At 35.6% G+C, this 133,915-nt stretch overlaps 13 protein-coding genes, 1 non-coding gene and 2 pseudogenes across 19 annotated transcripts in view; 5 read left to right on the top strand and 11 right to left on the bottom strand.

The window, feature by feature from the left end:
• The first annotated feature begins 7,183 nt into the window (after window positions 1-7,183).
• Window positions 7,184-11,662, top strand: LOC145642473 (adenine phosphoribosyltransferase 5-like). Of its 2 annotated transcripts, XR_014115686.1 has the most exons (8): window positions 7,184-7,709; window positions 7,870-7,980; window positions 10,100-10,192; window positions 10,337-10,486; window positions 10,615-10,673; window positions 11,047-11,120; window positions 11,222-11,333; window positions 11,365-11,662. XR_014115686.1 is itself a non-coding variant. In XM_081693667.1 (7 exons), the coding sequence occupies exons 1-7, from the start codon at window positions 7,619-7,621 to the stop codon at window positions 11,271-11,273; spliced, it is 630 nt and encodes a 209-aa protein (XP_081549793.1). In that variant the 5' UTR covers window positions 7,185-7,618; the 3' UTR covers window positions 11,274-11,662. The 2 variants fall into 2 exon arrangements, 1 of the variants encoding a protein (XP_081549793.1); XM_081693667.1 differs by having other exon boundaries at window positions 7,185-7,709; window positions 11,222-11,662.
• A 696-nt stretch (window positions 11,663-12,358) lies between these two features.
• LOC145642472 (PX domain-containing protein EREL1-like) lies at window positions 12,359-32,673 on the bottom strand. Of its 2 annotated transcripts, XM_081693665.1 has the most exons (11): window positions 32,660-32,673; window positions 32,203-32,328; window positions 30,668-30,784; window positions 29,646-29,744; window positions 27,715-27,801; window positions 27,324-27,432; window positions 14,711-15,492; window positions 14,437-14,601; window positions 14,102-14,344; window positions 13,020-13,229; window positions 12,359-12,843 (listed from the first exon to the last, which is right to left on the bottom strand). In XM_081693665.1, exons 2-11 carry the CDS (start codon window positions 32,293-32,295, stop codon window positions 12,616-12,618), a joined length of 2,133 nt encoding a protein of 710 aa, XP_081549791.1. In that variant the 5' UTR covers window positions 32,296-32,328; window positions 32,660-32,673; the 3' UTR covers window positions 12,359-12,615. The 2 variants fall into 2 exon arrangements, with proteins under 2 accessions (XP_081549791.1, XP_081549792.1); XM_081693666.1 differs by lacking the exons at window positions 32,203-32,328; window positions 32,660-32,673 and having other exon boundaries at window positions 30,625-30,764.
• A 6,409-nt stretch (window positions 32,674-39,082) lies between these two features.
• LOC145555530 (14 kDa proline-rich protein DC2.15 pseudogene) lies at window positions 39,083-39,460 on the bottom strand (annotated as a pseudogene).
• Window positions 39,461-44,630: 5,170 nt separating this feature from the next.
• On the bottom strand, window positions 44,631-53,828 carry LOC145642474 (protein transport protein SEC24 A-like). Its single transcript, XM_081693669.1, has 14 exons — window positions 53,590-53,828; window positions 51,990-53,118; window positions 51,757-51,895; window positions 51,129-51,319; window positions 50,323-50,430; window positions 50,016-50,219; window positions 49,668-49,899; window positions 49,177-49,326; window positions 48,910-49,066; window positions 48,465-48,592; window positions 48,030-48,352; window positions 47,751-47,936; window positions 46,505-46,751; window positions 44,631-45,109 (listed from the first exon to the last, which is right to left on the bottom strand). Exons 2-13 carry the CDS (start codon window positions 53,058-53,060, stop codon window positions 46,521-46,523), a joined length of 3,120 nt encoding a protein of 1,039 aa, XP_081549795.1. The 5' UTR covers window positions 53,061-53,118; window positions 53,590-53,828; the 3' UTR covers window positions 44,631-45,109; window positions 46,505-46,520.
• A 1,143-nt stretch (window positions 53,829-54,971) lies between these two features.
• On the top strand, window positions 54,972-58,589 carry LOC145642476 (vesicle-associated membrane protein 711-like). 2 transcript variants are annotated; one of them, XR_014115687.1, is made up of 5 exons: window positions 54,975-55,407; window positions 56,014-56,204; window positions 56,320-56,483; window positions 57,216-57,371; window positions 58,394-58,589. XR_014115687.1 is itself a non-coding variant. In XM_081693672.1 (4 exons), exons 1-4 carry the CDS (start codon window positions 55,191-55,193, stop codon window positions 57,304-57,306), a joined length of 663 nt encoding a protein of 220 aa, XP_081549798.1. In that variant the 5' UTR covers window positions 54,972-55,190; the 3' UTR covers window positions 57,307-57,537. The 2 variants fall into 2 exon arrangements, 1 of the variants encoding a protein (XP_081549798.1); XM_081693672.1 differs by lacking the exon at window positions 58,394-58,589 and having other exon boundaries at window positions 54,972-55,407; window positions 57,216-57,537.
• A 77-nt stretch (window positions 58,590-58,666) lies between these two features.
• On the bottom strand, window positions 58,667-62,011 carry LOC145642475 (uncharacterized). Of its 2 annotated transcripts, none has more exons than XM_081693671.1 (5): window positions 61,384-62,011; window positions 60,811-60,960; window positions 60,384-60,464; window positions 59,706-60,295; window positions 58,667-59,614 (listed from the first exon to the last, which is right to left on the bottom strand). In XM_081693671.1, the coding sequence occupies exons 1-5, from the start codon at window positions 61,964-61,966 to the stop codon at window positions 58,922-58,924; spliced, it is 2,097 nt and encodes a 698-aa protein (XP_081549797.1). In that variant the 5' UTR covers window positions 61,967-62,011; the 3' UTR covers window positions 58,667-58,921. The 2 variants fall into 2 exon arrangements, with proteins under 2 accessions (XP_081549797.1, XP_081549796.1); XM_081693670.1 differs by having other exon boundaries at window positions 58,668-59,614; window positions 60,375-60,464.
• A 4,028-nt stretch (window positions 62,012-66,039) lies between these two features.
• On the bottom strand, window positions 66,040-69,806 carry LOC145556803 (uncharacterized). The gene is made up of 4 exons (XM_081618452.1): window positions 69,062-69,806; window positions 68,816-68,965; window positions 67,114-67,745; window positions 66,040-66,906 (listed from the first exon to the last, which is right to left on the bottom strand). Exons 1-4 carry the CDS (start codon window positions 69,618-69,620, stop codon window positions 66,241-66,243), a joined length of 2,007 nt encoding a protein of 668 aa, XP_081474578.1. The 5' UTR covers window positions 69,621-69,806; the 3' UTR covers window positions 66,040-66,240.
• A 1,108-nt stretch (window positions 69,807-70,914) lies between these two features.
• LOC145555531 (uncharacterized) lies at window positions 70,915-73,712 on the bottom strand. Its single transcript, XM_081617266.1, has 5 exons — window positions 73,521-73,712; window positions 72,971-73,120; window positions 72,410-72,490; window positions 71,655-72,331; window positions 70,915-71,577 (listed from the first exon to the last, which is right to left on the bottom strand). The coding sequence occupies exons 1-5, from the start codon at window positions 73,654-73,656 to the stop codon at window positions 70,915-70,917; spliced, it is 1,707 nt and encodes a 568-aa protein (XP_081473392.1). The 5' UTR covers window positions 73,657-73,712.
• A 5,253-nt stretch (window positions 73,713-78,965) lies between these two features.
• LOC145555532 (uncharacterized) lies at window positions 78,966-81,100 on the bottom strand. The gene is made up of 4 exons (XM_081617267.1): window positions 80,415-81,100; window positions 80,150-80,296; window positions 79,950-80,027; window positions 78,966-79,741 (listed from the first exon to the last, which is right to left on the bottom strand). The coding sequence occupies exons 1-4, from the start codon at window positions 80,932-80,934 to the stop codon at window positions 78,966-78,968; spliced, it is 1,521 nt and encodes a 506-aa protein (XP_081473393.1). The 5' UTR covers window positions 80,935-81,100.
• A 6,418-nt stretch (window positions 81,101-87,518) lies between these two features.
• TRNAL-AAG (transfer RNA leucine (anticodon AAG)) lies at window positions 87,519-87,599 on the bottom strand. The gene has a single exon. It is a non-coding gene; the product is annotated as a tRNA-Leu (tRNA).
• A 1,692-nt stretch (window positions 87,600-89,291) lies between these two features.
• On the top strand, window positions 89,292-100,226 carry LOC145642477 (uncharacterized). The gene is made up of 10 exons (XM_081693673.1): window positions 89,292-90,934; window positions 91,500-91,952; window positions 92,047-92,348; window positions 95,076-95,819; window positions 95,908-96,186; window positions 96,369-96,530; window positions 96,629-97,567; window positions 97,644-97,859; window positions 98,563-98,823; window positions 99,568-100,226. Exons 1-10 carry the CDS (start codon window positions 89,512-89,514, stop codon window positions 99,934-99,936), a joined length of 5,148 nt encoding a protein of 1,715 aa, XP_081549799.1. The 5' UTR covers window positions 89,292-89,511; the 3' UTR covers window positions 99,937-100,226.
• Window positions 100,227-100,819: 593 nt separating this feature from the next.
• On the bottom strand, window positions 100,820-105,641 carry LOC145556804 (putative glycosyltransferase At5g25310). The gene is made up of 4 exons (XM_081618453.1): window positions 105,316-105,641; window positions 104,451-104,599; window positions 101,890-102,241; window positions 100,820-101,766 (listed from the first exon to the last, which is right to left on the bottom strand). The coding sequence occupies exons 1-4, from the start codon at window positions 105,580-105,582 to the stop codon at window positions 101,101-101,103; spliced, it is 1,434 nt and encodes a 477-aa protein (XP_081474579.1). The 5' UTR covers window positions 105,583-105,641; the 3' UTR covers window positions 100,820-101,100.
• A 3,460-nt stretch (window positions 105,642-109,101) lies between these two features.
• LOC145556805 (uncharacterized) lies at window positions 109,102-111,823 on the top strand. Its single transcript, XM_081618454.1, has 2 exons — window positions 109,102-109,595; window positions 110,321-111,823. Exon 2 carries the CDS (start codon window positions 110,641-110,643, stop codon window positions 111,574-111,576), a length of 936 nt encoding a protein of 311 aa, XP_081474580.1. The 5' UTR covers window positions 109,102-109,595; window positions 110,321-110,640; the 3' UTR covers window positions 111,577-111,823.
• A 1,194-nt stretch (window positions 111,824-113,017) lies between these two features.
• Window positions 113,018-116,169, top strand: LOC145556806 (LEAF RUST 10 DISEASE-RESISTANCE LOCUS RECEPTOR-LIKE PROTEIN KINASE-like 2.4; annotated as a pseudogene). The gene is made up of 3 exons (XR_014091923.1): window positions 113,018-113,944; window positions 114,734-114,802; window positions 114,886-116,169. The product of XR_014091923.1 is annotated as an LEAF RUST 10 DISEASE-RESISTANCE LOCUS RECEPTOR-LIKE PROTEIN KINASE-like 2.4 (transcript).
• A 1,947-nt stretch (window positions 116,170-118,116) lies between these two features.
• LOC145556807 (putative glycosyltransferase At5g11130) lies at window positions 118,117-119,414 on the bottom strand. Its single transcript, XM_081618455.1, has 2 exons — window positions 119,054-119,414; window positions 118,117-118,788 (listed from the first exon to the last, which is right to left on the bottom strand). Exons 1-2 carry the CDS (start codon window positions 119,399-119,401, stop codon window positions 118,117-118,119), a joined length of 1,020 nt encoding a protein of 339 aa, XP_081474581.1. The 5' UTR covers window positions 119,402-119,414.
• Window positions 119,415-128,046: 8,632 nt separating this feature from the next.
• Window positions 128,047-133,915, bottom strand: part of LOC145642478 (sucrose-phosphate synthase-like) — an 8,040-nt gene continuing 2,171 nt past the window's right edge. The window contains exons 2-13 of the mRNA XM_081693674.1: window positions 133,914-133,915; window positions 133,468-133,709; window positions 133,244-133,307; window positions 132,443-133,135; window positions 132,162-132,278; window positions 131,869-132,000; window positions 131,524-131,700; window positions 130,739-130,792; window positions 130,584-130,646; window positions 129,567-130,496; window positions 128,944-129,071; window positions 128,047-128,648 (exon numbers count right to left, since the gene is read on the bottom strand). The exon at window positions 133,914-133,915 is cut by the window's right edge and continues 88 nt beyond it. Coding sequence (XP_081549800.1) covers window positions 128,375-128,648; window positions 128,944-129,071; window positions 129,567-130,496; window positions 130,584-130,646; window positions 130,739-130,792; window positions 131,524-131,700; window positions 131,869-132,000; window positions 132,162-132,278; window positions 132,443-133,135; window positions 133,244-133,307; window positions 133,468-133,709; window positions 133,914-133,915 — 2,876 coding nt within the window. The 3' untranslated portion in view covers window positions 128,047-128,374. The remainder of the gene's footprint in view (window positions 128,649-128,943; window positions 129,072-129,566; window positions 130,497-130,583; window positions 130,647-130,738; window positions 130,793-131,523; window positions 131,701-131,868; window positions 132,001-132,161; window positions 132,279-132,442; window positions 133,136-133,243; window positions 133,308-133,467; window positions 133,710-133,913) is intronic.

Genomic DNA, 133,915 nt, shown 5'->3' on the forward strand with positions numbered 1-133,915 from the left:
CCCATGTGTACCATTGCCCCACATAACCAAGATCACGCAATTTGCAAACATCAAGAACGTCTCGAAAGCCACTGGTTGCTCTACGCTCAGAATCAGCACCACCATCTTTTTCTTCCATACTCAAGATTTCATTAAAGTCACCACCAAAAAGAATCGGGCCATTAATACTATCACAAAGAGATTTAATGAGAAGCCAAGTTTTGTGTTTTTCACCAGTAGCCGACCAACCATAAATGCCAATAAAATACCAGAAAAAATCTCCTTGCATTACTTTTCCACAAATGTGGTGATCCGAGAAAGAAACAAGCACAAAATCTAACAAGCTACTGTTCCAGTACAAACATAAACCACCAGCTAGTCCTATACTACTAACACCAAAAGCACAATCAAAACCTAATCTATGTTTTACATTCTCACCAGCAGTTTTATTTATTTTAGTTTCGGAAAGGAAAACAAGATTAGGGGCAAGAGAAGCACACCATTTCCGGAGTGCACCAACTGCTCGAGGGTTGCCAAGTCCTCGAACATTCCAGCATAAAGTATTCATGGCTTTTCGAGGGGTTGGTTGCAACCAACACCCTCTACTTGATTTATTCCGTCTCCGGACAAAGAGTCAACTAGCTTCACTTTCTTCACCTTCTCACTGCTTGGTTCGTTCACTTCAACACTTCTTTTACGGCTGCTTGAAGATAGTGCACATTGTGTCCCAGCAGGGATTTCCTTGCTTCGCAAGATGGCATCTCTATCCTTTCTCTTCCACCCTCTTTCTTTTACTGTTTTGTCTTCAACCCCCGCCTTACTAGTCATCAGGTCAGAAATCACAAGATTGCTCTCGGTAATGTTATCAAGGGAGGTGCTGCTAGGAAGGATGATTTTGGCAGCAGTAGCTTCTGAGTTAAAATCTTGAACCCGATCAGGCATGCTCTCATCGAAGTACCCATCCACCAGATTAGTGTTCTGAGTTGGTGCAACAATATTATCTTGGGCTATGCTCTTTGGTCTTAAGACCATTATAGAGCTTCCTTCAGACTTCTCAGGCACCAAGCGTACTTGTCTGGCAGATTGAATGTGATCTTGATCATTACCCAAAGAAGGGGATTTTGGGGAACCAAAGAGCAGTCGTCGAGCAGCCCCTGGAGGACCAAGTTTGATAACACCAGGGTCATTAAAATTCTTTGTTTTGGTGTAAGAGCAAGCATTCAGATTTTCTTTCCACTTTTTCTCCTTCTCTCTTTCGAACATATTGAACTTTGTTTTCTTTTTAGGAGTTGCACGCAACCATGGACCGTACTGGAAGACCAATTCTTCTTCTTCTGCCCTTGCAAGCTCTTTGGAGTGACAGTCTCTATCCGTGTGATCCAGCATCCCACAGAAGAAACAAAAATCTGCTAGCCTCTCGTATTTCATGTCTATCCACTTTGATGAATTAACACCCGTGGCTAGTTTGAATCCTCTTCGCAAAGGTTTCCTAACATCAACATTGATCTTTAATCGAACAAATTCGCTCAAGCCCAAAGGATCTTCTTCATCTGATTCAATAAAACCACCAAGAAATTCTCCAACAGCATACATCGTAGAGGCATTACGCCTATTGAAAGGGACGTCAAGTAATCGAACCCACATTGGAGCATGGGTAAACGATATCTCAGAGGGTTGTTCATCCCCCTGGAGTTCTTTCATCAACAGGATCTTGTCGTCAAAGAACCATGGACACCCCTCAATATCACGATCCTTATCAGACTCACGGAAAAATTGGAAAACAAACAAGTTGGTTTCCACGACCCTAATTGCAACACCTTCCTTCAGACTCCAAACTGTTTGCAGGGTTCGTTTCATCGCCTCTGAGTTATAGGGTTTTATTGTACATAATTTCCCTACCAAAGTCAATTTCAATTGCACATTCTGTTCTCCCAAATCAGCCTCGAGGGACTCACCCCCTATCACCGCATCTTCGTCTTCAGTTAATTTTAATTTCTCCCATTCTTTCACCAGATCGTGAGCCATATCGAAAACCAGAGAAAAACAAGGTAAAAAGGTGAATGCAAATCAAGAAATTGATGGAATTAAGAGGAAAATCACTAGGAAATACTAACTCAACTCAACTACTATGCCCTAGACGGGACTGCTGCGGAACCCTAGCAAGGGACTTTTTTTGTTATATAGTGTTAAGAACTTAAGGTGGTAGTAGTATGTGCGAGGAAGCTAAGAGCCTAAGAGTGGCTAACAACCGAGTAGTGATTAGTTTGGTGGCTTGCTTTGTAAGAAGGCCGGGGCAAAGGAATATTTTATACGTCTCACAAATAATACCCCTTTGTTGCGAGTAATATGTAACTGAGGGAGTACAAGTCAAATGGGGTTTTATCTTAAAAATCATAAGACAATTCAAGAACGAGTATCTTACAAATTAGTCACCTTCCTACCATTCTTTTGATATAGAACAATTGTTCTCCACATACACGAGCAATTCGGCATAAGAGAATTTCTTCCTCTAGGTCATACTCATATATACTTGATTCCATGAATTTGAGTCTTTACAATTGGATTATTTCATATGCTACACTTTAATAATTTCATACCACATATTTCTCGATGACAAATTGAGCAAGGGAAAGTAATGAAAGCAGTGTAAGCAGGTTTTAGGCCCTGCAAAAATGCATTACACGACATTTGACCACTTTCATGAGTTTCATCATCTTGCGTTCGTTTGCACCACCGTACACCATGCACTTTCTTGCGTTTTACATGGTGTCAAATTAAACCACTTCACTTCATCAACCGAGATATATCTCCTAGAATTTCAAGACTTTTCAACACCTAGCCCCGAAACCTAAAAAAATTCTCAAACAGCCTTCAATTTTGGAATTTTTTCTACTTTTTTTCGTCCGAATATAAAAATCGCCGAAATGTTTACCATAGTCCCTAACACCCTCCGGGAGTCCAATTGGGTGGGTGGAACCATCCTATTTGCCTTTAAACGACCAATTTACCGGTTTACAACTTGCACCGATTTCATTAACTCGAGCCTACCATGAAAATTTATGACAACATATAATGATCATATACGGTTCCAAACGGCATTGTATGACCCTCAGATATATCCACTAGAATTTCAAATCTTATCGACACTGAGCCCCGAAACCTCTAAAATTTCTCAAAAAGCGTGGATATTAGCCTTTAATTTTGGATTTTTTTTTACTTTTTTTCAACCCAGAAATATAAACTGGCGAAATGTTTACCATGGTCCCTAATACCCTCCGGGAGTCCAATTGGGTAAGTGGAACCATCCAATTTGCCTTTAAACGACCAATTTACCGGTTTACAACTTGCATCGATTTCATTAACTCAAGCATACCATGAACATTTATGACAACAAATAACGATCATATACGGTTCCAAACGGTATTGTATGACCCCCATATATATCCCCTAGAATTTCAAGACTTATCGACACTGAGGCCCAAAAACCTCTAAAATTTCTCAAAAAGCGTGGATATTAGCCTTTAATTTTGGAATTTTTATGACTTTTTTCAACCCGAAAATAAAAATTGCCGAAATGTTTACCATGGTCCCTAACAACCTCCGAGAGTCCAATTGGGAGGGTGGAACCATCCAATTTTCCTTTAAATGACCTATTTACCGGTTTACAACTTGCACCGATTTCATTAACTCAAGCTTACAATGAACATTTATGACAACAAATAATGATATTATATGGTTCCAAACAACATTATATGACCCCGAGATATATCTCCTAGAATTTCAAGACTCTTAGACACCGAGCCCCGGAACCTTTAAAATTTCTCAATAAGTGTGGATTTTTAATTATGAATTTTTTTTTGACTTTTTTTCAATCGGAAATTAAAATTGCCGACATGTTTACCATGGTCCCTAATATCCTCCGGGAGTCCAATTGGGTGGGTGGAACCATCCAATTTGCCTCTAAACGACCAATTTACCGGTTTACAACTTGCACCGATTTCATTAACTCAAACCTACCATGAACATTTATGACAACAAATAATGATCATATATGGTTCTAAAGTCTAAACGGAATTTTATGACCCCGAGATATATCTCCTAGAATTTTAAGACTTTTCGACACCGAGCCCCGAAACCTAAAAAATTTCTCAAACATCGTGGATATTACCCTTCAATTTCGGAATTTTTTTTTTACTTTTTTTCGTCCGGAAATAAAAATCGTCGAAATGTTTAATTTACCATAGTGCCTAGGGGTGAACATGGTCTGGTTTGGTGCGATTTGAGTATAAACCAAACCAAACCGCAAAATACGGTTTGGTCAATTTTTCAAACCAAACCAAACCAAACCATATTAATATTGAAACCAAACCGCACCAAACCGCTTACGGTTTGGTGCGGTTTGGTTTGCGGTTTATGACGAGACGACATTTTTTCCTAAAAATTGTCAAATATTAATAAATTTATAATAAAGGTCAAATAATTAGCCCAAATGGATTAAATTATACTACAAAGTTTTAATAAAAATAACAACCAACTAATCAAGTGCTAACACAAATACACAATAACACATAATAAAAATAATACATAACAAATTAACAGTCGAAAAAAACATAATACATTTGTCCAAAAAAAAAAATTTATACTACATTATAGTTTTTAATAATTGGCAGCAACTTGAAAACATCAGGGTCTACATTATGCGATATCAATGATTGCCGGAGCTAAACTGATCTTAGAGTATAGTAGTATACAGAATTACTGACCGTCTTCTAATGATTTTTCATGTTTTTTATTATTTTTTTTCTTTTTAAAAATATGTAATAACTATTTTGATTTTTATAAATATTATATAAATATAAAAATGCGGTTCACTGGTTTACGGTTTGGTTTGGTTTATAATTTTTGAAAAACCAAACCAAACTGCAAACCGTATTTTCCAAAAAATCGAAACCAAACCGTATTTTTTCAAACCGTAAACCAAACCAAACCGCTAAAATGCGGTTTGGTCTGGTTTGGTTACGGTCTAGACCAAACTCTGTACAACCCTAATAGTGCCTAATATCCTCCGGGATTCCAATTGGGTGGGTGGAACCATCCAATTTGCCTTTAAACGACCAATTTACCGGTTTACAACTTGCACCGATTTCATTAACTCAAACTTACCATGAACATTTATAACAACAAATAATGATCATATATGGTTCCAAACAGCATTATACGACCCCGAGATATATCTCCTAGAATTTATAGACTTTTTGACACCGAGCCCCGAAACCTCTAAAATTTCTCAAAAAGTGTGGATATTAGTCTTTAATTTTGGAATTTTTTGACTTTTTATCGCTCGGAAATAAAAATTGCCGACATGTTTACCATGGTCCTTAATATCCTCCGGGAGTCCAATTGGGTGGGTGGAACCATCCAATTTGCCTTTAAACGACCAATTTACCGATTTACAACTTGCACTGATTTGATTAAGTCAACCCTACCATGAACATTTATGACAACAAATAATGATCATATACGGTTCCAAACGGCTTTGTATGACCCCCAGATATATCCCCTATAATTTCAAAATTTATCGAAACTGAGCCTCGAAACCTCTAAAATTTCTCAAAAAGCATGGATATTAGCCTTTAATTTTGGAATTTTTTGACCCTTTTCAACCCGGAAATATAAATTGGCGAAATGTTTACCATGGTCCCTAATACCCCCGGGAGTCCAATTGGATAAGTGGAACCATCCAATTTGCCACTGTACACCAAAGAATTTGTACTCCATAGTGTGTATTGAGATTTGAGAATCTTATTGACTACGTACTAAATAAGGTTAACGTTAATTCAAATTAGAAAATTGATTCAAAACAAAAACAAATCAAATAAAATCCTTTTAAAAAAAACAAATCAAATAAAAAAATGATGAGCTAAACATGGTTTTTGTCCCACCAACTTTGCCTCCATCAATTCCAACCATGCAAAATAAAAATAATACTTGCAATACTCAAATGTTTCATAATAATTACAACACTTGTCACAGGGCTTGTTTACATTTATTGAACTGAAATGAACTGATTGGAGTTAAAATGAACTAAACTGAACCGAACTGAATATTTTATGAAAGAAGGAAATTAGGAGCTGAACTAAACTGGACTGACTGAAGCTGAACTGAAATTAAACTGAGGTGAACATGCCCTTATTCACTCGTATTTAATGAATTGCACAACTTTTTTTAGTAAGTGAAAACTCACTACTCTAGTTTATTTCAATACCTCCCACCAAATCCAATAGCACTTTCTATTTTTTTTTTCCTCTCACCAACCCCACTTACATTGATTATTTGTTTCCTTCTCTAACTATAATCTCCTATTCAGATTTTACCTTTCAGTGTTCTTTTTTTCGTGTTTCACCCGTCCCTACATAATTTAATTAACATGTTTGACTTTTATTCACTATTTACATACTAATTTATTCGGGAGGGAACTGGAACCTAACCACCCAAAACTGATCCCCGAATCCGGATTAGCCCAAAGGGTGAACCGGATGGAACACCAAAAAAAAAAAAAAAAAAAAAAAATACTAATTTTGACCATAGATTTTTAAGCAATGTATTGTTATACATTGATATTGCATCAATTATTCTAAAACCGAAAAAGTTATACAATAATATTGAGTTTAATCCAAGACAAAGGGATTGGAGTAACGAAAACCTCAATGTAGAGTTGATAAAAAATTTGGACTTGGTCTAACTCGACCTTAATATCATATCTCGTGTCTAAACCGGGAAAAATAGCAGGCTTATTGGGCCAAAATGAGTTTTTTGAGATTTTTCGGGCTAAGTTTGAATTTTTTTTACAAAAATACATTTTTAAGTATGGTTAAACCCGCACTATTTTTGAATTAAATCAGACCGGACCATAGTTGATCACTTCTACCTGAATGGGTCAAGTTACCAAAGAAAGTTGTTTTTTAATTGCATGTTGACATGTTGTGCTGTTGGGGGGTAAAAGTTGATAGTAAAAAAGGTAGATGAAGCCTTCCCAACAAACAAGTAGTGTATCTTTATTCTTTAAGCCTAGAGCAGTGAGTAAAGACTAGACTAGTACATTGGTTTTAACCAACACACCACACCACACCACACCACACCACACTCCCAATAAAATATACACACCACACCAACTGCTTATTTAAACCCCAACACTTCCTCTCTTTCTCTCTCATATCAACCCACAGATTTAGAGAGAGAATTAAAACTCTTTCATAAATTTATTAAAAATACACAACAACAACAACAACAAACTACAAACAACCCATTTCATTTTTAGGAGGGAAAAAACTAAAACTAAAACTAAACTAAAATCTCCTGCAACAACTCACTATTTACTCACTCTACTCTACTCTGTTTACTGCCACTCTACTACCATACTCTGCTTCACCCAACCACAAGAAAAGAAAATACTCTGATTTTAGAGAGAGAAAGTGAACCTCCTAACAAATTTGGAGAGAGAAACTGTGCAAAATAACTATTTCCCAGAAATACCCATCTTCAATTTTGACCTAAATTTACTTCTACACTTTAAAATTCTACTTCCATTTTTGAAATTTTTTTAGAGAGAGAAAGTTATAGAAAGAGAGAGAAAGAAAATATGTTTGCTGCTGAGAATGGGTTGAAAGGAGATCCAAGGCTTCAAGCTATTTCTGAAGCCATTAGGGTTGTTCCCCATTTTCCTAAACCAGGTTTTTTTTTTTATTTATTTTTTTTATAATTTTTTATTTGTTTTATCTTCTTTTTTGTTTTGATTATTTTTATGAAATTTCTGGGTTTTTAATTTAATTTTCTGGGTAATCAGTACAGTAAAATATAATTAATTATTTAAATGGTGGTTGAATTTGTTAGGTATAATGTTCCAAGATATAACAACATTATTATTGGACCCAGAAGCCTTCAAACATACTATTGATATATTTGTTGACAGATACAGAGACATGAATATCTCTGTTGTTGCTGGTATTTTCTCTCTCTTCTTTTTTATTTATTATTTTTGGCTCTTTACATTCTCATGTATGAGAATTTTCATTTTTTTCCCTTTCGATTTTATTTCATGTAATTTTCATTTTTACTACAGTATTTATTAAGTGTTTTTGTGTCAATATCTTTTTTTAATTTTTTTTGTTGAATTTTCTGTTGAAATTTGTAAAATTTTGATGATAATTTGTCCAATTTTAGATGTTTTATTTCCCCATATATTTATTTGTATCATGTGTCTTTTAAATTTGTGTTTTTAATTTACGAAAAATGTTTGGTCGATCCTAAAGGTTGCACTAAAAGGGCAAGGCAGGGCATGCATATATTGTTATGGTGTATATTGTACGGAAAATGTTTGGTCGGTCCTAAGAGTTACTAACGTTTGTGAGAGACAATACGACACATATTAATCATAATGTGAGGGTCGCTAACCTTTAGGGTCAATGCGTCATTGACCATTTGTTTATTTACATGCAATTTTTAGTACAAGGAATTAGCTTTACCTTCAATGGTTATCCTTAACATATTAATATCTCTAAAATTTAATCTTAACAATGAATAATGCCAACTCATGTTATCTACCAACACTGATTTGTCATTTTATTATTGGTTGGGACCGCAATTATAGTGGTTTTAGGTAATCCTTAATCTCCTTTTTAGACAATTTTTAATGCATTTTTAACAAAAGAGGTGAATAAAAGTGACTAAAGTATCCAATTTTATATGTATTAATCAGGATTATGAATCCGAGTTAGTAATTTAATCACTTCTTTTATCAAAAGAATATAATTAGTCCATTTAATTATTACAAGGGAAGCTGTTTTTTCTTCTTGTTGATATATTTTAATGCTTGCCCTTATCATTTAAGTATTACCAATGATTAGTTTTTAAATGGATGCCTACATAAGCATACTCCACCCATTTACAAATTAACCTAAGATAAAAGATACATTGATACATAAATGAGATTTAATTCCCATCGTACAAGAAACATATATGTTGTTGTAATTGTAATAATATTTGATTGTTACGTCGTAATAATAATTTATATTTGTTACGGAGTATTATGGAGTTGAGGAAGTATATACTCGACGTCTTGTTGTATCTCAAGATGTGACATTATAAGTAGATTTGAAGTCTCCCTGTGGCCTACTCCGGTCATATTAGTTCCCCACCCCCTCTTCTTCTTTTATGGCTTTGCCGTGGATCAAACAGAAAACAACAAAGTTTTGATAATTAGTTATAGTCCTTTTTAACGTTTATGTTATGGGTCCATATGTGAGACACCAAACCTCAATTCATCCTTGGAACTTTTTCATTGTTAGGGCACAATGCTTTTCTTTTCTATTTAATTTTCCTTAAAGAGGCCAAGACATCATGGGTTACATACTAACTGCCTCTATTACGACTCTTGTACTGTGAGGGGCTACAGAACGATGTTTGAGTCTGCTTGTTCTTGTTCTTTTTTCGTGTCTTGTTTACTGTTTTGAGGTTAAAGACCGTGTATGGTGTGAAACATATTTCCCGAAAGTGAATAATGGCCATTCCAAGCGTGGCTTGGTGTATTTATGTTCGTTTGGTGTGTAAGTCATGGACTTCTAAGGCTCTAAGTGTGTAGAGACGTTTAGCATGGCTTTTGTACATGTTGATGGTGAATTTCAATTCCTTATGTACTGTATACGTCTTAGTTGGAAGTTGACCTATAATCCCAAGTGGAGAATTTTTGTTATATTGTGGTATTTGCTTTTCATCAATATCTTTCTTGGGCTTGTTTTGCTAGGCGTGGGTATATGAACAAGTGTTGGACACTTCTGTTCCTAGGTCGGATTGTTAAGGATCCAACACAACTAGTTGAGCTGATTAGAGGTTTTAACTAGTCGTTTCTTGAAAGTTGTGTTTTTTTTTAGTAATAGAAAATTGTGCTCTTATGAGATCAAATATCGATCTTAAGAACATAGGTTGCCATAAAATGTGATAACTAGCACGAGTATCATTTGTCTCACTACAATATGTGATTGTGCATTTCAAGTTTTCATAGTTTTATCATGGACAATGCAGGAGTAAAAAGCTTAATTCATGTATATAAATTCGTTATTTGTAGGGGTTGAAGCAAGAGGATTTATGTTTGGTCCACCAATTGCTTTAGCTATTGGAGCAAAGTTTGTACCATTGCGTAAACCAAGAAAACTACCTGGTATGTTCATTTCAGTTGGTGATTGATCACAATACAAATTTCTTAAGCCTTCGCTATTCCTCTTTAGAGATCCTAAATTTCGGCCACAAGTGAGCAAGAAACTTATTTTCTCTGATAGAATTTTTTCCGATATGTGCTTGACAGGGGAAGTGATTTCAGAATCATATGAGCTAGAGTACGGAACTGACTGTTTGGAGATGCATGTTGGAGCTGTTCAACCTGGTGAGCGTGCATTGATAATTGATGATCTAGTTGCTACCGGTGGTACACTTTGTGCAGCAATTGGACTTCTTGGTAAGTTCATAATCGTTTAATAAATTCAGGTTCACTCTTCATTATTTTGCATCAATCTTTGTATTTCTGCCCATTTGATTGAGGCCATGCTTAATTGCTAAGCTCTATACTTGTTTGTTTATTAATAGAACGGGTTGGCGCTGAAGTGGTTGAATGTGCCTGTGTAATTGGATTGCCTGAAGTCAAGGTAATTGCTTTAAAAGTTTCCTACTGCTTTTTTTTTTTTTTTTCCTCTTCTGAAAAGAGCTCATCTTCAGTTATTATTTACTAGACCAACCAACCTGATAGAATATGTAGGTAACCATAGATTGATTTTGTGAACACTATAATAAGTATTTAGGATTGCAAGGTTGATTTACATCTTCTTGTACAACAAATAACGGAAACTCGGCTACCCCCCCTCCCCCCTCTCTGACTTCTGATTCCCCAGGACTGTTGAGTTAGACAAATAACTGGTAGATTGTGCTCAGAACTTGATGAGATAGTCACCTTGAACAAGTATACGAGGTCTGATACCTCTTTGCATTTCAGCTCTAATTTTGACTAAATGTATGTTGCAGGAGAAGTTCAAGCTTAGAGGAACTCCACTTTATGTTCTTGTTGAGCCACGCCAGCTAGAAGACTGCCGTTTAAGGTAAAAAAGCATAAATACGCATTGATTTTACTTGTTTACTTCCAAAGATTTTATTCACAACTAGCAAAAGTTGCATAAGAATTTCATGTTGATCATTGTAGGTCGAAAATGGACATGCGGAGAGAGGCTGATGAATTTGCTTTAACAAGTTGAAAATCTGCAAGGAGATTTTGAAACAGAGCTTTGATCTCCTTCATCTCATGCAGTTTGATGGTAAACAGCGGCTGATTGAGCGCTATTGAAGGTTGAAGGGAATGAAAACTAGGATGGAACGCACTGATGTTTATTATTTGTATCGAGGATTGTAATCTTACCCTTCATTGCTATCTAGACGACCAAACTCAAGTTGGATATATGTACCGTATTCAACAGAATGTTTGTATCTTCTTCCAACTTAAAATGTTTGTGCTCTGTAATATGTTGTTTCTGTTTGAACCCTGGTGCTAAGGTCATGATTTGAATGCCAAATTTCGAATTCTTGGCCAAGATAATCATGTTGATTGATTTTTTATTATAAGCAGCAGGTCCGAATACATTTTCAATCCCCTGGATACACTTGTCTGGTTATATAGATTTCATATTGAGTATGACAATTGATAAATCCTTGGTCGGCCTTATATAAGCCTTCGGGGAGAAGAGTATGATCATATACAAATTTAGCGGGGTTCAAACCTAAAACCGATAGGTAATGGGTAGAGTAGCTTACTTGACTTATAGCTCTAGTCTTGTACGTTTAATGTTCGCTTTAAGGCTTTAGTTGTTCCACCACAAAATTTTGGGTCCAGAGCATTTGAGACAAGTTATTAATGTATTATACCCAAGAGTCTTGAACAGTTGAGAATTTGAGATCATTCAAAGAATAGCCCTTCCTGTGAATATATACTAATAATGTAACAAAATTGATTCTCAAGATACGATCATTACCTTTGCCTAAACCTGAGAGACTATGTGCAGCCGCACTCAGTCGAATATGGCTTGGGTCAACTGATGACAAAGCAAACCCGAATCATAAGAAGCTGAGAGCCCTCAAGTTCCAAGGAGTTAATCTCACAATACTACATGGGTTGCATAATTGCACAAACAAGCTTGCTGCGAGTTAAGGCTCTGACAACTTAAACATTTGATGCTTCATAATGAGTAGTAACAAATATTACTGAAGTATGGAATGAGGTAAGATTTCCCGAAGTAATTGAATATTTATTCAGCAAACGCTGCCTAAATTGTACACACCAATGACGTCAATAGAAAAAGTTAATATAACTTCAGGATTTTCTCAATGAAATTGTTATTCATAATTACGACAAAAATGTGCTAAACACTAAAATGAGAGATAATACAACATTATCAGTATTCACATAGAATTGCTTCCTAAAGTCGTGTATTTCATATACCACAGGAAAAATTACAAGGCCAAAGGTTAAATCAAGCAATAATCCAAGAAAATTGCTCATGCTACACAGAAGGGAGAGTAAAAATTACATCTGTACTTACGGTTTCATGTTTCAAAAAGCTGTTTCAAAACAGTTTTAGTTAAGCCTTGATTACCATTTTCATTGGTAGAACTATCTGATTGGAGAGCAGTACGAATAAAAAAGTTCATCTGCTTTCTCAGCTTAGCGTTGTCAGAAAATATATCTCTCAACACAGCCCTCAACTCATGATCCAATGCCTTCAAATCTTCGCTATTTGAAAGCATGTCAGTGGCGGGAGCCAATAGTTGAGACTGAAACATATTGGCACAAATTGGTCAAAGGGAGCATCCATATAAACAAAAGCCAAGAACATATCATAGGGCATGTTTGCAGATGTACTGTTTGAAGATCTAGAAAAAAGATATTACATATATATTTCATCAACCAGAAATAACAGAAATAAAGTGACGCTTAAAGCAGCATATACCTCTGCCAAGAGAAGATCAATTTGCTGGTCAGAATCTGCAAGGAGATCTAAAACATCTGATACTGAGGATGAATCAACCGCAAAATTATCATCTGCGATTTTGATATTACACTCCAGAAGCCGAGTCTGAAGGGTTTGAGAATCATGCAACAGCTTTCTTCTTGCAGCCAAAGCAAGTTTATTTCTCTCCAATTCTTGCTGTAAGAGTTGCTGAGAAAATATGACAAGCATGAGCAAAGGTGAAGAGGAAGAAAGAAGATTCTTTAGCATCAGTGGAGATGTAAAGGCAAAGTCATGCATTTGCACACTACGATTTTCCAGACACAAAAGATCCCCTAACCACATAAAAGTTAACTAGATTGCTGAAAAAATAAAAATAGAAAAGAAGATGAAATAAAGAAGATGGCACAGAAACAGGGACATAACCAGATCATGGGTGTAAGATTAGCGACTGCTGGCAAGTGCTAAAAGTAAAAGCCAATATAGGTGAGTAAGGAGACCATCATAGATTCATAGGTAACAGCTGGCTAAGAAGACATGGTGATGATTAGCAAAAGATGGGTAAGCTTAAAGTTTCAAAAACAATAAAGATCACTATCTATATACATATCTGACACCAAGGCTGACACAACTGATTTTCCATATTGTGCCTAAGGTTAAAGTACATATTGCCAGGAATAACTGGGAATACGTTTCTACTTAAAAAAGGGCGCAAGGATCATGCAGCATTATAAACAAGCAGCCATGAGCCTTGACCAAAACTAGTTGAGAAATCATAAATATACTCTTATTGTTCTCCATTTAACCAGCAATCTTAGTATCCTTCAATATACCAAATTTTACCACAACTCACCAAGATCTTACTGACATCCTGAAGACACTGCATCTCCATAACTACTTGGTTTGCACATATATCCTTAACTAAGACAGGCACACCCACTTAGGAAAAAAAAGAATTGATAATACAAAAAATTTACCCCCTCACCCCTACCCCCAACCAAAAATTAAATAAATTTTCTTTCGCCAACTTCAATACACGAGAAAGCAACACTTTAACAGAAAACAAAAGCCAAAATACCTACCTCCACTTCAATTTTTTCCTGTACTGATTCATCGTGTTTTTGCTTTAGATCAACTTGAGATCTTCTCAAAGATTTAACCTCCTTAACAAGCAGCTTAATATCCGATTTAGATTTCACCTCTAATTCTTCATGTTGCTTTGACAAGATATTAAGCTGGTCTTTTGTAGCTTCCAACTCCCGCAACAATTCATCCTTCTCTGGAAAAGCATCTGACCTCATGGAGTCTGCTGGCAACTTAGCATCCTGGAGATTTTTTGAGACAGTTACACAATATTGTAAAGAAGTACGATAAGTATAAACATGGAAAATTAAAAAGCAACTGGATAGAAATGAACCTTTTGAGATTTTAACTGGAGCTCAAATTCTAATGACTTCTGCCGTAGTTCCTCCATATCCCACTGCATTTTTGTAACCCTTTCTTTTTCAAGTGACAATGCCTGCTGAAGGTTTTCTCTACTCTTCTCTTTAGTAGTTTCAAGTTCAACTTCCAAATCCTTGACCTGGAAAAGAGGAAACACATGAGACTGTGACCAACAAACAACCTTACAAGGAAATGAAAGATATAACGAGTTAACATGCTATTTGCAATGATAACAAAATCGTAATTACCTTGGTAGTAAGGTATTCCTTGACAGCAACTTCTTGATTCAATCTTGTGATAAGATCCTCCATATCTGTTTTCGCAGTTACTAATCTGCGCTGCATGATCATAAGAATTCTATCTAATTTAGGCTGCTGATCTCTTGGTAGAACTATATCTCCAACACTATATTGCAGTTCTGAATTGCTAGGACTCCCCATGGTCCTAGAAGCTTCAGCTCCACTGGGGAGGTCAAGAGATGCATCCCCGAACAAGTTAGGAGTCCATGAATTTGACATTTCACCGCCTCTATATGAACTCAAGTCACTCCCTATACTCTCATTCGAAGGCTTCCGTACATGGTTGACCGCCTTGATAGGCTCTGCCTCAAATGAACTTCCTGCCCTATCAAGAGCTAAACTGACAGACTTCGAAGCACTCCCATTATCTGCAATGAGTCTACTTTGCACCTTATGCTTTTTGAAACTTTCCAATTGATCCAAAATACTTTCTCCCATCAACAACCCTTCGTCAATATTAGACATGCTGTACTTGGTTATCTTTTCCATTGGATTTGTCAGATCTTCATCCAATGTCAATTCTTCTAGACCGAGTTCAGAAACATCATCCCTTCCAAAACTAGGACTTCCAAGTTCAGAAGTTTCATAAGCAGTGTCACTACCATAATCTGATGCGATTGATGAACTGCCAGCAAGAGCAGCTAAGCTTAAACTTGAATGGTTTTGATCTGAAGATATACTGCTAGTTGTAGAAGGATTTGCTTCAGAAGGCTGCTGACTTTCTTGAAATGCTAGAAATAAAAGGAGAAAATAAATAAAATAATGAAATTTAAAACAACAAGAAGGATTGAGACAACAGATAAATGTACAGCTGTCAAAAGTTGACCCGACCCGAAATACCGACTCAAACCCGATTATTAACCGACCCATCTGAACCAGAAAAAATGGTGACCCAAATCCGACCTGAAACCAACCCTAGACCTGAGTTGACCCGAGTATATGAGACCTGAACTCGAACATGAACTCTCCTGGAGATGACCCGACCCGACCCGAATGTAACTTGTAAATTATTAACCTGAACCGAACCCGACTTGAACCGATTGACCCAAACCCGTTTTAACCCGTCAAAACCCGAATTTAACCCGACTTGTTACTAACCTGACCTGATTTAAACCCGACCCGAATTTAACCCGACCTTTTACAAACCCGACCCGAAATCAATCCAACTTGTTACCCGACCCGAATTTTACCTGACCTAATACTAAACCGACCCAAAAATTCAACCCGATCTGTCACTAACCCGACTCGAAATAAACACGACTTGTTATTGACCCAAACTAAATTCAACCTAAATTGTTCCTGACCCGATTTCAAATCACCTTAAAGGCAATTTATACCACCTTATTATTGTTGATCAAAGCATTTTGTCTAGGGAGACCAAGTCGGTCCACGCCAGCAACAGAAAGGAGAATCATCCTCAAATTTAAGAATTAAATATAATATATATTTGTTGTATGGTCAAAGGAGATAATTATCTTCCTAAATTATTTACTATAGTTCCCTTAAAATTGTCATATACTACCTCCGGTCCAATTTACTCGCAACAAAGGAATATTTTATGTCTCACAAATAATACTCCTTTGTTGCGAGTAAATTGGACCGGAGGTAGTATATTATAGTCAAAGGAAATAATTAGCTTGAAAAAAATGATAACTATCTATTTATAGTTAGTGGAACATAACCCGAATATGACCTGATTGTAACCTGCAAATTATTGACTTGAACATAACCCGACTTGAATCCGAAAATGACCCGACTTGTAAATGACCTAACCTGATTACCCGCAAATTATTGACTTGAACTGAACCCGGCTCAAACCCGAAAATAACCCGACCAGATTCTAACCCGTCAATTATCGACTTGAACCGAAACCGACTCGAACCCGAGAATTACCCTAACCCGTTTTAACCCGTAAAACCAGAATTAAACCTGATGGATTGTTCACCCGACCAGAATATGACCCGACCTGATATTAACACGTCCTAAAGCCGACCCAAACCCGATAAGAAGTATGACCCAACACGACCCGAATCAAGGATGACCAAACCCAAACTCGACCCGCATAGGTTATAAAATTAATCCTAATTGACCCGACCCGAGTTGACCCGACCCACTCTTACCTAACCCAAACCCGACCCGTTTACCCGAATTGACGGTTCTACCCGAAACCTCCAAAATTTCTCAAAAACCATAGATATTAGCCTTTAATTTTAGAATTTTTTAAAATTATTTTTCACCCAGAAATAAAAAATTGCCGAAATGTTTACTATGGTCCCTAATACCCTCCGGGAGTCCAACTGGCTGGATGGAACCATTCAATTTGCATTTAAACGACCAATTTACCGGTTTACAACTTGCACCGATTTCATTAACTCAAGTTAACCGCGAACATTTATGACAACATATAATTATCATATATGGTTCCAAACGGCATTATATGACTCCGAGATGTATCCCCTAAAATCTCAATGCTTTTCGACATCGGGCCCTGAAAAATTCGATATTTCTCAAAAAGCGTGAATATTAGCCTTCAATTTTGGAATTTTTTGACTTTTTTTCCCCAGATATAAAAATTGCCGAAAAGTTTACCATGACCCCTAATATCCTCCGGGAGTCCAATTGGGTGGGTGGAACCATCATATTTGCCTTTAAACAACCAATTTACCGATTTACAACTTGTACAGATTTCATTAACTCAAGGCTACCACAAACATTTATGATAATATATAATGATCATATATGGTTCCAAACGGCATTCTACGACCCCGACATGAATCCCCTATAATATAAAGACTTTTCAACACTGGGCCCCGAACCTCTAAAATTTCTCAAAAAAACGTGGATATTAGCCTTCAATTTTGACAATTTTTTAACTTTTTTTCGCCCAAAAATAAAAATTGCCGAAATGTTTACCATAGTCCCTTATATTCTCCGGGAGTCCAATTGGGTGGGTGGAACCATCCAATTTTCCTTTAAACAAACAATTTATCGATTTACAACTTGCACCGATTTAATTAACTCAAGCCTATCATGAACATTTATGACCACAAATAATGATCATATAAGGTTCCAAACGGCGTTGTATGACCCCAAGATATATTCCCAAGAATTTCAAGACTTATCGACACCAAGCCCCGAAACCTCTAAAATTTCTCAAAAAGCGTGGATATTAGCCTTCAATTTTTGAATTTTTTGACTTTTTTGCCTGAAAATAAAAATTGCCGAAATAATAAACACATTCTCTAATACCCTTCGGTAGTCCAATTGGGTGGGTGGAAGCATCCAATTTACCTTTAAACTGCCAATTTACCGATTTACAACTTGCCTCGATTTCATTAATTCAAGCCTACCATGAACATTTATGACTACAAAAAATGATCATATATGGTTCCAAATGGCATTTTATGACCCCGAGATATAACCCATAGAATTTCAAGACTTTTCGACACCGAGCACCAAAACCTCTAAAATTTCTCAAAAAGTGTGGATATTAGCCTTTAATTTTGGATAATTTTGACTTTTTTCAACCCAGAAATAAAAATTGCCGAAATGTTTACCATGGTCCCTAAGACCCTGCGGGAGTCCAATTGGGTTGGTGGAACTATCCAATTTGCCTTTAAACGACCAATTTATCGGTTTACAACTTGCACCGATTTCATTAACTCAAGCCTACCATGAACATTTATGACAACAAATAATGAACATATATGATTCCAAACGACATTTTATGGCCCCGAGATATGTCCCTTAGAATTTAAAGACTTTTCGACACCGAGCCATGAAACCTCTAAAATTTCTCAAAAAAACATGGATATTAGCCTTCAATTTTTGGTTTTTTTAAAATTTTTGCGCTTGAAAATGAAAATTGCCGAAATTTTACCATGGTCTCTAATACCCTCCGGTAGTCAAATTGGGTGGGTGGAAGAATCCGATTTACCTTTAAACGACCAATTTACCGGTTTAAAACAGATTTCATTAACTCAAGCCTACCATGAACATTGATGACAACAAATTATGATCATATATGGTTCCAAAACGACATTGTATGACCCCGAGATATATCTCCTAGAATTTCAACACTTTTCGACACCAAGCTCTGAAACCTAAAAAATTTCTCAAACAGCGTGGATAGTAGCCCTTAATTTTGGATTTTTTTTGAATTTTTTTCGCTTGGAAATAAAAATCTACGAAATGTTTACCATGGTCCTTAATACCCTTCGGGAGTCCAATTAGTTGGGTCTAACCATCAAATTTTCCTTTAGGCCAATTTACCGGTTTACAATTGGCACTGATTTTGTTAACTTAAGCCTATCGCGAACATTTATGTCAACATGTAAGGGTCATTTATGGTTTCAATCAGCATTATATGACCCTGAGATGTATCTTCTAAAATCACATTTCTTTTCGACACCGGGTCCCGAAACCTTCTAAATTTCGCAAAAAGCGTGGATATTAACCTTCAATTCCGGATTTTTTTTACTTTTTTCGCCCGAAATTAAAAATTGCCGAAATATTTACCATAGTCCCTAATACCCTCTGGGAGTCCAATTGGGCGGGCGAAACCATTAAATTTACCTTTAAACGACCAATTTACCGATTTACAACTTGCACCAATTTCATTAACTTAAGCCTACCATGAACATTTATGACAACAAATAATGATCATATATGGTTCCAAATGGCATTATATGACCCCGAGATATCTCCTAAAATTTCAAGACTTTTTGACACCAAACCCCAAAACCTCTAAAATTTCTCAAAAAGTGTGGATATTAGCCTTTAATTTTTAAATTTTTAGACTTTTTTTCGCCCGAAAATAAAAAATGTCGAAATGTTTACCATAGTTCCTAATACCCTCCGGGAGTCCAATTGGGTGGGAGGAATCATCAAATTTTTCTTTAAACGAACAATTTACCGATTTACAACTTGCATCGATTTCATTAACTCAAGCCTACCCTGAACATTTATGTCAACAAATAATGATCACATACGGTTCCAAACGACATTGTATGACCCCAAGATATATCCCCTAGAAATTCAAAACTTATCGACACTGAGCCACCAAACCTCTAAAATTTCTCAAAAATCGTGGATACTAGCCTTCAATTTTTGGATTATTTGACTTTTTTTCGCGTGAAAATAAAAATTGCCAAAATAATAACCATGATCTCTAATACCCTTCGGTAGTCTAATTGGGTGGGTGGAAGTATCCAATTTGTCTTTAAGCGGCAAATTTACGGATTTACAACTTGCCTCGATTTCATTAATTCAAGCCTACCATGAACATTTATGACAACAAAAAATGATCATATATGGTTCCTAACGGCATTATATGACCCCGAGATATATCTCCTAGAATTTCAAGACTATACGACACCGAACCCCGAAACCTCTAAAATTTATCAAAAAGTGTGTATATTACCCTTTAATTTTGGAATTTTTGAATTTTTTGCTCCAAAATAAAAATTGCAGAAATGTTTACCATGGTCCCTAATACCCTTAGGAGTCCAATTGAGTGGTTGGAACCATCCAATTTTCCTTTAAACGACCAATTTACCGGTTTACAACTTGCACCGATTTCATTAACCCAAGCCTAGCATGAACATTTATGAGAACAAATAATGATCATATATGGTTCCAAACGGCATTGTATGACCCCGAGATGTATCGCCTATAATTTCAAGACTATACGACAACGAGCCATGAAACCTCTAAAATTTCTCAAAAAGCGTGGATATTAGTCTTCAGTTTTTTTATTTTTTTTACTTTTATTTGCTTGAAAAAAAAAATTGCCGAAATAATTACCATGGTCTTTAATACCCTTCGGTAGTTCAATTGGGTGGGTGGTAGCATCTAATTTACCTTTAAACGACCAATTTACCAATTTACAACTTGCCTCGATTTCATTAATTCAAGCCTACCATTAACATTTATAAAAACAAAAAATGATCATATATGGTTCCAAATGGCATTATATGAACCCAAGATATCCCTAAAATTTCAAGATTTTTCGACACCGAGCCCCGAAACCTCTAAAATTTCTCAAAAAGCGTGGATATTAGCCTTCAATTTTTGAATTTTTTTAACTTTTTTACCTGAAAATAAAAATTGCCGAACAAATTAACATGGTCTCTAATACTCTTCGATAGTCCAATTGGGTGGGTGAAAGCATCCACTTTACATTTAAACGGCAAATTTACCGATTTACAACTTGTCTCGATTTCATTAATTCAAGCCTACCATGAACATTTATAAAAACAAAAAATGATCATATATTGTTTCAAACGACATTATATGACCCCGAGATGTATCCCCTATAATTTCAAGACTTTTCGACACCGAGCAATGAAACCTCTAAAATTTCTCAAAAAGCGTGGATGCCTTTAAATTTTTGAATTTTTTGACTTTTTTTTCGCCTGAAAAAAATACTGAAATAATGAAAATGGTCTTTAATACCCTTCGGTAATCCAATTGGGTGGGTAGAAGCATCCAATTTACCTTTAAACGACCAATTCCGATTTACAACTTTGCCTCGATTTCATTAATTTAAGCCTACCATGAACATTTAAAAATGATCATATACGGTTCCAAATGGCATTAAATGACCTCAAAATATATCCCCTAGAATTTCATGAATTTTCGACACCAAGTCCCGAAACCTCTAAAATATCTCAAAATGTGTGGATATTAGCCCTTAATTTTGGAATTTTTCTGACTTTTTTCAAGCCGGAAATAAAAATTGCCGAAATGTTTACCATGGTCTCAAAGACCCTCCGGAAGTCCAATCGGGTTGGTGAAACTATCCAATTTGCCTTTAAACGACCAATTTATAGGTTTACAACTCGCAATGATTTCATTAACTCAAGCCTACCATGAACATTTATGACAACAAATAATGATCATATATGGTTCCAAACGACATTGTATTACCCCGAGATATGTCCCCTAGAATTTCAAGTCTTTTCGACACCGAGCCATAAAACCTCTAAAATTTCTCAAAAAGCGTGGATATTAGCCTTCAATATTTGGATTTTTTAATTATTTTTTGCGAAAAAATAAAAATTGTCTAAATGTTTACCATGGTCTCTAATACCCTCCGGTAGTCAAATTAGACGGGTGGAAGAATCCAATTTGTATTTAAACGACCAATTTACTAGTTTACAACCAGCACTGATTTCATTAACTCAAGCCTACCATGAACATTTATGCGAACAAATAATGATCATATATAGTTCCAAACGGCATTGCATGAGCCCGAGATATATCTCCTAGAATTACAACACTTTTCGACACCGAGCCCAATTTCTCAAACAGCGTGGATAGTAGCCTTAATTTTGTTTTTTTTTTTTTAATTTTTTTCGCCTGGAAATAAAAATTGACGAAATGTTTACCATGGTCCTTAATACCCTTCGAAGTCCAATTGGTTTGTTGGAACAATCAAATTTGCCTTTGAATGACCAATTTACAGGTTTACAAATCCTACCACAAACATTTATGACAACATATAATGGTCATTTATGGTTTCAATCACCAATATATGACCCCTAGATATATCTTCTAAACTCTCAATTTTTTTCGATACAGGGTCCCTAAACCTTCTAAATTTCTCAAAAAGCGTAAATATTAACCTTTAATTTCGGAATTTTTTTACTTTTTTCGCCCGAAATTAAAAATTGCCGAAATGTTAACCATAGTCCCTAATACCCTCTGGGAATCCAATTGGGTGGGTGAAACCATCTAATTTGCCTTTAAATGACCAATTTACCGGTTTACAGCTTACACTTATTTCATTAACTTAAGCCTACCATGAACATTTATGACAACAAATAATGATCATATATGGTTCCATACGGCATTATATGACCACGAGATTTATCTCCTAGAATTTCAAGACTTTTCAACACCGAACACCGAAACCTCGAAAATTTCTTAAAAAGCGTGGATATTAGTCTACAAGTTTACAACTTGCACCGATTTAATTAACTCAAGCCTACCATGAACATTTATGACAACAAATAATGATCATATACGGTTCCAAACGGCATTGTATAACCCCAAGATATATCCCCTAGGATTTCAAGACTTATCGACACTGAGCCCCGAAACATCTAAAATTTCTCAAAAAACGTTGATAATTAGCCTTCAATTTATGAATTTTTTCGTCTGAAAATAAAAATTGCCGAAATAATTACCATGGTATCTAATACCTTTCGGTAGTCCAATTAGGTGGGTGGAAGCATCCAATTTGTCTTTAAACGACCAGTTTACTGATTTACAACTTGTCTCGATTTCATTAATTTAGGCTTGCCGTGAACATTTATGACACAAAAAATGTTCATATATGGTTCAAAACGGCATTATATGACCCCGAGATATCTCCTAAAATTTAAAGAGTATTCGACACCGAACCCCGAAACCTCTTAAATTTTTCAAAAAGTGTGGATATTAGCCATTAATTTTGGAATTTTTTGTCTTTTTTTCGCCCGGAAATAAAAATTGTCGAAATGTTTACCATGGTCCCTAATACCCTTCGGGAGTCCAATTGGGTGGGTGGAACCATACAATTTGCCTATAAACGACTAATTTACCAGTTTACAACTTGCACCGATTTCATTAAGTCAAGCCTACTATGAACATTTATGACAACAAATAATTATCATATTTGGTTCCAAACGCCATTCTCTGACCCGAGATGTATCCCCTAGAATTACAAGACTTTTCGACACCGGGTCATGAAACCTCTAAAATTTCTCAAAAAGCGTGGATATTAAACTTTATTTTTTGGATTTTTCAACTTTTTTTCGTTTGAAAATAAAAATTATCGAAATGTTTACCATGATCTCTTATACCCTCCGGTAGTCAAATTGGGTGGGTGGAAGCATCCATTTCGCCTTTAATTGACCCATTTACCGGTTTACAACTTGCACGGATTTCATTAACTCTAGCCTACCATGAACATTTATGACAATAAATAATGATCATATATGTTTCCAAACGGCATTGAGATATATATCTAAGAAATTTAAGACTTTTTGACACTGAGCCCCAAAACCTAAGAAATTTCTCAAATAGCGTGGATAGCCTTTTATTTTGGAATTTTTGGACTTTTTTTCTCCCGGAAATAAAATTTTTCGAAATGTTTACCATGGTTCTTAATGCCCTCTGGGAGTCTAATTGGTTGGGTGGAACCATCCAATTTGTCTTTAAACAACCAACTTATCGGTTTACAACTTATGGTTTATGACAACATATAATGGTCATTTATGGTTTCAATCAGCATTATATGACCCCGAGATGTATCTTCTAAAATCTCATTTCTTTTTGACATCGGGCCTTGAAACCTTTTAAATTTCTCAAAAAGCGTAGACATTAACCTTCAATTTTGGGATTTTTTTACTTTTTTGCCCGGAAATAAAAATTGCCGAAATGTTTACCACGATTATTCGAAATGTTTACCATGGTCCTTAATGCCCTCTGGGAGTCTAATTGGTTGGGTGAAACCATCCAATTTGTCTTTAAACGACCAACTTATCGGTTTACAACTTATGGTTTATGACAACATATAATGGTCATTTATGGTTTCAATCAGCATTATATGACCCCGAGATGTATCTTCTAAAATCTCATTTCTTTTTGACATCGGGCCTTGAAACCTTTTAAATTTCTCAAAAAGTGTAGACATTAACCTTCAATTTTGGAATTTTTTTACTTTTTTCGCCCGAAAATAAAAATTGCCGAAATGTTTACCATGGTCCCTTATATCCTCCGGGAGTCCAATTAGGTGGGTGGAACCATCCAATTTTCCTTTAAACGAACAATTTACCGGTTTACAACTTGCACCGATTTTATTAACTCAAGTTTACCAAGAACATTTATGACAACAATTAATAATCATATATAGTTCCAAACGACATTATATGACCTCGAGATGTATTCCCTAGAATTTCGAGAATTTTAGATACCGGGCCCCAAAGACTCCAAAATTTCTCAAAAAGGTGGATATTAGCGTTTAATTTTTGAATTTTTAAAATTTTTTTTTACCCGGAAATAAAAATTGCCGAAATGTTTATCATGGTCCCTATTACCCTCCGGGAGTCCAATGGGGTGGATGGAACCATCCAATTTTCATTTAAACGACCAATTTACCGGTTTACAACTTGTACCGGTTTCATTTACTCAAGCTTACCACGAACATTTATGACAACATGTAATGATTATATATGATTCCAAACGGCATTATATGACCCTGAGATGTATCCCTTAAATTTTCGAAGCTTTTCGACACCGGGCCTCGAAACCTTCAAAAATTCTCAAAAAGCGTGGATATTAGCCTTTTGGAATTTTTCGACTTTTTTCGCCCGGTAATAAAAATTGTCGAAATGTTTAGCATGATCCCTAATACCTTCCGGGAGTCCAATTGGGTGGGTGGAACCATCCAATTTGCCTTTAAACGACCCATTTACCGGTTTACAACTTGCACGATTTCATTAAATTCAAGCCTACCACGAACATTGATGACAACAAATAATGATCATAGAATTTCAAGACTTTTCGACCCCGAGATGACCCTAAGTTGTTTCCTATAGAATTTCAAGACTTTTCGACATCGGGCCCTGAAACCTACAAAATTTCTCAAAAAGAGTGGATATTAGCCTTCAATTTTGGAATTTTTTTACTTTTTTTTCGCCCGAAAATAAAAATTACTAAAATGTTTACCATGGTCCCTAATACCCTCCGGGAGTCCAATTGGGTGTGTGGAACCATCCAATTTGATTTTAAACGGCCAATTTACCAGTTTACAACTTGCACCGATTTACCGGTTTACAACGGCCAATTTAATTAACTTGCACCGAACCTGACTTGAACCGAAATTGACCCAAACCCTTTTTAACCCGTCAAAACCCGAATTAACCCAACTTGTTACTAACCTGACTTGAATTCAACCCGACCCGTTTCTAACTCGACCGGAATTTAACCTAACTAGTTACAAACTCGACCCAAAATCAACCCAACTTATTATTGACTTGACCCAAATCCAACCCGACTTGTTATTGACCTGACCCGAATTTTACCAAACCTAATACTTACCTGACCCAAAAATTCAACCCGATCTGTTACTAACCCGACAGCCGACACGAAATCAACACGACTTGTTATTGACTCGACCTAAATTCAACCCAAATTGTTCTTGACCCGATTTCAAATCACCTTAAATGCAATTTAGACCACCTTTTTATTGTTGATCAAAGCATTTTGTCTAGGAAGACAAAGTCAGTCCAGGAAACAAAGGAAATGAGCATCATCCTCGAATTTAAGAGTTAAATATAGTATATATTTGTTGTATGGTCACAGGAGTTAATTATCTTCCTAAATTATAGACTATAGTTCTCTAGTATATTGTCATATATATTATAGTCAAAGAAAATAATTTAATTAGCCTGATAAAATTGATAATTATCTATTTATAGTTAATTGAACCCGAATATGACCTAACTTGGAAATGACCCGACCTGATTGTAACCTTCAAATTATTGACTTGAACATAACCCGACTTGAATCCGAGAATGACCCGACTTGGAAATGACCCAATCTGATTATAACGCGCAAATTATTGACTTGAACCGAACCCGAGTTGAACTCGAGAATGAACCGACTTGAAAATGACCCGACCTGATTATAATCCGCAAATTATTGACTTGAACCGAACCCGACTCAAACATGAGAATGATCCGACCTGATTCTAACCCGCAAATTATTGACTTGAACCGAACATGACTCGAACCCAAGAATTATCCTAACCCGTGAAAACCCGAATTAAACCCGACCTATTGTTCACCTGACCCGAATGTAACCCGATCTGTTATTAACCCGACCCCAACCCGATAAGAAGTATGACCCGACGTGACCCGACTCAAGCATGACCCAACCCAAACCGAACCCGCATAGGTTATGGAATTAATCCGAATTGACCCGACCCAAACCCGACCCGTTTACCCGAATTGACAACTCTAGATAAATGTCATTAGTATCGGTCAAGATGTATGGTTATACCTCCCATCAAAACTAGAAGTAATTATATTATTCCAAATAACAGCTTTTTTTACAATAACAACACTATAATACACGCCAATTTATAATAAAACATTGCACGCCACATTATGATATGAGTATATGTTAAAAGAAACTTTGCAATACCAATGTATTCCCTCCGTTTTCTATAGTTCAACCTGTGTTGATTGTTCATGTTGTCAATGCACATCTTTGACTATTAATAACATAACTGGAATTACTATTCTTTCTTACATATTGAGAATAGTTTTGAAGATTCCTACAAATAGTGAATATTATATAGATTCCTACAAATTGTGAATATTATATAGATTCTAAACAAGAAGAACAAAAGAAAATGAAGGGAGTGCATAAAACCAAATTTACTTGAATTTATTTGTGCAGGAGATGGGAATAGAGAATATAAGACGTGCATATCAATAGAAATAGATAAAAGAAACAGGACACATAGTTTAGATATGTCTTAGCTGTAACGGAGAAAGGGGGCACATACATGATCTGGCAGCTGCTTCTAGTTCAAGAAAGGATGCCACAGGCATACACCTAGATATATCAATGTCTGAAAGAAGTTTTGATATCCACTCTTCCAAAGAGCACCTTCGCTGCAACCAAAAAGGAAAAACTTTGTTTCAATTATTTGATGCCCACATAACAATCAATCACGGATCAATGTAATAAAAAATAATGTAAGAAAACCTAATTTAATTTAATTTTTATATTGGCCTAGTTCTTTTGGGATTAAGGATTTAGTATTGCTGTATGCATGAAACAAGGTATTATAGCTAAAGCAGGTCATTAAAAGAGTATTGCTATAGTTAGGCTCACCAATTTTAAGTTTCAGCCAAGAGTTTAAAAACAGATGATTGCTCAGCTACTGTACTAACCTCTTCCAAGAGTGCCCTGCTCTTCATTCGCAAAAGACCTTTAGGGGGAGCAGATGGGAGACTTTTCTTAGGGAATGTCCTTTTAATCTGAATAAATAAAAAAGCAGACAGAATAAACAAAATAAGAATATTATCTCAGTAATCCTCAATTATTATGTGCTCAACTCTAGAGCTGTCAAAAGTTGACCCGACCCGAAATACCGACCCTAACCCGACCCTAACCCTAACCCGTCTGAACCCGAAAAAAATGGTGACCCGAACCCGACCTAACCCGACCTGAAACCAACCCTAGACCCGAGTTGACCCGAGTATTTGAGACCCGAACCCGACCATGAACCGACCTAAAGAGGACCCGACCCGAATGTGACCCGTAAATTATTGACCTGAACCGAACCCGACTCGAACCCGAGAATGACCCAAACCCGATTTAACCCGTCAAAACCCGAATTCAACCCGACCTGTTACTAACCCGACCCGAGTTCAACCCGACCCGTTCCTTACCCGACTCGAATTTAAACCCGACTTGGTTACAAACCCGACCCGAAATCAACTCGACTTGTTATTGACCCGACCCAAATTCAACCCGACTTGTTATTGACCCGACCCGAATTTATTCTCGACCTATTACTAACCCGAATTTTAGGATTTAGGAATTTTTAGGATAAAAAGAGTACTCCGTATTGACTATTGAGTTTCGGGCTTTTTTTCAATTTATTAACATGGATTCCAATTATAAAACAAAAGTGGCCTTTCTCATCTTACTTGACTTATCTCTTACATAATCCTCGTCAAAGAAAAACTGAACTGGACAGCAGCCAAAAAAAAAAAATTAAACAAAAAAATAAAAAATAAAAAAAAACAAAAGTGGCCTTTTTTTTATTATTATTTTTTTAAAGGGAATTCAAATTTTATTATTCACATGTCTATTTAATATTTTTTTTTTCGGAAATATTTTAAATTACGTAATTTAATTTGGAGTTTTAAATAAATTAAAAAAAATTAAAAAAAATGTAACTGGACCCAATTTGACCGACCTGATATCAAACTTAAACCCTATTAATCCAATATTTGATACCCGAATACGAACATGACCCGACTTGATTATTATAATACGAGAATAAAAAGACTTGAAAAGGACCAATCTAATTATAACTCGAAATTTTTTGACTTGAACCACACCCGAGACCGACTTGGAAATGACCCGACATGATTATAACCCGCAAATTATTGACTTACCAATTTGAACTCGAGAATGACCAGACAAGTTTAAATGACCCAACTTGATTGTAACCCGCAAATTATTAACTAAACCCGACTTGAACCCAAGAATGACCCGACTTGAAAATGACCAGATTATATCCCGCAAGTTTTTGACTTGAACCGAACCCGACCCGAACCCGAGAATGACCCGACTTAATTATAACCCACAAATTATTGACTTGAATAGAGCCCGACTTGATTATGACCCGCAAATTATTGACTTGAACCGAACCCGACTCAAACCCGATAATGACCCGACCTGATTATAACCCGAAAATAATTGACTTGAACCGAACCCGACTCGAACCCGAACACGACCCTAACTCATTTAAACCCGTAAAAACCCGAATTTAACCCGACTTGTTTTTCACCCGACCCGAATGTAACCCGACCTTTTATTGACCCGACCTAAACCCGACCCGAACCCGAAAAGATGTATGACCCCACGTGACCCGACTCAAGCATGACCCAACCCGAACCCGACCCACATAGGTCCTGACATAAACCCGTATTGACCCGACCCGAGATGACCCGACCCACACAAACCCGACTCAAACCCGACCCATTTACCCGAATTGACAGCTCTACTCAACTCTACTCTAAAATATCTTCAATCCAATCACATCAACTGATCAAACTGAAGACGGAAAGCTATTAAAAGTTTCGCTTACATCAGAAAATAACTTAAGGAAATCATTGAATCTTCTTAATACTCCCCGTGTAGTAGTAACTCCTGCTGGTGATTGAATACCCACCAAAACCCTGTAAAACTGTTGAGAGTAAAAAAGGTTAGATAGGGTCACCATTGCACACGGGCAACTAGGATAGATTCAAAAGTTAAGATGCATATAGAAGATAAATTTGCTGAATATAAATCTACCACACCCCACTACACTGGTACCCTGAATGCCTCTCACTCAGCTCTTGCTTACCACAGGTATATGGGTGTCAAAACTACTTAGTGTTGCCCCCATTGTTTTCTGTGGGCCTATCTAGGTAACACTTTGATCGGACAGACATGAGGGCAAGCTGTTTCAAAAACACATACCAGGCAGAATACAAAAAAAAAAAAAAAAGAAAAAAAAATCTATAATACTTCATTAAACACCTTGGTGTTTGCTTATGAAGGTAAGAGCCACTAATCAAACTTCATTCAAATCAGGGAACAATAATTAACTTATCCTGGAAGTCACCAAGTCAGCCTCAAATGAGAAGACTTGCCTTTATTTCTCTTTTCTGACCATAATCATAACCAGTATTGGGTCAAAGCTGACAGAAGGCAGATATGAATCATACAACAAAAATTTCCTCAAAATAAAACAAAAAAAAAAAAAAAAAAAAAAAAAAAACAAACAAACAAAAAAAAAAACCAAAAAGTAAACCTTTTAGAACAATGTTGGGACTTGGGAGACATCATCTTTACTTTACTAATGTCTTATCCAACAGCTTCCTAAAACATTACTGATAATCTTTTTGTTCTCAAGCTGACATGATCAACATGGGCTTAAATTGACAACCAATGTGAGAAATTAGTTACACTAAATCAAGTTACATAATTTGGAACTGAACTGACTGTATCTAGGGCAGAGTTGCCCAACTACAAACACATGATTACAAAACTTATTGGCAGAATGAAAAACAACATCTAACCCTTGGCATAGATAAACATTGGAGAGACATTCAATTTCTGTACCACTACAGGATCTGAAGAACTTGATCTTGATTTTGGAAGCGCAACCCAAGAAGGAATTGTAACACAGTAGCTCCATCCAGAGCGAGGATCATGAGGCCATACAGTATCACGACCACCCTACATCAGTAAAATGTTTCTAGTTAGCAATATATACTCTAAAATAGTAATAACGAATCCAGAATGTCAAACTGACTAGGTATACAGTCAGCCATATCAAGCTCCATATTGTACGTTTAAAGGTTGCAACTGGCAACAATAGAAAAGGGTACCTAATTTAACTATTGAAGAACCTAAGAACCTCCCAGTCACCAGAACATTGGACGATCCTGAATTGTGCAACTGAGCTCACAACTATACAAATAAAGCTAGAGAGAGAAACTAGGATAGAGTTCAGCAGTAACTCAAAGTGCCAAAATAAACTCCTAATAATTATCGAATTTTTTTATACAAACAACCCATGAATTTTAGAAAGATGGGAAAAACTTGTCATGAGAATATATGCCTTTACAATATGAGATACAGAGATGCCTACGTAAAGGAGGTTCACATGAAACACTACAATCTACCCACAAATCCTCCTACACAGTGAGAATGACACTAAGGAGGACTTATTCTCTTACCTTGAATAAATAATTTTCAGGTATTGTCAGTTCAGAAGTTTTCTGTAAATGCTAGTAAGTGCAATTTACAACTTAATCACGTTCAGAACAAATAAGTTTAGGGATCGAAGTGAAAAAAATAACTGAACACGTTATGAACTGTGAAGTAGCTAAAAGTTACTATCTTCATTGATCTTTTATTGCATTTCATAGGTCATGTCCAAATTCATATGCAATTGCATAAGCCAAACATTTTTGCATCATCTTACATGTTCATCAATGAGTGCGAGTTGATTCAAATTTATCCTCGCATGATGACAACTTTTATTGATTGATTGATTGATTGATTGATGACAACTTTTATCCTCTCTCCAGCTTTTCGGTGCAAAATCTTTTAATCACTCACCAGGTCCACCACCATACTCAAACTAAATCAACCATAATCCACCATACATATACTACACCCTCCCAACTCCCCGATCCCTTCAAAAAGTGGTCATAAGTTAATCACACTAATCTCAAAACAAAGATATTCAACGATAATGACAAACAATGTGCCATTCCTCCAATATTCTCACTCACGCTGTTCTCAACTACTGCAATCAATCCTAATCACATTCAGTCGATCACACAAACTTCCATATCATTGGCAACAAGGATCATCATAAATTGAACATCGAAAACTCAGCCCCATCAATGCAGTCAATCACACAAGCTTCCATATCGAAACCTCATAGATCCAATTCAATCAAAGCTATAATAATGCCACAAGATTGCGCAATTCAATAAGCTCACTTACCACATTAGTCAACAACCAACTAAAATAACATAAAATCACTCAAATTAACTCAAAATTAACAACATAAACAACAATTTCTGAACTTAAACATGCAAAATAACACAAACCCAGAAAAGAGGAGAGAGAAAAAAGAGTACCCATTTCTTAGGAGGGGGACTCCAATCCATCCCCATAGGTAAAGGGGAGGTTCCATCATGGCGATGCTTGGGTGGACTCCTCCCCCTGTTCATCTCGATCACTTAATTTTACCCCCAATTCAATTTCTGCAACAAAATCAATGAATTGGGTATCAAAATTTCAAACCCTTGTTAGGGTTTATGTAATTTGATCGGATCACTCCAATTGCAGCATATGATTTGAAAATTGAATTTGGTTTCTTCAAAAATCAATCTTAGTATATGATACAGTCTACAATTATTCTATCTGAGGTTTGAGGATTCGATTAACAATTCAATTAATAAAAAAGAGAAAGATGATGAAGAAAGAGGAGAGAGAATTTAGAGTTTGCGTGGATTTGAGAGTGTAAAATGCAATGAGATTATACAAACAACGCACCAAAAAGGAAAAGGGACAATTTTGCAATTTGCACCTAACCTTTGTTCTTTCAGCCTTATTTCTCACGTTTGGCTTTGGTTTTATGTCATAGTGAGATTAAGTTTCATTTAGACTATGACTCTCATACTTGGTCATGAAGTCCGACTCTAGTCGAGGAATAGCGGAATAGGTCATAGGTGGTTTATAACACGAGCGTTCAAGTTATACTGTGGATGGTAGTTAGCATAGTAAAATTATTACTCTTTAGATGTTAATGTATAATTTTTTTTTCTCTCAATTTAAAAAGCGAATTCACAAAATTTGCATGTGAAAAGTGCTAGAGAGAAGTAAAGTGTAAAATGATTTAATAAACTGGACAACTCAACTGATATAAAATAGTTTTGAGGCTAATGTTAGTTGGTATATTACGGAAAACTACCAAGTCGTGCTACATTATTATTGTCGATTTTTATTTTTTGATTTTAATTTTAATTTGAAGGATATTTGATATAGGTTGTTTAATCTGCTTTTAAAGTCAAAGTTAATAAAAGCATTATAGATTTTTAAATAACTAGAACTACTTAATCGGATTAGGAGTGTGTTGTTTTTGCAACTAATCATGACTCGTAAATATTAAAATCATAATGAGAAATTGTGATGGATACTTGTTAGGAAGGGAAGTCCAATAACTCTAATACTACATTGGGCTACTAAATGTGGGCTTTTTGTTAGGCTTATTTTATATGGTGGTCATGTGTATTGTCTTGTAGGCCTATCAACATACAAGTATATAATTGAGAGACACATAGCATGGTTTCCATATATAGCTTTGTAATCCAATCCATATAAGTATATCTTGATTTGTGAACCGTATTTACTATTTTACTCTTAAGGGCACGAGTTACCACTCTTGCAAGAAATCGAAAACTAAGGGTCTGTTCTCATACGTTGAAATTCAATTCAGCTCCTAATTTCCTTCTCTTATAAAATATTCATTTCAGTTTAGTTCAGTTCAGTTGAGTTCAGTCAATGAGGACATGCCCTAAGTTGCCTTTTTTGTAACTAGTTATTAGTCCTGGACTCATGGCGATGTATCGGGTCCTTAAATAATTAGATATGTTTGATATTCAAGTTATGAATATAATAATTAATTCAGTTTATTGAAGTGTATAGATAAGTCGATAAAGAAACTATGTGAAGTCCGGCCCTATTAATTTCCAAACCCAAATTAAACCCCTGGTCTTAAATGAAATGCCTCTAAAGAAATGGATCATGCATCTAGACCTCGACCTCGACCAAACCGTAGTAGGTTCGAGGGCTTTGTGACCTCAAGACCAAGTTATGAATCAAACGTTGCAGTGCTGCGCACATTGCCAATACGGCCAATGCGGCAGTTACAACCTTCCTTTCGTAGTTTTCTTTCTACGTACTTTGACAAAGTCGTCTCAGAATCCTATCTCTTTCAAGCAAGCTGTCACGGCGTACTGATAACAAAATGAGTAGATCCAAAGAATGGAGGTCGAATTAGACGCTTTTGAACTCAATGATAATTGGGAGGTGACATATACATATCAACCTAAAGGAAATAAAGCTTTTAGATGTAAATTGTTGCATTAAACAATATTTGAGCTTGAAAGAAACACAATAAGCAAACAAAAAACAAGTCGAATTCGTGGAAATTTACTTAATTGTCTTCATGATATCAATCAATTGTAAATTAGCATATATTGGATTTATTTAACAACAAAAACCAAGCCATCATCGTCACTAATAATGTGATATTCCTATACATATATTAATATAGAAATTATTATAGCAACAATATATATACACACACAATAACTTTTAACATAATATCTAACTTTTAACAGTAACTAGCATTTTGGCCCGTTCGATGCACGGGTTCATATTTAGGTTATTTTATATGTAGGTATGTTTTTCAGTAGTTGAAACTTGTGATATGAAATACGAACTAATTGTTTCATTGCTAAAACTTAAAAGGAAAAAAAGAATGAGGGTAGAAATGGGGAAAAAAATAAAAGAATTTAGTTACATATATATACATGAAGACTATAGGATATGAAATGACATATTGGTTTAAGTTATATTTTAAGTCTATTAGTTGAAAAGACAATTTTTATATAATTCAATTCATATGTTTATGTGATGTATATTAATTGGTTCAACTTTATTTTATTATGATGGAAATGAAACACTTCATTTTCATAATTGAATTTGCAAGTTATAGAATGTATAAAGACTTAAACTAAAAGATTAAAAGGGGTGACATGTGTCATGTGTGGTAGTGAGTGACTTGTGATGACATGTGTCATATGAAAAATTATGGTTTGTGTTTTTAAATACTAAGTATAGATATAGATATAGATATCTATCATACATCGATAATTAAATCTTTTATTTCGAATAGACACAATTAATTCACGAGTGATCAATATCAATTTATTATCAGTATTAATACTCGATCTTGTACATACGTATATGAATATGATTTTATTATCTCGTTCCAACATAAATTAAATTTAGACTAATTTAATAGATTTTACTCTGTGACCTTTATCTTTATATATATAATTTATTTATTTAATTTTCTAATATGAAACGATTTTATTACCTAAATAGCAAATCCTATCTAAAATACAATAGATATATACCCTTTGTAATTGGGCATTTGCATGGCCAGGTTAGCCTAGAACGTAGATAGGATCCATCTTAGGAATAATGTCTTTAGTATGATCGTTAGATACGCTTGGCATTCATCCATACATCATTCTTTCCCTTTCTAATACGAATTGAAGTAGATTTATCTAGTATTCCCCACCCAATAGATGACACGTGTCGCTACACGTTATCCTATGATGTCCAATAACAGACATATATTCTAATGAATGGTATGCTCATAAGACAGCCTTAGATAGATCATCTCATGCACAAACATGTTTCGCAATGTTACTATACTACATTGCATGCAACTTAGGTCCAAAATGAATGTCCTTGTTTTGTAGCACCTTTCACAATTTAACCCCATTGAACTGTATTATTGAGACCCAAATTAAAGGTTTTACATAAAAATGTTAATTTTTTTCTGCCATCCTAAAAATAGTAAACTGTCATGACCTTTAAAGGTGGTAAAAATATATATATGGAGCATTAAGTGGAGTGTAGTGTAGCGTTAAAGAAAGTATGGGAAAAAGTTAACAGTACAAAAAGTAACATTCTAATAACGAGAGATGAGGGAGTATATGACATAATAATAACAACGATATGATAACACACATTATTTGTAGGTCGGACCAAGAGGAGAAACACATAATGAAAAAATAGACAGTGAAAATTCTTATACACACCCAGGTGTACTGTAGTTACGTTAAAGATCGTGAGGAGGAATAGAAAGATTTTGAATTTTTTTTTTTCAATTACGATCTCGAGTAACTTATAAGGGCAGTGTTTTATTCTATGAAAATACAACGTAGTAATTTCAATGAGATAAAGGTTTAAATATCACATATATATGGTTGTTATGAGGCTAACGAACAAATTAAAATCTCTGCCTAACAATGATATATTCAAACTTGTGTTAGAGAGAATGAGACAAACACAAGTAGCAACGGACAAGGTCACAAGAACAAGATGAAAAGTGAGAGAGACATGAAAGAATGAGAGAGGATCACATGTCTGTGAATCTGTGATAATAATAAAAATATAAAGGTGCAATTTTTTTGTTACTATTTTCTTTATGTCTAATCTTGTAGTACCTTGTGGCTGGTGGGGCAATTCTATACTGAACCCTCGAGCACCATGAAGCACCGTGCATGGTGCTCGCACAGTCGCGCTTGAGGATACACACAACACAATAGTTAATTGTTGTGCTTGTGATTGAAGTTCACAAGCATCATTTACGCATGAATTACACGTGTCGGTCTATAACATGATAATAATGAAATATAAGCACTATTAAGTGAGAGTAAATGATGGCTAGGTTAAGTTGGCCACCACTTACTACAGAGTCCGGAGTATATATTTTTTTTCTTTATATTTAAAAATAGCCTTCATACTATGCAAGTAATTACATTTTTTATATATGCCTCCGCTAGTTGCATGGAAAGAACGAAATAGACCATTTTCTCTAGTAAAAGATATGTAAAATATCAGTTGATGAGATTGCAGATAGCTGTATAATGTTGGCAACACCGCAACAGTATGTTAGGTTGAATATGTATTGTCAATCCTTGACCCTCCATAATTGCATCAGTCTTAATCTAAATACAAAGTAAATAGTCTCATTTTCGGCATTATTAATTTTGGTGCTAGCCTTAAGCTGATGGTTGAGGCACAAGAATATTTTTATACTCGTGACCTCTATGTCACTTTGGCTCCGATACCATGTTAAAGAACCAACTCAACCAAAAGTTTAAGCTGATGGTTGAGGCCCAGGAATATGTTTTATACTCTATCAATAACATATCATGATCCCTCAAACTGCTTGAAGGATTAGATTATATTCTTTAATCTAGTGTCGAACCAATCATGGTGCTGCTGAACACATATTAGTCTCTTTCTATAGCCTTATAGGTCATCATATTTGAGTTGATTTTATTTAAATTCTCTTTAATGTATCGAATATAGATAAAATAAATAACAGAAGGTTTTGTGTAGAACGGACTCACATGAGTCGAGTTTATAATGCAGACAATCATCCCCCACCCACTGCCACCCAAGTCAGCCCATTCCACCATCCGCTTTCGCTGCCATTCCCAAATCCTTTAATCTTTGTCGCCATTAGTAGAGATTGAAGACGGTTGATGTTGTAATCAATTTCTTTCCTCCAATTTTGTTGGTTTTCTTCTAATTCTCCCTCTTCTTATTTCGCCATTGTTGCACCTCTTTTAAGCTATTTTAACAATTTTGCTGGTTTTCCTGGCTTTGTTCTCTCTCTTCTTATTTTGCCATTGTTGCGCCTCTTTCTGTCTTTTCTGTATACACTTCTTTAATCTTTGTCGCCATTTCACCATTAATAGAGATTGATGAAGACGGTCGATGTTGTTAATTATCGACTTCTTTCCTCCAATAATACTTTTGGTGGTCTGATTCCTCCATAAACTTCAACAACACTTACAGGGTATATATGTCTGACACCTTATCAATATTATCTAAATTCTGATACTTATTATCTAATACCTGACCAATATTATCTAATTTCTGACACTTATTATCTAATTTCTGATACTTATTATCTAGTATCTGACCAATATTATTTAATTTCTGATACTTATTATCTAATACCTGACCAATATTATCTAATTTCTGACACTTATTATCTAATTTCTGATAATTATTATCTAATATCTGACCATTATTATTTAATTTCTAACAATTAAATTTTCTTTTTGTATGATTGGACTCACGTGAGTCCGTTCTACACAATACTTTTCCAATAAATAAATTTCCCTAAAATCGAAACTTCTTTAATTTTCTACCATATACTACTATACATAGTATATTAATGCCGCAGTCCTAATATACTTCATTATAATTTAATTTTTAAGTTAAGGACTTTAAGGAAATTTCCTTTTTAGGCTATTAAGCGAAAATTGATAAAACAAAATGCATATGTTTTTAAAAGAAAAAGTGTGTATTATAAATACACATAAAATAGATTTAATATAAAACAGTCGCTATTTGAATAGAAAACTCATACCAAGTATCGTACATACTCCACATATATTATACAAAGTATATATGCACCAAACGTTGTTAGAACCACATTATATGCCAAATTTCCATTGTCATTATTTTATTTGATTTGTCATTTTTGTAACGTACCAAACACAAATAAAAGTGGCTCAAACAAAATACATAAAGCTTAATATTGTACATACATCAGAAATTAGATACATTCCGTAAAAAAAAAATAAAAAAAAATAAAATAATAATAATAATATATAAAAAAAAAAAAAAAAAAATACATACACGTACACCGTACCACACACGATAGAAAAGATGTGGGTCAATGAACAAAGAAAATCTTACTGGAAACAATTCACATGCACTGAATCACTGGTGCATGTAGCAAGGGGACTCTAAACACAAAACTAAATCACAATAAAAACAAAAACAACTATTAACAAAATTAAATAAAAAATAAAAAAACAATAACATGATTATATTAAAAGTCTAGTAAATAGTACATTCAAATTAATAATACAAGCAAATCATGCAATAACAATGTCAAATAGAAAAAGAAAAAAACCCTAGCAATATAGAGTTATATATCAATGTTCACAATATTATGAACATTTATACATAATTTTACTATAAGCTAGGTATGCATGAATTATGAATACATAAATGAATATTATATGAGAGCTAAAAATCATGAGCTATCATATAATTCAGTAATATTTTTTTTTTTTTATGTTGTTGTAATTTTCCATGCATAAATAAAATGAACAACATTGATAATAATTAGCACTTAAATCCTTCTGGAAGATCTTTCTGGCAAGCGCTAAGGAGAACACTTAGGGTAACAGGCACATTCAAGTTGATACCAAGGATGTTAGCCTTAATGGCAGTACAAAGGCAAAGAGCGGCTTCGATGTTAGCAAGACCTTTGATTAGGGCACAACATGGAGTACCAGAGGGTGGGCTACCAATCACGGCGTGGACTAGCCCTAGTACATCCGCACATACACCGAGTTTGAGTGTGTCAATAGGGCATTTGCCCGTGCTAGGGGTAACTGGTGGGGGAGTAAGGCAACTACCACAACACGCGTTGCACACGGGTGATAGGGTTACGAGGGAGAGGATGAGGATGGCGGCGATGAGCTTGGTGGTGGTAGCCATGATGAGAATTATTGGTTAGGGGATGTAGTTTAAGGTAAGGGTTTGAAAGAAGGTTTGTTGTTGAGTGAGGGAAATAGGGGTTGTGTTGGTGTGTTTATAAAGGGTTGGAGTCATGAAAAGGGTTAAAAATGTATGAGTAGGATTTGTTTGTAAGTTTGTGTAAAAAATTAATTAGCACCCATGTGCTACACTGGTCCTTAAGAAACACTTGGAAAACCTAAATAAATTGTATATTATAAAAATATATTATTAATAATACTTACAAAAAAAGTGGAATATAATTTTAACAAAAATAACAAGAGGGAGTGAAAAGATATAATATGGGGTCTTTGCTACTAGCTTAGGTTATCACCTTAGTTTCCCTCAAAAAAAAAAAAAAAAAAAAAAAAAAAAAAAAAAAAAAAAAAAAAAAAAAAAAAAAAACCTTAGTTGTCTAAACTTGAATCACTCCTTTTGAACTAAATTGGCTACAAGCTTAGCCTACTAGTGAAATCTTCTTATTAATTAATTGCATGAGTACATTTTAATTATGTGGTTTAATTGGATAAGAATTGAGTATTACTGTAGTGATTATTTGGTTTATTGGGTTGAAAGCAAGTTTACAAATAAGTTCTCACAAAATTTTAAGAGGAGTTGTATATTGATTGACTTCTATTTCAAACTTCGCAATGTGGTGTGCGTATATATATTTGGGTTAATTTTTCATTCAAATATTCAAGGTGAGACGAGACTAATTAATTTTAAACTACCTTATTGATATGGTTAGATGTTTGATTTGTAAGTAAATTTGCCTAGTGAATTAGATATATAAGACCTGAATTTAATTTATTTATGTTGTATAGCATAGTTATGCTTTGAAAATGGGTCGGTGTTTCATAAGAACTCTTATGATTTTAAACTTCAAGTTACAATCAAACACATGACTGTTAAATATCACAAGATGAAAAGACATGATAATTGATTTAATTTGATGTTCAATATTTTATGATTATTGATTTAATTTGATGTTCAATATTTTATGATTTGCTTAGATTCATTTCAGTTCGAATGTTCAATACAATAATTTGACAAATTTCTTTTAGAACTTATATTAATTATTTCTTATTTACTAGTTATAACATTAAAACCTATATAGTTAAAAGTTAAATAACAAATTTTTCGTAAGTCCATTTGTAATGATTTTTCCATGTTAATAGTCTATACATCAAAAACTCAACCTATCTTCAAGAAGACAGATCAGGGAATATATCTAATGAACTCAACATTGTATTTTGTACCGATTACATAAACATATATACTTTTATACGGGGTATCTGTTTTATAAGTGACTTAATTAAATTAAACATCTTAAGCTAGCAAATTAAACTACTAATTAATTTAATGAAATTGAGAAGACAATTCAATTTGCAAACAAACAAGAGGCTATAAAATTCATAAATACGTTTGTTTTTATTTTTTTTTATGATAATGAATTTTAGAATTTATAGATAAAATATGTCGGGTTATATCTAGTGACTAGTAGCCTCAATAATTCAGTGCTTCAGTGCTAGCTAGCTTTCATTAAAAACAAAAAATTAAAAGTAGTTATATTAGCCTTTCTCCTTATACTGTTTTGGTTTCAGGTGTCATTTATGGCTTATACATGGAAAGTTAGTTTTTTCTGTTTTTGGAACTTCTTGTACATGCTAGGGTAAAAGGAATTCAAAACCCTTTTAGGTTCATTTGATTGATCATTTTATGCAAGATCATTAAATGATGATGTACAGGACTCGTATGAAGTACTTCATGTGAATATGCACCACAGCAGCTCTACCCTAGCCACCACATGCTTTTGGGATAATAATTATTGAGTCGTGGTGAGAATGTACATTTACTACAATGCATAGTTAAGGATACAAATACACTATAATACACATCTTCACGAGTGATGAAGTGATTTAGGGTCTGTTCACTTCACCTTAATTTCAGTTCATTTCAGTTAAGCTCCAATCTGTTCATTTCAGTTCAGTTTCAATCCCAATTTTCTTCTCTCATAAAATATTCATTTCAGCTCTATTCAGTTTAGTTCAGCTCAATACATGTGAACAAACCCTTAGTTAATATATGAATTGGGTATATGGTACATTTAAAATCAATTTACGGTATACATGTACTATTTGTTCACAAGATGATGAAAATTAACTTAAAAAAATAACAAACTCATTATTATTCCCATATTTACCTAATTTTGTGTCCATAAAGTTGCATAATGCTTATTGTAATAAGTACTGTAGTAACTTAGTAAGTGATATAGTCACATGTTCTAATGTTCTATTATTAAATATTTCTCCAAGGACTCCAACCACAAACGACAATCTCTTTATCCATAATTGATAAGTTTTTAGCTTTTTATTTTGGAAAGATGTTATACTATACATACAAAGGTGGAAGTGTGGAATAAATTTCATTCATTGTTGAAAGTTTTTCATGATTTTCATATGGTTTTAACAAAAAAAAAAAAAAAAAAAAAAAGGAATGAAGTCTACTACATAAACAAAATGTACAATTATATTTTTAAAACTTTTTAAGTTCAATAGGGTGCATGGTGCACTCAAAGCTATTTTTGTGCACCAAGGGCGTGTTCGGCGTTAGCTTTTGAGTAGCTTTTAGGTAGCTTTTAGTGGTTTGACTAAGTCAAACCACTACTCAACAAAAAATGTGAGTGTTTGACAAAGTAGTGGTTATGGTAGCTTTTAGTGGTGGAGGTAGCTTTTGTGAAAAGTTAGAAACATTAGCTTTTGAAATTAGAGGTAGCTTTTCAAGTAGCTGTTGAAAATTTAATCTATAGTTTTAAAAATAAAATATTGATTTTTATATGTAACAGCTAGTCAACCACTACTTTACCGAACACTCATATCTAAATTATTTATCTTCATAGCTAACAGCTTGTTGACAGCTAATAGCTACCTACACAGCTAACAGCTACCTCCACAGCTACAGCTACCTCCACAGCTACAGCTACCTCCACAGCTATATTTTGCCGAACACGCCCCAAGTGTATATAAAAAGTTGTGTATTATTTTAAATATAGTCCTTTACCTTCAAATTTTATAAGCAAATATACCTAAATTTTCCGTTATATCTACCCCAAATAATGTACATGTCAATGAAAATATTAATCTCAACTCTTGTCCCATAGGTGTGTCGGTGTGTGTATATATATAAAACACATATCTTGATATAATTGTAGAACCATTTGTATTACTCCGTATATATTAAGAATTAAGAATAATTAATATTGGACATCCACAATAATTTGCGGAATAAAATGGAGGGCCAGAGTAACAAAGATTTTGTGATGTTAAGAATTACATGGTTGCTAAAATTCAATGAATGAACACAAAATATCTATTAAAATATCTAAAGAAAAATACTACGAATTGATAAAGATCACGAGTGAATAGAAACTATCTATTCCACACACAATTGCTCAAGTTGGTCTCTATTCTCAAACCTACTAGATGATTGATGCATATAAAAGTATGGAACCCACTTTGTGCACAAGTCCAATAATACGATGTTTGATTGATACTAATGATATTTTAAGATGACTAGTCTTGAATTCTTGATGAATGAAAAATCCCTGGATGGCTCGAGCCACTCGACGAGATTTATACAATTATATTTATGGCTCGTTCACTATTAAAAGTTTATAATTAAATTATGGCTTAACGCGATAACAATTGAAAATTCTAACAATAAATTTATACAAAGTATTTTATATATGACATATTTTTAATGTTATGTAGGCGTTTATGATAGTTTATCGGTCTATATTATCACCTTGTAGAGTAAAAGGTATGTAATGAGCAATAATGAGAATCAAAGACGAAAACATTTAGATAGACAAATTATATGTTTAGCAATCAAAATGTACAACGTATTATACGATCTTGCTTTATATCATCATGCAGAATGACACGCAAACTTGTTGCATCAAATCAGTTTACTTCTTGTTAGGGGTTTATACATAATACCTTAGTAGCATAGTTAAGCAAGCAAAAAAGGGTTCTACTGAGTATTTCATGAGAACGCCCCCACGTACTCTTTCTCAAAAAAAATTTAATTAGTGTCTCACATTATCACTTTAAACACAATTTTTAATCGATCATAGATCTCTTGAAATCATAAGGAAAGCTCTAACCACCAGCTATCCTTCACTCTCACTTTAAACACATAACATGATAAAACAATATTCGTACTAAAACAAAGATGAGAAAGGTACTTCATAAAAGATCTTAACCACTTTGTGAGAATGTTCATACTTAGGTGAGGCAATGCATCTCAACTATTCCTAGTCAAAAACAAAAGCGTTTTCCAATATGGAAATGATGTAGTAGTATTTATACCATGCTATATCTTTTACCCATATTAGTACACAAATTTTCATATGTGATTGGCCACACGGTGTGACCAATCATTATGAGGGTTACTTTGTTATGTTATAAGGGTTACTCATTTGGTTAGGGGTTACTAAGTTGATATTAGTAGCTTTTTTTTTATAGGATAAAATTTGATGAGATGACATTTTGTGTGTGTGTTTAGAGAGCCACAAGGGTGAGTAATGCGAATCGATCCCAGAATTATCTAAAATTAGAAGGGAAGCTATAAACACTTGAGCTATCCCTCACTCTCCGATGAGATTGACATATTACTCCGTAAGTGATAAGAGAGTCACGGAGTAACAATGTATGAATGGAATGCCAGCTTATAAAACGACAAGTTCCGAAGCTTAAATATGCGAAAAAGAAGACATGGACGAGACCCTTAGTGTTGTTGTTTTGAGCATTTGTCAAGTTCTGGTGTACATATGCTTCAATAATTGCAAATGCAAAGGAGGTCCACTTATTCTAAGAGCTTTGAGCTAGCTTTTATGTCATGGTCTTTTTTTTTTTTTTGAAACAAGCTTTTATGTCATGGTCTTATCAATGCATTAATTTAAACCTGTGACTCTACCGGCCGATTGGCGAGGCACGGCCCACAGCACGGCGTGGTGGCTCTATGTCATGCCACCAAATTCATGGGGCATTTGATGATCGGTTACTATCAATTCTGTTGACAAATCTCTAGTTAAAACTGAAATTGTACATTTATTGTATGTCACAACGAGATTTATATTATAACGAAAGAATTCCAGTTAAAAGCCTTGAAGAAAGGAGAAAAGTGTTGTACATTTATTGTATGTCACAACTCACAACACCCTCTAAAACAAGAGGCAAATGTTGAGGAAGCTAACAAGGTAATAAGATATGATCACACAAAATAGGGATTATATATGCTTCCTAAAAAAATATTAAAGAAAAATTTGCTAAAATCTGCAGAAAAAAAGAAACTTATAATCTCACTAACGTTTACCTTTCCTAATAAATTAACAAGGAAAAAAAAAAATCAAAAAAGAATTTGTTCACAAAATCTCAGCTGTCACTTGTACCTTCAACATAACATCTCTTTTCAATAGCAACTTTTTTGAGAGGAGCATGTAGCAGCGCGCCCTTGAGAAGTAGACAAGACCATGTCGTAGAGCCCACATATTAACCATGATGTGCAGCTTGCTACAGTCAAAATTGATCTCTTGAGGGTTGAAGCTATCTTCTTGTCATATGATACATCCTACAAAAAGTGAAATTAGTTTCAGAAACCAAACCTAACAGAAATTTGCCTGCTTTCCCTTGTGCTTTTGGAACAAGGGAGATGGGGTTGGAAGAGGGGAAAGTAAGTGAAGATAAATTCCATCATGCCTTGCACGGTTGCACCGTGAAACATAACTGACAAAACCCAATCAAATCAAAATTGGATCAACCTTGGGATATCACAATATCACATTCCACGGCATATGTAATACATACAGGAGAATACATAGTGAATGTTATCTCCAGGTAGAATTAACTTATTACGTTAGTAGTAACAAAATTATTTGCCACTATTGATGATACACAACTTTGTATTCTTCAAATTTATGAATGAACCAAATTATGCACAAGACTACCTATAATACCTAACTGACCCAACTAAAACTGGACCTTACCTGAAAATGAGCTGACCCGAACCATACCCGAAACTATACTACGTATAACCCAAAGCTGACCCAGAATGACCCAAACCCAATCCAAGAATTGACACAAACCCAAACCAAATGACCGTAAGCATCTGCTGCTATAGTGCACTATAATTTACTAAGATTCTACCAATCAGAGATCAAATATAGTTCTTCAGCTGCACCAAATGGATCTATAACAACAACAAAAATGATGATGAAGAAGAACAATTATGCAGGAATTGCTTGTATAAAATTAATGGTGTTCCTTTAAGTTGCTACAAAGAATGCTCCCCAACTCCTATGGTATACAACCTTATTCTTTCAGCTGTTGGCTTCAACAGAGATGCAAATCCTAACAAATATTTGGTACATCATTTGTAAGATTTGCAAAGGATTGAAAATTGATCTAAATATCTGGATTTCTAAGATAATATGCAGAATAATGAAGTCATTAACGGAACTATCCAGAAAGACATGCAGAGGCACCACTTTTCTCTTCATATGTCTATACAACATGATATAGATTGAAGTTTCAATCTCCAAAACATAGATATAGTAACTAACAACAGAGCTGAAGTTTACAGCATTAAATGCTGCTAAAGCTATTCTGAAACCACATTTCCCTAGCGGTTAAGTACATGGAAAGGGGGTTAAAAAAACAAACAGGCATAAGTTTGTAGATAATACACAGCTTATGCTCCCGGTTAATTTTCTTTAATAATACCAAACTTCCATGCTCTTTTAATTTCTTTTATTATGAATTAATGTGCTATTGAAGATGATGTACATTCTTCTGTTTTAAATTGTATATTCTTTTGGGAGCATGGTGTGTATCATGCTTTGAGTGAAGGATGTAATTTGTACCAGGTAGACATCAGCTGAGCATATAAATGTTAAACCCACCAAGAAAATACCACATCAATGTATAAAATAAAAGATACAAGTTAACCTAACTTAGCCACACAAACCTTATATATCTGCTTGTTAATTTTGTTGGACCTGCCGGTGGATTTGTGCAATCCAGTCTACATAGCCACTTGTCCCAGCCGTCTGATCCTCAATAAGATTTGACAGAAGGTAAAACCCTTCTTTGGGCTGTTCACCTTGCCTTACAAGATGACAAAGCTGATAGTAAGCAGGATCATTCTCTCTCAGCTTCTTAAGTAGCCCCATTAGCCTCTTTGACATTGCATTGTCACTCTCATTAAGGTTAACCTGATAATCAGTGCAAATATGAAAGGCCATCAGTGTTTACTTAGTTCTGAATTATTATTAGCAGATTACAACTAGCAACACAGCAGCATAGAATTTTCAATTCAAGCGACAAAGTCAAAGAGCCATTGACAGAAACATGGATTCACCACAGAGCCAAGTGCCTACAAATTACAACGGAGCAACCAGTATACACCACAAAAAGCAATTAAGCCAAAACGATTGGGGATATAGAATATGACGAGGCATGTGTTAACCACAAGAAGCAATACCACATTTGATGCAAAATAATTTATGGATCACACAAAAACTCAGAATCTATTTTTTTCAGAATTGTCTTAAATTAAGTCCGACAATTTGAGGCAGCATCCTCATCCTCATCCACATCCAATAATCAATTCAAAACCCTGATTTTTAAACCTGATAAAGGTAAAGTCTTGTCAATCATACCCACGTGAATCAAATGGGTTAATTTGACTAATTTTTTATTTTTTTTTTCCAGCCGTCTTCATGAGTGAAATCAGTATAACTAAATGGCATTAATTTAGACCCAACACTCACACAAATTCCCAAGGATTTCTCTATAGCAGCTTTGCAAACCTCAGTCAGAATCATCTGCATGGCAACATGTAGAATACCATTATCACTTCTGAAATTATTTTCTCTAATTTCAACCTGAGCTCAGTTCTAATAATGAAGCACATGAAAATTGACGATTATGTGTGCAGACATTGTTGTTGGTTAAAAAGTGTTAGACACAACTAGCAATGCAGGACACATGTACGTATCTAGGCCAACCAGGAGTTGAAATTGAACATTTTATGAAAACTATGCATTGTCTATTCGAATCTTTTTGGTTCGTTGTTCATTAACTCAAAACGTCATACACAATTCTATAGCCAACTACGAAGATCAAGCACAAATGAGACTAAAACATCAAAAACAATCCGAGAGAAAAGTTTGCCAGATACAACAGAACTAAGCAATAGTAAAAGAAAGTACCTGTGAAAGATCGGAAGCAAAATCTATATTTAAACTTGCAGCCAAATCTGGAGGAAACATTCTACCAATCCAAATAACAAGGCGTAAACCATCATCAAAGATATAAAGTCCTCGAGGATCCAAGCTTTCTGCTGTCAGAGGTACGCGTTTTTCAACATCCTTGAGGTCTGCGGCTGGAGAAGATGCCTAAAGAAAAGACACAAATCAAAGGACTTAGATATTTGACCATATCAACATCATTATGCAATTTCTTAATGTTTGCAAATTGCCTGAAAATACCTTTAATAGAAACTCGTCCACGCGAATCAAGCTAGGATACAAAAATTTTAACAGACTTTTAACAGGCAAAGTCATCATTATTGAACCAACTGCACAGCGCTCATCTAGTTGCGCATCTGCATGCCCTCCACGAAGAGGCATTGACTTACAAAGAGCTAAACCATACAAAGCCAAATACTTCAATGATTCTGGATAGATCATCCTTCCAGCCAGCCGATGCTGTACTGCATACAGATTGCGATATTCTTTGAGAGACTTTACAATCTTCATTTGCACATAAGATCGTGCATCTTCCAGCTTACTGGATAATGTTTTCTCAATTGCTGCGAAGAAAATTCATGTTTAGCGAATCATACCCCAGGAAAATAAAAGACATTTTCAATGTTTGTTAGGCAAACAGAAACATAAAGGAAAAAAAAAAGCATTTTAAATTACCTAACCGTCCAAGCACTGAAACAATAGCACCAGTATCAGCTCTTCGATACATCTCTCCCAGATCAGCAACCACTGGTGCAGCAGCTGTGTGTACTCTAATGCGTCTTTCTCCACATGATGCAGTATATCTAGAACTTGTCAAGGAAAAAAACACCATAATCTTTAACAACCCAACCCCCCCCCCCCCCCCCTCCCCCACACACACACACAAAAAAAAAACACACACACACACACAGACACAAGACAAGATGCAAACTGAAGCCTTAATATGCAGAGTTTTCTAGTATAAGATGTGAAGACACTACTTCCATAATGGAGGTATCAGGCAGGCTGCTAGAGTTAGTTTCATATTATAAGAAGAGCCCGTTCCCAAAATGTGCTCACACACACCCATGAAAGTTGACAAAAAACATCTAAAACCACAGATTGAAAGATTTAAGGATACAACAATGCAACTTGGAAGTACACGGTCTGAGTCGTCAGTAATGTCTCTTCTAGGCCTAATTGCATGGCAAAAGCTTTATCACAGTCCACAGCAGGAAGCGCTATCAAATCTGTGGACCTCAACATGAAGTTGCCATGATAAGAATTGAATTTTACACCTGCATTTAAGATTTTAATCAGATTGTGAATATCAAGTCAAAGATCAGAAAAAGTAATATAAGTACGCAGGAATTGACAAGGCATGTAAAATTATAAATTTTAGATTGACCTTTGCCACATCTTATGCGCATAACAGCCTCCCAAGCAGTCTCTCTTGTGAGATCTCTAGCCAATTCATGTCTCAACTTGTCTCCGTGCACAGTTGACTTAAAATTTGGATAGTAGTACACTTGACCGCCAGTGTACTTGGAAAGTGTTCCTACAAGGGAGATGAGAGGTTAGCTTTCACATACAACATATCTATGATGCTGATAGCTGATTTCATTTTCAGGGAAACATTCCCATGACATCAAATGAAACAAAGTCAAATTAAAAAAAAAAGAAAATATAGAAACAGAAGAATATCATAAACGATTCATATTTCAAAAAGCAATTATTATGCAGTTTAGTAAATAAAAGAGGCATATTTGTGTTGTTTTCTATACATTAAAGTTAAGAGTTGAGATATAGTCATTAAAAGCTACATGGCAATTTAGGGGAACAAACTATATACAATGACACATTGATACATTTATGTTCCCAATCGAGAGCAACTCATACCTAATGAAGCTATATCTGTGTACTTGTCACTAAACGCATAAACATTAACTCCTATCTGGTACTTTGTACAATCAGCCGCCATTTGTTTATAAAATGGATCTTCGGGTACTCTCAAGGAAGCTTCTTTATCAGTTCCATATACCCGAGGGTCATCACCTCGTAATCTCAATCGGCCAACTCCAATAGAGGGCAGTGTATTTTGGAATATCAACAATTTACCCCCAAGTTGATTCTGTAAGCAAGTAAATTTTTTTAATGTAACTATACAGTTTTAGAAAAAAGTGATATAAGAGCATACAATTTTCAAATGAGAGAAACAAATTATTGAAGTAAAAAAGAACAGCATACCATGACCATGTATGCAGCTTTAAGAGCTGGACCAAAAGCAGATTCTACATTCATAGTGTCTTGAAACATGGAAGGTAAGCTATCTAGGAACGATTCCACAACATTTCTTGATTCAGAAAGGTTCACTAGTAGATCATCTGGTAAAGGGACAAATATATCATCCACATCTGAGACTACCATCATTTGTGGTTGTGTCAAAGTAGACTGGAAACAGTAGGAGGGCAAGAATTAGCAAAAAAGACAATTGAAAAAGAAAAAAAAAGAACCTTTTCCAGAGCTTAAATCACTATTAATAACATCTACTTGCCTTCATGTTGTAGAAGTGTATGGTACTATCAAATGTTATGAAACCAATTTGTGTTCGAGGGGACCCTGGTAGTTCATCCAGACAAGACTTAATAGTCTGAGCAACAACCTGCAAGATACAGACACATCAACCCATTAACCACAAATGCAAGCATTGAATACTGCAGAAGAAAAGTTTCATATTATTTGATAGGTAGAGATAAGAAAATTTTGCAAGATATTTGGTTAAACATGAGAAAAATGACCACAGCACACACGTTAAAAAAACAAGCCCATGGTAATTTCCCCTTTTATCCCCCTCCCTTTCTCTCCTTCATTTTTATCTGAATTAATATTTTATTCCAGCTCCGAATCCATCTGCTCCCCTCTCTTTTTGGGCATCTTGTGCAACCACCATTAAAATAATCCACTATGGCAATCCACTTTTCAAATTGATCAAATCCCTAACCTGTTGTCCCAATTTCATTTCAAACAAAAGAAATGGGCCTTAACTCTCAATATACTACATTTTAGTCAGAATTTCCAACAACCAGGCAAGTCAATTATAAACTTCAACAAAACCCTGAATGCTGCTTCACTATCTAACTTCATCGCATTCAACTCTTTTTTTTCATTGACACCGGAGACTAATAATTGATATAATTAATAATTTATAAGAAGCAGCTGTACAGAAAGGAAAAGGCAAATGACGACGAAAATCAAAAGTAAACAACAAAATCATTTAAGGACCAGGGAAAGAGAAATAACATTATGAAGCACGTAAGGCAAATCGAAAAATAAGCTATTTCCCTTGTTCTATCTGTTTACCTCGAGCATACCACTCCTAACTGCTGAAACTGACACATCGATGAGGAAAAAGTAGAGAGGCGGCATAGGTGCTCGCACCATGTATTCAGTTGGTGCAACAAATTCAACACTGCCTCTGATAAGTTCAGGGCGTTGGTCTGCATCAACTCTTCTGCCAGTGGCATCTAGGGGGGCAACATAATCGCCAGGGACTACACAAAAACAGCAAAATGCTAGCGTCAATCTCTTGGCAAGGTCTGGCAGCACAATCTTGAACGAACACATTTTGGTGTATGAAAGTATTGATCTATTCACTGACTGTAAAAGCAAGTGCTCCACACAAGAATAACACAATCGAAAGCGCTTTTCCCCCCCACAAAAAATTAATAAAAAACAAATATGTTTTGCCCCATCGCATAATGATCAACAATATCATAGGTAATTCAACAAAAAAATTGCTACAGTACAAATACTAAGGAAAGAGCATTCAGTGTCAGTTTAAGAAAAATCTTTGCAAGCTAAAAAGGCCCTATTAAAAGAAAGAAAGAATCATGAAGGTCAACAGTACAACTAGAGAGGAACATCAAGATCTAAGCCAGTGCACAGCATTATAAAAATTGTGAAAATAGCAATCCAATAGTTGTCTTACCATCATTAAGCAAGGCGCACATGTTACAACGCCACTTTCTTCCACCATCTGTGAATGTAACATAAGGATTTACATATGTGCGACATCTTCTACAGCGAATAATACCTGCCGAACCAAAATTTAAGATGGGCACTTCCTCCTAAAAACAGATAGGGAAATCCATGTTAAGCATATAGCAAGCACAGTATCTGACATGTAAAACTTGAAATAGAACTATCAGCATAGATACTAACCCCTTCAGAAGCTTCGGCAAGTGGAGATACAACAGCTCCAAGTGGTAAATGCCACCTTGATGCAAGCGAGTGAGAATTTGGTATAGCACTAGTAGTAAGGCGCATGTATTTAGGGCTACAATTCAGTGTCATCTCACTGTAGACAGTTGGCTCCACATCCCCCTTCAGTGGCCGTGGCAATGCTTTAACATCAAGTCCAGGATCCATTGACCCAGGAACAGTGCCCAGTGAAAGAGAGTTGAAATCCTCTACTAAACCTTGCATAGTACTTGTCGGAGGAGCAGAAAAGTGTTGTTGCATTGGCATACCAGGTTGTGAGGGAGGCTGGCCAAAGGCAGGCTGCTGTGCAAAGTGAGCGGGAGATGATAATGGTGGAGCCTGAGCATAAGGTTGCGGAGGAGATGCTGAAGGCGGTGCCTGACCGTAGGGTTGAGGAGGTGCCTGACCGAAGGGTTGAGGAGGTGCCTGACCGTAGGGTTGAGGAGGTGCCTGACCATAGGGTTGAGGAGGTGCCTGACCGTAGGGCTGAGAAGGTGCCTGAGCATAAGGTTGAGGAGGAGGTGTCATTTGGACAGGACGAGCTTGGGAATTGGGGCGGAAAGTAAGGGGTGGAGTTGGAGCTGGAACACCAGGACGTTGGATAGGTGGAGGCATATTAGGTACCATAGGAGCGGCCATGTTAGGCGGTCCAACAGGAGGTGAACGAATAGGAGGATTTGTCGGAGGCCCCGGATACTGCGGAGCTGAAAATTGCTGTTGATTTAATGTGGACGGAGCATGTGACGGTGGTGGTCCAGGAGGAGCAGGTCTAGTTTGATCAGTAAAACCAACAGGTGGTGGAGGCCTGAATCCAGGGACTGGAGGTCCCGCCATGGGGCCAGGTGATGCAAACGGCACTGCATTGGATGGAGCTGAGGGAGGGGGAGGTCTAACACCAGGGCCATCTGGTCTACCGGCCACAGGACCGGACGATGAAAAGGGACTCGTAGTGGGGGGAGCAGCTGCTGCAAATGGACTATTAACAGGTGGGGGACCTGGGACATTAGGACGACCTGGATTTCCAGTTGCCATCTTATTCCCTCACTTCCTTCCCCCTTCCAAGAACTACACTCCTACGAGATCAATCAACCTGATCCGAAATCGAACAACACTAACTACATCAACAACATAGTCTTCCATGTAAATTCACGTAATCAAAATTCTTCCAAACATAAAAAACCAAACCCTAGTCATCATCTAACAAAATCCCTTATCACAATTCAAAATCTAACCTAAAATTAATCTCTTAACAACAAAATTTTCAATCAATTAACAACAGAAAAGAGATAAATTTTATTCAACAACATTGCAGTTGAAAACATAATTAATTTTAAATCATCAAAATTGAAGAGAAAGCAAGGAATTTGACAATGGAGGATTCAGAGTACGCTTCAACTGAGGGGAGATAAACAGCAAAAACGTGAATTAGATCTAAAAGAGGAAAACCAAAATTAAGATCACGCCTATAATTTCAAAATCTAACCTAAAATTAATCTGATAACAGCTAAATTTCCAATTAATGAATTCAATCAACAGAATTGCAATTGACAATGAAATTTACCTGGAAATACAGAAAATTGAAGAAAAAACAGGAAAATTGGCAATTGTTGATCGATTAGTGATTGAGATCTGGAAACACCTGAATTGGTCACTGAATCAACATTGAGATCATCGAAATTGAAACGCAAAGTGATGAACAAGTGAGAAAAATTTCTAGGGCTGCTAAGTGGTAAGAGAGAAGAGAGAGAATGAAAGTTGCTGAGTTGCCCACCTTGTTTATGGTGGGATGAATCAACAGAAATTCCAAGGGTGTTAATTGAATAAAGGTCGTGAGGCAGAGTTCATATATCATGTACACTTAATATTCCTTCCGTCTCGTAATAATACGAGTATTAGTACGAGTACTATAAGTATTCAATTAGAACTAGGATTGTCAAGATTGTTGAGTCTAAAATTAATACTTCGTAAGTTAGTTTACTCCTAGATGAATACAAACTTTAATTTGTGCTAAATATTTTTAAATTTTGTAATGTAAAAAATTATGAAAATTGCATATTAATAAAATGAAAATTGCATATTAATAAAATACACATTGCTACGAATTTAACAAGACCCTAGTTGCCCTTCAAAAGAAAAAAAAAACCCCCTCTTGATAATTATTGTACATATAAGGTTAAAGGTAAGTCAAATTAGACTATTAGATTATATAAGATTATACCAGATCAGATCAACTTAGCTTAGCTCAACAAAAATAAGGTGAACTAAACAAGCCCTAAGTATCCTTTAATAAAAAAAAAATAAATAAATAAATAAAAAAAAAACCTAAGTATAGTTTTTGTTGACTATCATTTATTAATCAATTTTTTTACTTCCTACAAAAAAAAAAAAAAAGTATAGTATATTTATGATAATTCTTGTTTTTTTTTTTTTTTTTTTTTTTTTTTTTTTTTTAAAAATCGTGCATTAGGACTGTTTAATTTTGATATCCAGATTTTCAGATTGAATAATCGGGGTTTTGATCGAATCACAGGGTTTTTGTGTCGGGTCGTTGAAATTTGGATAAATTCATAAATTCAGATGCGTCCAATCCCAAAACTTGATTTCTTTTTCGAAAATGTGTCTGAAATATCCAAAATTCTATAACCGGGATCTAGCACCTAAGGGCTTGGCATCATATTAAAAAAAAACAAGAAAAGGTTTTTAATTGTCAGTTTTCAAAGTTATCATGATTTTATAAGTTTAAATAATTTTAATTCATTATGAGAAATATATCTTATACTTAAAAAAAAAAATAAAAAAAAAAATGTCAAACAAACCCTAAAATTTCAGGTTAAATCATCGTAGTTTCGGATTGGATATTGTTTAACACCCTATCGAGCATGGCTGAAGTACCCGTATTAGTTTTATTACCAGATGTTAGCATCCAAATTCATCAACTGCCAACTAACCATCTAACCCCCTAAAATCACCCAAATTTTAAAACCCCTAAACCCCCAATTTTTCCAATCAAATTTCCCACTCCTTCCTCTGTTCATCCCTTGCAAATTTCATCAATTTCTTCTCTTGTTCACTAAAACCCCACTTAACCAAATTAAATACCCAGTCTTTAATCATCAATTAAACCTACTTATTTCCCAAAAATTCAACCTTTTAATTCAGAAAATGGGAATATTATACGGGATGGTAGCTCGGGGAACGGTGATACTGGCGGAGTATACGGCGGCGTCGACAAACGCCGGCACAATTGCGCGGCAAATTCTTGATAAAACTCCTGGAAATAACGATACCCACGTGTCGTACTCTCAAGATCGTTACATCTTCCACCTTAAACGCACTGATGGTCTTTCTGTTCTTTGTATGGCCGACGACTCCCTTGGACGTATGCTTCTTTCTCTCTCTTTCGACTATAATTGCTTGAATTTTCGGAGTTTTTGTTGAATTCATTTCTGGGTATTGATTTTATGTTTTTATTTGATAGTTTACTTAAGCTAAAGTTTGGGTTTATGTTTGTTTTAGTATTTGATTATGATGATTTTTGAGGGGTTTTTTGGTGTGTTTAATCTTTGGGATTGATGATTATGTTTAATTAATTGATATTTGAGTTGAAATTTGGGAAATTTTGTTCTTAAGGTTTGAATTTGCTGGTTGATTACTATGATTAGTGAGCTGGAGCATTCTGAATAAAAACTCATGATATGTAATTGATAGGATAATTTTGTTCATACTGTTGAAAATATAGTATTGAGATGAATTGGATAAATAAAAATCTTTTCATTGTTATGTTGGTTGTATATTGGAGAAGTGAATGTATTAGGTGTTCAGGTCAATCATGTTTATGTAAGGGGTATGCAAAAACCCGAAAGCTTGAGTTAAATGTTGTTTTTTTGCCTCTTATTGTTGTGTTAGAGATAATGGTAGGTTTTCTAATTCCTTTAATTCATTTAGCTTAGTATTCCCTCTTCCCTTATAATTTGGATGTGTTCAGGTAGAATACCATTTGCATTTCTTGAAGACATACATCAAAGATTTGTGAAGACTTATGGACGTGCAGTACTGACAGCCCTAGCATACGCTATGAATGATGAATTCTCAAGGGTTCTGAACCAGCAAATGGACTACTATTCAAGTGATCCAAATGCTGACAGAATTAATCGTTTAAGAGGTGAAATGGATCAGGTTAGTTCCAGTCTGCTATTTTAATTCATCAATGGTGTTTTGATGCCCTGTCATATATACTGCTTTTTAATGTGTTTTATTGACTTGATTTGTACATAACCACCTGTTTATTTAGGTGAGGAATGTTATGGTTGAGAACATTGATAAAGTGCTAGATAGAGGTGATCGTTTGGAGCTGTTGGTTGATAAAACTGCAAACTTGCAAGGAAACACTTTTCGTTTCAGAAAGCAGGCTTGTCGTTTTAGAAGCAATGTGTGGTGGAAAAATGTTAAAATCATGTATGTACTCAAATCTATCTCTCTTTCTTTTTAGATCCGGGTGCTATCTTATTCATTTTGTGCTTTGAATTTTCTTGCTTCCATTTTTTTTACTTCTACTCTAAGAGAGAGAAAGGGGGTTGTGGGGAAGAGGGGTGGGTGGGTTGGGAGCACTCATGCTCAAATGTTTTATTGGATGATTCTTTTAAAGATAACTTAGCTACCCCTACGTCCTAAAATCACAATAGTGAAGGATAGTCAATCAATTTCTTATAATGACCCCAAATAATGTGGCCTATCATTTTGGAATAGAGAGAGTTTGTATTGCCCTTTTATTCTATCCGTGACTTTTCACTCACTAGGTGATGCTGTTCATGCTTTGCTGTACTGTTATTAGATTTGGATTATACAATCATGGATTCATGGCTGCTTAAGTGAAATTTAAGTCCTATGATCGACTTGTCCCTGTTTTTGTTTCTAGTGTTTATTAGTGATATCCTGCCCTTCAGCTATATTTGTTTTTTTGGTCATATTCCTCTCTGCTAAAGGTAATTGTATGACGATCAAGAAATGATACAATGTTTTGAATGGACTGAATCTGATACATACTGTAGGGCTCAGGCAGTTGCATGATTAATATGGTTCTTAGAATTATTCTAGAACAATACATAAATTGGACCAATGCATGCTCCATTTCAGAGGTTTCTTACTATCAATAAAAATCCTTATTTCATGCATTGCTCGATCTTGCAGAGTTGTTCTGGTATTCATTCTCCTGATCATCATATATGCTGTGCTTGCATTCATCTGCCATGGACTTGCACTACCTAGCTGTCTGAAGTGAGGACGGACAAGTCATTCATGATCATGGTGGTCGGCTGCCACACTTTTAGCTCAGTGGAACATGAGGTATCTGCTTTCTTTCTCTTTGTGATCTTTCGTAGTAGTTAATCTAATATGGATCAATATGGTGTTATCTGTACAATATTTTTGTCTTTTGTTCAATATTATAGATAAATAGGAGATTCTTTGTATTTTGGATCTTGAATCTTAATGAGGAAGAAAAGAATTGTCCTTTTGGTCTTATGTCCTTTGAATTTGATTTGCGTATTACTCACCCTAGACTCCTTCATACCATTTTCTGAAACACAAGGTTTTTTTTAGGTTGAGTCTGTTTTGATACCTCTAATTACAAGGGTATTGTTTAATGGTTTAACCACTGGAACAAAGATAAAGCATAATCTAATCGTCTAATCGAAAAGGAACAGATAAGTACAAAAACAACCTAAATTTCTAAAAATTGGGCATAAACCAATTAAGTACTTGGAAATTTTATCACCACCTTCATAAATGGTCTCATTTCTCCGGATGCCATGTCAAACATACCCAAATCTTGCCCACGGACTTCAGTTCCATATGAAGCACCCCAATATACTCTTGATTCATCATCAATAAAGTATATAGCATTCTTTTGACAACTAGGAGCCTTTGATATATGAACCGCAGTAGCATAGTTATGACCAAAAAATAACAAAAAACACTCAGATCCTCAACTTTCTCTCACGATGTTGTGCTATGACATGCTTAAAGACCTTGAAATTAATGGTACGGTAGCAAACTAGCAATCTCTGTTGTCCCAGAGGTACACATCATTATTGCCATCCTTCCCAAGACTAGACTCTCTTTGGCATAAGACTACAAGTAAATCAAATCACCTGCTAACAGCATATACATGTCTCCTTGAATCACCCTTAAACACCTCCAAATCAAATTTCCCGCTCTCACCTCTGTTCTTCCCTTGCAAATTTCATCAATTTCTTCACTTTCGCACTAACCCCACTTAACCAAATCAAACTACAATGTCTTCAATCAATTAAATCTTCTCATTTTACAAAAAATTCAACCTTTTATTTATTTATTTATTATTTCAGAAAATGAAGATATTAAACGGGATGGTAGCTCGGGGAACGGTGGTACTGGCAGAGTATATGGCGGCATCGACAAACGCCGGTACACTTCACACGGCAAAATTTGTTTTTCAGGTTTGAGTCAAATTGCTGGTTGATTACTATGATTGAAGTACTATTTGTATATATTGAAAATAAAGTAATGAAACGATTTGGGAAAAAATAAAACTTTTGGAAGATAGAGCTGAAGAATGAAGATGTAGAATCGCACAACATGATAACCTTTTATCATACATTTATACATAATGTTGCTGTTAATTCATTGCACAATATTGCGTTAATTAGTACAATATGCTATAAGAATTATAGCTGAAGATGGAAGAACTAAACACGATCTACGACCATGTTTATGACAGTAGTGGACAGTAATGGTAGATAATGAGGAAATTACACAAAGGCAAATGGTAATAACACTCTGATACTAAACATTACGAAACTCTGAACTGAGCAAGCTGAACGGCACCACACTGCAGAGATCATACTGTTTGAGGATCAATGGCACACGATCTTGTGGAGTGAAGAATCTTTTTCTTTAGGATTTTCTGTGCGCCTAGGCTTAGGATTTTCAGTGCGCCTAGGCTTAGGAAGCGACCTACCAATCCTCACAATGCAGTAATTTAAAATTTGAAGAAGTTCCTTGTAGAAAGGAATGTAGGATAGCATAAAGATTACTACAGGAAAGAAAGCAACTATGTATAGTGCAATCTTGGTCCAATGCTGCTTGGTATTAATGGTGAGAATTATAGTTGCCGCGAAGGATACCATCATCATTGATACTGAGAGGAAGAGGAGGGTCAAGCCAAGTAGCAGTCTTTGAGGAAGAGTTCTTTGAAAGTCTTTCATTCGAAATTGGGAGGTGAGTATGGTGAGAAAAATTACCACCGCTGTTAATCCGAATCCAAGAGAGAGCACGTCAGTTACTGTGAATACTAGGAATAAAGGTTGCCCTAGGAGAACTGGGAGCCCTGTATGTTCATCTGGACCTCCTGGTACTGTATACGCTGCAGCGAAGGCAACTGTGGCTATCAGAATGGTTACCACTGTACAGTGCTCTGCAGTTTGCTTCAGAAACTCTTTGGCCTTCTCACGAAGGTCTGCGTTTCTCTTGGCAAACAGTTCCCGGGCAGTCAAATTCTCCTTATTCCGGTGATTGATCAGGTAATTTGGACAAAGACTTTCCAATTTCTGCGTATACGCATAGACATATCATAAAACCCCATAGAATGAACACACAATAATATTTATAAGAACAGTAACATATAAATATGATAATTACCTCTAATAATTTCAATTCATCAGACAATTCATGGATTGGAGTTTTGATCCTTGTGTCCATAAGAACTTCTGCGGTGGTTAACTCTGTTGGACTTTTCTTTCTATTCTCACTATCTTTTCCTAGGATGGATGGCTGGTAACCTACCTTGTGCATTATTGTGTTGAATTCTTTGTCTATGGCTGTTAATTGGCCCCTCCTTGAAAGGTTTTTCTCATTAACAATTTTGAGAATAATTTCTAGGTTGCGACTCTTGATTGCAACATGGAACAAATTTTCTTGATTATGATTTAAGTAGTCCACTGCCTGGGGGTACACCTCCAGTATCTCTTCGACGATCTCAATACAACCTTTTCTAGCTGCCAAAAGCAATGGAGCTTCATCGTCGCCCTTTTGAGGATTTTCGTTTGATGACTGTGTATTATTAGTGGATTGGGTTTGACGTATATTAGGAGCAGTTGCCTCATTGGCTAGTGGCATATATGTGTTCTCCCAGGAAGTATCTTCTTCAATCAACTTCTTGGCAAGCTTTAGCGCATCCTCGTTGCCCTTCTTCAGCTTTCTGACCTCTTCTATCATGGGACATATGCACCCTAACACATCAAGTTACCAATGAGCAAATATGAAGTATATTATATAGACTTGTAAATAGCTTACAAATCTTGTACTTACAGGTTCTACCTATTGTGGAATTAATGGCTCTTTGGATCATGCCAACTTCTGCAGTTGTGTCTTGTAAATCTTGTTCATCAGTTGAAACAACTAGGAAAAAAAAAGAAGCAAACATTTCACAGGTAATACAAATGAAAAGGCCACTACAAAATAATGAACTTCAGAGTATTAACCGAGGCTATAGATCAGATGAGCTAAATATATTCTGATCTAATCGAACAGATACTCTGTATTCTTCAATACTTTACATACTTGAGTAGAAAACAGTACAGGTGAAAAAGGCGGTAGATTCTTTAAGACCAAGGATGACATTCTTGCAACAACATGGAGTATTGGATAGTTAAGATGTTTAATCAGTCCATCACTCTGTAGTATGCTGCAAAATGATTCGCTAATAAAAAGAAAAATGTGAAGACAGTGCAAAAACTTTACATACTTGAGTAGACAAGCTTCTGTAGAGGTCCTAATGTTGTTCCACTTTTGAAAGCTGTCGGACTGCGCGCAAGCATTTGTAGAGCAGTCATTTTATGAGGATCTTGTTCATGATATAGCTCTGGGTATCTCTTAGTTATGTCAAGCGCCACATCTGTAAATTACAATTTATAAATTTTTAGAGCCTCGGAACCATCTGTAAATTACAATTTACAAATTTTTAGAGCCTCGGAACCAATTAATACTATTTATAGCCGACCCCACTTATGGGATTAAGATTTTAATTAATTGATTGGAATCTATTAATACTATTTGAACAAATCCTACAAATAAAGATTGTAACATTCATATATTTTTTTTTAAAGTATGAATGTTAAGCCAGCCTAGCTCTGTAGGTCAATGCTTGAAAGTACAGGGAAGATAAGGGAACTCCCCAACTCACAAGCTAATGTAGTTGGTGGGACTCCAACTCGTGACCTCAAAGTCACAAGGGGAGTTTCCACCAAAGCTTGGTACACAGGGAGCATCAAAACTCACAAGAATAGATTATCAATCTTTAAGAAGCTTTCAAACTTACCGAATTGTCTTGTGAGGATAGCTGTGTGAAGAATGGTCAGGTTATCATTGCGTTTTAAGAAGCAGAGGCGTTCATTCGTTGTTAAACCTTTTGATTCACAATACTTCTCGACTTTATTGACAAGATAGAAGTACATACGTCTCCGGCCATAGCGGATAGCCTCAAGGAGAGGAGACTCACCCCACTGATTACTTACCTCTAGCAGTTTAGGTACTTTGTTCAACAGCTTCTCAATAAATGGAATTCCTTTGTTGGAGGTGGCTGCGTCGTGTAGTACGGTGCATCCCCAAGCATTCTTTGGTGTAGATAGTTTTCGAAAGAGCTCATCAATTGACAAATCATTATCAAAAACTATATCCAAGAGTTTAACTGCTAACTTAAAATTTTTAAGGAAACATGCCATATGAAGCACAGTTGATTTGTGTAAGGTCATATGATACAACGGACCAGCTCTAGTCTTATTGCAAAGCTCTATGACACGGTCATTTTTACTAGGGTCATTCTTAGTTTGGTTAAGTGTGTGCACTATATCTGCCATTAGCTTATTGTTTTGGGCCTTTTGGCGTCGAGCTTCAACGTCCATGACGATAGGCCAAGGAGATTGGAATTTGGAAGAGGGAAGGAAGGAAATGGGGCAACTGATCAAACCTCATGCTATGGAGTTAATTTATAGGCAACCAACTTCACACTGAATAGCATTTTTTGCAGGGTCAAAAATAAGATCTTTGTAAGTGCTAGAAAAGGAATTTTACTTTTTGAAAAAATATGTTTAAATTCTCTTTCCCATCTGTTGGAATATGACTTGAGAATCAATCGTGGCTTGGAATAGGTAAGGGGATGAATTACTTGTTTTAAGTAAGAAAGCATTGGATGGCTCAACTTCAACTAGGCATCTCTCTCAAATTAACTTGGAGTTTTTAGGTGATTCAAGTTGGAGGTGAAAGCTTGTTTTAAGCATCACGAATGCCAATTGAATCCAAGAAACCAACTTCAGTGGTTGTCCTTAACACAAGAAGTTTCTTTCCCTGGAGACAAATGATCAAGTAATGAGACTTAAGATATGCAATAATGCTTTCCAACGATAAGTCATAAGCTTAATTCGAATGAGAAACGAGGAAGTTATAGCTATTTTACTACAACAAGCTATTTGTGTTGACCTGAAGAGGTGTGCACGTCCGTGCCAGATTTGGCACGTTCGTTCAGCTAGAGTTCCAGACGAGCAGTAGCTACTGAAATGTTTTATCTAGGCTAGCACGTTTGTGCCTACCTGGGAGAATACACATTTAGGGTTAATTTGTTTATTATCCCCAAATTGAGTGTAACACATTTAGAGTTAGGGTTCTTGTTCTTGAAACCCTTGTGCTTTAGAGTGAAAATTAGTGAGAGATTACTCTTGTAAACACTAATTGAAATCAATACAACTATTCTCAACTCCTTTCTTTGGGTGGGTTTTGTAAACCCTTGTGCTTGAAGGATTTTCCCACCTTTGTTCTTTGCTAGTTACTTCAATTATCAACCATTTGCTATAACACCCTCTCTTTATAATTAAATAAAAGTCATGTTCCTAAATCTTTGTTATATTAAAATTTATGATATACTCTGTAATATTTTAAAGAGAGACATTTCATGTACTCATACCATACATGTTTTTTTTTTTTTTTTCATAAGAAAGTACTTAAAACGTGAAAGCCCTATTCTTGGCCGTTATTGGTTACTCTTTAATTTGCATTTACGTGCTTTAAATTTTTTTTGCACTTATTTAACTATCATACATTTATACCTTTCATTTCGACAGCTAAAAATAATTAATACTGGTCTAATTTAATTTACAGCCATATATATAATTAAGTTCATTTCCAACAATACTGATATTGTCTTCCCAAAATAATTGGCCTCTGGCAAGCTGAAAAGGGTAACAGAGTAGATCTTGGGTTGCTCCTGCGCATTGATTTGCGGTGAAAGCTCTTGGTCGCCAATTATTTTTTTGGTCTTTCTAGTTTATTTTGTGTTCTTTATTTTTATTTCGTGTCCCAAAAAAAGCCTTGTTTCACATTAATGAAATTCTTATATGAACCGGGTGCACTTAGATTAAGATGTTTCTTTTTTTTTTCCAAACAAATAGATTAAGGTGCTTCTAAGAGAATTAAAGGGTATTTTTCTACTTATAAAAGTTATAATATAAGATATGGGGGTTGATAATGCAAGTTCAGATGAGAGTGAGGGATAGCTTAAGTGGTAGCTTAGAAACTGAGTAAGTTTGGGGGCATAACTTAGAAAAACCCCGACTTATTCATTTATCAAAAGCTAGTTCCCAATTTGTAATTCGGCCAAGGAAAAAAGTGTACAAGTATTATGCTTAGTTATTGGACGAAGACTAAAATCACTTAAGAACAAATTTGCGAATAATATTAAAATAGCATGCAAGTTCTTTTTCTTGGAATATATTCATTAATTCATCCAAGGCCTTATCTTTGAGAAAGTTAAAAATTCTGGCGTGACTAACATAAGTCATACGGAGTAACAATCATAGGGATAGGCCAAAAAGCTCTATATGTAAGATATTTTACAAATTACATACGTTCATATATGGCCATATAGGAGTAAATGTGTTACACGTTTGATATTTTACTTTATGTATGTTAGGCTTGAGTTTATCAAATCGGTGTAAGTTGTAAACCGGTAAATTGGTTGTTAAAAGGAATTTAGAATGGATACACTCACCCAATAACTCTCGGAGGGTATTAGAGACTATGGTAAAAATTTCGGTAATTTTTATTTCTGCGCGAAAAAATGTCAAAAAAATTCCAAAATTGAAGGCTTATATCCACGCAATTTGAGAAATTTTGAAAGTTTCAGGGCACGGTGTCAAAAAGCCTTGAGATTTTTGGAAATACATGTCGGGGTCATATAATGCCGTTTGGAACCATATATGATCATTATTTGTTGTCATAAATATTCGTGGTAGGCTTGAATTAATGAAATTGGTGCAAGTTGTAAACCGGTAAATTTGCCGTTTAAAGGCAAATTGGATAGTTCCACCTAAGGGTGTTCATAAATCGGCCCGGACCGAAAAAATGGACCGGACCACCCCGGACCGGACCAGACCGAATTAATCAGTCCGGTCTTCGGGTCTTGAAATTCATTATATTTTTCCGGTCTTTGGTCCAGTCCGGTCCAAAACCCTATAAAAATCGGTTTTGGACCGGACCGATTTTTTTATAAAAAATATGTGTGAAACGTTAAATAACGTTTAAAATTATCCTTAATAAGCTTAGAATACTTTAATTTTATAAGTTTTTTTGCACTAAACATACAAAAAAAAGACGCAAAAATGACGTTACAATATCGTTTTTCCAATATTTTTTTTGTGTTTTCCTTGACTTTATCAAAAATTAATATTCTTTTTATAAAAATTCTTAAATCGGTCCAAAACGGTCCGGTTCGGGTTTTGGACCGATTCTTTCGGTCCGGTCCGGGTTCGGTCCTAACTTAATCGGTCCGGTCTTCGGTTCTTAAAATTCTAATTTTCGGTCTTCGGTCTTATCCGGGTTGGTCCGGTCCGGTCCGGTCTTGGACCGATGAACAACCCTAGTTCCACCCACCCAATGGGACTTCCGAAGGGTATTAGGGATCATGGTAAACGTTTTAGCAATTATTGGACGAAGACTAAAATCACTTAAGAACAAATTTGCGAATAATATTAAAATAGCATGCATGTTCTTTGTCTTGGAATATATTCATTAATTCATCCAAGGCCTTATCTTTGAGAAAGTTAAAAATTCTGGTGTGACTAACATAAGTCATACAGAGTAACAATCATAGGGATAGGCCAAAAAGCTCTATATGTAAGATATTTTACAAATTACATATATGGCCATATGGGGGTAAATGTGTTACACGATCGATATTTATCTCGATTTTCTTTACACATAAAGGAGCTGCGATGCGACCACTCCTTTGAACATGTACCTTCTATTACACTAAAATAGTACCAAACATCTACATATGCCACAACGGGACTTTTAAATTATGACATGGGGATGGACTGCAGACTCATTCACTTATATGATCACCCATAACTATAAAAACTATATACTAAGGGTTTGTTCACATTTACTAAATTGAGTTGAACTGAACTGAACTGATTGGAGTTGAACTGAACTGAACTGAACTAATTGGAGTTGAGCTGAACTAACTGAGATGAAATGAATATTTTAAGAGAGAGGGAAATTATGAGCTAAACTGAATTGAATTGATTGGAGCTGAACTGAACTGAAATTAAGTAAATGTGAACAGGCCCTAAGTACATAATAAAGAGCAACGTACTGAGTAACACTTATAAGAAATAAAATTTAATCCGTTTTATGATAAATTAAATGAAATTCCGTTTTATATAAGAATTTTTATAATTCCCTTACCAAATCATTACGGGTAGCAAGTACTGTGACAAATTCTTCAATAAAAACATCCCCAAGTAAATTTTACCACTCTTACCTCTGTTCTTCTCTTGCAAATTTAATCTATTTCTTCTCTTTCTCACTAATCCCCAAATGATTTATGATGTGTAATTTAAGTAGGATATTTGTATATACTGTTGAAAATAAAGTAATAAAATGATTTAAGAAAATATAAATCATTTTTCAAGATATATAACAACCTTTTATATCATACATAATGTTGCTGTTTATTCATTAGTACAATACAACTAAACACGATTTACGAGCATATGTATATGACAGTAGCGGACAATAATGATAGATAATTTAGAGGGAAATCAAACAAAGGTTAATGATAAAAACAACAACAACAATAACACTTAAAATATTACGAAAAACTGAAGTGAGTGAGCTGTAGAAATCACACTTGTTGAAGAGGAATGTCTTTAGGTTTATGTTTGAGCCTAGGCTTAGGATCAGTCTTAGGATGAGTCTTACCGATCTTCGAAATGCAGAAATTTAAAATACGAAGAAGTTCCCTGTAGAAAGGAATGTAGGACAGCATAAAGATTATGACAGGAAAGAAAGCAACTATGTATAGTGCAATCTTGGTCCAATGTTGCTTGGAATTGATGGTGAGAATAATAGTTGCCGCGAAGGATACCATCATCATTGACACTGACAGGAAGAGGAGGGTCAAGCCAAGCAGCAGTCTTCGAGGAAGAGCTTTTTCGAAGTCTTTCATTCGAAATTGGGAGGTGAGTATGGTGAGAAATATTACCACCGCTGTTAACCCGAATCCAAGTGAAAGCACATCAGTTATCGTGAATACAAGGAATAAGGGTTTTCCAAGGAGAACCGGGAGCCCTGTGCGTTCATCTGGACCTCCCGGTACTGTATATGCTGCTGCGAAAGCTACTGTGGCTATCAGAACGGTTACCACTGTACAATGCTCTGCAGTTTGCTTCAAATAATCTTTGGCCTCCTTACGAAGCTCTGTGTTTGTCTTGGCAAACAGTTCCCGAGCAGTTAAATTATCCTTATTCCGGTGGTTGATCAGGTATTTTGGGCAAAGATTTTCCATTTTCTGTGGATACGCATACACATATCATAAAGGAAAAAACATATCAGTAATAAGTATAAGAACAGGTTTCAGTCGCATTCTATTTATACAAGATGCATTTAAAAGTTTTATACTTTGACAATTTTTCCTATCATAAAACCCCATATTTAGAACGAACACACACTAATAAGTATAAGAACAGTATAGCATATAATTAAATCTGATAATTACCTCTAGTAATTTCAATTTATCGGATAATTGGCTGATTGGAGTTTTGAATGTTGTGTCCATAAGAACTTCTCCTTCGGTGATGGATTGCTTGTACCCAACCATATGCACTATGGTGTTAAATTTTTTGTCTACGGCTATTAATTGACCCCTCCTTAGAAGTTTTTGCTTAATAACAATGTCGATGATTTCTTTGTTTCGACTCTTGATTGCAACATGGAATAAATTTTCCTGATTATTATTTAAGTAGTCCACTGCCTGGGGGTATTGTTTCAGTATCTCTTCAACAATCTCAATACAACCTTTCTTAGCTGCCAAATGCAATGGAGCTTGATGGTCGCCGCCTTTTGGAGGATCTTTGTTTGAATCCCCCTCTTCTCCAGACTTGTCAGGAAGGCCAACTGATTTGTCTGAGTCTCCGTGGACTGGACTGGGTTTCTTCTTTTTACCTATACTAGGAGTAGTTTCCGCTAGTGGAAAATATGTGTTCTTCCAAGATCTATCTGATCTGATCAACAACTGGGCAAGCTTAAGCGCATCCTCATTGCCCTTCTTCTGCTCTCTCACTTCTTTTATCTTGGGAAATAGGAAATCATTGCATTTTTGGATCATGCCAGCTTCTCCAGTTGAGACAACTGGAAAAATAAAGTAGCAAACCTATCACAACAAGTAATAATAATAGGAATTTTCGACACTTACCACCTATAATAGTGGTTGTTTTAGGAAATACCACCTACAATTTTTCTTATGAATTTTACCACCTATTATTTTTAAGGAAATTTTGACTTTTGCTACCTATGAAACACATGCTTTTCACTTTTGCTACCTGAGAAATTTTTTTATTTTATTTTACTACCTATCAAATGCCATTTTGTTAAAATTTGCTACCACTTAATGGAATCCGTTAGGGTTCCGTTAAGTTTGCCCCGACCCCAACCACCACACCAATTCAATTCAAATTCAATCAACAATTCCAATCCTAACCCCAATTCAAATTCCACCATTAACAAACGATGATGATGACGACGACGACGATAATGATGTTGGTGATGAAATTGAGGATTTCTTTGATGAAATTCGATTGAAATTGAATCAAAAATCAAGAATTGAAGCAGGAAATGAGTGATTTGGGGAGTAGGAGAAGAGGAGAGAGAAAGAGGAGTTGAATTGGGGTTCAAGAGGAGAGAGAAAGAGTAGTTGAATTAGGTTGAATTGGGGTTGAAAAGGAGAAAGGAGGAGACAGTAGAAGAGAGAGAAAAAGGAGGGGGCTAGGTTGTGGTGCCTGGGTGCCGGTCCCGACAGGGGGGAGGATGGCTAACGGGACTACGGGAGGGAGGGGTTGGGCTTGGTGGCTAGTTTTTTGTAAATTTTTTTCGGTGGCTGACGGGGAGGTGGTTAAGGTGGTTAGGAGGGAGTGGTGGCCGGAAGGTGGTAATGAGGGTGGCTGGATCTCACTAACGGAATTATTAACTGAAAGTGTTAAGTGGTAACGATTTTTAACAAAATGGCATTTGATGATAGGTAGTAAAATAAAATAAAAAACTTTCTCAAGTATTAAAAGTGAAATGCATGTGTTTCACGGGTAGTAAAAGTCAAAATTTCCTATTTTTAAATACATCAAAATTTCTCACCTACATAGCTCTTAACTCATATGTGACACGAGTAGAAAAAAGTGAAGATAGTTGAAAAGAATTACAGTACATACATGAGTAGACAAGATTCTCTAGAGGTCCTAATATAGTTCCACTTTTGAAGGCTGTTGGACTGCACGCAAGCATTTGAAGAGCAGTCATTTGATGACTATCTTTTTCATCATATAGCTCTGGATATCTGTTTGCTATATCAAGCGCAACATCTGCAGATTACAATTTACAAGTTTAAAACCTCCGAAATTATATTGTAAATATTATTGTAAACACAAGGAAGCATAAAAAGGATGAATGAAACTCACCAAATTTTCTTGTGAGGATAGCCATGTGAAGAATGGTCATGTTATCTTCCCGTTTTAAGAATTGAAGGTGTTCATTCGCTGTTAAACCTTCTGAGTTGTCACAATAATTCTTGACAAGACATTTGTACATACTTTTCCTGCCATAGCGGATAGCCTGGATGAGAGGAGACTCGCCCCATTTATTTTGTACATTTATCAGAACAGATACTTTGTTCAACAGCTTCTCAACAAATGGGATTCCTTTGTTGGAGGCGGCTGCGTCGTGGATTACGGTGTTTCCCCAAGCATTTTTTGATGCAGATAGTTTTTGATAGAGCTCATCTGACGAAGTGTTAGCAAAAACTATAACCAATAGTCTCTCTGCTAACTGAAATTTTTTAAGGAAACATGCCATATGAAGCACAGTTGATTTGTGTAAGCTCAGAATATGCAATGGACCACCTTCCATCTCATTGCAATACTCTATGACCTTGTCATCTTCATCATTGATGAGGGCGTGGAATATTTTTGCATTTTGATCATCTTCATCTTGACGTTGTCGATCTTCGTACGCCATCATGACAGATTGATAGGCCAACAAGGAGATTGAAATTTGGAAATTGGGCAAATGATAAACCTCAAGCTTTATTATTGGAGTTTATTTATAGGCAACCAACTTCACACTGAATAATACTATATACTAGTATAGCATTTTTTGTATGGACAAATTAAAAATTAAATCTTTGCAAGTGCTAGGAATTAAGGAAGGAATTTTAATTACTTTATTAAAAATATGTTTACATTTCTTTTTCCCTAAAAAAACATAGCCGTGTTCTTAAAGCATTATTATATCCAAAACTTAACATCCTATTCTATCTAAAGATAAGACTTTATTTGTAAAGTTATTATTGGATTCCTTTTATTAGTTTGCGTATTCATGAAAATGGATGCGAAGAGCAATGTAATTTCTCATTTCTTAAGAGTAGTTTACAATCTATATTAATAAAGGAGGAAGACTCTCCTGGAAGACTTTAATTTGTGTGTATTACTCTCAAAATAAAGTTGAACTTAATAGCTGGATGATTGATATGACATTAAGTTCCTTACTTCCTTTGTTGTGGCCACGAAAATTACATGTTCCCTTTGTTTCTTTAATTTGGTTGAAATTATTCTTGTTGTAATTGTTGTGACAACTAACGTAAACCATAAAAACAGTAGAATAGAACGGTAACAAGTGAGACGACTCGTATTGTTTCTCAAATTTGTTGTAACAGTAAAAACCCAACACCTTCTGATTGAACATAAGGTCTTATGATAAGTATTTTTGTAAACTCGATTCCTCCTAAACATGAGGTCTTATGATAAGTATTTTTGTAAACTTGATTCCTCCTAAACATGAGGTCTTATGATAAGTTTTTCGACCCTACACGACGTGTACTAGATTACTCATAATTTGTGAGCTAGGCTAATAGAGTGATAAGCTATGCATTGTAAACATGTTGTGATCAAAAGTGTTTCTTCCTGTCACATCCGATCCATCTAATTCCTCTTTAGTACCAATGCACTATCAGAAATGCTTTTACAAGAGAGAGCTGAAGCCTGAAGGTATGTAAATATGTAGAATCACACAACATAACAACCTTTTATCATACATAATGTTGCTATTTATTCATCACACATTATTACATTAATTAGTACCATATGCTATAAAATTTATAGCCAAAGATGGAAGAACTAACACACTTCACGACCATATACTTTGTTTATATATGACAATAATGGTAGATTATAAGGGAGAAATTACGAAAAACTGAACTAACTGAGTGAGCTGAGAGGCACCACACTGCAGAAATCATATTGCTTGAGGATCAAAGTCACACGATCTTGCTCAACGGAGCATCTTTATCTTTAGGATCTTCTACACACCTAGGCTTAGGAAATGCATTACCAAACCTTAAAATGCAGTGTTTCAAAATGTGAAGAAGTTCTTTGTAGAAAGGAATATAGGATAGCAGAAAGATTATCACAGGGAAGAAAGCAACTATATATAGTGCAATCTTGGTCCAATGCTCCTTGGAGTTAATGGTGAGAATAATAGTTGCCGCGAAGGATACCATCATCATTGACACTGACAGGAAGAGGAGGGTCAAGCCAAGTAGCAGTCTTTGAGGAAGAGTTCTTTGGAAGTCTTTCAACCGAAATTGCGAGGTAAGTATGGTGAGAAAGATTACCACTGCTGTTAACCCGAATCCAAGGGAAAGAACATCAGTTACGGTGAATACAAGGAATAAAGGTTGCCCAAGGAGGACTGGGAGCCCTGTATGTTCATCTGGACCTCCCGGTACTGTATACGCTGCAGCAAAGGCAACTGTGGCTATCAGAATGGTTACCACTGTACAGTGCTCTGCAGTTTGCTTCAAAAACTCTTTGGCCTTCTCACGAAGCTCTGCATTCGTCTTGGCAAATATTTCCCGAGCAGTCAAATTATCCTTATTCCGGTGATTGATTAGGAAATTTGGACAAAGATCTTCCAATGTCTACATATACACATTGACACATCATAAAACTCCGATCCAAGTATAAGAACAGTATAATATATAAATTTGATAATTACCTCTAATAAGTTCAATTCATCTGACAAATGTTGCAATGGAGTTTTGATTTTCGTGTCCATAAGAATTTCTTCTTCGGTAGTTAACTCTACACTTTTCTTTGTATCCTCATTAGCTTTCCCTAGGATGGATGACTTGTGACCAACCTTGTGCATTATTGTGTTAAAGTGTTTGTCTACGGCTGTTAATTGACCCCTCCTAAAAAGTTTTTTCTTACTAACAATGTTGAGAATTTCTTGGTTGCGACTCCTAATTGCAACATGGAACAAATTTTCTTGATTACGATTTAAGTAGTCCACTGCCTGGGGGTACGTTTCCAGTATCGTTTCGACAATCTCAATACAACCTTTCTTAGCTGCCAAAAGCAACGGAGCTTCATCGTCGCCAACACTCTCTTCAGTTGCTTCGTTTGATGACTTCATATCATCATGCCCTGTAGGTGGTTTATTCGAATGACCTTCTCCAGACTTGTCATCGGATTTGGTGGTGTCGTGATGAACTTGAGTTGGTTTCCCCATAAGACCTATCCTTGGACGTCTAATAGTAGGAGTTAGATTATTTGGCATGTATGTGTGCTTCCAAGAAGTATCTGACTCAATCAACATTTGGGCAAGCTTTAGCGCATCCTCGTTGCCCTTCTTCAGCTTTCTAACTTCTTCTATCATGGGGAATATGCAGCCTAAAACAATCCAGTATACAATAAGCCAACATAACACGTATTACAGACTTGTAAGTAGCTAACTAATATTGTACTTACAGTTGCTACCTAATATGCCTTTAGTGGCTTTTCGAATTTTGCTAACTTCTCCCGTCGTGTCTTGTTTATCAGTTGAAACAACTGAAAATGGAAAAAATAACAAACATATAACAGATAATACAGATGGAAATCTTATAGTGTTAGTGGACCAACTCAATCAAAAGTTTAAGCATATGGTTGAGGGCCGGGAATATAATATATATTCTATTATATATCGTTACATGACTAATTCCAAATTCCTTACTACAGAGTATGGACTAAGGACCTGTTCAATTCAGCTTAATTTCAGTTCAGTTCATTTCCTAATTTCCTTCTCTCATAAACAATTAAGTTCAGTTCAGTAAATCAGAACAGACCCTAAGATTGAACAATGGATGAGTAAACATATTCACTAATTAGTAATCAAACAGACATTGATCTCATAAGGCTGAAAATTCGACGATGCTAAACCACACACAGAGAGGACAATACTCGTAAATTCGTAATAGATTTTTTTTTTTATCAAACATGACATTCTTGCAATAATTTTTGATAAAAATGGTGCATTACACATATATATACCTGCGTAGACAAGCGTTTGTAGAGGTCCTAAATTAGTTCCACTTTTGAATGCTGTTGGACTGCGCGCAAGCATTTGAAGAGCAGTCATTTTATGACTATCTTTTTCATCATATAGCTTTGGATATCTCTCGGCTATATCAAGCGCCACATCTGCAAGTAACAATTTATTACAACTTTAAAAGTCTTGGAATCTTATAATATCATTAGAACATCAAAATATATAATGATATACTTTCTCTAGTTTTTGTTTTTGTTTTTTTAGTTGTAACAATTTGACTTTTACACTAATCATGTTTTTATTTTGATTAGCTTTGATGATTTATAGTTAAGGAAAAATATAGGCATGTGGTACTTGTTAGATTCGTCTCGATTTATACAATTTAAATCATATGCTTTTTAATTTTAACATATTGACAAATAAAGTTATTAGTGCTTGAAATCATGCTTCATCAAGCGTGAAAAGAGAAGTGTTGCACTAAAAAAAAAAAAAAAAACCAAACCAGAGGAAGTATAACGTAAGGAAGCATAAAAAGGATGATAAGAAACTAACCAAATTTTCGTGTGAGGATAGCCATGTGAAGAATGGTCATGTTATCATCGCGTTTTAAGAAGTGGAGGTGTACATCCCATCCATAGTTGTGTGATTCACAATAGTCGTGAACTTTCTGGACTAGGTACGCGTACATACGTCTCCTGCCAAAGCGAATCGCCTCAAGGAGAGGAGACTCACCCCACTGATTAGGTACCTCTAGCAGTTGAGGTACTTTGTGTTGGAAGTTCTTGATATAAAATAAGAGGGATGGGGAAAACAAGAGAGAGAGAAAAACAAATGAAAGGGGAAAATCCCACATTGGTTGGGGGGAAAGGTTTTTCCTTGTTTTTATATTGTAGTGTCTTAACACTACTTAGTTGAGTAAGTGGGAGTTAAGTGTTACTCCACACACGCGCGCGCGCCGAGTCGGGCTCGGGCCTCGGGACTTGGGTCTTGGGGAATGCGATGCGCGGGCGTGGGTCCTTGTTATCTTTTTGGAGGAATTTTATTTCTTTTTCCTTGTTAAACAGAATATTCTTTTTATGTGTGTTGGGAATATTCTTTTCTGTCTGTTGGGAATATTCTTTTCTGACTGTTGGGATTACGGAATTAAGTCAGTCATGATTATAGCTGATTAATTAATTCCTTGTTTCTTGCTTACGTTGTTGACTGGTTGAATGAATCTGGTCGTTTTCTTAGCCAGATTCGTACCTCGTTTTACGTTTCATGTCTCCCTTCTTCTGCCTATATATACTCGTTGCTTTTTCCAGTCAAATACACACAACACATTCAGTTATCTCTCCTCTCTCAATTTATCTAAACACTAGTTTCTTCTGTTCTGTTTTCTGGGCAAGTATTCTGAGTTCCAGTCGGGTTTGTGAGTGCACATAAACTCCGGCGCCGTGCTTATCCTGGAGGGCGACCGCTTCTAGTCTACTGCACCGGGAGGTAGCGCGGAATCGTCTTTTAGGTAAGTGGTTTTCCACGACGCGGCTATTGTCACTTTGGTTCACGCATCAAGAGATAAGTTATTTTCTGTTTTATTGCTTAGTAGTAGAACACTTTGTTCAACAACTTCTCAATAAATGGAATTCCTTTGTTGGAGGTGGCTGCGTCGTGTAGTACGGTGCATCCCCAAGCATTCTGTGGTGTAGATAGTTTGTCAAACAACTCTTCCTTAGACAAAGTATCATTAAAAACTTTATCCAAAAGTTTATCTGCTAATTCAAAGTTTTTAAGGTAACATGCCATGTGAAGCACAGTTGATTGGTGTAAGGTCATATGATACAATGGACCTTCTCTAGTCTTATTGCAAAGCTCTATAACCTCATCATTCATAGCATGACTAAGGGCGTAGGTAATCTTGGCCGTTAGCTTATCGTTTTGGCGTTGTTCTTCATCAACCGCCATGATGCTATCATATAGGCCAAAGAGATTGGAATTTGGAAGAGGGAATTCAAGGGTATGGCTCTGCTACTCAAACCTCAAGATATGGAGTTAATTTATAGGCAATCAACTTCACACTAATTAAGAGACTAATAGTAGCATTTAATTTTTTTGTAGGGCCGACAATAATATACTCCCTCCGTCCCTTAACTACACGCCTATTTTTCTCTATTATGTGAGTAATAAATGTTAAAAATAGACACCTAGTCAAGGAACGGAGGGAATATATATTTACAAAGTGCTAACATGAAAGTTTACTTTTTGAAATAATAGGCATATTATGATCAAGTTTATGAATAAAGTTTTTTTGTTAAGAGATGCCGTTTCATATACTCAGATTATATAACCACAGCTGTAATATTTATTTGGAAACGTGATAGCTTATTCCGAATATAGTGTGAAGGATCGATAGTTTCCTTCAATCATTGATTTCTTTTAATTTTAGTTGCCTTTAGTGCTTTAGATTTCTTTGCACTAATAAATTAATATTGTGCCTTTCACCTGGTTAAACTACGTAGGTCAATTAGTGTTACTGTGTTAATTATTCTTGATCCTATTTAAGGGTTTATAGAATTGATGTTTATTTATCTTACTAATTGACTACTTCTAATGTCATCCACATTATTTGAAGGGGTTTTTTTTCATAGTCTTGGTATATATTCTTCTTGTCTTAACTTCTCAACAAAGATAAAGGTAAAAGTTGATGTTCACACTCTCTACTATACAAGTGCTAGTGTTACTTTATCACATCATAATATCATATACTATAGATAAGTGTGTTCGTTACAACAACACTTCGATATCACGCTCCCAAAATGATGGGCAATTTATTTCAATGTAATGGTACGGTCAATTTAAATTCATGGAATATATAACATGACTATAAAATTGTCACATACTCACATGTGAACTGCATATACATTAATGTAATTGATATCGTTTACAGTTCTTAATCTTAAGAAATGCTCATTTAAAAAAAAAAAAATAAATAAAATAAAAAATAATAAAAAAAAAAAAACGAAACAGCAAATGAATACGAAGAGTCGGAGACCAAAAATTTCAGCTCTTAATTAATCAAAAAAAAAATTCGTTTATCTATAGTTGCAAGACTTGTAATGCTTCAACTTTTATACTCTTCACACATCATGCTTTGATTATCTTTAATGATTTATACTTAAGTTAAACTAATTTATTTCAGGAAATACTTTAGTTAAAATAATATCATGTGTAGTCTTGAAATTCGTCTCAATATACATTTTCATAAAATCAATTTTTTAATTTCTAAATAAATTTAACTTATTAGTAGTTTAAGCTATCTATAGTTGAGTATAAGTTATGTATTAACAAACGTAAAAATAGCTAAAAGTAATAAACAGATGGAGTATAAAAGTGTACGCCAAGCCAGTCACTTATCCATTGATCATCAAAAGCGAATTCCCATTTTTTATTGAGTTGGCCTAAAAGAGATACTCCTAAAAGATAGTAGAAACAAAATCACAACTTGAATTGGCAGCTTTATTAGACATTATTAGTTTATTACCTTATGCTTCAAGATTAATTGCCAAGAAAATAGTAAAAGTATATTATCTATGCTCTATTAAGATCTGATCTTAGGGCATTATATGTATTGGACAATGAATAAAATCACTTAACACTCAGAAAATCTTGCGTGGACCTGGTCCACAATAATGTTATTGTGGACCCGAGGTTTATACACACGCAAGTGATATTATATTGAACATAGTGACCCTTAATTTTGACATAGTAACCTTATTTTTAACATAATAACCTTTATAAAACTAGTATAACGTTTAATATTATTGTGAACTTAAAGTACAACGTTTTGACCCTAATTTTAACATAGTGACCTTTATTATTCAAATTAACCAGTATATAAAATATTTCATTAAAAAAATTAACCTTTTATAGCATATATATTACCAAAATGACTTTTATTTCAACATAGAGACCTTTTTTCTATTATAGTAACCGTTTTTTTCTTCTAATAAAACAACCATAGTTTTTCTAATGTTAGTGGTTCACAATAAATTAGTGTAAACCAGGTCTATTTAAGAAACAACGCTTAACACTAAATTTGTGAATAAAATTGAAATAATATGATTGGTCTTGGAATAGATTCCTCTAAGGCCTTATCTTTTGAGAAAGGGAAGAAATTCTCCTTGTGACATCTTCCAACATAAGCCATATAACAATCATAGGCCAGATATTTGAGAAGAGTATAATTAAAGAGTAAATGTGTTACACGATTTTTTCTTTTTACTTTAATTTATATCCTACATTAACATGGAGGGAATCACAAAAGACACACATATAGATGAGAATTGACTTTGGTTCTCGATTATCCTTGAGACATTAATATATTAATCAACTAAACTACTCATCATATACTTGTATAGTTGTATATACCATGAGAACCAGGGAATTTCCTGATAGTTACTCCCTTTTTTTAATCTCATGGCTCACTAAATAATACTCCTAATCATCTCTCACTCTCATTTTAATTGTATTGAATTATATGAGTCCTCCTTTTCTTAAATACCGTAAAAAAAAATGTATGTTACAAGTATAAAAAAAACAGAGGAAGTAAAATATAAAAGGGCACGAATTAAGATTTGATTTTATCCAAAGTAATATTTACAGTGATTGGTAAAAATCTGACTTATTATAACAGAGCCCTGAAAAAGAACTATTATTGGACTCTCTTTTTGGTTCCACAAGACTCCTGAAAAACTTTGTGTGTTTTAGTCAAAATAAAGTTGAACTTTAGTTAAATGATTGAGAATTTGAGATGACACTAAGTTCCTTTATTTTGGGCACGAAAATTACATATTCCCTTTGTTTCTTTAATTTGGTTGCAATTATTGTGACAACGTAAACCAATAATAACAGTAGAACAGAGCAGATAAAAAAAAAACTTACACATTTAATACAATATGATTGGGAAATTTCTTGTTTTTCATGGTGGGAAACGAAATTTGTTTCTCATGGGGCATTTTCGTGAATAAATCAACAACTTTTTCATTATTATGGGTTCCACAGTTGAATAAAGTTGTTGATTTATTTACGAAAATGTCATGTGAGAAACATCAATATGATATACAATCTTAGCAAGAACATGCACAAGAGCCTTACATACAATAGCTCGATCTGTATCTATATATTGCTTACATATGATGAAAATCGCACCCTCCGAGCAGGCCTCGAAACGCAGGCGAACCTAGGAAGAGACTTACCAATCTTCTTAACCCAGTAATTCAGAGTTTTAACAAGTTTTATGTAAAGAGGAATATAAGATAACATAAAGATACATATAGGAAAAAATGCAACAATATAAAGTGCAGTTTTAGTCCATCTTTCTTTCGTATTTACCATTAGAAGAATTGTTGCTGCGAATGCTACCATCATCATTGTCACTGACAAAAATAGTAGAGTAAAACCCAGCAGCAATTTCTGCGGGAGTGATCGTCGAAAGTCTTTTAACTGATAAGACGATGTCAGTATAGCTAGAAATACGATGACTGCTGTCAAGGCGAAACCAAGGGAAAGTACATCAGTTACGGTGAAGACTAAGAAGAATGGCAGCCCTATGAGTAGAGGGTAGCCTGTTGTTTGATTTGGACCGCCCGGTATTGTGTAAGCAGCAGCAAAGGCGACTGTCGCGATTAGAATGATGACCACGGTGTTGTGTTCTGCTGTACGCTTTAGCCAGTCCTTGGCCTCGATACGAAGCTTTTCGTTGTTCATGGCGAATAGTTCGTCTGCGGTCATCATTTGATCGTTGCGGTGGTTCACTAGGTAGTTTGGACAAGTATTTTCCAAGTACTGCATATATTTAACTATAATGGGTGAGACATGTAACAAGTCAGTTCAGTTAACTTATCAATTTTAATTCCTTTTGTGTTAACTTCAATTACTTCAGTCAATAACGTTGTAGGGGAAATGATTTTGACACATCAAAGTTGATTTTGGCACACCTTTATGTGAGATTGCAATTATCTATGGTTTTCTCACATAGAGGTGTGCCAAAATCACTTTCTCGTTTGTAGGACTAGTCGTTGCACTTGTATTAAATTGTTTAGGACAGAAAAGTGTTGCAAAGACTAGTCCTACAAACATTACTGATTGAAAAAAAAAAAAAACCGAAATATACATGAAAGGTAGGTGATGTTGCATATGTACCTCTAGCAAGAGCAAGTCATCGGACAATTGTAGCACGGGACTTTTCATCTTCGTACCCGGAAGAACATCCCGGGGGCATCCAACCATATGTAAGATGGAGTTGTTCTTGTTATCAACAGCTCCTAGTAAGCCTCTATGAGGTGAAACTTGTTGTTCAACTAGCTTAAAAATTGACATGTTTCGACTTTTGACAGCTACATGTAACACATTTTCTTGGTTATGATTTATATAGTTCACTGCCTGTGGATACATGTCTAGTATCTCTGTGACAATCTCAATGCAGCCTTTCCTAGCTGCCAATAGCAATGGAGCTTCATCACTGTCCGAAACACCGCCTCTATAAATTGTTTCCCGGCTTTCCCCTCTCTCTATGTCAAAGTACTGATCATGTTGTTGGTCGTCTTCTCTAGACTCGTCACCAATTATAGGAATAACACCCATGATTACGGGCGTAACCTCACCTCGTGGCTCGTGTGTGTTCTTCCAAGATGTGTCGTGTTGAATCAAAATCTTGGCAAGATTCAGCGCATCCTTGTGCCCTCTTTTCACCTCTTTGATTTCCTCTATCATAGGTAATATCCAGCATGATTTACCTACATATATAGTCGAATAGTACAAGTAACAAATGACTCGATCAATATTAACGTATGATTTACCTATAACCTTCGTTATTTTTTAGTTGCAACAAAAGAATTTTTAATGTCTCATGAATAATTAATACTCCTTTGTTACAACTAAAAGTTAACGGATGTAGTAAATACTTTAATTTGTATTGTATTATCGAGCATATATCTTACTAACCGATGCTTAATGTGTATCCAAAGGCTTTTAGAATTATGTTCGCTTCTTCGATTGTGCCTTGTTCATCAATTGATACACCTAAAAAAAAGTATATTTCATTACCTTCTCCAAATGAAAATTTATAAGTTTTAAAAGCTATTCAATAAATCAAAGCCTTAATCCCATAAGTGAGTTAAGAGAAAAGAGCTCAAAATACATACTCGAGTAAAGAAGTTCCTTAATGAGCCCAAATTCTGTTCCACTTTTGAATGCTGCCGGAGTACAAGCAAGAATTTGAAGAGCAGTCATATTTTGAGCTCGTACATTACAAAGATAGGGATATTTTCTTGCTATCATAAGCGCCATATCTGTTTGTTACATAAATAATTAGTCATATGACATCTACAATAACGCTAATATAGATATGTAAACCACATATTTAGATGGTTATTATTTATTGATAAAGCCAAAAAAAAAAACACTCACCAAAGTTTCTTGTGAGGATAGCCATGTGAAGAATGGTAGTGCCGTCGTCTCTCCGGAAGAAGTATAGATGTGTAAATTCTTTGTTCAATTCACAGAATTTATCTACCTCCTCAGCAAGGTACTCAAAGATTTTCCTCCTACCATAGCGAGTAGCTCGAAAGATACAAGACTCACCCCATTTATTACGCGCTTGTATCAACTCAGGAACTTTGTGTAACATCTTCCTTACCAATTCGAGTCCTTGGTTAGATGTGGACGCGTCATGGAGTATGGTGTCACCCCAAGCATTTGTTCGTTCAACAAGTACATTGAGTGAATTCTTAGGCAAACCATCAAAAAGTTCATTAGCTAACTCAAACTTTTTTGAGTAACATGCTAAATGTAGCACCGTGGAATTGTTTATGGTGCAATAATGTAACGAATGATCAGGTGTCTGTTTGCAAAGCTCAATGACCTCGTCTTTGTTGTGATTGTTGCAGAGGGCGCGGTATAACTTTGTTTGTAGCTCATCAACCGCCATGATTATAGACCACGGAAATTCAAAAGAATGAAGGAAAACACACAAACAATATACGAGTAATAGAGAAATTAATGAGCAAGAGTTGAGGCAATAAGAAGAACAAATGTTACAGTACCTTATAATATATGCTACTAAATGAATATACCTATTTATCTTAGAAAGATGAACCCAATACTTTTCTTAAATTATGTCATTGTCCTTTGTTAAGAAAAGCATTTGAAAGTTATACTGGGCACAAAAACGCATATTTATGCTAGATGTAAATTAAAGATGCTACAATTGTCCAACAATCTTGGAATTATACTCAATAAAATTGTCTTAATTGGGAAAGTATATATGCTAAGTACAAATTAAAAGCAACAAGAAGTGCTCGATATGATCCATGCAAATCACCTTAAGGAGTGGTTCTTGTTAAGGTATATGTAAATATCTTTGTAGTTTGTTAAGTAATTATTCGTGTATAGCCTTTCCAATTTTATTGCCTTAGGTTATGCCTTGTATATTTGTTATATAAATTAATAAATATAACGTTCACCAGTGATCAAAAAGTAACTTTGAAAATTTAAATACTTTTTTAGTTAAATTTCAAAAGAATATGAAATGGGCCTAGGCAACTCGAACGAGGAGGAGGAAAGTTTGATCCACAAATAAGGCTTGGGAGATTCCAAATCAAAACCAATTGGCAATATTAAGAGATACTCTTCTATCTTATAAAGTGGATATATTTCTCCGCTTTCTCCCATGTGGGACACTCACAACTCTAAAACCTCCAAAATTTCTAAAAAAGCGTGGATATTAGTCTTTAATTTTGAAAATTTTTGACTTTTTTTCACCCGAAAATAAAAATTGCCGAAATGTTTACCATGGTCCTTAATATCCTCCGGGAGTCCAATTGGCTGGGTGGAACCAACCAATTTGTCTTTAAACGACCAATATATCGGTTTATAACTTGCACCGATTTCATTAACTCAAGTCTACCATGAACATTTATGACAACATATAATGATCATATATGGTTCCAAACGGCATTATATGACCCCGGGATGTATCCCGTGAAATCTCAATGCTTTTCGACACCTGACCCCGAAACATTCGAAATTTCTCAAAAAACATAGATATTAGCCTTCAATTTTGGAATTTTTTGAATTTTATTCGATCGAAATAAAAATTGCTGAAATGTTTATCATGGTCCCTAATACCCTCCAGGAGTCTAATTGGGTGGGTGAAATCATTCAATTTGCCTTTAAACGGTCAATTTACCGGTTTACAACTTGCACCAATTTCATTCACTCAAGCCTACCACGAACATTTATGACAACAAATAATGATCATATATGGGTCCAAACGACATTATATGACCACGAGATGTATTCCGTAGAATTTCAAGACTTTTAGACACAAGGCCTCGAACAGTCCAAAATTTCTAAAAAAGCATGGATATTAGCCTTTAATTTTTGAATTTTTTTGACTTTTTTCGCACGGAAATTAAAATTGCCGAAATGTATACCATGGTCCCTCATACCCTCAGGGAGTCCAATTGGGTAGGTGGAACCAACCAATTTGTCTTTAAACGGCCAATTTATTGATTCACAACTTGCACCGATGCGATTTCATTAATTCAAGCCTACCACGAACATTCATGACAACATATAATGATTATATATGGTTCCAAACGGCATTATATGACCCCGAGATGTATCCCCTAAAATCTCGAGTCTTTTCGTCAACGGGCCCCAAAACCTCAAAATTTTCTCAAAAAGCGTGGATAATTAGACTTCAATTTTGGAATTTTTTTGACTTTTTTTCGCCCGGAAATAAAAATTGACGAAATATTTACCATGGTCCCTAATACCCTCCGAGAGTCCAATTGGGTGGGTCGAACCATCCAATTTGCCTTTAAACAACCTATTTACCGGAATATAACTTGCACCGATTTGATTAACTCAAGCCTACCACGAACATTTATGACAACATATAATGATCATATATGATTCCAAATGGCATGATATGACCCTGAGATGTATCCCTTAAATTTTCGAGGCTTTTCGACACCTGGCCTCGAAATCTCCAAAATTTCTCAAAAAGCGTGGATATTAGCCTTCAATTTTTAAATTTTTCGACTTTTTTTCACCCGGAAATAAAAATTGTCGAAATGTTTACCATGGTAACTAATACCCTCCGGGAGTCCAATTGGGTGGGTGGAACTATCCAATTTGCCGTTAAATGACAAATTTACCGATTTACGTTACATCTTACACTGATTTCATTAACTCAAGCCTACCACGAACATTTATAAAAACATAAAACGGTCATATATAATTCTTAACTTCATTATATGACCCTGAGATGTATTCCCTAAAATCTCAAGGCTTTTCGACACCGTGACCTGAAACCTCCAAAATTTCTCAAAAAACGTGTATATAAGCCTTCAATTTTTGAATTTTTTTCGCCCACAAATAAAAATTGCCGAAATTTTTACCATGTTTCCTAATACCCTCTAGGAGTCCAATTGGGTGGGTTGAACTATCCAATTTGCCTTTAAACGGCCAATTTACCGGTTTACAACGACTTGCACCGATTTCATTAACTCAAGCCTACCACGAACATTTATAACAACATTTCATGATCATAAATGGTTCCAAATGGCATTATATGACCCCGAGATGTAGTATCCCCTAAAATTTAAAGGCTTTTCGACACCGGGGCTTGATATACCTGAAAAATTTCTCAAAAACGTGGATCTTAGCCTTTAATTTTGGATTTTTTTTTATACTTTTTTCGCCTGAAAATAAAAATTGCTGAAATGTTTACCATGGTCCCTAATAACATCTAGGAGTCCAATTGGGTGGGTGGAACCATCTAATTTGCCTTTAAACGATCAATTTACCGGTTTACAACTTGCACCGATTTCATCAACTCAAGCCTACCATGAAAATCTATGACAACATATAATGATCATATATGGTTCCAAATGGCATTATATGACCCCCATATGTATTACCCAAAATTTCAAGACTTTTCGACAGCAGGCCCCGAAACCTCCAAAGTTTCTCAAAAACCATGGACATTAGCCTTCAATTTTGGAAATTTTTGACTTTTTTTAGCCCGAAAATAAAAATTGTCGAACTGTTTACCATGGTCCTTAATACCCCCGGTAGTCCAATTGGGTGGGTGGAACCATCCAATTTGCCTTTAAACGACCAATTTATCGGATTACAACTTGCACCGATTTCATTAACTCATGCCTACCACGAACATTTATGACAACAAATAATGATCATATATGATTCAAAATAAACGACATTATATGAACCTGAGATGTATTCCCTAGAATCTCAAGGCTTTTCGATACGGGGCCCCGAAACCTCTAAAATTTCTCAAAAAACGTGGATAATAGCCTTTATTTTTGGAATTTTTTAGACTTTTTTGGCCCGGAAATAATAATTGCCGAAATATTTACCAAGTTCCCTTATACCTTTTGGGAGTCCAATTGGGTGGGTGGAACAATCCAATTTGCCTTTAAACATCCTATTTACCGGTGTATGACTTGCACCGATTTCATTAAATCAAGCCTACCACGAACATTTATGACAACATATAATGATCATATATGGTTCAAAACGTCATTATATGATCCCGAGATGTATTCCCTAAAATCTTAAGGTTTTTCGACACCGTGCCCCGAAACCTCCAAATTTCTCAAAAAGCGTGGATATAAGCCTTCAATTTTGGAATTTTTTGATATTTTTGCCCGGAAATAAAAATTGCCGAAATTTTTACCATGGTCTCTAATACACTCCGGGAGTTCAATTGGGTGGGTTGAACTATCCAATTTGCCTTTAAAAGGCCAATTTACCGGTTTATAATAACTTGCACCGATTTCATTAAATCAAGCTTACCACGAACATTTATGACAACATATAATGATCATAAATGGCTCCAAACGACATTATATGACCCCGAGATGTATCCTCTAGAATTTCAAGACTTTTCGACACCGGGCCCTGAATCCTCCAAAATTTCTCAAAAAGCATGGATATTAGCCTTCAATTTTGTAATTTTTAACTTTTTATCGCTCAGAAATAAAAATTGCCGAAATGTTTACCATGATCCCTAATACTATCCAAGAGTCCTATTGGGTGGTTGGAACCATCCAATTTCCCTTTAAACGACCAATTTTCCGATTTACAACTTGCACCGATTGTATTAACTCAAGCCTACCACGAACATTTATAACAACATATAATGATCATATATAGTTCCAAACGGCATTATATGACCCCGATATGTATCCCCTAGCTAGAATTTCAAGACTTTTGTACACCGGGCTCCAAAACCTTTAAAATTTCTAAAAAAGCGTGGATATTAGTCTTCAATTTTGGATTTTTTTTTATTTTTTTTTCGCCCAGGAATATAAATTGCTGAAATGTTTACCATGGTCCCTAATATCCTCCGAGAGTCCAATTGGGTTGGTCGAATCATCCAATTTTCCTTGAAACGGCCAATTTATCGGTTTACAACTTGCACGGATTTCATTAACTCAAGCATACTACGAATATTTATGACAACATGTAATGATCAAATATGGTTTCAAACGGCATTATATGACCCCGAGATGTATCCCATAGAATTTCAAGACTTTTTGACAGTACACCGGGTCCCGAAACCTCCAAAATTTCTTAAAAAGCGTGGATATTAGCCTTCAATTTTTGAATTTTTTGGCTTTTTTTTGCCCGGAAATAAAAATTGCCAAAATATTTACCATGGTCCTTAATATCCTACGAGAGTCCAATTGGGTGTGTGGAACCATCTAATTTACTGTTAAACGGCCAATTTACCGGTTTACAACTAGCACTTATTTACCGATTTACAATGGCCAATTTAATTAACTTGCACCGAACCCGACTTGAACCGAAATTGACCATAACTCGTTTTAACACGTCAAAACCCGAATTAAACCCGACTTATTACTAACCTGACCTGAATTCATCCCGACCCGAATTTAACCAAACCTGTTACAAACTCGACCCGAAATCAACACGACTTGTTATTGACCTGACCCAAATTCAACCCGACTTGTTCTTGACCAGACCCGAATTTTACCAAACCTATTACTTACCTGACCCAAAAATTCAACCCGATCTGTTACTAACCCGACTTGAAATTAACGCGACTTGTTATTGACTCGACCTAAATTCAACCCAAATTATTCCTGACCCGATTTTAAATCACCTTAAATGCAATTTAGACCACCTTATTATTGTTGATCAAAACATTTTGTCTAGGGAGATCAAGTCGGTCCAGGCCAGCAAAAGAAAGAAGCATCATCCTCAAATTAAGAGTTAAATATAGTATATATTTGTTGTATGGTCAAAGGAGATAATTATCTTCCTAAATTATAGACTATAATTCCCTAGTATATTGTCATATATATTAAAGTCAAAGGAAATAATTAGCTTGATAAAAATGATAATTATCTATTTATAGTTAGTTGAACCCGAATATGACCTGACTTGGAAATGACCCGACCTGATTGTAACCTGCAAATTATTGACTTGAACATAACCCGACTTGAATCCGAGAATGACCCGACTTGCAAATGACCCAACCTGATTATAGCCCGCAAATTATTGACTTGAACCGAACCCGACTTGAACCCGAGAATGACCGGACTTGAAAATGACCGGACTTGATTATAATCCGCAAATTATTGACTACTAAAACACGAGAATGACCCAACCTGATTCTAACCCGCAAATTATTGACTTGAACCAAACCTGACTCGAACCCGAGAATTACCTAATCAGTTTTAACCCGTGAAACCTAAATTAAACCCGACCTATTGTTCACCCGTCCCGAATATAACTCGACTTGTTGTTAACCCGACCCAAACCCGATAAGAAGTATGACCCAACTCAAGCATGACCCAACCCAAATCCGACCTGCATAGGTTATGGAATTAATCCGAATTGACCCGACCCAAGTTGACCCGACCCACTCTTACCCGACCCACTCTTACCCGACCCGTTTATCCGAATTGACAGCTCTACTCACAAGTGGATTACAATGAGTTTCAACATTTTGTGATCTAATACTATTTTTTACCAACAAATCAATTATATCACTGAAGAAAAAAATAAATAAATAAAATAAAATAAAATAAAGTTTTTATAAACCTTAGTCCCTAACTCACCTTAATTCTCTACGGAGAACGAATAACTACATCATCGACTAACAACTCCATCATAGGATGATAGGAATACTACCTACTCATGTAAATTCATTAAAATTAACAGCAAAAATTCAAAACAAAATAAAGAGAGTGGATCGGAAATTAGATTATTTCTAGTGTGATGGCCAAAAAACACGGCTTATATCATTTACATATGAATGTATGATCAATATAAGAACTTAAGAAGTAAAGAGATCACATTAGTGGTAGTTAATCTGTCAAAAGAAAAGTGCTTCAAAGTTGACATGGTAATTGGGCTTTGTGGGTTGGGCTGCTTATGATGTGAAGAAGATGTTACAAATGCTGGCCTTGTTTTTTTTATAAAAAACCCAAAAAATTTAAAATCACAAATTGTTGAGAGTGGGATTTGAACCCACGCCCTTTCGGACCAGAACCTTAATCTGGCGCCTTAGACCAACTCGGCCATCTCAACGCTGTGCTCTTTGTTTGAGGAGAAAGAAATATAAACCATATTGTCAATTGAGTAAAATTTCTGTTCTACTTTCGGAATATTATTATGTTTTTATTTTTTAACAACTAAAAACCTCAAATGGATCTATTAAAGAAACCTTGTTCTCCTCACCTTATTTTTGCTGAAATATTTTTATTTTTTTTCTAAAATGATTTTTTTTGTTAGACTTAATTTTTTTTTTTACTAATTAAAACTTGTTTTTACTAAACTAGAAATATACTTACTGAATTTGAAGTACTTTTACGGTAAAGGGCCTAACTAGATTGCTATAAACATAGTTTAATATAATTTATTACTCTAGCTTGCTTATAACCTATAAAATACAAAGTAATGTTTTTTATAGGAAAATTTGTGGACAAATTGTTGTATTTATACTTTTTTGATAGGAAATTAAGATAAAGGGTACTAAAATGTCAATACTCCAAAAAAGTCAACTTAGTTGGATGAACATCTTGGACAATTAGGGAGAGTGGAGAAAAAATATAGGGAATTTCCTCTATCAAATTGTCTCACTTTTAATGGAGGTTGAACCTTCAATCGCATAGCTAGATGATAATCTCCTTCCACTAAGGTAAGCTTAATTTGAGATAATAGTTGCACGTATCAAATATATGGTTTCTCTCTTCATTATTGAAAACAATGAAATAAAAAGGTTGTATTTGTGCAATGGTGGTCTAGTGGATCTGGATTTTGAAATTTGATATCTTAAGTGTTTTAGTATTCAACACACTTTGGACGAACACATGCATGATACATGCACTGATTATAGATTAGTAGTATATACCATCTATAGTTTTGATATCAACTTTAATGTTAATTTATTTTGACATCAACTTTAATATTAATTTAATGTTAATTAGTTATTTTGATACGAAGTATAAACTACTCTGTATTGAACAATGCTAATTCTATCAACTTTAGATCTTTTTCCAATGTTGTATTTACATTTTCCAATAGTTACCCTTACATCACTAGCATTAAGAAAACATATTATTGTGTATCATGCCCAAATCTAGTTTGATTTGCTTGAATGAGTTTTGTATATATTAATGAAGCATAGCTGAGTTAGTGGCCTTAGTGCATAAACAAAGTTGGAAGTGTTTTCAAAATTCAATTCCTATCAAAGCACTTGTTGCATATGGAATCTTGTTTTGTCGTGGAGATCTTGTTTTGGTAAGTTGTTTGGATGTTGTCATGCATAAATTGTTTTGCTTCATGTTTACTACTACGATACAACTTCGCTTTATTAGGAGAGATATGTTCGTTGTTTACACACTAAAACTAAAATGTTATATTGATCCAAAATTGAATCGATCGACACAACATACTTGAAATAAATTCAAAAACCCAAAAATGAAATGTACCCTTTTAATTTCAACCTAATTGTATTATTGACCCAGCTCTTACCTGACCCATATAGACGGTTTCTTACTAAAATTCTAATGAGTAAATACTCAATTGCTACAACCAAAGTAGGAACTATTAGCAAACAAACACCTAATGACCTAGGACAATGAGCATGTGGTTTTAAATTATCTCAAAATTCACCCTTTAAACCATCATTATTATAACAACAATAATAATAATTAATATTATTTTTAAAGATAAAAAAAATCATATGCCCATTAGATTATCATGCATCCCACCCCTCTCTCACATGAACCTTACTCCCCAATAAAAATATCCCTCAAATTTAATAAACACTCACACCCAAAAACAAAAATTATAAAGAAAAAAAAAATCTAAAAAAAAATAGAAGAAAGAACATAAAAAAAAAAGGTAACAAATTAAAACCTAAACCTAATAAAGGAAACAAGAACACCCAAAAATAATTAAATTTTTTAAAAAGGAAAGAAATAAAAATTCCATAGCAATGAAGCAGCTGCAAAACCTCCAACAACAACAAACCTCATCTTCTTCATCTATGTCGTCATCATCGGAAGCTGTTTCTCTCTCCTCTCTTCCTCCGACGACCGCCGATCCTCCGTCGGCGATGTCGTCGTCGGAAGATTTATCGGCGCCGTCAACCGCCACCGGCGGCCAAGAATCGATCGTCGTTGAACGTCGTGGTGATTTCTCCGCAATTTGTCGTTGGACCGTCGCTAATTTCCCTAAAATCAAAGCTAGGGCACTTTGGAGCAAGTATTTTGAGGTCGGAGGTTTTGATTGTCGTCTTCTTGTTTATCCTAAAGGTGATTCTCAAGCTTTACCTGGTTATATTTCGATTTATCTGCAAATTGTGGACCCTACTAAATCCCCTTCAAATTCTTCGAGATGGGAATGTTTTACTAGTTATAGATTATCTGTTGTTAATTTGTTGGATGATTCGAAAACTATACATAGGGATTCTTGGCATAGGTTTAGTAGTAAGAAGAAATCGCATGGTTGGTGTGATTTTACGCCTTCCAATTGTATTCTTGATTCTAAAGGAGGGTTTGTGTTTAATGGGGATTCTATTTTGATAATGGCGGATATTTTGATACTTAATGAGAGTGTTAATTTTACTAGGGATAATAATAATAGTAGTAATAGCAGTAGTAGTAGTAATAATAATGAGGTGCAATGTGGGGCTGGCGGCGGAGGAGGGGGGATTTCCGGGTTGGGGAACGTTGGGCCGTCTTCGTCTGATGTGTTGAGTGGAAAGTTTACTTGGAAAGTTCATAATTTTAGTTTGTTTAAGGAGATGATTAAGACGCAGAAGATTATGAGCCCGGTGTTTCCTGCTGGGGAGTGTAATTTGAGGATTAGTGTGTACCAGAGCTCGGTCAATGGGGTGGAGCATTTGTCCATGTGTTTGGAGAGTAAGGATACGGAGAAGAGTAGTGGTACGACGGTGCTGCTGTCTGAGAGGAGTTGTTGGTGTTTGTTTAGGATGTCGGTATTGAATCAGAAGCAGGGGTTGAATCATATGCAGAGGGACTCGTATGGGAGGTTTGCAGCAGATAATAAGAGTGGGGATAATACAAGCTTGGGGTGGAATGATTATATGAAGATGTTGGATTTTGTTGGCCCGGATGCAGGGTTTTTGGTAGATGATACTGCGGTTTTCAGCACTTCGTTCCACGTTATTAAGGAGTTTAGTAGTTTTTCTAAGAATGGGACTGCTCTAGGAGCGAGGGTTGGAAGTGGTGGCTCGAGGAAGGCAGATAGCCATAGTGGGAAGTTCACTTGGAGGATTGACAATTTTACCAGATTGAAGGACCTTCTGAAGAAAAGAAAGATAACTGGGCTCTGCATTAAGAGCAGGAGGTTTCAGATTGGCAATCGAGACTGTCGCCTTATTGTATATCCTCGAGGTATGTGAATCTTTAATCTTCACAACTGATTTTTTCTCGAGCTACCCATATCTTCTGTTTTTAATGCTCATGATGCATATGAAGACACTGTTTGTCTTGTTGGAAACCTTATGCCTTAAAGTTGTATTTGAATTTAGTAGACGGATTATGATTTTCAACCTTTCCTGTATTCTAATTCCAGTTCATGTCAAATATTCTTTAAAGATTGTTTATGTTTGTTACTCTTAAGCTTTATGCCATAAAGATGCAAGCTTTAATTATTTCCCCAACCAGTAATTTATTTTATTAACTATTGTAAGGAGAAAATGGTTATTTAATGACTCATTTTACATTCGAAACTTTTAGTGGAAAGTGTCATGGACCCAACCTTATGAACCTGTGATTTGAAGTGTCATTCCTCACAATCCATGTCCTTTTGCATTATTTGGAGGGGGCTGGGGTGCAAGTGTATATTGCTGGCCTTGTAGGTATTTCAAGTTTCATTTTTCAAATAATTAAGTGCTGAACTTTTGTGATGGTTTTTTCTTCCCAATTCCTGCAAAATCTTACACTCTTGTGCTATCAGGGCAGTCTCAGCCTCCGTGTCACCTTTCTGTATTTCTTGAGGTTACGGATTCACGAAATACCTCCAGTGATTGGAGTTGCTTTGTTAGTCATAGGCTATCAGTTGTGAACCAGAAGATTGAGGAAAAATCTGTGACAAAAGAATCTCAAAATCGCTACTCCAAAGCTGCTAAGGATTGGGGCTGGCGTGAATTTGTTACACTTACTAGCCTGTTTGATCAAGACTCAGGGTTCCTTGTGCAGGATAGCGTTATTTTCTCAGCAGAGGTTCTTATTTTGAAGGAAACCTCCGTCACGGAGGACTTCTCTGAGAACGGTTCTGAGAATGATAGCACTGGGAAGAAAAGTTCGTTTACCTGGAAAGTTGAAAACTTCATGTCCTTCAAGGAAATAATGGAAACCCGTAAAATCTTCAGCAAATTCTTTCAGGCTGGTGGATGTGAGCTACGCATTGGTAAGTCTATAATCTTACGAAAATCTTTCCTGCTCCATGCTCTTTGTTGTATGGTTGATGATCATTAGTTAATGGCTTAAATTTTATGGCTCAGGTGTTTATGAGTCCTTCGACACCATATGCATATATCTGGAGAGTGATCAATCATCTGGAAGTGATCCTGATAAGAATTTTTGGGTTAGATACAGGATGGCCGTGGTGAATCAGAAGAATTCTTCCAGGACTGTTTGGAAGGAGTCCTCTATATGTACAAAGACTTGGAACAATTCTGTTCTCCAGTTCATGAAGGTTTCTGACATACTAGAACCAGATGCTGGGTTTCTTTTGCGAGATAGTGTGGTTTTTGTCTGTGAAATCTTGGATTGCTGTCCTTGGTTTGAGTTCTCTGACTTGGAGGTAAATGGACAATCTGATTTCTTCCCATTGTGTTAATTAATGGTTTTCTGTTGTGTTAACGCTGTTGTATGGACTGTATTTGGTGGATGCTTACATTAAATGGTTTCCTATCTGTGGAATTAATAAAAAGAAGACAACAATGTAAAGGAATTAAAGACAACACAGATTATTTAAGTATTCAGTTCCATCTGGTGATGTGTTATGCCCATGCTGTTTGTGGTAACTATGGTTCATAGTTGTCCACTTCTATGCAGCATAGGAAACTTCTTACCATTGCCTTAACAAAAAGAAAATATAATTCTTACTTTAATCTGACATTGGTTAGAATATTGTGGTTAATTTCTCAAATGGGCTCGATTATTGTTTTCAAGATTTTGTTAAGGCTGATTCAAGTCTTCTTGGGTAAAACACTAATTTGTTGATTTTTACTACGTATAAAACACTAATTTGTTAATAAAGGAATAATTCAATAAAACCCTTTTATACGTCACTTTTACATGAAACATTTTTGGTATTGAATCCTCAATCTAGTTTTATTCACCACTGGTGGAACATTACACAGATGTATAACTTGGAGATAAGCAAGACAGAGCTTGATTCCTTGGCATTATACTTCCAGAACCTGTGTAGATCATGCTACTGGTAGTGGGGGTAGTGTTTTGTATGTCAAATGGTGCTGATGCGTGGCTAATAATTTATTTTTTATTTATTTTTATTTTTTGTGAAAAAAGATCCAAGAAACATTACTATAAGATCTATAGATAGTCGCTGGGGTTCCCTAACAAAATACCACCTTCATTTTCTAATAGTTATTCTATTCTATAAGATCTATATCTCTAGTTATTTTATTTTATATTTTTTTAAGTAAATGTTAAGAAGTTTTTAATAGAATACATGTGAGGCTAATCCTATATAACCACTCCTAGTTTTATGTATTAAAAAAAACATGTGGTGAAAGTTATTACATGAATAGTGTCAAAAGTCAAAATGGTTCAATTATTTTCAAACTGAGGTAGTAATACATAGGGTGTGTTCTATTCACTAGATTTTCACTAATATGAGCTTACCTATTGAACTTGCCTATACTTATCTGTCTAAACTTGCAACTTATTTTAGTTTTAATTTGAACTTGAGTAAACCTTATCAAAACTTTTTTTCCCTAAACTTATGAAGTTATGAGTCCTAAAATAAGTGAAAATAATGTGAATTAAACAAAGCCTTAGCACAATTTAATAAAAACTATAATACTGTATTTCTGTAATTGATGAGATATTTTGATAGTGTACATAATATGATATAAGTCATATAACGAAAAAATTACTCATTTTGGCATGTAACTCTTTGTAAATGCCTTTAGCTCCTATCTTTTCCCGTTTTAGTATGGCTTATTAATTTAATCTTCTAGTTTACTAGAATTCCTAGGTGTATATGCTACAAGGAAACTGCTATTTCTTATCTTTTACCTGTTTTTTTAATTTTTTTTTTTATTATTTTTTTAATATTTTTTTTACCTGTTCTATTTTTGTTACGACACCGAGGACAATGCCGAAACCAAAGCTAGTATTAAAATTGAATAAGGATTAATATGAGCTGTTTGAATTGACCAAGCATCTTAAAATTCTGCATGTCTTGTGATGTCATGTGCTACAACTTTTATTCAAAATTTTTGAACTTATTGATCCTTATCGAAACCTTTATAACCAGAAAGTCTGAAACAAATCTTTGAGATGAAAAGAACAAGGCCTTTATCTGAAGATTGTTAATGCCCTTGTCTGTTGTACTTCAACCACCATAATAACTGCGAGAGAAGGGAGATCTTTTTTGGTGTCTGATACTGTGATATGTGGAGCACCCAGAATTTAGTCATTTGAGATGTTGTTTCCCGTCTTTCATAGCCCAGTTCAAGTATTTTTATGGCTTTTTAAAATAAAGGTTGACACTACAGAAGAATAAATCTTGAGCAGAATTTTTTTAGGTTTTGAAAGCATGAGATAGATATTTCGAGCATTGTGGAAGGGAATATTTTTGGTAACTGCCCAATGATTCCCCAAAACTTTGTAAATTTATAAAATTGATAGCCTTTTTATGTATTATGAAGTATTATTACTATCATTTGACTACTTTGAAGTTGCAATGGGTATGGAGTTTGAGAATCAATGGGACATAGGCTTGAAACTTCAAAGGTGCAAGTAACCTATCTAACACCTTCGAACTAAAGCTTTCAAAACATATGGTGGCAGAGTGATAAGAGACCATTTTATGTATTCTAAAAGGTTTTCTGATGGTCTGTAAATTACTGATTTTTTTTTTGGTTTGGCTGGATAGCTATGTTTTGAAGGGTATTTGGGTGCAGTTTTACTTTTCTCTGGCAAAAAGGGGATGATCGCATGTGTCCTTTTGACATTATTAGTTGTGTTTGTTCTTCCATTCCTTTAAACTCTCATGTCATGTTGTGTCTCTCTTGTCATACTCTTGCTTCCATTTGTCCTATCTTATGGGTATATCGGTCTGGAGAAAAAGAGTGATTGGATGCATGCTATAAAATTGTAGCAATTGTAGGTTTTCTCTGAGGAATTTATTTTTTGCTGGGGCAGGGGAAGATTGCTGAGGATCAAAATTTTCTTGGTTTTCCTTTTACTAACTATGAAATTATGAATTATTCCTTGCATGCTTCTCAGAGTTATCCATTGTTAACTTGTTGCAAATATCTGCTCTCATTTTGATCAGGTTCTTGCCTCTGAGGATGATCAGGATGCTCTGACAACTGACCCTGATGAACTGATAGACTCTGAAGATAGTGAAGGAATAAGCGGTGATGAAGAGGACATATTTAGAAAGCTTCTATCTAGAGCCGGGTTTCATCTTACATATGGGGACAATCCTTCACAACCGCAAGTCACTTTAAGAGAGAAACTTTTGATGGATGCTGGTGCTATAGCTGGTTTTTTAACTGGACTTCGTGTATATCTTGATGATCCCGTCAAAGTGAAGCGCTTACTTCTCCCTACCAAGTTTTCTGGTTCTAATGATGGAAAGAAGGTCTCCAAGTCAGAGGAATCATCCCCGAGTTTAATGAATTTGTTGATGGGAGTAAAAGTATTGCAACAGGCTATTATTGATTTACTCCTTGATATAATGGTTGAATGTTGCCAGCCTTCAGAAGAAGGCTCTAATGATGATGTATGTGATGCAAACTCAAAGACTTCTCCAAATGATAATGGGGCCGTATCCCCTCTACATTTGGAAAGGGAAAATGGAGCAACAGAGCAAATGGAGCACCCTTTGTTTGAGAGATTGGATTCAGTAGCCAGTGGAAGTGTAAATTCTGCTGCTGTTCAAAGTACAAGGACGAGCACAGGTATGGGCACAACTGAAATTGATGTGCATGAAAAGTTTATTCCTGGACAGCCTACATGTCCACCAGAAACTTCTGCTCAGGTACCACCTGAAACAGCTTCTCTCCGCTCGAAGGTAATTTTTCTTGCTCTTAAAAAATATTATACTGATTTACTGAGTGTTGGATGAGTATGTTTTTGATTTCTTGTTTCTTCTTCTTCAGACTAAGTGGCCTGAGCAATCTGAGGAGCTGTTAGGACTCATTGTTAATTCCTTGAGAGCACTGGATGGAGCTGTTCCTCAAGGCTGTCCCGAGCCAAGACGAAGACCTCAATCTGCTCAAAAGATTGCTCTTGTTTTGGATAAAGCTCCTAAGCATTTGCAACCGGACCTTGTCGCTTTAGTGCCCAAATTGGTTGAGCCTTCCGAGCACCCTCTTGCAGCTTCTGCGCTTCTTGAAAGACTTCAGAAGCCTGACGTTGAACTGGAGTTGAGGTTACCTGTAAGATAATCTTCTTAAAGTGCTCTATCTCATTCTTGTATGGTTAAATTTTGTCCTAATCCTGTCTAAGTTCTCTATAGTAACCATCAGGTTCCTTAAGTTTTTCGTTTCTCCCATTTGCCCGATAGAATTTCTGTTCCATATTTTGTGACTTTCATTGATGTTTTTGAAATTATCAATAGGTCTTTGGTGCTTTAAGTCAATTGGAGTGCAGCAGTGAGGTCTGGGAACAAGTTTTGTTTCAGTCTTTTGCACTTCTGGCAGAGTCAAATGATGAACCTCTGGCAGCTACAATAAATTTCATATTGAAGGCTGCAACTCATTGCCAGCATCTTCCAGAAGCTGTGAGTAACTTTTTTATATAACTTTGGGGCAATTTCCTTGTGGCAATGTACTTGCTTTAATTAATGTATTTAATGCTGTCTATTATTCCTCGCTTTAGGTCAGGTCTCTCCGTGTAAGGTTAAAACAACTGGGACCAGATGTTTCTCCTTGTGTTCTCGACTTTCTAACTAGGACTGTACATAGTTGGGCTGATGTTTCGGAAGCTATACTTAGAGATATTGATTCCGATGATGATTGTGGTGTAAATTGTTCTTCATTGCCTAATGGGGTGTTCTTTTTTGGTGAAAATGGTCCCCCTTCGGAAATCTTGACTGTGATGAATGAGCGTTCATTCTGTGGTAGTCATCATTTTTCTGATATCTACCTCCTGATTGAAATGTTATCCATACCTTGCCTTGCTGTTGATGCTTCTCAGACGTTTGAGAAAGCTGTGTTTCGAGGGGCCATAATGGCTCCATCTGTAGCAATGGTCTTAGAAAGACGTCATTCTCAAAGATCTGGGTATAATGCAAGATATCTTGCTGAAGCATTGCAGCACACAGAGGCAGTAGTAGAGGGAGAGGTCGATGAGCAGCTCATAGCCACACAAGATGATTTTACCACACTTCTTGGTCTGGCAGAGACTTTGGCACTGTCCGCTGATTCTCGTGTAAAAGGGTTTGTGAAGTTGCTTTATACTATCTTATTTAAATGGTATGCTGATGATTCCTATCGTGGGAGGATGCTGAAGAGATTGGTTGAACGTGCAACCTGTAGTGCGGATACTGCTAGAGAATTAGATTTAGATATGGAAGTCCTGGTACTTCTTGTCTGTGAGGAGCAAGAAATCATAAGACCAGTTCTTAGCATGATGCGGGAGGTTGCTGAACTTGCTAATGTTGATCGTGCAGCACTTTGGCATCAACTATGCTCTAGTGAAGACGAAATTGTCAGACTTCAAGAAGAATGGAAATCAGAAAAGACTAATTTGATTAATGAAAAAGCTATGATATTACAGAAGCTGAATGATTCTGAAGCGGCAAACTGTCGTCTCAAGGTACTTATGTGCTAATTTCAATCTACTTAATAATTCTTTGCATAATTTGATAGCTGACATTTTCATTGAATGCCAGGCTGAAATGAAGGCTGAGTTGGACCGTTTTGCTCGGGAAAAGAAGGAACTTTCAGAACAAATGCAGGATGTTGAAAGTCAACTTGATTGGCATCGTGCTGAGCGAGATGAGGAGATCACAAAGCTAGCTGCTGAGAAGAGAACACTGCATGATCGTCTTCATGATGCAGAGGTGCAGTTAGCTCAATTGAAGTCCAGGAAGCGCGATGAGCTAAAGGTGACTATCTGTCCTTAGGCTGAAAGAACCTGCCTTTTCCTATAGTTGCTATTAAATACGAAATAATTATAATGCTAAGATAGATATTGAATTGCCTAAATAATAGTGGTAGATTGGTAGTCATTCCTGGGAATACTTAATGCATGAAATCAAGTACTTTTACTATCTCTTTTCTACTTGTTTGCAATAAAAGTTGTGGTGGTGGTGGAGTTGGGTGCTATGACGTGATCATGGCTTAAATTTTGGCCTACATGTAATGTATTGGCTCTTAAGAGTTATTTGTTTTAGCTTGCAGAATCAATATTTCTTAGTTTTGAAGGACCATTATGCATCAGCTAATAGAGTTATCAGCTGATGAATTTGCTTATACAGGCCATTATGGCCTAAAAGTCATGAAACTTATTCTATGGAGTATTTTTCTTTGACATACGATAATTTACTTGGATCTTTTTTGAGACTTTAAAAAAATATAGTTCCATGATTGTGGCTGTAACTACAATTTGAAACCAGTACTGATAAAAAGTAAAGTAGAATGGAATATGTTTATTGGTTCTATGTGCGGGTGGATAACAGGTAAATGATTTGTAATGTGTTGACATCACAATCCATGGCTGCTTAAGAGCTATCTCTCTGGCCTTCTCAATTGGTGTGATCATTGGAGGTGCTGACTTGAGTTTGATGACATCTGTGGTGAATATTACAGAGAATAGTGAAGGAGAAAAATGCTCTTACCGAACGTTTAAAAAACGCCGAAGCTGCCAGGAAACGATTTGATGAAGAGTTGAAGCGATATGCGACGGAAAATGTGACTAGAGAGGAGATTAGGAAATCATTGGAGGATGAAGTGCGTAGACTAACACAAACAGTTGGGCAAACCGAAGGGGAGAAGCGAGAGAAGGAGGAGCAAGTTGCTCGTTGTGAAGCATACATTGATGGAATGGAGTCAAAATTGCAGGCTTGCCAGGTATTTGCCTTAACTTTTGTTAGATCTGACAGCAAATATGTTCATATTTCATCATCCTAGTTCAGTGATTATTCCTATTTTGTAAATGCAATTTCCTTGTGCAATTTGTATGGCTTTATATTAAGATATTTCGTATGTTTTATTTTTGCTCCTGCTGGAAATTTTTGTCGTATAGTCATATACTATTTTAGGGTGTAATGGTTTGTGATGTGCATTTCCAAAATTCTCTTCTCAAAATTTTGGGGATAGATTATGTTAGTGAAACTGTCATATCCTTGATTACGAGGGGTTGTTATGTAACAATTCTTTAACTTGTCGTGTGATGAGTGGAGCAGTGTGCCAACAGCATCAGTGCTCAAAACTCTAGTGATCTTCTGCGATTTCTAGTTTAACCCCCTTGTTACTTCTGCTCCTGAACACATGAAACAATATTGACGAATAATATCTTTAAATCAATTAGTTAAAATTCTAAAATCTTAATATTTGTATATGTACATTGAAAGTAACCCAATAACATCATTTCTACTAGAAGTAATAAATTTGTAAAAACGTAGAGAAAGCTAATACAAGTACATGAACAGTGGAAATATCAAAATGTTGCTTGTATATATAGAAATTGGGGGAGTGTTTCAAAAATTCAAAGTAATCGGAAAAGGTAGCCATTGCATTTAATTTCTATCTACTGTATATGTTTTACTGGTAGAAACAACTGTTTTGGTATTAATTCTAATCATTTTTATGCAGCAATACATCCATACGCTTGAGGCTTCACTTCAGGAAGAAATGTCACGGCATGCTCCTCTTTATGGTGCTGGCTTGGAGGCTCTTTCAACGAAGGAGCTTGAGACCTTGTCTGGAATTCACGAAGCAGGGTTACGGCAAATCCATGCCCTTCAACAACAGCGCAAGGGCTCTCCTTCTGGTAGTCCTCTTATTAGCCCACACGCACTTCCACATTCTCATGTATTATACTCCAATGTGTTGCCACATGCTGCACCACCTCCTTCATCCATGGCCGGTAATTTGCCCCCTAATCTCATCACAAACGGTGCTGGGATCCATGGCAATGGCCACGTAAATGGTGCAGTGGGACCTTGGTTCAAGCATTCTTAAAATAGCTGAGAAAGTGGTGGTTGCCCAGTTTTCTCGCTGGCCACTCACGCTTGAGGTTTTATTTGGTGGTTCTAGGGAAAAAAAAGGGGTTTTATTCATTTTTTTGGGGGTCGATAGTGATTATGCCTCATCTTTGGCGTAACTACTGGTATTTCGGAGAGATCTTAGGGATACATATATAAGGGTAAATGAGGATGGCGACGTGTGGGTATAAGTTTTTGTATTTGCTAGAGAGGGGGGGTGTGTCTCTGTGAAACTAGTAGTTGCAAATGCCTACATTATTTCGTTCATCCTTTTTGCCTAAAAAGGTTAATTGAAAAAAGCTTCAAAAGTTTTGGTAGCTCCCTATTTCACCCTATTGCTTTGATCAGACCCTGACTATGAATTTAGGAAATACGAAGGCTATTTATCTTTTGTAGATGGGCATGCAAAGCCATATATACAACCTTTTTTTTATTTATTTAATTAATTAATTTATTAAGTGTTACAATCATAACAAACTTTATTTCAGGGTTATAAATTAGGAAAAAAAAAACAGCAGCAGCAGCAAAAGAAAGAAGATATATTCCCTTTACATTTTGGGCTTGTTATATGCATGTAATGTCAAAATAAACGATAGCTTATGGTAAATTATTAGAGGCAGCTGGTAGATTAGTCATTTAGTTACCAGTCTAACCACTCGAGGGAATTGAAGGACTCTTGTTCTACGCAAACAAGAGGGGGTTTATGAGGTTTATCGTACATGCTATTTTGCTCATTCAAACTATTTTTTAGCAACTTTTTGACAGGGAGATAATTTTCCGACCACAACGACTCCACTCAGTAGGAACTACGAGATCACCCAAGGATGGATAATGAACTATCATTAGAGAGAAAGTTCGAACTAGAATAATGACATTTACTTAACCAATTATTCAAAATAACAGAAGAAAAGTTCCCGATTCAGAAGAACATTATATTTACAAACTGATCAGAACAAAAAAAAATTCTTCGGTGTGACCTCTACAGTGATGAATATGAAGTGCATTTTTACAAGACTGACAGGGAGTATCAAACAGTTAACGTTTGTATATCCTGTTGTCTGATCTGTTGATTAGATCAATATGAATGTAAAATAAATTTTAAACAAAATCCTATTATGATTTCTATATGTTACAAGTATTGTTACCTAAGTTTCAAGTTTAATCTCCTGAGCCATACTGAGTGCAATATCATATGAAAAACGTCAAACCTCTTTGCAGGGGTGTTAAGAACAAAATGCTGTCTGACAGCTCTGATCCCTTCAATTAGCCTTCTGTACTTCTCTTCTGGTATTGCTCTCAAAATCTCTTTCAACCTTGGAATGTCTTTGACATCTACCTCTATCGAAAACGCCTCCCATCTCAAAACATCACTGAATGGCAAAACGTAGTTTTTTGACAGTATAACTGGCACACATTCAGCATATATGGCTTCAACTATTCTTGGGCTAGCAACTTCATGACCACTAGGACAAAGGCAGAACTTAGACTGAAGCATCATAGTGTAGTAATCTAATTCCTTTGGGAGGTATTCGTGGACTTGCAGGTCAGGGTCCTGTCCCTTCCATTGACTAAGGAGAATAGGCCTTATCGGGCCATGGAGACCACCAGCAAAGAAGGCAAGGTATGGACGAGGGGAAGTTTTTCGAGGAATGGAGAGGAGTTTCGGAGAAATGTTGCCATCATATAGGTGGATTTCTGGTAGGCTCACATCCTTTTGTGGGTTGAAGCCTTCAGAGGAGTTTGCATTGCACAATACCCTGATGGATCTGTTGTAGAGATCTGAGTTTCCCCTTGAGGCATGAGGTCCCTGCAGCAAAGACACAAATTTGGTCAATTAGAGTACAAGTCAAGAATAATATATAATCATGAGTTGAATTAGCCAATTTCTCTTATCAAAATAATGCCAAGTTTCTAAGAGAACGGGAGGTACCCAATCATGACAAGCCAGCATAAAGTGATCAGCCCCTTGTGTCCGATTCCAGAAGGGGTGCTTGGTGGAAATCACATTGACATAGTCCGAGACAAATTGATTGAGAGGAGTGACATCGTAGGACTTTGGCTTGTAAAGGTATTTCACCATCCATGTAACACTAAAAGGCATAAAGTGAATGTGGGCATGTTTGGGATCTCTTGTTCTGAACCGCGTACTTCCATGCTCAATCTCATGAATAAACCTCCCTTCAATAGTGTAGATATCCTTGCATGGTCCGTCATGTACGATAGGCAGATCACCCTCATCGTACACGTACACTTTCAATCTCCTTTCCATTTCTAGATAACTCCTGAAATGGGTTGCAATTGCATATATATAAAACGTAAATTAGTTACATACTTTTCCACCAGGGATAGTTGGGTATGAGTGTATCTGTGTATGGCAATCATATGCATTAATCGATGACCCATTTCACCCATCATCAAGATTACAAAGCACTTAATTTCTTGTAGTTAGTTGTAGAGTTTATTTCAGGCACACTCAACACAATACAAATCCATGCTGTCACATTTGAGCTTAATCTTAGGCACTCAACTTATCTGTAATATCTGAGTGTAACCTAGAACTTATACTAAGCGTGTACCTTTAACCAAAAAATAAAACATGATTCTTTGAATTTTAATGTAAATGCATCGAATTACAGTGGTTAGTACTCAAGATTGCCATTTATATTTCCCTGCCAATTGATGTTGTCGATGATGTTAGAAATAACTTAGGATCACACATCCAAATTATTAACATAAACTTAATCTACAGGCTGGACCAACTATTACTATTCTATTTACAGATGTAACAAGAGACCTTTATAATGATTATACGCCATAATAACTAGCAAACTACTTCAATAGTGAACTTGATAATGATTGTCCTATATAGCTGTAGCCTGTAGCAATTATATACCATAAATAGTAATCATGAGAAGTATTCATAATGTGGAGAGTCCATATGTGCACAACTTTTAGGTAACAAAACCTTACATTTTTGACGTTTTTAGCTCGAAATGGTTTATTAACAGGAAAGTCTGTCAATAACTAACCCCCCTTCATTCCCAGGGAAAAAAATGTGCATTAGGATGTTTCTTGCTGAAAAGACAGCAGGGCTTTTAACAGAGGATTTATGGAAGACAATATATTATACAAGACAAATATGTTGGGATAGACCGCAACAAATTGTGTGTAATACTACTATGATGGACATTTGCAGCAAATTTACTCCATAAATATTGTTAAAGACAAGATCTAATGTACTTCATAATGGCTGTGTTCTTCTAATCTTTGTTTAACAGACATACAACAAGAGAAGCTCTATTATTAGTTGGCTAATTAAATAAATTCCGAATTTATGAGCCAGTATTCTAGCTATAATTTCCCATGTATGTTCACAAAGACCCAGTCACAAAGGCGATCTATGTGCAAAACGTGTTTGAGAAGGAGATTATATCAGTTTTCACTTTCGTAAAAAATCAATTGAGTGTAGGCATGAAATGGGTGCACAATTGGAGGTATGAGTACCGTGCATAACCCCCATGCGTTAAACAGAAGACTCCTATGCAAAGTTGCCAAAGTCATTTTAAAAGGTAAAAAGATGATAACAGGCCTTTTTTTGGTGACTTCTAAGCAAAGCACTACTTATAAAAGGCTTAGTTCAGTTAAGCTTTTCATTCGTTTTATTTCCATAAGAAAAAAGGCACCCGTGAAAGCTAGCATATCATAAGTTTCTCCAAATTTAGAAATCAGTATGGTCTAATGTAGCACAAAGTCATAAAATAAACATGCACTATGCATAGTGTTAATAGTCATTGATATACACTTTCAAATTTCAACAAACATGTGATGTGCTCCATGATAGAGAAATTTAGGGTACATGTGATTGATAATGAGTACACTTGATCAAAAGACGACATTGGACAGTGCAGATGTGCCGGTGGCCATACACTAGGACAAGGCGGCATTGTTGGGTTGTGCAGGGCTAGTTCAAGCCAAATATCCGGCTAGGGATGGCATATATACCTAGTCTTGTGACATGGACAAAGTCGTTTTAGGTGATTATTCTTTTTATGTAGGAAAATTATACATATATTCTGTATCCAAAAAAAAAAAAAAAATTCAAACAATTCACAATGTACAATACACCATAACAAATAATGTTGAAGCCCTTAAATGATTGATTTGGACTCTTCATGATATAATATAATACGAAGAATAACTTTTTTAAGGGTTAAGAATTAATCAAATTAAAACCACGATTAGGAGTTATAATTACTCATCTCATCATAACGTGCACTAGTAATAATGTGATTACGTGAACCGATCAATAATTTAGAATTTCATAACTCCACCATAATTTCATGATCAATTCTACTTTAATTTCTACTCAAATTTTTGTATAATAATCTTTGCTTAGCATTAACTACCAATTTATAATTATTGTAACAGATAGAAAATAAAAACAAATTAAAGAAGCAATTAAAGTGGTTTGAGTTATAGAAAGAGCGTTACTGATGAAAAGCTCGGGGGTTACGGTAGATGAAAGTGGAAGGATTATTCAAAGTTATCGATCGATTTCGTCTATTCCAAGCTGCCTTTTCTCTTCGAATCGCCGCTCGTGCTCTTGCTAATCCTTCCTCTACTCCTCCCTTCTTTTTCCTCTGAAATTTCATAATTTTCCGATATTAGGAAAATGATACACATTTAATTATGGACCGACCTTACAATCAGCTAAGGCTCCGTTGAAGAAGCTAAAAGTGAAAAGATTAAGTTAGACACGTGATTTTGTTATGAATTCATAAACTAATGCGGATTATTTAAATATAATTATACTTAGCTCTTTGGACTGCATACACAAAAATCGATTGCAACAAACTAGAGAGAGAAAAAGTGTACGGCGGTTAGAGTTGGACAGCTTAAATCAACATTTTGACAAAATTTGTGCGCGCCAAAATTTGGTTTGCAGAATTGTGTTTGAGATTTTTTTAACACATTGATGTTTTTTCAAAGGTTATTAATCAACATAAGCATTATTTTCGTAAATTTGAAGCTAATTTCGAAATTTTACACTCTCAGAATTTAGAAAAATATACAGTCTCATTACAGCTGTAATTTGAAACCGTTCTAGCATTAAATCACATAATAAATTCAAGATTCTCAGTGAAAAAGAATTAAAATTAAAGATCCTCAATAAAAATTGACATTGAAATTTTCGTAATCATAGCAGAGTTAGAATTCAAAATATAATTTCAGGTCAAAAAACAGAGCAATTTCGGAATTCTTAAAACATAGCATCAAATTCTACCAAAACAATCAATTTCCTCAAATTCAAATAAAAATCAAAATCAGTAGCTAAGAGATAGAAAGAAAGAGATACCGGAGCGAAGCGATGATGAACGGAGGAGTTGGAGGAGAGAAGAGGAGGAGAATCGGTAGAAGTAGCGACGCTTTGAAGTTGAACAGCGGAGAAAGAGAGCTGACGAAGCTTCGGAGCGCCGCCATTAGAAGCGTCGTCGAAGCTCGTCGAAGAATAATTTCTGCCATGGATGCCAAAGACGACGAAAGTGATGACGAAGAAGGAGATAATCAATGTAATAGTGTTAGTTGAAGTGAGAGAAAGCCACAATTTCTGCCATTTCTCCATTGATGAGGTTTACTAAGCTTTCTCTCTCTATAATTTTAGTGAGAGAAATGGGTTTGAATGAGGAAAGAAAGAGGGAGATGAAATTTTACATTTATAAAGAGGTGAAGAAACGAATTGGAGTATTTCTTACTCCAATTAAGAACTTGAGAGTGAAGAGGTATATTTGCTTTTATTTATTTTTCTTTTTTCTTTATTTTCCTTTTTTCATGTTAGGTGATTTAATTAAAGTGCATTTGTAACCTCTCTACTCTCTAAGTCTCTAGTCCTCGTATTATATTTTCCTTTTGAGAAAAGTAATAAATAAATTTGGAGTACAAGTAATTTTTTTATTATAATAATGAATTATTGTAATTCGAGTATGTTATGTTTGAAGATAACGTAGTTAAATTAATTTTAGTTTGATTTAATATTGTTAGCTTGGAGTGATTCCATTGATCAAATATATATGCGGTTAAAATCGGGTTACAAGAGTGAACCCTAAACACGTTAGGAGATCTCACAAGATAATTACATAATATTAACAAACTATATCCTTCTATACAAAATAATATCGAGAATATTTATCATATTCTATCAAATATCAAAATGCAAATGTAATAATCCAGATAAGAGCGAGGCAACCTCTAATACTACATACAGAATTTCGTAATAAAAGCTTGATGAATTTTACACGCTCCACTGCGATAAATTAGTGTAGCAGCCTATAGGAATAGAGGTCTGCTACTCTATTAGTCATTTAGTTTTGCATTGCACTCTTGTAAAGCCTAAAGAAAACCCTAAATGCTTAATTAGTATGTAGTGTTATGGTATTTGAGAATTTAGAACTTATTGTTCCAGCCATTTATGTCACCTTAGAAGATACCGATCCAATAATCATGCATTTCAAGAAGATCTTATTTCCAAATTCCAAGATTGCATTATAGAATACGAGTATCTAGCTAATAAGCTAAGTGAGATATTTAACAAATATGAATAATGATTTTAAAGGGAATTAATATATTTTTTAAGAAAATACCATTTACAATTTTGATAGATTTGTATTGGGTTTTAAGACTAATACATTCAACACTCTTAAAGAGGCACGACCTATTCCATCCGATTCATTTCTTTGTACATACTCATCACCTAGAGTTTAATAAGTCCGACCTTGGCCTAGTGTAATTACATACATGCAAAAGAAGAACGATGATGATAATATAACTCATGCATTTTGAGTATCTTATTTAATTAAATAACACTCTATACTATGCTTTGCTTTTGCTTCAAACAATGGTTATCTTGAGTTATTTCCTTTATATGCATTAGATTATTATACAATATGATATATTTTCTAGAATATAATACTTGTACTACGTATAGAAGTTGCATGAGGGGGAGGGAATTATAATATTTATTTGATGTATTTATTAAAGTAAGGTCAATGAAGTTTTAACTAATCATTGTACATAGGTTGCGACGATTTTAAATAATTGTCTCTAAATATATTTGCGTCTGTTATGAATATAATTTTTGATGAAAATTTTAGGTTTATATAAGAAAATCGGGTGAGAGATAGGGTTATATGGTTTTATATTTCGTATAAACAATTTAATGGAAATTTTGCCAGAAAAAAATCTTTTAAAAGCACCATTTTGCGAAAAAAAAAAGCCTTTTAAAAGCTTTTTGATTAAAAAAAAAACCACCACCTCTATTTTAATTTTTTTTGCGAGAAGAAACTTGTTTACTTAATTAACCACTAATTTACTTAATTATCCTTTAATTTCCTCCCATTTATTCTAATTAACCTCTAACCACCTAATTACTTAAGAATTAAAATTAATTTATGTATATAAATATAAAAACTAGTTATTGGCTCGGGCGATGCCCCAAGTCATTATAAATTTATTACTCCGTACTTTAATCGAACTATATATATTTCGGCTTGTTTGTCATTGAAAGCTTAAGTGGTGTTTTTATTTTATTTATTTAATATGATAACTTAAGTAGTTTGTTGCTTGTATGAGTTGGTTTGATTATAAGAATACTTTTTTACATTAAAATCATAAAAATATTATAAGTCAAATCTTTATAAATTTGATGTCAAAATATATACTACTCCATAATGCACAAAAATCTTTTACTATATGATTATAATTTTATGAGTTAATGCACAAAATAAAAATGGAGTAATGTTTAATTTTTACAAACTTTATTGTTATGTAATTATTAAGGAGTTACCGTCCAAGGGAAATTGCCATGCATCTGAAGAGTTTATCAATTAAACTTAACATTAATACATGAAAGTTAATGCATAGATTTTTTCAATAATTAATGCTATGGTATGATTTGGCGACGACACATCATATGTCAAATGACAAAATTGTTAACACATAGCAGAACATCATGTCTTGCCATGAGTTTTAATATATATATTGATTAAAAAACCAACACTGTACCATCTCCAACCACCCACTCCCCTTCCCCCTCCCTTGACAGCAACCCCTTCCCCAATTGGACCCGCTGCCTAGATCCTCCGGCCCACCCCAGCGACCTACCTCTACCGCCGGCCGACCCTATTGAGAAGATACCCAAAGACTTGGATTTATTTTTTGTCATTGTCTTTGCAATGGTCAAAGAGACTTGGATAGATTTATCCTTGTCTTTCCAATGTTCAAAAAGGGGTTTTAGGGGTTTTGAAATTTGGATGATTTGAGGGTGTTAGTGTCACACTTGACGATTGAGGAATTTGGCGAATAATTATATAGGCGCATAGCACCTATATATTAGCAAACATCTAGGATGACATTCTTGAAATTAAGTTGAAGTTTGTCACATGAAAGTGAGTCAAGGTGGAAGGAATTTTGGTGGAAAATATGATGGTAAAAAGTACCATTACATGTATAATAGTACACAAAAAGTAATATTAAAACAACTTATACTTAATGGTACATTATACATAAATACTCCCTCCGTTGAATAATAGTATACATAAATGTACCACTATAGCATAATACTCCCTCCGTTTTTAAATACTTGCTCCATTTCTCCATGCGCGGAGTTTTAGGAGAAATTGGAGAAAATAATAAAATATGGAGGTAGTGGGGTACTTGAGAAAATAAAAATTATAAAAAAAAACAAAAGTAGTGGAAGAATATGAGGAGAGAGAGTATTATATTGGGTCCACTAAATGTGATAAATGAATTAAATATTGTAAAAGCTTTCCAAAAAAGGAAATGGAGCAAGTATTTAAAAACGGCCAGAAAAGAAAAGTGAAGCAAATATTTAAAAACGGAGGGAGTAATACACATAAATGTACCACTATAGAAAAACATCAAATGAAAAAAAATTGAAAACCCCAAAGCGCTCTCCTATATACAAATACTATGCGCCTATATGCACTCGAATTTGGCAATTTGGATGATTTGAGGGTGTTATTAGTTGACACGGTTGAGGAATTTGGCAGGCTTTTATTAATTTATAGGCTTACAACCAATAGTATTTCATATTAGGCGGGGCATTGTAAAAGTTTTTTAGAAGGAAAACAAAAAATAAAAAATTGAGTATTTTTTTTGAGGAATATTGGTTATAACTAGCCCTGGTTATTGGACAGGGTATTCCAATGTGCACCAGGGTCGGGCCAAATTAAAAAGGCTATGACCCTCTAATTATCTAACTGGACAGGGCTCGTGTAGGACCTCTCCTAAAAGGTTCATTAATGGGCTCTTATGAACAACCCTATAAAAATGAAAATAGATATAGGGTCATTAAAAAGGCCGCCTAAATTAAATACATAAAAAGTTGAACGCGCTCTCTCCTCCTTTCCTTCTCCTCTCTTTAAAAAAAATAAGAACCTCCTTTCATTTTTTCCCCTCTTTTCGATCTTCTGAGCTTCAATCTCCATTAAACCCTAAGTTCTTCAATGCAAAATTATTGCGGTTTCGAGCTTTCAAGCTTTACTATTAGGCGACCTTCACAATTGCGATTTCGAGCCTTCAAGCTGCACAATTGATTTCGAGATTTCGATTAATACTGAGGTTAGTTAATTGAAATTCGAGCAGAATTTGTTGTAAATCAGTGAGAAATTTTTGCTTTATACTTTGTAAATTTAGTTGCACACCATGTGTTTGTCAAAATTCCTCAATCTACTTACCGTATTTTTAATTTAATTTTTGCTTTGATTTATCTGTTCTTGCTATTCAATTCTGAAAGGTGCTAACTTTTTCTATCTCATTGTATAACATGCTGGGTTTTTGTCAGATTGATAAGAGATAACTTAGAATATTCTGTTGATTATGTTAATTATGATTTTAGCTTGTAATATTTTGCTTAATATTAAAAATCAGACTCATGCAATGCTATGCTTGGTTACACTTTATACACTGACCTTAAGGTTTCTGAGGTAGCTGCCCTCTTTGGAATCGACCCAATTGCTCTATTAACCGCAAATTCAATCGACATTTCGTATAAGGAAATCAGTTGCAAATTCCTCAGAATTTTTGCAAATTCCTCATAATCCCCATTAATTGTTCTTGTGTTGATGGTATAAGGAAATCAGTGTCTACCCATTACAAAACCCAGCCTTCTGATTCGCTTTCCTCGATTGCAGACTCGATTTATGGGGGTTTAGTGTCTGCAGATCAGCTTAGAGAAGCTAATTCAATTACTGATACTGCTGTTCTTGATGTTGGACAGAATTTGGTTGTGCCTTTGCCTTGTACTTGTTTTAATAATACTGATAATTCATTGATTAATTCTGTAGATGGCTGATTGGTCTGCGCTGCCCTTTGATATCCTTGGTGGAATAGCACTGAAATTGGATTTTATTGAGGATTTTATTTATCTATCTGCGGTTTGTCATTCATGGAACCAGGCTTCCTCCATGGTTAAAACCGAGTGGAGTCGTCGCGCTCATAAACCAACACCACCTTGGTTGCTGCTAGCCGAGCCTGAGCCGGGTAATAACGACACTAGTCAAGAGAAGTCGAGTTGTAGGAAATATTCAATATCAACAAAAATAGGTGTTATGAAATTACGCTTCCTCAGAAACGATGTTGGGGTTCGTCATACGGTTGGATTGTCATGTTTGGTGCTGATCAACAAATTCAGTTATTTAATCCTATTACCAAAGCTCATCTAAGTCTCCCATCCTTAAGTATCTTGCCAGATCACCCACTAAATTACGATGATGATGAAGAAGAAGATGAAGATGATGATGATCAGGATGGTTGGGTTCTGAAATACTTTGTAACTAACATCTTTGTATTGAACCTGTCTCGAAACGACAATGTTGATGACTTTGTCGTAATGGTAATTCATCAACCGTGTAATCACTTATCGTTTGCTCGGCCTGGAGACCAAGCATGGACACGAGTACTAACAACAGCAACAACAATGAAACAGGTTCATCAAGTAATGTGTTGGAAGGGAATAGTGCTGCTTTTGTATACAGACGGAGCATTTGCATACTTTGATATAGATTCGACTCTAACTGCTACTCCTGTTAAGGCTAAGGATTATTATAGCTTGCTTCCGGAGAGTTTTGTTGATACAAGTCAAGGCGGGTTGAGTTGTGGGGGTGTGTATATGGTGGAGTTAAACGGTGATATGCTTGCAGTCGTCCGTTGTAGAGAGCATGGTCCACAACAACGGGGCGAGTATGGTAGTTACGGAATGCCTTTGGAGTGCGGAAATTGGTATCGTACCATTAAGTTTGAGGTTTATAAAGAGGATAATAAGTGGTGGAAGAAAGTTGAGGATTTGGGCGATTTTGTGTTATTTGTAGGTTATAACTATGCTTCTGCTGTTCATATATCAATGGCTCTTAATTGCCAGCGGAATGCTATCTACTTTGTTGACGATGAATTGTATTACTATGGCATCCAAGGACGTCAAGAAGCTCGTGGCCATGATATGGGTATGTTTGACATGACATCCGGAGAAATTACACCATTTTATAAAGACGGTGATACAATTTCTCAGTTTTTTGCTCCTATATGGTTTTTCCCCAATTTTTAATTTTGTTTGTTCTTGATACTAGTTTAATTTCTAGGCCAGGTAATTAATTTGATCTTTAAAACCCTTAATGTTTTGGATCAACTTTCGATTAATTATGTAATTTTAGTACTCGTATCAAATTATTATTGAAGTATAAGTTCTAACATGATGTTACTATGTTAATTGTCAAATTGAACCGGATATACTTCAACTATTCCAGATTTCAGTATGTATTTATCTTCATAATTTAAAAAATGTACTTAGTTTATTGTTTTCTTGATGCTAACCATAGTCCATAGATCGGTATTAAGGTGAGATTATTATTTCTGTAATACCATATTAATTAATTATGGTCAAATTAATACATAATATATAAATAATCAGATAGTGAAAAAAAAGCTACACGTGCAATTAACTAGATTTAATAAAGTTACCACAACTACAAAATTTGTGTAGCCATTGAATAGTCTTCCAAATTCATGATAGAGCCATAGATTATGTTGTTATTACACCTACGCTTAATTTGTTATTACATCTACACTTAATTTTGCAATTACACTTCAATTGGCTAGTTTCCTATGCTTGCATATAAGCACAAGTGCACAACAGTACACGTTTAAGCACTAGGAGTAATGATTTATGAAGCTACCCCGTTGTCTCAACTGGATACACACGCACATATGTGAAAGGTCTATATTTTGCTGATACTGTGATACCACACTTGAAATCCATGCCCAGCCATAAGACAAGACCAAAAATCGCTGACCTTGACTTTGAAATCTAATGTCGTACTACTAATTAACTCCGTAGGCAACTTTTCTACGAAAATGGACCAGAAAGGCACTTTCGAAGAAGTTAACCTTTGAAATTTACCGATGAATAATGGACATGTCGTGTCCTCATACCGGCATATGTTTAGCCGAAATGTACATTTCACCAACCAAGGACATCAAATGGAGTAACATCAAACTAGCTTGTATCTCATGGCCATTCTAGGCTGAATCTCATTCCATGACTTGTATCACAGCCGAACAAAAACCTATACATGATCTCATTCCATCAGATCACCCCGGAACAAAACATATACCAGAGCTGTAAACTGAATATTTACAACATGCAAATGAATTTAAGACTGAGTCAAATAACAAAGAGGAGATCACCAATAATTAACTGAAAAATTAACTCGGCAACAACTTTCTAAAATTTCATTACAACCTGCAAATGAATTTAAGACTGAGTCAAATAACAAAGAGGAGATCACCAATAACTCGGCAACAACTTTCTAAAATTTCTTGGACATCAAACAAAGTCAATACTCCTATAGTCATCTATCAGTCCTATGCAAGACTGAAATGTGAATTTCACTTTAGCTTCCCTTGTTACTTCGAATAACCTGCTAACAAAAAGCAATAATAATTGCAAGCCTTACCAAAGTACTTGACACGGCAAAGGCTATATTTGATTTCTCCGTTCATAAGGGAGGAAGCTTCGCAGTCCATTGACTCTCATTTAATGAAGAACCTCTCGGAGACTAAGACCCCCTCTCCGTTTAAAATAACACCAAACTCTCCAACTCTTCCACAATAACCCTCTCGAAAACTCTGAAAGATGAGGCTCTCAACTCAATCTTATTTCTTTCTTGTGTTCGTCATCTTCCCCTTGATCCAATTCCATAAATCAGCTGAGGCTAATGGATATGAAGAGTGCAGAAAGCAGTATCAGTGTGGAACTGTCAAGGTAAGCTACCCTTTCTATGACGAAGTAAACCGCCCAGCGCATTGTGGCCACCCTGGGTTTGAGTTCATGTGCAACAGCGAAAATGGTGGTGTTCAAGAGATGCCAGAGATTACAGTGACAACATCGTCAGAGAAATACTATCTTCTGTACATGGATCCAACTTCGCCTACTATCTCTGTTGCTCGAAAAGATTTCTATAGTGATTATTGCCCAAATAGCTTGCTCAATGCGACCTTAGACTCCACCCTTTTCAGGTACACTGATACAGTTGAATATCTTACCCTCTACTTCGAGTGTTCTAGTACAGAACAACCCCCAATTTCATCAATTTCATTTTCTTGTTCAAACATAAATAATACTTATCCTGGAGGTTATTTACTGATTGATGGTAATAATAACCCACCAAGATCATGCCAAAGCAGTATTGTAGTCCCATCTAATCAATCTGTTGATGATATAAGAGATATATCCAGCTTACATAGGGCCTTTCGTACTGGTTTTGAACTAAAATGGATTGCGGACAAGCAATGTGATACTTGCCGTACATCAGGTGGGGAATGTGGCTATGATAGTACCCAAAAAGATTTCATTTGCTATTGCAAGGATAATCTTTATGACAGTTATGGGTACACATGTAGCAAGACTAGCAACGGTACGTATCCTTTTACCTTCAATTTCCAGGATAAGCATGATTAGTCTTGATCATCAGTCTAGATTACTTGTGTGATTTCATACCCAAAAGCTTTTGTCCTTTCTGATTACCGCCGTATCTATAGCATAGGTTAATTAACCATGATATATGTAAGTAATAGCTTGGGGATGTTAATTAGGGACTCATGACGCTGTCAAAAACTAGTTGTATGCAAGGGAATAATATTAGGATCAGAGTAGCACCTTTGCATTGCTTGCCTCGCAAACTGTTCTTTATCCTCTCAGGCAAGTTTAGTAGGGTTGTTAGCCAGTAGAACTGTAGAAGCAGGTTTCATTGCCTGACCAAGAAATCCTGAAAACATAATATGATTCCGGTGAATAATATAACAGTCCATATGATATATAAAAGGTACAGAGGATGAGCTTCATAGGCTGCCGTGAGCCCATGAGGTTGAGAAAAGAGACTAAGGGAGGGGTTGGATGTACAGACTAACACAGAAATTGGGTCAACTAGAGAGCTAAGCAAGTAACGGAAACCTGGGAGTTGGAAATATGGGAGGAAAACTTGCATATCATAGTTAAATCCCCCAGTCTAAATCTGTAGGGAATAAAACAACCAACTGCTCTGTCTCTCCTTGATTTGCAGAAATTTATAAGAACTTAGAATTGTACATCACCTTAATTTCACAGCAAATTTTACTTAAAAAGGCATACTAATTCATTTTGAGTTACCTCTCTTAACATGCTGTACTATCATTTTTTTTTTTTTTAAATCTAGTAATTCTTGCAGAATTAAAAGAAGAAAATTTTCAGGGCACTGCAGAATCCAATGACATGAAGACAGTTCAAATAATAATAGGTTATATGTCCAACCATTCTTCTTTAATTTTCTTGATAACCTATTTTCAGTATTTTAACCAATCTAATATTTCCTACATGCAGCTTCTTTAGTGGCAGGGTTAGCCGTAATTGCAGTTCTGCTACTTTATATTACAAGAAAAACGCCTTTACAGAAGCTTATTATCTTCTCTAACATAGATAGAAGAAACAGCATAGAGGTGGAGGCTATGCTGAGTCGCTTAGGAGAACATGCTCCAAAAAGATATACCTACGGAGAAATAAAAAAATGACTAGTTTCTTCCAAGATAAACTTGGTGAAGGTGGATACGGTGATGTTTACAAAGGCAAACTACAAAATGGTTGTCCTGTTGCAGTAAAATTACTGAAAAAAACTAATTGTGACGGAACTGAATTTGCAAATGAAGTTGCCAGTATTTGTGGGACAAATCATGTGAATATTGTTACATTTTTAGGTTACTGCTTTCAAGGAAGCAAAAAGGCTTTAGTTTATGAGTTCATGCCCAATGGATCTCTCGACAAATATACATATTGTGGGCAAAATCAAAATCCGCTAGCATGGGAAATGCTTTTCCAGATTGCAATTGGCATTGGACAAGGCTTAGAATACCTACACCAGGGTTGTAGGACACGAATTTTGCACTTCGATATAAAGCCTCACAATATCCTTTTGGATGCAAAGTTCTGTCCAAAAATCTCAGATTTTGGCTTATCTAAGCCATGTCTACAAACAAAGAGTATTATAACAATGTCTGGTACAAGAGGCACTCCAGGTTACATTGCTCCTGAAGTTTTTTGTAGAGGCTTTGGCGGTGCTTCCCACAAATCAGATGTCTACAGCTATGGGATGCTAATTCTAGATTTAGTTGGTTGTAGGAAAAACAACATTGCTGGAAGTGAGGCAACAAGCAGTGAGATGTATTTTCCTCATTTTATATACAAGCAATTTGGACTTAATGATGGCCATGATGTTCATGAGCTTCAGGGAATCCCGAATGATGAAGAGAGAGTGCTACAAAGAAAATTGGTTGTAGTTGGCTTGTGGTGCGTCCAAACGAATCCTTCAAGTCGGCCATCAATCAGCAGGGCAGTGGAGATGCTTGAAGGAGACCTTGACTCACTCCAGATTCCTCCTATACCATCTCTGTCTTCTCCTCCTAGGCCATATCAACATGATTCGTCTACACACACTATGACATTGTGACAATATCATCTCCGCTACTCGGACTTGCTTTATCACATGAACATGGTTTGAATGGAAATTGCTCGACACTTTCATACTTTTTTTTTCTTTCTTTTGTTGTTTGGCCAAATGTAGCATCCAGATAATGGAAAGTTTTACTCATTTCAACTATCATCATTTTCCTACTTTTCTAATTACTTTCATTATCGCTCTTTAAGTTCATTAATACTCCGTACTTTGTTTGGATAGTAGGAACCGGAAGGAAAAAAAGAAAGGAGAAAAGAAAGGGGGCTAAATTCTCTTCTTTGGGTAAAGGATAGGGGGGAGGAGAGGGAGGGCTCCATTTTCCCTCTCTCTTAAGTAAGCATAATCTCTCCAAAATCGGAGAGATTTGGATGGAAAATGGAGCTCACCTCCCCCTCCCTTTCTTTACCCTTCCCTCTTTCCCTCCCTTACCTTCCTTCTTTGCAATCCAAACAAAGTGTAAAGCATCAAATGTCATTTTACTAGATATCAGCTGGAACTAACTAAAGACATTTACATAAAAATGGTCTTAAAATGAGAAGGAAACAAAAGCAGAGGTTAGATTTTGGTGAGCTTGTGGTGCAAACAAAGACCAAATGACCAGCCACGACTAACACGATTAAACTGCTGTCTTTTTTTCGATATCACAAAATAAATCAACTTATTTGAATACATAAACCCATCTATATCTACATCATATTTTTAAGTGAATACCATGTGACTTTTCAAACACCAGAGCAGCAAAATTGATCAAGCATAAAGACTAAACATCAACTAATTCAAATAGTAGTATGTCGTCGATCAAATGCTTATATGAACATATAAACAAACTACTTATTTTCCGTGTAACAATACACCAAAAGGTTTCAATACATGAGACAGGGTAGGAGGTTGGAAGAGAGAGCGTAAGCTTACCAAGTGAACAAGCAAATCAAACGGAGAAATGAACACGAACAATGAAGAATGAAGAATGAAGAATAAGGATGGATCAATTCCTGCAATTACAAAATAAATAAGGCATTGAAACCTTTATAAACGAATCAAATCAATGTCAAACTAACATAAAATAAGGAAGGTAATTAATCAAATTGACAGATTTTGAATTTAAAAACCTGCAACTCAAATATATAAATTTTAAAAACAAAAAATCATTGAGGCAAAACATCAAACATTTGGTGTGCATTACTGAGAAATGAGATTCCGCTGACGGACTTACTTTGGGTGACATTGCAGCATTAGAAGGCATGATCAAATGAATATTTGGAATTATGGAATAATCGGAGTTTTGATTTTTTGGAGGGGAGGAGTAACTGTACTAGTGTACCGGTACTGATATTAGAGAAATTTGGCGGGAAAAGTTTTTCGACTTTTTTTTTTTTTGGGTTTTTCTAAGCTATACTCCTAAGGTATTCGAGTTTCTAAGGTGTACCCATGTTTTTTCAAGTTTTTAAGTTGTGCCCCTTAACTCACTACCATTCATTAATGGTATCCTCCTTAGGACTTCCACGTCACCTAAAGTTAACTATAAATTTAATAGAAAGATGATAAAAGGTAAGGAAATGGTAGGAGAAAGAAATTTTAGCCACCGCAACCCTAATAATGAAAACTGAATATTGATAAGGAGTTGAAGGGCACAGCTTAGAAACTTGAAAAAACATGGGTACACCTTAGAAACTCGAATACCTTAGGGGTACAGCTTAGGAAAACTCTTTTTTTTTTATCGAGTTAGACAGCAGTCACAGCAACAGTGTGTTTTCCTTACTTTTTTTTTTTTTTTTTTTTTTTTGAAATGTTGTTTTTCTTTATACTCGTACCTTTTTTTTTTTAGAGAGTACATTACATTTTAAAAATAAAAATTACCTACGAAAATATATTAAGTATAGATTGCCATTTGATAAATATGAGTTAAGGTAACAATTAATTTGGGACGGACACCGTATTAGTTAAATTTCTGTGAGAACTCCTTAAATTGTTAGTAACAAAGCGACAAAACTATATTTTGTCAAACTCCAAAACTCATGATCATATGTAATTACGTGTTACGTAACTTCGTCTATCTATGTACAAAACATGGATGGATGTCATGGATCAACACAATGGATAGAATTCTACATCACAGCATAACCTAGCTTAATATCAAGCCTTCTTAGCCAAATTGAATGAAGAATCATATGAATGGCATCAAAAGGTTTAGCTGGCCTATTAATTACAAAATGTGGCCTTACTTGTAACACTCTCTTGTGTAGCATCAAGTACTTCTTCGTCGAAATCCCTTCTAGAATCTTCTTGATCTCCGGGATCTTTGCCACCGGAATATGAATCGAAAACTTACTCCAATCCAACACATCACTAAATGGCAGCGTATAGTTGTCTGACACGATGACCGGTACACAACCCGTGTAGATTGACTCAACTAGCCTTGGGCTAGCCACCTCCCACCCACTAGGGCAAAGACAGTACTTACTTTGTCCCATCAAAACGGTATAGTTTTGACCCTTAGGAAGGTACCCAAAGACTTGGATAGAGTTGTCCTTGTCCTTCCAATGGTCAAAGAGACTCTTACGAACGTTACCGTGAGGACCGCCCGCAAAGAAGGCTAGGACTCGACGTTTACGAGGCGTTAGGTTGATTATAGGAGGGCCAAGAGTACCCCAAGGGATGAGGATTTCAGGGAGTGAGACATCACGTGAAGGGCGGAAGCCTTCTGAGACGTTGGCATTGCATAGTACTCGTGTGAAGTGCTTGAAGAGATTTGGATGTGCTGCTGAAACTTCTGGTGCCTGAAACAAAATATTCAAAAAAAAATAAAAAAAATTAAATAAAAAATAACATTAAGTTCCAAACAAACTATGTACACTTCTGTCTCTAAATGTTATTCCTACTTTGACAGTGACATTTTCTAAAGAATAATTGATCGAACTCATTTAAGATGTGTTCGTATCATAATTGGTGATGGCACATTCGGTCAAATGATTTATTTACTATGCTACATTAACTTGCAATTCATTTAAAGTTGCCAATTTAAGGAAAAAAAATAAACCATACCCAGTCATGACAAGAAATGAGGAAATGATCGGCACCATTGCTTCTATTCCAATAAGGATAACGGTCCGATATAACTCGAATGTAGTCTACGACGACATTTTGCATTCGGTCCCTAGAGTAGCTCGTATATGGCCTGTAAACGTATCGAATGATGGATGTGATGCTCACTGGAACAAAAAAAGCTAGAGCTTGATTAGGGTTGTGAGTTATGAAACGGCTTTTATCATCGGCTGAATTTAGCTCTTCGATCATTTGTCCTTCAATGGAGTATATGTTATTCATAGGACCGCGGTGAAAGAGTGGTGGTTCACCTTCCTTGTACGTGTAAATTTTAAATCTTCTCTCCATTTCTTTGTGGCTCCTGAATTTCATGTTCATGCAAAAATTAGAATTTTTGTAACTTGAAATATGTATCATCACTTGGTTTAATTAATTTGTTCTACGACATGCATAATAATATAAATTAAGCACAGATAGAGGTGATAATTAGTCTAGCTTAGCTTGCTAGTTAACTACAAGAGTTTTGTTCAAAATTGTCACGAGTCATATATAGGTCAATTTTATAACTCGTTCACAAAAAATATAGTTTTATTTAACTAAAATTTTACATAATCATAGAGAATCGAAGTTTGTAAATTAACTCTACGGCTCACATATGTAAAAGTGCTAAGTCGACCCACCCCAAACACGAATCATTAATCATTACCATTAATCATAGTAATCAACTTTTACTTGTAATTGTTGCAATGTCAAGTAGTATGGCTTTAGTGGGGGGATCGTGGGATAGTGGTAGTTACATAAATTGGAAAATAAGTGAAAAAATTGAAATGGATGCCTATAAAAGCGCAAGTATGGTAACCAACACAACTTTGGCATCTACATTTACTGTATATAGCAACGAAAGTATACAACTGTTGACCTAGCTTGTTTATTAGGGTACTCGACTGCCCATAATATGTGCCCCCATACTTCCTAGGCATCCTAGCTAGGATATTAATTACATGTTTACCTCAAATTCAAATTTTATACATAAAAATAGGATAGAAAATTTTTTAAGGGTATAATGTAGACATATAGTAGGCCTAATAGAGACGTTAAGGTAAGGATTCTAATTTAGTAACCAAGTTCGTACATTAAAATTATACTGTGATCCATATGTCACACTTTTTGACCTAACACTTTTGAAAAGATAATATTCCCTCCGTCCCTTAATACAATGCCTCTTTTGAGCATTTATTCCTCACATAATAAAGAGAAAGAGGCATTGTACAAAGGGACGGAGGGAATACTTTTCTATATTTGTTTCAAGTAATATGTAATCTTTTTGGAGGGGAAAAAAAAGGTACGGGGGACTTTTATGGAATTATTGGAGGTGAGATCCATTGACACTCTCCATCATTATCAAGTTTTTACTAAGTATGAGAAATTTAAGTTCATAATATAATTATTGGATTAAAATTTTTCTTTCTACTAGCCCCACCCCACAAAAAAAATAACCTTTAATTAAATTATACTTAGTTATATTATATTAGAGATATTTTTGATGATTCAAAAAGTGTTAGCTAACTAGCATGTTAATTAGGTGAGAAACACACGTCAAGTGTTTCAAGTTTTTTATACCCTTCATTCTTCAACACGCCCCTCCAAAAAATAAAATGATATTTCTATCAAAATAACAATTGAAACTATGTCTTAGCTTCCTATTTTAATGGATTCCTAAAGAATCGTATGAATTAGGTTGATTTTAACTTATAAAAATAAATTAGAATGGGTAAACGGATGAAATTAGCTAAAAAATCTGAAAAACTTTGTTCAACAATATATTCAGTGATCAGTGATTCACTAGGAGTTGACTTAGTATTATGATTTAGGTTCTACTAACCACTCTAATTCCACATTATACATTACGGTGTATTATATTATTGATTATCAAATTATTAAAAAAATTATAATATCTCATAATAATTAATTTAATGAAGAATTAACTACCTCTCCAATTAATTACACTATGATTTTTTTCACTCACATTGATAAATAAATAGATAAATAAATAAACACTAAGAAATTTAATGAATATAAAATGATCATGATATATGAAAAAGAGAAATCTTAACTGATAAAGTGCATATGGGTTCTTGTAAACCACTCCTCTAGGGAGGAAGCTCCCTTCATTGTATGATGTATAGTTTCGAGTTCGAGCCGCCTCTCGAATTGCTGCCCTTGCCCTTGCTAATCCTTCTTCAATTCTTTCCAACTCATTATAATCAACCTTTACCTTAAATATACAAAGCAAAAGATTAGGTCAAATTAAAAAAAAATATATATGTAATTCAAAATAAATAGTCACGTTGATAATGTAATTTATGATTTTTGTAACGTGATAACTAAAACTTGTGACGAAGAATATATAGAATACCAACTAGAAGAAGCAAAGGATTAGAGAAGCTTCAAACTTACCGCAGAAGCATGTGAGAAATTGAGATTGGTAGAAATAAAGAAGGAGATGGTTAAGAAAAAGACGTAAATTATGTATGTGAAAGACAAAGTTGTGGTGCACTTAGCCATAATAATGGCTTAATTATGATAAATTAAGTATGATCATATGGTAAATTAAAAGAGATGAATAATTAGGTTATGAGAGTAATAAAAGAGTGATGAAAAGTAGATGTATGCGTATATACTTTATTTTTTGATAATATGATTTTTTAGAGGATATTTGGGCTTTTGGAGTGATAGAATAGGGTTCTATATGAGCTGTTAGTCCTTGTAATGCGATTGTGTTGGTTACTACTTTTTTTACCTTTTTTTTATATAATTACTACGAGAAATTGATTTTTATTTTATTTTTTTTGAGGGGAAAATTGATTTTTATTTATTTAAGTAGGTAAAAACTATAATTATGGCGTAAATTGGAGAATTTTGACCCAATTAAAAATAAATTATAAATTTATTTTCTTTCTTTCTTTCTTTTTTTTTTTTTTTTTTTTTTTTTTTTTTTTTTTGGAAGAAATAAAGTTTGAACCCCACCACTCCCCCTTTTTTTATTTGCTAAATCTAACTGTATTCATCTATCCCAAAAAAAAATTTAACAAAAAGAAAAGAAAAAAAAAAGCACTCGCACAAAACATCCCTTCAATATTCAACTCTCATCGTGTAATTATAAGAAAACAACAAGGGATGATAAAAATTATGAGGAAAAAAAATAGCATCGTGTAATTATAAGAAAACAGTGGAAGTATGTGGTGTAAGTGTATAACTAGTAGTAACGGCCTAAAAGTGACAATTGTAGAACTGGTTAAAAGGCCGAAACTTTCAAAATTTCTCAAAAAAACGTGGATATTAGCCTTTAATTTTGGAATTTTTTGATTTTTTTTTCACTCAGGAATGAAAATCGCCGAAATATTTACTATGATCCCTAATATCCTCCGGAAGTCTTATTGGTTGGGTGGAACCATCCAATTTGTCTTTAAACGACCAATTTACCGGTTTACAACTTGCACCGATTTCATTAACTCAAGCCTACCACGAACATTTATGACAACATATAATGGTCATATATGGTTCCAAACAGCATTATATGACCCCAAGATATATCTCCTTAAATCTCAATGCTTTTCGACACCGAGCCCCGAAACATTCGAAATTTCTCAAAAATCGAAGATATTAGCCTTCAATTTTGGAATTTTTTTACTTTTTTTCGCCCGGATATAAAAATTACCGAAATGTTTACCATGGTCCTTAATACCCTCCGAGAGTCCAATTGGATGGGTGGAACCATCCAATTTGCCTTTAAACGACCAATTTACCGGTTTACAACTTGCACCGATTTCATTAATTCAAGCCTACCACGAACATTTTTATTTTTATTTTTGACAAAAGCAAATGTATTTATAAAATCTGAGTTTACAAAATACAGAACAAGAACTAAAACTTAAAGCATTGCTTTTAACACTTAAGCCTTTACAACAATTTTTGACATTAAAAACAAATTTAAACTTGAATTGGCCGGACATGTCACAGATTAGGGACTCCTTACAAACCAAGGAGCAAAAGCATACTACACACCATAAAGAGAGCAATGGAGAGAATCGAAACTGTTTGACCATGGCTGGCTTTTCCTTACATGGCAGGATAAACTGATCCCCAAGCAAGGTCTTCAAACGGGTCACTTGAACTAGCTTAGTGACCTTCCAATCAATAACTTTCCTTGTTGGCAAGAAAGATTTGACAACGTCGAGGCTCGAGAAACCCCAAAACAAAGTTTGGGCGCTTGCTTCAGATAAGAAAATTCAAGAGTAATGATCACAGGAATCATTACAACCGAAGGAAAAGGAACCAAACCAATACCACTCCAACAAAATACATACTTCACCTTAGCCAAGTCCAACTTCTTGTTCAAACCCCCAACAGTCACACATATAAACTCTCTTACCACTATAACCACACTACAATTCTTAACAAAGGATCCTAACTCCCTCTGCACACAACCTTCCAAACTACTATAGCCAAAACAACTCAATAGCCCAAGAAACAACCGAAGGAGGCTAAAAATTACCATAAAACAAACCAAGACAAGTAAACTCTGATAAATACCAAGAAAAAACATACTTAGGAAAGAGAACAAACCAGAGGAGAGTACCGTTCAAACCGAAAAACCCGAGACCATGAACACAAGGAACCTCAAAACCCTAGCCCTAACTTCACCGTTTCCGTCACGAACTTCTCTTGACGGCGGCGTTAGGCCTAGCCCTCCAGCGAAAGGACCCACGAAACCCTAACCCTAACTTTACCGTTTTCGTCACGGTCAAAACTACCGATGACCAATGACGGCGGCCTTAGGCCTAGTCCTTAGGCCTTGTTTCACTGACGGGGATACCTCTTGAACTACCACTAACCTTCCACGCAAAGGTGGGAAACGGGGTCGAATCCGACGGGGAGACCCTTTGAACTACCACTAACCTTCGTTAACTAGGCTCACACAATCACCTCACAAAGGGATTAAAAATACTCAATAAAGAAGGTGAATCTATGGATTTTGAGTGTGAGAAAGATGAAAAAACAAGAAGGGAAAATTGAAAAGAAAGGAGGAGAGAGGCATAAAATTAAGAAAGGAGATGAAAAAGAAGATAAGGAGGCTCACCTATCGAAGAAAGGAATGACAACATATAATGATCATATATGGTTCCAAACGGCATAATATGACCCCGAGATGTATTCCCAAAAATCTCAAGTCTTTTAGACACAGTGCCCCAAAACCTCCAAAATTTCTCAAAAAACGTGGATATAAGTCTTCAATTTTGGAATTTTTTGACTTTTTTTGCCAAGAAATAAAAATTGCCGAAAATTTTTACCATGGTCCCTAATACCCTCCGAGAGTCCAATTGGGTGGGTGTATCCATCCAATTTGCTTTTAAACGGCCAATTTACCGGTTTACAACTTGCACATATTTCATAAAATCAAGCCTACCACGTACAGTACATTTATGACAACATATAATGATCATAAATAGTTCCAAACGGCATTATATGACCCCGAGATGTATCCCCTAAAAATTCAAGGCTTTTTGACACCAGGCCTCGAAACTTTCAAAATTTCTCAAAAAACGTGGATATAAGTTTTCAATTTTGGAATTTTTTGACTTTTTTTCGCCCGTAAATAAAAGTTGCCGAAATGTTTACCATGGTGCCAAATACCCTCTGGGAGTCCAATTGGGTGGGTGGAACCATCCAATTTGCCTTTAAACGGTCAATTTACCGTTTACAACTTGCACCAATTTAATCAACTCAAGCCTACCACGAACATCTATGACAACATATAATGATCATATATGGTTCTAAACGGCATTACATGACCATCAGATATATTCCCTAAAATCTCAAGATTATGCGACACCGGGCCCCGAAACCTCCCAAAATTTCTTAAAAAGCGTGGATATTAGCCTTCAATTTTGGAAATTTTTTACTTTTTTTCGCCCGAAAATAAATTTTTTTTGAAATTTTTACCATGGTCCCTAATACCCTCCGGTATTCAAATTGGGCGGGTGGAACCATCCAATTTTCCTTTAAATGGCCAATTTACCGGTTTACAACTTGCACCGATTTTCATTAACTCAAGCGTACCATGAACATTTATGACAACAAATAATGATCGTATATATATGGTTCCAAACGAAATTATATGACCCAGAGATGTATTCCCTAGAATCTCAAGGCTTTTCGACACCGGGCCCGAAACCTCAAGAATTTCTACAAAAGCATGGATATTAGCCTTTAATTTTGAAATTTTCGGACTTTTTTTCGCCCGGAAATAATAATTTCCGAAATGTTTACCATGGTCCCTAATATCCTCCGGGAGTCCAATTGGAAGGGTGGAACCATCCAATTTACCTTTAAACGGCCTATTTACTGGCTTATAACTTGCATCGATTTCATTAATTCAAGCCTACCACGAACATTTATGACAACAAATAATGATCCTATATGGTTCCAAACGGCATTATATGACCCCAAGATGTATCCCCTAAAATTTCAAGACTTTTCGACACCGAGCCCCGAAACCTCCAAAATTTCTCAAAAAACGTGGATATTAGTCTTCAATTTTGGAATTTTTTGACTTTTTTTTGTCCGGTAATAAAAATTGCCGAAATGTTTACCTTGGTCTCTAATATCCTCTGGGAGTCCAATTGGGTTGGTGGAACTATCCAATTTGCCTTTAAACGGCCAATTTATCGGTTTACAACTTGCAAGGGTTTCATTAATTCAAGCCTATTACGAACATGTATGACAACATATAATGAGCATATATGGTTTCAAATGGCATTATATGACCCCGAGATGTATCCCCTAAAATATCAAGAATTTTCTACACCGAGCCCCAAAACCTCTAAAATTTCTCAAAAAACGTGAATATTAGTTTTCGATTTTGAAAATTTTTGACTTTTTCCGCCCGGAAATAAAAATTGCCGAAATGTTTACCGTGGTCCCTAATACCTTCCGGGAGTCCAATTGGGTGGGTGGAACCATCCAATTTGCCTTTAAACAACCAAATTACCGTTTTACAACTTGCACCGATTTCATTAATTAAAGCATACCATGAACATTTATGACAACAAATAATGATCATATATGGTTCCAAACGGCATTATATAACCCCGAGATGTATCCCATAGAATTTCAAGACTTTTCGACACCGGGGCCTGAAACCTCCAAATAAATTTCTCAAAAAGCGTGGATATTAGTCTTCAATTTTGGAATTTTTTGACTTTTTTTTGCCTGAAAATAAAAATTGCCGAAATTTTTACCATGGTCCCTAATACCCTCCGGGAGTCCAGTTGGGTGTGTGTAACCATCTAATTTGCTTTTAAACAACCAATTTACCGGTTTACAACTTGCACCGATTTACCGGTTTACAACGGCCAATTTAATTAACTTGCACCGAACCTGACTTGAACCGGAATTGACCCAAACTCGTTTTAACCTGTCTAAACCCAAATTTAACCCGACTTGTTATTAATCTGACCTGAATTCAACCCGACCCGTTCCTAACCCGACCCGAATTTAACCCAACTTGTTATTGACCTGACCCAAATTCATCCCGACTTGTTATTCATGACCCGACTCGAAATTTACGACACCTATTACTTACCCGACCCATAAATTCAACTCGATCTGTTACTAACCCGACTCGAAATTAACATGACTTGTTATTGACCCGACCTAAATTAAACCCAAATTGTTCCTGACCCAATTTCAAATCACCTTAATTAAATGCAATTTAGACCGCCTCATTATTGTTGGTCAAAGCATTTTGTCTAGGGAGACCAAGTCGGTCCACGCCAGCAAAAGAAAGGAGCATCATCCTCAAATTTAAGAGTTAGATATAGTATATATTTGTTGTATGGCCAAAGGAGATAATTATCTTCCTAATTATAGACTATAGTTGCCTAGTATATTGCCATATATATTATAGTCAAAGGAAATAATTAGCTTGATAAAAATGATAATTATCAATTTACAGTTATTTGAACTCGAATATGACCTGACTTGGAAATGACCCGACCTGATTGTAACCCGCAAATTATTGACTTGAATACAACCCGACTTGAATTCGAGAATGACCCGACTTGGAAATGACCCAACCTGATTATAACCCGCAGATTATTGACTTGAACCGAACCCAACTTGAAACCGCGAATGACCCGGCTTGAAAATGACCCGACCTGATTATAACCCGTAAATTAGTGTCTTGAACCGAACCCGACTCAAACCCGAGAATGACCCGACCCGATTCTAACCCGCAAATTATTGACTTGAACTGAACCCGACTCGAACCCGAGAATTACCCTAACCAGTTTTAACCCATGAAAACCCGAATTAAACCCGACCTATTGCTCACCTGATCCGAATGTAACCCAACCTATTATTAACCCGACCTAAACCCGACCCAAACCCGATAAGAAGTATGACCTGACGTGACCCAACTCAAGCATGACCCAACCCAAACCCGACCCGAATAGGTTATTGAATTAATCCGAATTAACCCGATCTGAGTTGACTCAACCCACCCAAACCCGACCCGTTTACCCGAATTGATAGCTCTAGTTATAAGTACTTGTATGCACTATGGAGAATTATGTGTTAGGAATGAAAGATGGATAATCTTACCAACGACGTTACTCAGATAAAATACAATACAACCATACTAATACCAAGGGCATATTTTGTATGGAGTACTCTGTATTGTAATATACATACTTTGTAAAACTAGCTAGAGTCCTCAGACATGAATTAACCCTTCTACCTAGACCTCTAGAGGCAGTACAATTAACAAATATAATTGTGTACACAAAAGTGTACTATATAAAATGAAATGCTGCTATTGTCAAAAGTGACAATTTTGCAAATCTAAACAAGCATTTCTATCCTCTTTCTGAGTTCTTCTGCAACTCCGTGTTTGGTCCCTGATTATTTTCGTGAAAAACTGAACATAAAACTAATGTAAAATATGCGTATATAAAAATTAGTCCATATGAGAACATGTTGAAAATTGTATTTCAGATTGTACAATGCAGCTTACAGAAACTTGCCAGTCTCTTCTTACTGCCCTTATGATTCAGCTTCCAGCCCTATCTAAACTAGAAAGAAAAAAAATGATGCAACAAAATGAATAAATATACAAGTTGAGGAAAACATTCAACCGACCGATTCCCAGCAATATATGCAGCAGAGATATAATCAGCAATGTATGTATATGGCAACTGAAGAAAATTTGTAAAATGTGGCATCTCAAAATCAGTATTGTTATGTCTTGAAGACTAACTTCTATGCTTTTAAACCGCCAAGCTTGATTAGAGCCTCTCTTATGTCATCAAGGTTACATCCTCCAGTATGGATAATGTTGGGGCTGTCAACAGGCATAACATGCTCCAAAGGATAAGTTCTGATAGCATGAAGTTTACTAGCGCTACTGCAAATGCCTTTGAATACAACTGTCTTATGGACTCCACCCAACAAGCCTTCATAATCTGTATCTCCCGATTCACCAACAAAAACCACAAAATTGGACAACTCTGCTCCCCAACGCATATAGAGGTATCTGCTCATATATCATACATAACTTTTTAGTGAGTGAATGAGAAATTTAAGTTGTTGCAAGTAATGGAAACAAGGCCTAGAAAAATATGCTATTCAATATAGGAAAGAATGTACAATTTTTCGAAACTGAAGTCTAACAACTAACAAGTCAAGTCTCTCCTCCAGTTGATCAAACAAGCAGAGATGAACTATTTGACTACAAAATGCCTTAATCTCCCAATGCATATCTTAGTGCTTGGGATCTGGAGGCATTAGACTCTGAGTTTTAAAAAAAAATGAGATCTTTATCTGCATACCTTAGTGCTTGGGATCTGGAGGCCAATACAGGAATCACATTCAATCTGGTACCATTTTGGCAATATATCGCATGGCATCGAAGAGCCTGGATTCTCATCATTTTCCTAATCTCCTTAGCAGAGGGTGCCTGCAAATTGAGACAGGTCAAAGATTTTTTTGATACAACTTGAACTAATGTAAAGGACAATGGCCATGTACGGTAGCACAGTGAAAGAAGAACTGAAGCAGCCAAACACTTCAGTTCAGATTCTGATAAGAATTGGAATATATAAAAACTAGATCTAATCTGCATGAAATTTCACCATGGTCAAAGTAGGAACTACTTAAACAGATGAACAGAAGGCAGGAACTCTGGACTTGAACAATAATTTCATAACAAGAATATCTCAAGCTTCATGTTTGATAGAGCCATAGAGGTATATACTGCAGTCCAAGCTCTGTGTAAATATAGCTCCACAGGATATCTAAAACCATTACTGTTCCAGTGCACTAAACAATTTGCCTAAGCAATGCCCCAAAAGACACGCATGTAAAGAAAGAAAAAAGAGTAAGCAATGTATATTCTTTAGAGTATCAAGTAAAAGCATTGTATATTCTTTATAGTATGAGTTAGAGAGATTACCAAAGTGAAATCATTCACTTTAAATGTATAGCAATGAGTTGTAGAGCTAAATTCATCCGCAGTAACAATATTTGGAGCATTCTCTCCCTTTTTCTCATTGACTGAAGCAGCCCACTTCACCAAAGTCTTCCACAAACCTTCTCCTCCCCAGCGATAGTCAATATGTGAATAGTAGTCTTGATCTAACACAAACGGAGACTCTGTTGAGCTATCCTCAGAACCCATAGATGGATAGTAAAGTTCACTGCCACTGTTACAAATGAATGCATCAAAATCTGTAGGCTTCAAACCTCCTGAAGCCAAAAGAGAATTAACCTCAGATAAGGTCATAGATGTTGACAGTACAATTCCAATAAATCCTGTCACTCTTTGCTCTCCAGCAATAGAAATAATATTCTTTATAATTTGAAGAAGATCTGAAGTCACATCACAATCCAGAGCAATGACGAATATACACTTTCTCCTCCTAATAGCTGGAAACTTTAGATTACCAACATCAACCTGTGCTTTATCCATTGACTTTGACAATTTTGAGACTGCATTCTCTATTCTTCTCTTTGCATTTCCTGCAGCTTCTTCAGAATCTAGTGAATCATCAAAACTGTTGCCTCCTTCAGTCCTCTCAGCATCTAGTGAAAGCTTTAAGTTTAAAGATATATCATGAATGTCTTTCAGAGAATCACCGGGCGAATCTGTATCTGAATTTTCAGATCCTTCATCGACTCTTCGCCAATTTGGTTGCCTAGGTCTGCAACTGGCTATGCGGGACAAATAATTTTTACAGTGCTCTGGCCATGAAAAGAGGTGAATATTTTTCAACCCATTCTGTCTACACTTCATCCATAGGTGTTTTTCTGCTACAAGCTTCAAGAGAGCATCAGCAATAGATTGCTGATCATGAGGATCAATGAGAAGCCCATTGTCCAGAACCTGACATCAATCCACAGTAGTTAGTGAAAAACAGCTATCAACATCCAGTATTCATGTAACCACATTAAGCATTACAAATTAACTGACCCCAATAATGTCAACAGGGCCTCCATTCTTTGTTGCGACAATTGGCAAACCATAGGCAGCAGCCTACACAATGAAAGAAAAATTAAGAAACACTGTCAACTGCTAATAGAATAAAGTTATGGCTGTAAAACTTCAAAAAATGATTAAAACAGCACCTCAATTAGAGTCAGTCCAAATGGTTCAATAAACGCAGGATTGATGAACACACCCTACAAAACACCAAAAAGTGGGATAAAATCATTATGACAGTAAGAATGTACAGCATGCATTACTTAGCTTCAGTATGCCATGAAAGTAGCCTTGTTAGGCATAGAGTCTAGACTCAAAGCATATATAAGCCCCTACCATCCATGTAACCATGACTCACTCCAAATGATACTCCCTTTGTGGAAAATAATCATCAATCATGCTAATTTGGATAGAGAGAACATACTTTGTAATAGTTTATGATTTGACTTTCCAAGATGCATAATACCAAGTGATGAGAGCAAAAGGGAATGGCTCAATTATTTTACATATAAATATATCCTTAAGCATGAGAGACAAGAAGAATGTGACGACTATTTCCTGAAAAAGTACATACTATGGAAGAAACTCAAAGCATAATGCTATGGCCAGATCATTTTAAAAAGGTAGACAATCATTTGGCGCTGTATAATGTTAAAGTTACTCTGGAATAAAGGGACAACTGATGAAAGAAATATCAAATTAAATGTTCAATGAAAGCTTCCTTGCTACATATAATCAGCTAATCTTCATTGAACTGATGACCCATGGAAGCATGACTAAAAGGTTAATAACAAGACTAATACCAATACCAAGCCCACTGGCAACAAATGCCAGCTACTTAAGAGCTAAATAAACAGACATTGCGGTTCTGATGTCTGTCACTAAAGCTTAAAATATGGTACATACTCTCTTCACCTGAGAATTATAGTACCTTTGTTTTGGCAGCCAGACGATATATATCAGGAACAGCAGACTGCTTGTGGTGCTTAGGATATGCCACTTGACCATACAGATCATACTTGTCAATCAATTTGAGGATAGATATCAGGACAGATGCATTTGTAGCAGACATTTCATCGATATCATCACGATTTCCCATAATCAAAGTCTGGAAGAGTAAGAAGAAAAGAGAGAAATACACAACACTCTTTCTGAGATGGGCATAATAATCTATTAGCCTACGTAGCTTAATGTAACAAGCAATTCTTTTATAGAACTTATGAAGTCAGATGCCCTATGATACACACAAAGAGAAAATAAGATCAGATAGGCATACCAGGTTTGCGAGTTCCCTCAATGGACGGCACTCACCAAAAGCCTTGACTAATGTTGTAAGGTTCTTTTTTGGATCTGGCCTGGCTAGAGCAAGTATCATTGGTTTGCGCCCATTTGTAAAAAAACGCATAATCTGCCAAGAGATAGGGTCAGAAGGATGCAGATTATCCATATGTCAAAGCCACCCAAACTGCATAGCAAGTTACTAAAACAAGATACTAGCCAGCTAAAAAAGAAGAAAAAGTTAAGACATATATCTCTTAGTGAGTTATTACACAGAAATGCTCCACTGACCTCAGACCATATAGGTGGATCTGGATTGGCATTGCTATCTTTATGTCCATCAAGATCCGTTTCCATATCAACGTCATGTGGAGCGATATGGTGAAATTCCATGCCAGGAGGAATTCTCTGAATGATTACAAAACCTCCATTATAAATATGGCAAACAAGCACAAAAAAAGAAGCCACAGAGAAGGGGAAAAAACAACAGATAACTGCAGGTCTATGTAGATAGTCTTATAGATCATTCCAGAAAGAAAGTCATGAAAAAGAAAAAGGTAATGAACACTCACAGCCATACGGGGCATAAATCTGCCATGGCAGCTCACACCACGTCTCATCCTAGCTCTTAGTTTGCGTTCTAGAACTAGATCAAATCCATCATAGAGCTGCCACTGCTCTTCAATTTCCTGCCTAGTACTGGTGATAATTATTTCAGAGGCATCAATGCACAACTCCTCAGCCTCTATGCGTCGCATTATTTTGTATGTAGCATTTATTTCTTCCCTAGAATGTCTTCCCTGTTTCAACAGCTGTTCAAGCTTATCTCGTCCAAGAGAATGACCAGTAAAAACCATTGGCACATTTAAAGCACCAGATAGAAGGGCAGCAGAGTCTCCAGCATCTGCATAATGCCCATGGATTGAAGCCGGCCAAACAGGCAATCCACCACCAATTTGCTCACCAAGAACCTTGGACATCTGTTTTATGTGACTTAGTGCACCATCGACAAACTCTGGAATGTATGGCCAAAGTAACTCTTTTGCTATATATTTGTCCCTTGGCCCAAATGGTATGCGGATTATATAAGCACCACTACTCTCTCCAAGCTGCTCTGTTGAAATCTCTCTTGGAGACAACATCTCAGTAGGTTCACCATAACTCCAATCTACCCCTGGAGCTGAAACCTGTCTTGTCAGTAGATCAACGCGGTAAACTCCAGGCATTGACCCAAGTGCCCTTGCAAGTTCTACTACATACTTTACCTGAGTAACAATCATGATGACATATCATGTCAGACCACAAATAAATCTTCCAGTACACAGACAACAGGTCAAAATGAAAAAACTGCTAAAATAAAACGCAAAAGCTACCTGACCACCTGTATCAGAATCACGACCAAGTTCCATATTTTCCCCACGTATCAAGCCATGAAGGCTGCAACAACATTGATTGTTAAAAACAATAACTTACAAGAATCACAAGTATTTCAATCTAACTCAGCCCTGAAAGAAATTTGTTCTAGAGAAAATCTATTAAAATAGATATGAATAAAACATAGCTAAACAACCATGTATCTCTAATTCTCTATTCTTGCCTTATTAACACAACGTAGAGTTTTTTCTCTTTAAAGGTACTAGCCCAATTGTCCATCATTTCCACCGAACTTATCCTACGCATTCTTCCTTTAGTGCTATCACTAGCAAATGACATATCAGCAACAGTGTCTCCCTTCTCTCCTTCTGACAAGTCTTCGGACATATCAGCAGTAGCTTCCCTGCGACCTTTTTCGCGTTCCACGTGGCGTTTAGCCACACGCTGAGCTTCCTCTCCCTCGATCTACAAACAAATTGCATATGAGAAGCAGAAAAATAACGGCAGCAGAAAAAGCCATCCAGAACTGACATCAATTGCACATGTAACAAAGCAAAATTAATATATATGCCAATGAAAATTCATTTGTGAAGAATATTTGCCTGCATATCCCTAAGGCCCTCTAGTTTAATACTTGGTAACTAACAAAATAGAGCAAATTAATAGTACCT

This window comes from Chenopodium album, chromosome 8 (assembly GCF_948465745.1).
Source record: "Chenopodium album chromosome 8, dcCheAlbu1.1, whole genome shotgun sequence".
Taxonomy (NCBI): domain Eukaryota; kingdom Viridiplantae; phylum Streptophyta; class Magnoliopsida; order Caryophyllales; family Amaranthaceae; genus Chenopodium; species Chenopodium album.

What these genes read in the sequence shown, in the direction of transcription:
- LOC145642473 (XM_081693667.1), top strand. Translation starts at nt 7,619, where the DNA reads ATGTTTGCTGCTGAGAATGGGTTGAAAGGAGATCCAAGGCTTCAAGCT. An exon ending in TCCCCATTTTCCTAAACCAG is followed by an intron (nt 7,710 to 7,869) that starts GTTTTTTTTTTT and finishes TGAATTTGTTAG; the next exon opens with GTATAATGTTCCAAGATATA. An exon ending in TAAACCAAGAAAACTACCTG is followed by an intron (nt 10,193 to 10,336) that starts GTATGTTCATTT and finishes TGTGCTTGACAG; the next exon opens with GGGAAGTGATTTCAGAATCA.
- LOC145642472 (XM_081693665.1), bottom strand. Translation starts at nt 32,295, where the DNA reads ATGAACAGGGGGAGGAGTCCACCCAAGCATCGCCATGATGGAACCTCC. An exon ending in GTCCCCCTCCTAAGAAATGG is followed by an intron (nt 30,785 to 32,202) that starts GTACTCTTTTTT and finishes TTACTGATGTAG; the next exon opens with GGTGGTCGTGATACTGTATG. An exon ending in GTTCTTCAGATCCTGTAGTG is followed by an intron (nt 29,745 to 30,667) that starts GTACAGAAATTG and finishes TACTCTCAACAG; the next exon opens with TTTTACAGGGTTTTGGTGGG.
- LOC145642474 (XM_081693669.1), bottom strand. Translation starts at nt 53,060, where the DNA reads ATGGCAACTGGAAATCCAGGTCGTCCTAATGTCCCAGGTCCCCCACCT. An exon ending in TACTTCCAAGTTGCATTGTT is followed by an intron (nt 48,593 to 48,909) that starts GTATCCTTAAAT and finishes GACAAGTTCTAG; the next exon opens with ATATACTGCATCATGTGGAG. An exon ending in TGGACGAGTTTCTATTAAAG is followed by an intron (nt 47,937 to 48,029) that starts GTATTTTCAGGC and finishes TCTTTTCTTTAG; the next exon opens with GCATCTTCTCCAGCCGCAGA.
- LOC145642476 (XM_081693672.1), top strand. Translation starts at nt 55,191, where the DNA reads ATGGGAATATTATACGGGATGGTAGCTCGGGGAACGGTGATACTGGCG. An exon ending in GGCCGACGACTCCCTTGGAC is followed by an intron (nt 55,408 to 56,013) that starts GTATGCTTCTTT and finishes GGATGTGTTCAG; the next exon opens with GTAGAATACCATTTGCATTT. An exon ending in TGGAAAAATGTTAAAATCAT is followed by an intron (nt 56,484 to 57,215) that starts GTATGTACTCAA and finishes TCGATCTTGCAG; the next exon opens with AGTTGTTCTGGTATTCATTC.
- LOC145642475 (XM_081693670.1), bottom strand. Translation starts at nt 61,966, where the DNA reads ATGGACGTTGAAGCTCGACGCCAAAAGGCCCAAAACAATAAGCTAATG. An exon ending in ACAGAAGCTTGTCTACTCAA is followed by an intron (nt 60,465 to 60,810) that starts GTATGTAAAGTT and finishes TTTTTTTCCTAG; the next exon opens with TTGTTTCAACTGATGAACAA. An exon ending in TTCCACAATAGGTAGAACCT is followed by an intron (nt 60,296 to 60,374) that starts GTAAGTACAAGA and finishes TTGATGTGTTAG; the next exon opens with GGTGCATATGTCCCATGATA.
- LOC145556803 (XM_081618452.1), bottom strand. Translation starts at nt 69,620, where the DNA reads ATGATGGCGTACGAAGATCGACAACGTCAAGATGAAGATGATCAAAAT. An exon ending in TATCCTCACAAGAAAATTTG is followed by an intron (nt 68,966 to 69,061) that starts GTGAGTTTCATT and finishes TGTAATCTGCAG; the next exon opens with ATGTTGCGCTTGATATAGCA. An exon ending in ATAAATTGAAATTACTAGAG is followed by an intron (nt 66,907 to 67,113) that starts GTAATTATCAGA and finishes GCGTATCCACAG; the next exon opens with AAAATGGAAAATCTTTGCCC.
- LOC145555531 (XM_081617266.1), bottom strand. Translation starts at nt 73,656, where the DNA reads ATGTACGCGTACCTAGTCCAGAAAGTTCACGACTATTGTGAATCACAC. An exon ending in ACAAACGCTTGTCTACGCAG is followed by an intron (nt 72,491 to 72,970) that starts GTATATATATGT and finishes TTCCATTTTCAG; the next exon opens with TTGTTTCAACTGATAAACAA. An exon ending in ATGAATTGAACTTATTAGAG is followed by an intron (nt 71,578 to 71,654) that starts GTAATTATCAAA and finishes GTGTATATGTAG; the next exon opens with ACATTGGAAGATCTTTGTCC.
- LOC145555532 (XM_081617267.1), bottom strand. Translation starts at nt 80,934, where the DNA reads ATGGCGGTTGATGAGCTACAAACAAAGTTATACCGCGCCCTCTGCAAC. An exon ending in TATCCTCACAAGAAACTTTG is followed by an intron (nt 80,297 to 80,414) that starts GTGAGTGTTTTT and finishes TGTAACAAACAG; the next exon opens with ATATGGCGCTTATGATAGCA. An exon ending in TGGATACACATTAAGCATCG is followed by an intron (nt 79,742 to 79,949) that starts GTTAGTAAGATA and finishes CTATATATGTAG; the next exon opens with GTAAATCATGCTGGATATTA.
- LOC145642477 (XM_081693673.1), top strand. Translation starts at nt 89,512, where the DNA reads ATGAAGCAGCTGCAAAACCTCCAACAACAACAAACCTCATCTTCTTCA. An exon ending in AACTGGAGTTGAGGTTACCT is followed by an intron (nt 96,187 to 96,368) that starts GTAAGATAATCT and finishes AATTATCAATAG; the next exon opens with GTCTTTGGTGCTTTAAGTCA. An exon ending in GGAAGCGCGATGAGCTAAAG is followed by an intron (nt 97,860 to 98,562) that starts GTGACTATCTGT and finishes TGAATATTACAG; the next exon opens with AGAATAGTGAAGGAGAAAAA.
- LOC145556804 (XM_081618453.1), bottom strand. Translation starts at nt 105,582, where the DNA reads ATGGAGAAATGGCAGAAATTGTGGCTTTCTCTCACTTCAACTAACACT. An exon ending in AACCCCCGAGCTTTTCATCA is followed by an intron (nt 102,242 to 104,450) that starts GTAACGCTCTTT and finishes AACCCATTTCAG; the next exon opens with GAGTTATCTAGAAATGGAAA. An exon ending in TGCTGGCTTGTCATGATTGG is followed by an intron (nt 101,767 to 101,889) that starts GTACCTCCCGTT and finishes TCTTTGCTGCAG; the next exon opens with GGACCTCATGCCTCAAGGGG.
- LOC145556805 (XM_081618454.1), top strand. Translation starts at nt 110,641, where the DNA reads ATGTTTGGTGCTGATCAACAAATTCAGTTATTTAATCCTATTACCAAA.
- LOC145556807 (XM_081618455.1), bottom strand. Translation starts at nt 119,401, where the DNA reads ATGGAGAGAAGATTTAAAATTTACACGTACAAGGAAGGTGAACCACCA. An exon ending in TCATTTCTTGTCATGACTGG is followed by an intron (nt 118,789 to 119,053) that starts GTATGGTTTATT and finishes ATTTTGTTTCAG; the next exon opens with GCACCAGAAGTTTCAGCAGC.